Source organism: Gobio gobio (genome assembly GCF_949357685.1).
Source record: "Gobio gobio genome assembly, chromosome: 2".
NCBI lineage: Eukaryota > Metazoa > Chordata > Actinopteri > Cypriniformes > Gobionidae > Gobio > Gobio gobio.
Genome location: NC_137098.1, coordinates 43,903,203 through 44,032,659, shown reverse-complemented (window position 1 = coordinate 44,032,659; position 129,457 = coordinate 43,903,203). Strand labels below are relative to the sequence as shown.

The window sequence follows — 129,457 nt, the reverse complement described above, 5'->3', positions numbered from 1 at the left end:
AAGACCGTAACACCCGTGCATCTTCGGAACACAAATTAAGATATTTTAGTTGAAATTCGATGTCTCAGAAAGGCCACCATTGGCACCCATGAAAAATAAGACCCATAAAAGGTGCTAAAGACGTCGTTACAAAGTCCATCTCACTACAGTGGTTCTACAATAATTTTATAAAGCGACAAGAATAGTTTTTTGAGCACAAAAAAACCCTAAATAACGACTTATATAGTGATGACTGATTTCAAAACAATGCATCATGAAGCTTCAAAGCATTATGAATTAGTGAGTCGATTCAGCGGTTCGGATCGCCAAAGTCACGTGATTTCAGCAGTTTGGCGGTTTGACACACGATCCGAATCATGATTCGACTCGCTGATTCATAACGCTTCAAAACTTCATGATGCATTGTTTTGAAATCGGTCATCACTATATAAGTCGTTATTTAGTTTTTTTTTGCGCACTATTCTTGTCACTTTATAAAGTTATTGTAGAACCACTGTAGTGAGATGGACTTTGTAACAACGTCTTTAGTACCTTTTATGGGTCTTGAGAATGTACAGTGCATTGTGCCAATGGAGGCCTTTCTGAGCCATCGGATTTCAACTAAAATATCTTCATTTGTGTTCCGAAGATGAACAGAGGTCTTACGGGTGTTGAACGACATGAGGGTAAGTAATTAATGACAGAATTTTTATTTTTGGCTGAACTAACCCTTTAAATGAACTGATCAACTGCACATACCTCTGCTCAGCCATGAAAAAAGAAAGTCTCTCACTTACAAGTTGTTGCACCGCACCACAATAGCTAGAAGCTGGGAGAGACTTTCCTTTTTCATGGCTGAGCAGAGGTATGTGCAGTTGATCAATTAATTTAAGTGTTTGCTGAAATTAAAGTTGGAGATCAGTTTTCCACTTTCCTGGAAAAATCTAAACAAATGAGCTTAAAAGCACACATTAAGGGTGCTTTCACACTAGTACTTTTGATGGCACCCGGGTTCGATTGACGTCAGAGTTCAGTTCGTTTGGATAATGTGAACGATGCCTTCTGAACTCGTGTGCACACCCGCAAACAGATAGACGCAAGTGCCATTGCATACTGAAGCTTTGGTAACAAAACCAACGGTTCAAAAACAAAAATATAAAAGTGAGTTGAGCAACGCTATGCAATTTCCCACCTTCTTGCTCGCCTTCTTTGCTTGCTTCTTTGATGATGCAAATGCACCCCGGTGCCAACCCAAATAATATAATATAAACACAGTCCAGCAGAGGCAGGGGGAGGGGGAGCAATCAAACTCGGGTTTGGTCTAGGCAATCGAACCAAGTGTGAAAGCACCCTAAGAAACTCACAGAAGAAGAAAAACGTACTCGGTTACTTTCGTAACCTCGGTTCCCTGAGAGAGGTCTCTCATATTGCGTTATGGGAAAACTCCTTTTCTCGAGAATATGAAGCAAAACTTTTATTCATACAAGTGTCCATGTAAAACGCAGTGCCGCTGCACAGCAATACAACAGAGCGAGGTGCGCGCTGATTGGCCGTGCTGCGGCAACTGCAGGAACCTATGGCGAGGCGGCTGAGAGAGCGAGCCAATAGGGGTCGCTAGAAAACCCGCCGAAAAAGGGTCTCCTAAATTTGCATATTGAGGCTATAAAAGACCCTGTCGAGCCATAGAAATCAGGTTTTAAAAATCGACTGAAGCGATACCTGAGAAGCACAAGCACGGCGAGAAACGCAATACTCGTTCCCTCTCTCAGGGAACCGAGGTTACGAAAGTAACCGAGTACGTTCCCTTTTGAGAGGTCTCTCATATTGCGTTATGGGAACCCAATGTAAAGCGCCGTGCGTGCTGACTGACCCAGACTGGTCCGAGGAACCAGAAACACATGATAATGGGTAGTAATAAAATCCCTGGCGAGGCCGACGAAAGTGGGCCTTTTAAGGGAAGGAGAGGCCGGATAAAATCGGGCAATATGAACACCTGACCAGACATAGTCGGTCCTATGGTATAATGTAGCACATGTAGCACATGCTTGTGAACAATCCGTTCGTGAATGAAGGGCAAAAAGCTCTAGGTATACTCTCAATGCTCTGACTGGGCAGAGCAGGCTAGCGTCTTTTTCTCCCTGCGACTCGGACAAGGCCATCAATGAAATGACCTGTGCTCTGAAGGGAGTGGAAAGCACTTTAGGTACATACCCATGTCTCGGTTTAAGGACTACTTTGGAGTCGTTAGGCCCGAACTCAAGACAGGAAGCACTCACGGAGAGTGCGTGTAGATCACCCACTCGCTTAACTGAGGCCAGTGCCAGAAGAAATGTGGTTTTGAGTGACAGGTGCTTTATGCTTGCAGACTGAAGCGGTTCGAAGGGGGGACCCTTCATAGCCTCTAATACTGTAGCAAGGTCCCATATAGGGACTGAGGGGGGGCGAGACGGGTTCATTCTCCTGGCCCCTTTAAGAAAGCGTACGATAAGCTCACTTTTCCCTAGTGATTGTCCCGCTACCTGAGCGTGATAAGCTGCTAGGGCGGCAACATACACTTTGAGTGTCGAGGGGGAACGACCCGCGTCCATTAGCTCTTGGAGGAAAGAGAGAACTTCCGCCACCTCACATGAATGTGCGTCTAGGTTTCGTGCTGTACACCAGTTAGAAAATACTGACCATTTCAGAGCATAAAGCCGCCTTGTCGCGGGGGCTCTAGCTTCAGAAATAGTATTCAGCACTCTTTCAGAGAGATTCCCAGGTATCTGCTGATGGGCCATACGTGGAGGGCCCATAATTCGGGACTGGGATGCCAGATCTTCCCTTTCGCCTGCGTGAGGAGGTCCCTGAGGAGGCGGAATAGGCCATGGGGCTGTATCTGACAGCTGAATGAGCTTGGAGAACCAAATCCGGTTCCTCCATAGCAGGGCTATTAAAAGCACTGTGGAACGTGTCTTTCTGATCTTTTTGATGGCCTGTGGCAGCATCGCGATCGGGGGAAAGGCATAAAGAGGGATTCTGGGCCAAACGTGGGCCAGTGCATCTCTGCGTTTGGAGAAAAATATTGGGCATTGAGCATTGTCTTCTGAGGCGATGAGGTCTACTTCCGCTTTGCCGAAGATGCTCCAGATCAACTGAATCGATTGTGGGTGTAGGGACCATTCCCCTGGGGGAATGCCGTTCCTGGATAACATTTCCGGGCCCTGATTCAGGAGACCTGGCACGTGAGCCGCTTTCAGGGAGCTCAGGTTGCCCTCTGCCCTCTGCCCATAAAAGGAGGTGTTTTGCCATGGAGTGCAGAGTGTCTGACCTCAGACCACCCTGGCGATTTATATAGGATACCACTGACATGTTGTCCGATCGGACCAAGACGTGGTGACCCCTTATGTGTGGAAGGAAAGCTCTCAGCGATAGAATAACCACTCTCATCTCTAGACAGTTTATGTGCAGCTGTCTCTTTGATTCTGCCCACCGGCCAGAGACTGGCTTGCCCTCGTGTAGGGCACCCCACCCCGTGGTGGAGGCATCTGTCGAGACCACTTTCAACTTTGTGACTGTCCCCATAGCCACGCCCTTCTGGTACCAGGCGGTCGCCTTCCAAGGAGCCAGAGCTTTGACACAGCTGTGGTTCACTTTGATGTGAAGTTGGCCTGATTTCCATGCGTGAGCCAGAACGCGGGGATACAGCCAATGCTGAAGGGGGCGCATGTGTAACAAACCCAGTTTGAGTACTGCTGAGTACGTTCTTCTGAAAACGTTTCAAGGGAGCGCGAGCCCCGATCTTGAATCACGCTGCCATGCTCCGGACAGAGAGCGTGCGCTGTGACGTAAGCTGCGCTTATTGAGTCTATATACCTAGAAAGGTGACATTCTGGGCGGGAGACAGTCAGCTTTTGGCGGTATTTATCCTGAGACCCAGACATTCTAGATGGCTGAGGAGCCAGGATCTGTGGTACCCCTTTTCCACCAAGGCAGTGCTAGAGCTAGTTCAGTGCCAGAGCTAGTCCCAGTTCATAGTTGGTTCGACTGAGGAGCCTTCTAAGAACCGTTTGCTTTTACACATGGTGAGAGCCTCAACAGAGCCATGTCTTACGTCACTACGTCTCATCTTTCTCAGCAACGTAGGGTGACCACCCGTCCCGCTTTGTATTGTACCGCTCAGCATTTTCACCCCTTGTCCCGCACGTCGCATATTAAGAAAATGTTGCGCATTTTCATCAGTCTGTTGGTTTTTAATGATCATATTAAGAAAACATGCATGCATTCTTTTGCCTTTTTAAGAATGCATTTTATTTATTCTTTTTGCGGCATCGTTTTTCACCTATATTTAACAGCGCTTCGTCAGAAGTAACATCCTGCCTAACACAAATATAACAGCCGTTTTTTAAATCCTATCCAATTGTTGAAAAGAAAAGAGTAAACACTGTCACTAGTAGGTTGTGATGGCTGTCAATCAAAATGTGGAGCGGTGATTCGTTCCATGTGTTCCTTGTCAGTAAACAAATGGATAATTCGCTAAATTGGTTATATTAATATATAATATAATATATAAGACTGTCAATTAACTAATTTCATGTTGTTTTATATTTTATTTGTTCATCATTTATTTTGTTGGATCTTAGTTGGCTCAGTGATGTTGAATTTAAATGACATAAAAATATTACATTGTGATGTACTGGTGTTTTCTGCAAGGGACTAAAGAACAAAGTATTTTTATCAGCTGAAAGGCACAACACACATTTTTTTATTAAGTTAGATAGACATTATGTAACAGTTTCAGGTTATGTTTTAGTGTCGGTAACATGTCCCAAATTGTCCCACACAAACTTAGTAATCGTCTCACATTTGGTTTGTTTGATGGTGGTCACCCTACAGCAACGTTAGCGAGGCAGCGCCGGGAAACACAAACACACCAGGCTTATTCGAGATGCATCTGCGCTGCGCAGACCGATCCACGTATGATATTAAAAAAAAAACGCATGAGTGAATCAAAAGCATAAGGAGTCGTGTGCTCTCGCTGGACTCGTTATCATACGGCGATCGGTCAGCACAGCATCGCTGCGAACAAGCCTTCCATCAACAATGCAAATGTTGCGTTACTTGCGTTACTATTGATTCACATGGCTTTACGATCCTACATCAGCATCAAAACACAACGAAAACACAGCGGATCCAACGCATTCATGCAGTTCGCCGTAATTTGTATAGACGGAGATTACAAACGAGCAGCAGCTGTTTGCTCCATTAGCTGCTATTTCAACAATGGCGGATCTCAAGTTTGTATTCGTCCTGTTGACCCCGCCCCCAGCGCCTGACGTAATCGGTTCTTACTTCTAGCCCTGTTCTAGCCCAGCAATGTTTTGGAGCTACTTAAGAACCACTTTTCCTGGCTCGGAGCTGGGGCTTTGGGTGTGGAAACACAAAGAACCGATTTGAAACTAGGCTCTGGCTCCGAACTAGCTCTAGCTCTGCCTTGGTGGAAAAGGGGTATGGGTTAACAGCCTCTGATTGGGCTGTTACAAGCCAATCGTCGAGGTAGTTGAGAATGCGAGAATTGGCGGCCTAATGGCGGTGACCCGGTGGCCCGAGTGCTTTGTGCTTGTAACACTGAGGGGACAGTGCTTATGCTTGGTGGCGCGCACTGTATAGTGGGCGCCTCTACATTTATAGCACGTGACAGCGCGTGTGCTGTGTGAGGAGTGTTTGAGTGTAGGAGTGCTTACTGAGGGGTGGGCACATTCACTACAGATAAAGAACTCTTTTTGAGATTTATTTGGGTAGCCGTGAAAAAGGCGTTTGTGTGCAGGCGAGCGCGTTTGGTAGTGGGCTAGTTGACTGCGAAATTGAAGTCGCCAGTCACCTGTTTGAAGGGAACTGGGAGACCGAGAGGGTGAGGTGGGGGTCCGGCCGAGGCGGGACCTAACCACCTTCTTTTTCTCGCTGTGGCTAGGACGGCTTTGGGGGCTCGGGGTTCGACGCAGCCTTGGGTCGATGTCCCCGTCGCTCCGGCTGTCTGTTACGGTTAGCTGACCGAGAGCACTGTCGTGCCCCAGAGGTAGAGCGGGTTCGTGAAGTTGGTGGCACGCCTTGGCAGGCTGAGGGGGCGGAGCTTTGGCTTGACGACCAGAGGAAGAGCTGGAGCGTTTAGGCAAAAAGTGCCTCATATCTTGCGAGGCCTTCTGCGCTTCCGTAAAACGCTCAGCAAATCCCACTACTGCCTGACCGAAAAGACCAGTGGTGGAGATGGGGGCATCCAGGAAGGAGGTCTTGTCCACATATTCATCTCCGTCAGGTTAAGCCACAGTTGCCTTTCCAAAACCGTCAAGTTGGCCATGCTCTTGCCTATGGACTGCGCGGTGGACTTAGTGGCGCGAAGGGCCAGGTCCGTAGCGCTGCGCAGGTCTCTCAGAGACCGGGAGGGAATTCGACGTCCTCAGGGCTGCAAGGTTCCGCTGGTTGCTTGTTGACGACGGTGGCTTTATTCCGGAGGTCAGCGATGGTGTCGCTGAAGGAGGTAAAATCTGATTTCTATGGCTTGACAGGGTCTTTTATAGCCTCAATATGCAAATTTAGGAGACCCTTTTTCAGCGGGTTTTCTAGCGACCCCTATTGGCTCGCTCTCTCAGCCGCCTCGCCATAGGTTTCTGCAGTTGCCGCAGCACGGCCAATCAGCGTCTCTGGTTGTCAGCTGTGAGGTTAGTCCGATGGCAATTCTTCCACTTGGCTTCTAACCTAAAACAACAAAATGAACACACTCAGTAGTGTTATGATTTTATGTCTAGTATCATTGTTTGTCCATTGAAAAAAAAAAGACTGTTGACTATTTGGATTTCGTTAGATCATGGTCCAAATTAGCCTAATGTTATATTCAGCGCATATTGGAAGATAACGGTTGTCCCAATTTGGGCTTTGTCTTTTTACTCAGTATATTTACTGTATAAAGTTCGATATTTAATCCCTATATTTGTCAATATCAGATAATGTCGTCTCATTTCAGCTTGACATATAGCTTCGAAGTGCTAGCATAACGGTTAGCAGCTGTAGGCCTACTACACGATGGAAAACTTCAGCAAACGTTTTAAAAGGTAACATTTTCATATTTTAAACATTACAAGATTAACAATGGTTATGGTAGCTAATGTCTACTAATCAAAAATTATAAATACCTTTTCTACCGACGAAAGAGAAAACTCAAGCCGCCTCTGAGGAAATCCGGCAGGACCATTAACTGTCTCTACGCAGCTAAACATTACCATGGATACATGCTGCGCTCCTTTAAAGAATGATGTCACTCGGTCAGGTGCATTTGATCAATATTTGCTTGTGTCTCCCAGTGTGGCTATAGACGGTTTCAACGGCAACAACACAAACTTTTTTTTTTTTTTTTTTTTGTTATTTAAGCTGTGTGTGCTAAGTATTAAGTAGTAAAAATATTTTTCCTGAAATAACTTTTCTTGAATAAAACCAGTCGCCTTCACCTGACCAGGTAAAATAGGAAAATTTTATTTTTCTTACCTGTTATTTCCATTTTCTTTCCAGCAATATGGTTTTTCATTCTTCACGTTTTCTGCATTCATCAGTTGAAGTCGATTCATTCTTTTAGAGCTCCTGAGATTCAACCTTATTTTCTTCATGCATGTGTAATACATAATAAATTGTAGCCTATGTTCAATTATATTATTGAAGGGTATCGTGTTTTGATGTTTCAAAACTCGCAATTTGATGAAAGTGATACTGGTAAGTGTAACAGGAAAGTGATTTGTAACATGACCTACAATTCATTCAAATCATATTTTTAGGCCTATAGTTTACTTGAACTAAAATGTTAATCTACAAAATATTTTTTTTAGCATATACTTTCCATTATCACAGTTAATTTAAGGGATTTTAAGAAATAAACAAATCCCCTTTTAAATCCAATACGGGTTTATTTTAGTTACATTTTTCGTTTGTCTGAGTTGTGTCAGGTCTGATGATAAAAGGCAATGCATATGGGCGACTGGATTTTGCAAGTGTTGCTATCCCATATGGAAATGGCAGGTGAGGGACGAAATAGACGTTCGTAAACTGGCCTGGACAAATGTCCTGGGAACGTTCGTCAGCGAACGTTAAGCGGACCAAATGTAGACGTCCGCCGAAAGTCCGCCAGATAACGTTACAAAGCGGACCAAATCGGGACGTCCTGCGAAAGTCCGCCAGCGAATGTTATAAAGCGGACCAAATGGGGACATCCTCCGAACGTCCGCCAGCGAACGTTACAAAGCGGACCTACTGCGGACCTAAACGGACGTTCGCAACGTCCCGTTTGCTTGGTATTGACTGTTTTTGTTCTATTTCACTAACGATCAGAAATCGAAGCACAACACTCAGCTGCCTTCGGAGGACACATTTCAAGGCAGGAGGGCACCAAGACACGTCCGAATCTAATCTTAGCTTCACTTCCTGTCTCCTGAGATACCTTCATCTGATCGATTTTTGAAGGCAGCATATTTGTATCCTTCGCTGCCTTTGATATCCCACAATCCTGTTCAAGATTCAAGATTCAAGATTCAAGAGTTTTATTTGTCACATACACAGTTATATACACAATATACAACTGGCAGTGAAATGTAAACAGGTCCGCTCCATGGACAGTGCAAATAACAGTTACAAGAAATTAAAATAGAAATAGAATAAAATTAGAATGAAAAGTATTAACATAAGTAGAATTATAAATAAATCAAGTAAAAGATAAAAATAGGAAATAAGATAAAAATTAAAATATAAAAATTAAAATATAAAAATATAAAAAATAAGTGGATATGATAAGTGAGATAAACTGTAGACTTAAAAATAAGTGGTTAACATAAAATATATATATATGTATATATAAAGAAGTATAATGTGCAAGGTTTATTACAGGTTGTTACGCAGTAACAATAGGAAAGTAAAGTGCAGTGCAATGGCAGTATGTGGATGTTAATGTTAAAAAACTGTATGTTTATGCGTGTGCGGGGTGAAGTGAAGTCACGTGACTGAGTTCAGGAGTCTGATGGCCTGGGGGAAGAAACTCCTCCTGAGTCTTTCAGTCTTTGCCATCAGGCTACGGAAGCGCTTACCAGATGGCAGCAGGGTGAAGTGAGAGTTTGCAGGGTGATTAATGTCTCTGATGATTTTAGTAGCTCTACCTCTGCAGCGTTTGGTGTAGATGTCCTGCAGAGACGGGAGAGCTGAGCCTGAGATGCGCTCGGATAAGCGCACCACTCTTTGCAGGGCTTTGCTCTTTCCTGTGCGTTCCATTCTGTGACAGTTGAGCTGGAAAAAAAAGATGGCGTCCAAAAGTTGCGTTTGCAGGTCAGTTTGTGTGTAAATGTACGTTTTTTACCAACATTTTCTTCTGATGTCATTTCTAGCAATAAATGACAATGTAGAAATTAAATATTTGTTTAGTTCTCACCAAAGCTCTCTCTATTTTGCTGCAGATCATAAACAGTTACACTGCCTAAGAAGTCTGTCCGAAATTAGTTTTGTGAGGTGCCTTCATGCACACACGCTGCCTTACAAGTAGGGTGGCCATACGTCCGGATTTTGGGCCGGACAGTCCGGATTTTAAGCTCATTTGTCCTCCTTTTTGGAGTTGCGCTGAATCGGCCTATAAAAACCATAAAAACCCGCTCTAGATCTTTATTGGGATGCAGCAGCATAGCATATGATGCCATTAGATCTCTGGTCAAACAAATGAGCTGAAAGCGGTGTCAAATAAATATCTGATATATCATTGGTTGAAAATTTAAACAAGCCTCCACGATGTGCTGGCTACATCATGTCATGAAATAATGGAGTCCATACCCGTGTTTTATATCTTGAACGTCCTTTTTACTCAACTCTCTCCCCAAGCCCCCTCTGCGCAAGTCCAACACTTTTTTAAACCAATCAACATACATGACATCTCCCCCTTTTTTCTTTTTTTTCAGAAGCTTTTACTGAAGCAGTCCTGTGTTTCTCTTATCACTTTATTCACTAAGTGAAATAACAATAATAATTGCAAAGCACATCTATAACAACTTTCTCAATAGAACACTTTAAGGTAATGCAATATAACATTGCTTGCATAAATATTCATTTCTCTTCAAAGCATACATAATAATGTACATACTGACACTTGAACTTTCACTTTGAACTCTTTTTTTTCTTCTTCTTCACGATCTTTACAGTCCCCTTTATGCTATGAAGAGCAACAATCCGTTTATAAATTCAGTCTCTGCACAGGCTTGCACACTCTCCTTGAGCGGGTTACTGTGGTTGCCTGTGACTGCTGTACCTGCCCTGATGAGGTGGTATCTGTAAGATCAGCATGTGTCTGTGTAGGTGTAGTTATTCCCCTGGAATCCATAAGGTCCATGCATTCAGGACCCACTGTGCATTCTGGAGTTACAGAAGGAGTGTGCTCCTTCTGAAGGTGACAACGGTTTCTCCTGATCAGTTTTCCTTCCGGTGTTTCCACTTCATACGACCTTGGTGTGGAAAAAGAACCTTGAATGGTCCCTTGGTTGGTCCAGTCTTTTTGTCCGTTCACTCTGACCCGGACAGCATCTCCTTGACTTAGTACAGGCAAGTTTCTTACTCCATTTCGGCGATTGTAGAAGAATGTTTGTTTACCTTTTGCTAGGGCATCAACACTTCTCACTTTTTCATCTTCTGGCCAGGCAGGTTTTAGGTTCTCTTCCAGTGTTGGGAGTGTGGTTCTAATCCTCCTCCCCATGAGTAGTTCTGCTGGGCTGAACCCAGTGGACGCTGATGGGGTGGCCCTATAAGACATGAGAGCCAGCAGAGGGTCTTTCTGTCTCAATATATACTTGGCCGCCTGTACCGTCCTCTCTGCATGGCCATTGCTCTGTGGGAAGTGTGGGCTTGAAGTAACATGAACAAAGTCGTATTCACAACTAAAGTCTCTGAATTCTTTACTAGAAAACTGTGGGCCATTGTCACTTCTCACCTCACGTGCGATCCAAAAACGGGCAAAGGTGGCTTTGAGTTTTCCAATCACTTGGCTGGTAGAGGGAGCAGGAAGTGACAGGATCTCAATGTATCTGGAGTAATAATCGGATATTACCAGGTAATGGCATTTGTTGTGTTCACACAGGTCCACAGCTATTTTCTCCCAGGGCCTACCGGGTAATTCGCTTGGAATCAACGGTTCCTTTTGTTGTGCTGCCCTCATTTCAACTCAGTGTGAGCACACCTGCACATGCTGTTTAATGTCCTGTGAGATATTAGGCCACCATAATGCCTGGTAAGCCCTTTCACGGCACCTGTGTAGGCCTTGATGACCATCATGGATTCTATCCAGGATTTCCTTCCTCATACATGTAGGGATAACTATACGTTTGCCTCTCAGGACTAAGCCTTGAAACTCAGAGAGCTCCCCTCTCACCTTAAAATACTCTTGGATGGCCTCAGGCGTGCTTGCTGTATACTCTGGCCAGCCATTCCTAATGAACCAAAGGACTGACTGCAACTGGCTGTCAGATTCGGTGTTCATCCTGATCCGCTCCATTTTCTGTGAAGTTGCAGGGAGGTTATTGTCAACAGAAGCAATATACGCAGTTATCTCATTATGACTGTCCGTGTTCTCCACAGTGTGGTCTGGGCCTCTTGATAGTGCGTCAGCTAAGGCCAGTGTCTTTCCAGGAGCATATTCTGCAACACAACTGTACTGCATTAATCTCATTAAGAGCCTCTGGCACCTGAGAGGAATATTATCAAGGTCTTTACTGTTGATGAGTGGGACGAGGTGTTTGTGGTCTGTGATTAATCTGAAGCTTTCCAGCCCATACAGGTATTTCTCAAAGCGTTCACAGGCCCAGACCCCCGCCAAACACTCCTTCTCTATTTGTGCATACCTCGATTCAGCATCACTTAGGCGCCTTGAACAGTATGCTACTGGCCTCCACTCATCATCATCTTTTGGAAGCAGGACGCCTCCCACCCCGTAGCTGCTTGCATCTGCAGAAACCACTGTGGCTCTGCTGGCATCAAAGAAAGTGAGAACGGGTGCGCACATCAAGGCATTTTTCACTTTCTGAAAGGCTGTCTCCTGACTTGGACCCCAGTTCCACACCACTTTGGTTTTCAGGAGATCATACATAGGTTGTCCGACAGTGGCTAAATTAGGGATGTATTTCCCTAAGTAGTTCACCATCCCTAGGAACCGCTTGAGTTCGTGTACATTTTGGGGTACCGGAAAGTTAGCAATTCTGTCGACTTTTCCAGGGTCCGGCCTCACCCCTTGTGCGTCAATGATATGACCCAAGAAATGAATTTGATTCTGTCTGAACCTGCATTTTTGTTTGTTCAATTTTAGTCCAGCAGATTCCATGACTTTGAGTACTTTTCCCAGGCGCTCATCATGTACTTTTTCTGTTTTTCCGAAAACCAGAACATCATCCATATAAATTGCCATGCCCTCAAGCCCCTGCAATGTCTCAGTCATTTTTGTTTTTACATTTCTGGGGCGCTTGTGATCCCAAACGGGAGACGTTTGAAGGCGTATCTGTCAAAAGGGGTGACAAAAGTAGTCAGTCTGCTACTCTTTTCCTCAAGAGGGATTTGGTTAAATCCACTGGCTGCGTCCAGTGAGCTAAATATCTTGGCACCTGTGAGTGTAGCGATGACTTCCTCTGTTGTAGGAAGAACAAACTTCTCTCTCTTCACTGCATTACTTAGCTTCCTCAAATCGACGCAGATCCGAACATCTCCATTGGGCTTGAGGACGGGGACCATGGCAGCGCACCACTCAGTCGGTTCAGTTACTTTTTCAATGATTCTTTCTCCATACGGCTCAGTTCAGTTTTCACCTTGGGCAGGAGAGGAAGGGGTACACGGCGTGATACATTCACTGCATAGGGTTCAGCTCCTTCTTTTAAGACTATCTTTACTGGATCTGTTTTCAGCTTTCCACCCTGCTGAAACACATCTTTAATTTCATTCACTCGCTTTACAAGCCCCATTTCTGTGGCTGCCACTCGGCTCAGCAGGTTATTTGCTTCTTTTCCTGGAAGTACATACACTGGATATGAGCCTTTATATGTCATTTTTGCATGAAATTGACCTAGGCACTTGAATTTGCCCCCTGGGGTGCTGAGTGAAATTACTGCTGGGTACAGTTCTTTCTTTGGCACAAGCTGTGTTTCCTCACTTATCACACATGCATCGGCTCCTGTGTCAATTTTGAAGTTAAGTGGTGTCTGACCAATCTTCACTTGAACGGTCCAATGTTCCTTATTTGTTTCCTCATTAACAGCTCCTAAGAACAATGCATTTTCCATTTCTTCCATTTTTTCTCTCACTGTCTTTGTTTTACACATCCTCTGCCAATGTCCTTTCTTATTACATTTATTACATGTACTTTTTGTTGCAGGGCAAATTTTGTCTTTTGCGAGCGGTTTCTTACCACATCTACTGCAATTTCTTGCATTCCCATAGCTGGCTGTGCTGCTCTGTGCTGCTGCTGCACCCCGTGGTCTGTGTGTGTATCTCCCCCTCCCTCTAGTGGGCGTTCCGTGTGTTACTTGTTGAACGAGCTCGCTGCGCATTTCACGTGTTTGCAAACCAACTTGCACTGCAATATCTTCTAACTGCCTTACATTTTGTATTGCTTCGGATAGCGTCAATGTAGGCATCAGTTGTAACTTTTGGGAAAGTCTTTTATCCCTAACCACAAGCTGGTCACGAATGTGCTCATCTCTTTTGTCACTGAATTCACAATTTGTGGCCAGTTCATAAAGCGAGCGAATGTACGTCTCCGCTTTCTCCCCCGGTAGCTGGTTTCTCTGATAAAAACATGCGCGCTCATGTATTAGATTCCGTTTCGGGATGAAGTACTCCTCAAATTTCGCCAGTACAATATCGAATTTCTCTTTATCCTCCTCGTTTTCAAAACTAAAGGAAGACAATATTTTCTCTGCCTCGCTTCCCATTGCATAGACTAGAGAACTGACCTGTACAGAGCCGTCATCTTTGTTAAGTTTTGTCGCGGTTCTGAAGCGACAAAATCGCCGTTTCCATTCGGGCCATTCCGAGGGATTTTCGAAAGAAAACTGCTCCGGAGGATTCAACTTTGCCATTTTGTCGGCAGGGTTCACGCTGCACTCAATTGACCAGCTTCTGACACCATGTCATGAAATAATGGAGTCCACATGTGTTTTATATCTTGAACGTCCTTTTTACTCAACTCTCTCCCCAAGCCCCCTCTGCGCATGTCCAACACTTTTTTAAACCAATCAACATACATGACACGTCATATCATAACGTTAACATTGGATGTCAGACGCTCAGACCTCATTTAATCCGGAATGGACAAAAGAGCATGAATTTATATCAAAAAGCACACCGTGTCGCTGTGAAGTGGACGTTAATAAGGGAAAGCCGCCATTGACCGACATGCCAGCACGGAAAAACATAAAAGTAACCAACATTACATTTCTGGACTTTTGTAAATTACAGAAATACATAAATAAACAAATAATAAAAATGCGAAAAATAAATAAATAAATAAATACACATTTCAGATAACAATTGAGCTGCTGCAGAGGGTGAACTTCTTTGTTAAGAACTGAAATGTGTATTTATTCATTTTTCGCATTCCATTATTTGTTTATTTATGTATTTCTGTTATTTCCAGAAGTCCAGAAATTTTATGTTTTCAGGCACTGTGCACTTTGCAAGACCGGTTCATCTCAGTGAAACAGACACCACAATGTCTTGAATAAATACAAATACTGTGAACAAACAGCCTCTTCTGTGACACAAGTCTACATCAAGATATATCGTAGATCAAATTGTCTGGCAATGAATAGGCTATTGCAGAATCACTGTATCACGATACCATTGATATGATGGACAAAATTGTATTGTAGTTGTGAGTAGGCTACACCAGAGTCCTATGCAATTTTTATTGCCTCACTAAATTCCGCAAAGTGTCCTCCTTTTTCCAACGAGTCAGCTGCCTAGGTTTTCGGACGCACGAATCGGTTGAATGAACTCTTCAACCGACTCTTGACTCACTCAGTGCTTTGCCGCCACCTCCTGACGGTTTAGTTTCATGTTTAAAAGTATCATTGCATTTTTCCCAGCATTTCTTATTTGTGTATTCAAAAATGTATTTAAAACATTAATCTCAAAACATTATTTATTGCCGTTGTAGCCTAGTGTAAACAGATGAGCAGGAAACAGGTCTCCAGGGAAAAAAAAGAGGTGAGAGCTCTGCAATGAACTGCAATATGTTTATCTTCTGTAAGTTTTGTAACATCTAGTGTGAACGTATTGTTTAACACCATATCATGTTGCGTACATGTTTTCTGGCATGTGTTTCATGTTTATAGTGTGTGTGCTCATGAATTCATTTTGCAGCAAGCTCTTCATGGATTTCATCAAGATCAAGTGAAGACTGCTGTAAGAAAACACTAAAGTAGAGGCCCTAAAGCATTTAATAGAACAAAATAGTTACCCTGTATGTATTTATTCTTCATGAAGAGCCAAAATTTGTTGTATTTCAGAGTTCAAACAACTTCCCTCTCCTCTCCGCTTTGCAAAGTCCTCAAAGGAAAAACTAAGAGTGACTATCTTAAACGTAAAAATCTGCAAGCAAAAGCTACTCTATTCACATTGGCCATGGAGAGAGACAAAAGTTAATCCACCTGAACAGGAATCTCAACATATAGACAATATGATTTCAGCTGGCCAATTAAGCTACCACGGGTAACCAGTCAATTTCTTCTTATCAGCTCCAGCTCAATTTAGGTACAGAAATATAATGCAAAAAAACAACAACAACAAAAAAAACTGATCTTGGAAGCCAACTTGGTAAATAAATATCAACAGCATCCAGCTGCACATTTCTCATAAACAAAAAAAACAAAAAAATTGGTTTGTGTATTTTTTATTTCTTTCTCGATAGACATGTAACGACGGTCTATGGATGGTAACGTCTCATCTATCTGGTGCATGAGTAATCACATGCTGTCTTTTTTTTCTCTCTCTCTCTCTCTCTCTCTCTCTCTCTCTCTCTCTCTCTCTCTCTCTCTCTCTCTCTCTCTCTCTCTCTCTCTCTCTCTCTCTCTCTCTCTCTCTCTCCGTAAATACTGGTTTGATACATCCACTGTCATAACTCATATTTCAACTATTTTGGTGGCTGTGATGGACCTACATGAATAGAAAATTCACCCCACTTAAAACTCTAGATATTGGTTCTAGGATTCTGTTATCTGATCTGTAAAAGTACATAAGTAGAAGGAGCAGAAATACATAAAATGCATACAATGTTAACAGTATACAAATTAGGCCTAATGCTTTAATAAAAGCATTGGACAATATGTGAATTATTTCCTGTTCAAATGTTAAGAACAACCTGATGTTTCCCTTAACTTAGCCTACAGAAAAGGCCATCAAACTTTTGTCCTTTCTCAAAGTATGATGAGAGTCAAGATATTTGAAAACAAATCGAATCAATAACTCCTCAAAACGTAATTCCTTAATCAGCTATTTGTTGGCTAAAACAATAATTTGATATTTTTGCACAATAGGCTATTAACTGATTAAATCTAAGTTGATTTTGAAGGAGCAGATTCGACTATCTGTTTTAGAGGTAAATGTAACGTTACTCCCTTACGCCCTCCAGTGCAACCTGAAATAAAGTGACACACCACTGAAGGCTTGAAGACAGATTAGTTTATCCTGTTTATGACGAGCGAGATTAAGTATTAATGTAATTAAGTGTGAGACCAAATAAAGTATCCGATTACCGACAGTGGCTGTGACTTAAAGAAAGAGGAAAAACGTTATTTTTGTGTACTGGTGATCGAATGGCGCCCAGTGTTGTTGATGTATTGTCCTGGCCTTGGGCTAAAGCGTACATAGCATTCAGTGTATGTTTACTGACAAGGTGCGTCTACAACCTGTATGATGAGGCGAAATATTCACTCATACAGTCCGTTGACTCCGCTCTAGTGAACAAACTCTCTCAGAACTCACCCGATGGCAGGACAGGCGATAATGACAATGTCAACAACGAAGAAGAATTACATTCAACTGTTTTGTGGTATCAGGCCACGGATAACTTTTGTATAAGTGGTCCAATTCTTAAGTCTTATATTGTATATGGATCAGTGAATGACTTAACACTTTTTTCGGATTCATAATAACCTATATTAAAACATAAAATTCACGTACAACTGTCTTAAACTTCTACAATGACCGTTTTCCATTTCTGAATTTAAAATTTAGGCCTGAAAAATTACTATCTGTGTAAACTGGATTCGTTTGGCATAATATTTTATTTTTTCTTTAAAATAATTTTATATTCTAAAATATCTTCCCTTAATATATTTTGAAAACGTTTTCTAATATAATGAAAATTGTTTTTTCGTATATTTTCAAGGTAGCTACAATGACAATTTTAGCATGATTAACTAAAATTGCTTTTTATGTATACTTTTTTGATGTATGAAACCAGCATGAATCATTTTTTCACTCAAACAAATATGGTCATGCCCATTCTTCAGACCTTTAAAAACGTCTTCAGACATTTTAATATTTTATACACTTTAGGTTTTATTGTTTTGGTAATTTAGTGTCATTAGAGCAAATGTACATTAGTGCTAGTAATAGCCTATTACATTATTCATCTCCTCAGGTCCTTGTGAACACACTGTGCTGTTTTCTCCTGCTGATGGCAAAATGTATCCAGATTATTGTGCTCGGTGATCTCAGAATGAATGAAAAACAGGTAATCCATGTCCAGCCTGATGTAAACCGGAGATTAAACATAACAGTGAAATAATTGTGCTTGTTTAATTAGTGTGTTTCTCCATATCCATACATAGCATTGTAATGTATGGCTAATGAACCTTTCTGCTTGTTCTGTCACATTTTTGGCCATGACATTCCTGCTATAAGAACCTCAAGGGCAAAATCCGGAACTTTCTATTCTACAAGTTCATCTTTCTCTTTGGTGTGCTGAATGTGCAGACAGAGAGGGAGCTTGCCATGTGGTGTCTTTGGTGCTCTGCACTTCTCTTTCTTCAGCTCTTGGCCCAGCTCTGCAAAGATCGTTTTGAGTATGTAAGTAAATATATTTTCAGTTGATATCCAGATACTCAATACTCAGAGAGAGAAATCTAGTGCCTGGAAACTGGAAAACGCAGATGACCTACCATGTGACTACCCGAGTCCATATCAATTTCAGGTTGAACATTATAAATAGAATTAGAGTCTTTGAATCCTTGTGTGTTTACTAAGATCATTTTCAGTTTAGTTTTAGCATTAGAGAATATTATGCTTTTAAATTAGTATCATTCTCTCATGTAAGTGCTCTCACCTGCACAGCAACAGTGAGGTTAATGAGGTCACTGTAATACAAGATTCTGTTGTGCTGTATTATTTTGTCTTAACCATCTCAATGCTATGTATTCAGTGTAATCTGTGGCCTTGACTTGAGGATGATATTGGGTGTTTTGTATTTCATAGCTCTTGTCATCCTCCATCACGTCGCTGGGCAGCCATATGCGTGTGTTGTCGGTGTTGATGTGTTTGTTAGTGTCCTCGGGAGGGCTCACTGTCATATGTGGCCTGCTGAGGTTTTCCCATGAAATTCCCACTCTCTCCTTTATGGCAGTTGAAGTAAGTTTGTGTGCATGTGAACCTGTTTGTATACGTGTATCTGCATCTGTATGCATGTAAAAGCAAGTACTGTATACATTTGTTTATAAGTGTACAGATTCTTAAAAATAATTGTTTTTCTACAGTGCCTTATGGTAACTATATATATGAGCCATGTAATTCTACGGTAAGTATTAGTAAACGTGAGCTTCGCCATCCACATTCAAACAAACATTTATCAACATTAACTACACCACAGCAAGTCTTAAACTTACTTTCTAAGTAAACTTCTTTGCTAAAAGCTACCAGGCCTGGCCAAAAAAAGTTGCTGTTTGGAATTAAATAGGCAAATGCTTAAGAGTCAATAATTGGATCATTACTGCAGTGATTCTAGCACGTTATATGTTTGGCTACAGTTCTTCTAACCCTTATTGATGGAGTGTGTAGCTTTTCATTTCTTAAATAACCATGTAGGAAGAAGTATTATGGCCATATTTCAGGATGACAAAGCCAAGTTTCATCAGGCTCAAATTGTGAAAGAATAGTTGGGAGGGAGCATGAAGAATAATTTTCACACGTAAATTGGCCCCTCTGAGTCCAGACTCAAAATCATTGAAAGCCTTTGGGATGTGCTGTATTAGACTTTAGTCTAGTTCTTGACTCTTGCATTGCCAATACAAGATCTTGACCAAAAATGTATGCACCTCTTAATGGAAATAAATGTTGTGATGTTATTTCCATCAAGAGGTGCATCAATTTTTTGTTTGGACTCCGAAGTGACAATTCATGCCTATTTAAATCCAAACTGCAACTTTTTTTGGTCGGGCAGTATGTGTATATATATATATATATATATATATATATATATATATATATATATATATATATATATATATATATATATATGTATATATATGTATATATATATGTATATGTATGTATGTATGTATGTATATGTATATATATATATACAGTGAGGAAAATAAGTATTTGAACACCCTGCTATTTTGCAAGTTCTCCCACTTAGAAATCATGGAGGGGTCTGAAATTGTCATCGTGGGTGCATGTCCACTGTGAGAGACATAATCTAAAAAAAAAAATCCAGAAATCACAGTGTATGATTTTTTAAACTATTTATTTGTATGATACAACTGCAAATAAGTATTTGAACACCTGAGAAAATCAATGTTAATATTTGTTACAGTAGCCTTTGTTTGCAATTACAGAGGTCAAACGTTTCCTGTAGTTTTTCACCAGGTTTGCACACACTGCAGGAGGGATTTTGGCCCACTCCTCCACACAGATCTTCTCTAGATCAGTCAGGTTTCTGGCCTGTCGCTGAGAATCACGGAGTTTGAGCTCCCTCCAAAGATTCTCTATTGGGTTTAGGTCTGGAGACTGGCTCGGCCACGCCAGAACCTTGATATGCTTCTTACAGAGCCACTCCTTGGTTATCCTGGCTGTGTGCTTCGGGTCATTGTCATGTTGGAAGACCCAGCCTCGACCCATCTTCAATGCTCTAACTGAGGGAAGGAGGTTGTTCCCCAAAATCTCGCAATACATGGCCCCGGTCATCCTCTCTTTAATACAGTGCAGTCGCCCTGTCCCATGTGCAGAAAAACACCCCCAAAGCATGATGCTACCACCCCCATGCTTCACAGTAGGGAGGGTGTTCTTGGGATGGTACTCATCATTCTTCTTCCTCCAAACACGTTTAGTGGAATTATGGCCAAAAAGTTCTATTTTGGTCTCATCTGACCACATGACTTTCTCCCATGACTCCTCTGGATCATCCAAATGGTCATTGGCAAACTTAAGACGGGCCTGGACATGTGCTGGTTTAAGCAGGGGAACCTTCCGTGCCATGCATGATTTCAAACCATGACGTCTTAGTGTATTACCAACAGTAACCTTGGAAACAGTGGTCCCAGCTCTTTTCAGGTCATTGACCAGCTCCTCCCATGTAGTTCTGGGCTGATTTCTCACCTTTCTTAGGATCATTGAGACCCCACGAGGTGAGATCTTGCATGGAGCCTCAGTCCGAGGGAGATTGACAGTCATGTTTAGCTTCTTCCATTTTCTAATGATTGCTCCAACAGTGGACCTTTTTTCACCAAGCTGCTTGGCAATTTCCCCGTAGCCCTTTCCAGCCTTGTGGAGGTGTACAATTTTGTCTCTAGTGTCTTTGGACAGCTCTTTGGTCTTGGCCATGTTAGTAGTTGGATTCTTACTGATTGTATAGGGTGGACAGGTGTCTTTATGCAGCTAACAACCTCAAACAGGTGCATCTAATTTAGGATAATAAATGGAGTGGAGGTGGACATTTTAAAGACAGACTAACAGGTCTTTGAGGGTCAGAATTCTAGCTGATAGACAGGTGTTCAAATACTTATTTGCAGCTGTATCATACAAATAAATAGTTAAACAATCATACATTGTGATTTCTGGAAAAAAAATTTTTGATTATGTCTCTCACAGTGGACATGCACCTACGATCACAATTTAAGACCCCTCCATGATTTCTAAGTGGGAGAACTTGCAAAATAGCAGGGTGTTCAAATACTTATTTTCCTCACTGTATATACCGGTCACTTTATTAGGTACACGTGTGCAGCCAATCACATGGCAGCAACTCAATGCATTTAGGCATGTCGACATGGTCAAGATTATCTGCTAAAGTTCAAACTGAGCATCGGAATGGGGAAGAAAGGTGTGATTTAAGTGACTTTGAGCGTGGCATGGATGTTGGTGCCAGACAGGCTGGTCTGAGTATTTCAGAAACTGCTGATCTACTGGGATTTTCACACACAAGCAAGAGTTTACAGAGAATGGTCAGAAAAAGGAAAATATCTATTGAGCAGCAGTTCTGTGTGCGAAAATGCCTTGTTGATACCATAGATCAGAGGAGAATGGCTAGACTGGTTTGAGCTTTGATAGAAAGGCAATAATAACTCCGATAACCACTCATTACAACCAAGGTATGCAGAAGAGTATCTCTGAACGCTTAATACATCAAACCTTGAAGCAGATGGACTACAGCAGCAGAACACCACACAGGGTGCTACTCCTGTCTGCTAAGAACATGAAACTGAGGCTACAATTCACACAGGCATACCAAAATTGGACAATATAAGATTGGGGGGGAAAAAACGTTGCCTGGTCTGATAAGTCTGCTGCTGCGACATTCAGATGGTAGGGTCAGAATTTGGCGTAAAGAACATGAAAGCATGGATCCATCTTGCCGGTTGAAATGGTATGGGGGGTGTTTTCTTGGCACACTTTGGGACCCTCCTGAGTATTGTTGCTGACCATGTCTATCCAGTGGTTAAAGTGGGATTTGGCACGTGGGGGAACTTTCAAATTTTGTGTAGGTGCAACAAGGAAAAATGACTCACCGTGGGGCAACATATTGAGTATCGTGGTATAGCTATACTTTTTGGCATAAGTATCACAATACTTATTTACTTGATATTTTAATGGATTTATTTTGGTCCATCTACACTGCTATGATGACGATACTATGTTAAAATTGCTGAGCACCACAATATGAAACACAACCTTGTTTTTCACAATGTAAATTCAAACATAAAAATAGGAAGTCTAAAACTGATTGTAACACACCAAAATGGCTTAAGACACAACTACAACTGAAATAATTCACAACCTAGATGGAACTATTGCAGAGTCAATGTCAAATTGCAGAATCAAAAGTTTTGCTGATTCATAAAACATAAGAAACGACAACAACAAAACAACAATGTATGATGGTCCAAATATTGTGGCCATTCTCACATCCTGTCAAAATAAGCTCCCATATTGACTGGTACTGTGATTTTGATTTGCCCTTTTAACTCCACTGCAACCAGGCCTGGATTAAGAACACTTAGGGCCCTGGCACTATAACAAACCCAAGAGCCCCCAAAGTAGCTGATCTTGGTGCCACAACGTTTTCTACCATAGAAATAATTCGTATTTTTAAAAATCAAAAATCATCAAAGCACAGAAATACATTGAGTATATACTGTCTGAATATTCAATGTTAATATTAAGTTGGCCTACACTGCAAAAAATGCTTTTCTTACTTAGTGTTTTTGTCATGTTTTCAGTCCAAATATCTAAAAAATCTTACATTAAGAAGCATTTACTAGACAAACAAAAGTCTTTGTCTTGTTTTGGGGGGAAATAACTCAAAATTAAGGGAGTTTTGCTTAAAATAAGCAAAATAATCTGCCAATGGGGTTAACAAAATCTTAATTCAAACCGAAAACAAGATTATTTTGCTCACCCCATTGGCAGATTATTTTGCTTATTTTAAGCAAAACTCGCTTAATTTTGAGTTATTTTCCCCCAAAACAAGACAAAAACTTTTGCTTGTCTAGTAAATGCTTCTTAATGTAAGATTTTTTAGATATTTGGACTGAAAACAAGACAAAAATACTAAGTAAGAAAAGCATTTTTTGCAGTGTATATATACTGTCTCCAGACTGCAACACATGAACTCCAGATATGAGGTCAAATCAAACAGGTTTCCAGAAACGGCAACAACTTTTAAGCATACAACTGCCTCAAGGAGTTTTAAAACCACAGAGGTCCCAATTTAGAGGGGTTTGGGGGGCATGGTTCCCCAATAAATTTTTATTTCTCTCTATATGTGCATTTTAAGATGGTTGAAGGCTAAAAAAAAAAAGTTTTTAAAACCATGTTATAGGGCAGTAGATTATCTGTAATACATGCACTCTCCTCATTTCATCACTCTCATCTCATTTCCATCACTCTTTCACACTTTCTTTTTCCCTGTCTCTTCTCCTCCTCCTAAAGCTGAGCTCTGGCTGATAGTCTTTTCATTTTCGTCCGTGTCAGTGAAGAAAGTAAACATAGGGTCAACTGATATTTAGCCTGTATTTTATTAAGCATTTTCTTAGACAAGTTAATTCACTGAAGTCTACGAACGCTAGGTAAATACATTTAATAAATTAATTCACAATATGCACACACACATTCATTATCTTATGCCTAATCTGCTGAAATTATTATACCGAGGTCTAGACCACGGCGACCTCTTAGCTGACTACGGCCATGATTACAGTCGTGTAGGCATCCTATAGTTTACCTCAACACTTCCGTTCACATGGTCGGAGCTAGAGGTCTGGTTCAGCTAGTTTCGCTACAGAGCCTTGTACACATGATGTTGCGATGGTATCAAATTCAAATTGATAAAGCGTTTTTCACAAGTTTCCAGCACCTTGTTAAATCTATGCCTTGAAGAATTAAGACAGTTCTGAAGAAAAAAAGGGGTTCAACTTGGTACTAGCAAGATGTACCTAATAAAGTGGCCAGTGAGTGTGTATATATTTAAACACATACACATATGTGAACTTTATAATGATGTTGGGAAAATTGTGATATTTATTTTTTGGTGGACTATTAAAAAAAAAAAAAATGCTGCTTTATCAGTATTTACACTAAAACATGTATTGGCTGTTTAAATTAAAGGCAAGTTAAACTTGTATGATTGTTTGGCTTGTTAGTCACATTAGGATAAATTGTTGGTATAAAAAAAAAAAGTATTTGGTTTTAACAGAACTCAAGTAAAGTACAGATTCCCCAAAATAATACTTAAGTAGGCTATAGTAGTGCAGTATCACTCAAGAACTTTACACCTCTGGTAAATATAGACCCATGAGACATATCCTTATGTTCTTTAAGGTGTGCCTGTTAACTGAAATCTAATTTTGTTCAGGTACACAATTCACCTGTATGACCTGATCTGTGAAGATTCCTGGGAAGATAAAGAGGTCATTATTTATTACACAGACTTTGTCATGGAGATGGGTATTCTTTTCCTAGATATGATGCATCACATCCACATGCTGGTGAGTCAATAATCTTTTTTTTTTTCTTTTTTTTCCTGACTTTTATGTTAAAAACAATTAATTTAACGATTACATTTTTTTTATTACTATTAAATTGTAGAATCATTAGCACTTATTTTTGTATTGTCTTTTTCCTTTGATTTAGCTCTATGGGAATATTTGGTTCTCTGTGGCTGATTTGATTATATTGATATACTTACGGTTCTTGTCTCAGGAAATGCAACACAAGTTACTTCAACACAAAAACTACCTGCATATTTATGATGTTATGGACATGAGGTAGGTGTTACGGGAATTGTAAGCCTTACTTACCATAGTTAGGTAAATGTCTATTGTGGTGAAAAGGACACTAGAGAAAATATAATTTTTGTATACCCATTTGCGCAGCAAAAGAAAAAAAATCGCATTTTCAGTACTGTCCAAAAGATTTTAAAAAAAGGGCAGTCAGAATTTTTTTCAGTCACCCTCAGCCATTGTATTAGTTAAGCAAGCAGTGTTAACTTTTTTGTTATAAAGTATTACAAATATTGCTAGATTAATTGATCATTAATAACTGTGGGAATGCTGTCACAGTCTTTGAAAAGGTTTGAATTGTTAATATTTCTATTTAATGCTAGAGAACATTAATTTGCAGAAAGTTTAAAGGTCCCATGGCATGAAATTTGAGATTTTTTACATTTATATGAGTTCCCCTAGCCTGCATATGGTCCCCAAGTTGCTAGAAATTTTGATAGGTGTAAACCGAGTTCTGGGTGTCCTGCTCTGCCTTGGACAAATTGAGAGCTCAAACGAGCCGATCTGGAATTTTCCCTGTATGCCGTCATACGGGGAACGGTTACCTCCCCTTCCTCTGCTTTCTCTGCCCAGAGAATTTGGAGAAAATGTATTCCGTTTTCATGTATCATGTGGACATCAGTCACGACGTGAGCACAGGCTTTACAAACAGACTTTTACCATATGGATTCGACAGCACCGCCACAAAGAGATTTACACAAAGAGTGAGTAATAGTGTTCATTATTGCCTGATCTGTGATCAGGGATTTCTGATGTGTAGCTAAACATTCAAGTTCACACAGACTTTCTTTCTAAATTGTTTAATACTGTCAGTCCCGCCGCTGGCCGTCTTGATGCCCTAAGCGTAATGCATCAGTGAATCAACCCAGTGACTAAAACGATAAACTTCACATTGTTTCTGTTAGTAGCATAAAACAAATCCGTTATTTAAATGATTACAGAGAGCGATCAAAGAACACTAATGTTCGGAGCTGTCAATCACACGTCACAAGTGTGTCTGCACACTTGTTCAAACTGCCGTTATAATGAATAACGCTGTTATGCTGCACAACAAAGCTCTTACTGTATTCATGTTGATGTCGTGTTTGCTGTTAGTTGTGGTCAAAGCATTTTGTGAGAGAAATAGCACTGCAATGACGAGATCACTGCATTCACGCGAACAACAGACTGCCTGTGTACTCAATGCTCAAGCCTTTCATGTGATGGGAAAATATCGAAAAAAAATGCTATAATCAACACTTTCACGATTCGCTCATCTTGACGGCTGTAACGGTAAAAAAAACGTAGTAAAAGTATTCGAGAGGGGTTCCACATGTTACAAAGTTCGTAGAATAAGGAGGAAGAAGACAGGGTCGTGGGACTGGGACTCGTGTTTATTCAGAACTCTCATATACAAACAAAATAAACTCGCGCTCTCAACAACTCGGTACAATAAAACTTTCTCAGCTATCTTGTGTGCCCAGTCTGTCTCTCTCTGGACTGGCAGTGCTTGCAGAGTCAGGCGGTGCCTCGCTAAACCACGCCCCCTCCGCCACATAATCTAATTCTCATTTCAAATGCAAAGATGTCAGCCAATCACAACAGTGTGTTTTCACTGAAGTCTCACATCAGACACGCCCCATGAAACAGAGTATTCAAGCCAGAAGGCTAATATCAGTATAGAGAAAATGCTTTTTATTTCTAAATTATGACCATACTAACAATATAAGTACACCTCAGAAAACATTATAAAATAATAAAAAAATCCATGCCATGGGACCTTTAAGTTTCTCAAACTCTGTTTCTCTCTGTAATGTTACGTATTATTTAGCTGTATGCTGGTTTATTTTTGTACATGAGTAAGGTAACAGCTGTTGTATATGCACTCTGTTTAGATCATTTGCAGTAATGAAGTGAGAAAAGACTCCTCCTAGTCCTAAATCAATATCTCTTGGCAGGTTTTCTTTGGCTACAATGGAAGAGCTGGCATCCCATGATGACAAATGTGCTATTTGCTGGGAAAAGATGTACACCGCATACAAACTGCCCTGTGGGCACCTTTTCCACAAGTATGAAAATTACCACTATTCAGATAGATAAGGGTTTATTATTCATCCATCCTGGGTACTGCACGTGAATGTAATTTCTCATGCATGCAGAAGTTGAATGGGTGACTAAAGTATTAAGTATTTCTGTGGAAATAAATGAGACCATATGCTAGGAAACCTTTTTACATGGTCTCTAAGCTACTGGTATCTGTGTGATCTCAGGTCGTGCTTGCGTTCCTGGCTAGAGCAGGATATGTCATGTCCCACATGTAGGATGTCTGTAAATATGAGTGGCAGTCATACCAGAAATGAGCTGGAGGGGGCATCACTGTCAGTCAGTTTGGGCCCAGCTGCTGTGGCAAACCCAAACAGAGCTCCAATCAATTTCCAAAGTCACTTCCATTTTGATGGTACAGCTGTTGTTTTACACATTGAAAAATATCTACTTCTCGCTCACTCAATCGGTTAATTTACAGTATAGGCACATTTGCTTTTTAACAGTTTGATCTTTGCTTCAAAATGGAATTATAGACTGATATCTATTGAAATATCCCTTTTTCTTCTTACAGGTTCACAAATTGCTCACTGGCTGCTTGACTTTTCAGTTGGATTTGTGCGCTCTCCTAATATGATTATTCTATTGCAGGCAGAGGGCTCACAGGTAAATGTGAGAATCGAGATTGCCCTTATAAATTGTTTTCTGTTTAAATAGTTGCATTGTTATCTCATATTATTAATTTACTGCTTTTCAGGTACACCAGGAGGAATAAATGTTTCCTCAGGTATAGACCTACCTGAGTGATCATTTTATAGAAGTTTCAAAACCAACAAATTAAGAAGAATGTGCCACTGACTGCATTTTTCTGTGCCTCTCCTGAGCAGATGTAAAAAGAATGAAACATTCAGTTCAAGTTGGTTGATGACATATATATTAGGCCAGGCAAGGCACGTTTAATTGTCATTGTGTATAACAAAAAAAGTTCTTTACATAAAAAGGATTTTAAAAATATTCATAAAATAATCACAACAATTGTGTAAGAAATAAACTAACAACAAAAGTAAAGAATAAAAAAATATTTTAAAAAGTGATATATTAGAAGAAAGTCAATGAAAGTACAGGGCAACTGGAAGTGTGCAATAGGCATAGAACACTGATGGGCAGTTAGTCTGCCTATCCCTTCAAATTTATTGATGGTACTGTCAATAACAAGTGCAAGGGTAACATAAAATGCTAAGAGGATGCTACCCTGAAAAGCAAAATAATAATACAATTTGTTTATGGTAGGCAATATAGGCTATATTTGTGCTTTTGCATTTTTTTTTCTTCTACTTTTAGGCATTAATCAGAAGATTTCCACTGAAACTTTTTAGTACGCTATTCAGGACATTGACGATTCAATCTTTGTTTTCTGAGATCAGTAATGACGTTTTTTTTTACATTGCCTGTACAACTAAATAATTTATTTACTATGTTAAAGCATGTGATATAATAGACAACATTGTTTGCCAAAGGCTAGTTTATTTCACGTGCGTCCAATTACCCTTACATATGTTAGTGTTTATGTGCATAACAAAAAACCACGCGGAAGGGGGCGATACCTCATTAAGGACTAAAGCACTAAGCGTTTAAGGAACTCGATGTTTACCACTCCGGAACGCAATTTTTTACCGGGGTACTGGAACGCGATTGGGCTAGTTTAGGGTGGGTTTTGTTACGCAAACCTGGCAACCCTTCATATAAGACAACACGTGCAAGTTCCGCACAGAAAAACAGATTACACCATTCGGCATACACATCTCTTCACGTCTATGAATTATTTTAAGCAAGCCTCCTGACGCGGTGAGTAATAGTGGTATTTATACGGTGTAATTAACGAATGGCCATTTCAGCCGTGTTTGATACTATTTGACATAACGGAGTAGGCTAGAGGAGATCCGAGCCATTTCCAACATCTTACCGTTCACCGCTTTTTACGTAAACTTAAAAATTAGGCTACACAACTGTTGAACATCTTCACCGTTTTATCCAGAAAAAAAGATTGGGCAAATGTTTTGAGACCTTAAGAAGAATGCAAACATAAAGTAGCCTGGTTAGGTTTTAAGCTGTATGTTCCATAACGTATTTTAATGCTAGTGAAACATGAAAAGCACAGATCGTTGTTCTGCATGGCCAACGGATGTTGTATTCAGTGAATTGTATAAAATGACACTTATAATTCGTAATTGAATTTTACATTACATGTTACCCTGTCTCTCGCCTTTTTAATTGTTGTTTTTATTATGATTATCTTGTTTTCTACTTTTTTAAATGTGAATGGGTAATTGTGTGTGTGGCCTGTGGGCTTGCTGACATGCAAGAAGGTGGGTAAAGTTTGGAATGAGTAATTTTTGCTTATAATTAAATGATCCGGGGAGTATTAAAAAAAATAATAATTAAGTAATGGAAAAGGGTACTTTTGAAATCACCACGGGCAACCACTAGAGAGAACAATCTTTAATGTAGCAGAAATCTAGCACTTGTGTGACAACATGTGAAATCTAGCCTCCAATCTGTTTATTTCTTGAATTTTATCGTAACCAAACTTTATAGTTCATACTGGAATCTGATGGGAGTTGTAATATATAAATACATGCTCTTGTGAACTGTTTTGCCTGTTTTGTTACTGTGCATGTTAGTTGCTTGCAAATTCTGACGTGTTTTTAATGTAGCAAATCCTGTTTATTATCAGCATCATAGGATGTTAATATATAAGGAATCAGGCATCAGAGGTGCATGGATACAGTGTTTCATATGCACCCTTCTCTCAATTCTTCATGGAGTCATACCCGAAACCAGTAGAGCACTGGATATAATGACAAAATATCCACTAATCGATGGGTAGGACTCTCTTTTCACTTTATCACTTGCTTGTGTTTGAACTGTTTTATGATATATAACCAGTGTTGGGTAAGTTATTCAAAAAAAGTAATTACTAGCAGTGTTGGGTGTAACTAGTTACTAAGTAATTAATTACTGTATTTTCTTTACTTTTCCCTTGAAAAAGTAAAGTAAGGGAATTAACATCAAACTTTAAAGTCTAACTTTACAATGCATGTTTTTATCTATCCTTCTCATATTTGTAATACTTTAGTCAGTTAATAAGAATAATTGATGTAGTTTTATATTATGTATATGAATTAATTAAAAGAGCCGTTTCCTGTCTTAAACTAGTGGAGGTTGATATAGGATTTAGAAAGTAATAAGTAATTAAATACTTTTTGGAGAGAGTAATTTGTACAGTAATCTAATTACACTTTTGAAGATGTAATTAGTAATTCATTACTTTTTTAGAGTAACTTACCCAACACTGATTTATAGTTACTAAATACATCTTCAATAGTGTAATTAGATCACTGTACAAATTACTCTCTCCGAAAAGTATTTAATTACTAATTACTTTCCAAATCCTATATCAACCTTGAGTTAAGCGATTCAAGGATAGACATGAAATGGCTCTTTTAATTCATTCAAATACATAATATAAAACTACATAAATTATTCTTATTAACTGACCAAAGTATTACAAATGTGAGAAGGATAGATAAAAACATGCATTTTAAAGTTAGACTTTAAATGTTGATGTTAATTCCAGTATTGTAATATATATATATATATATATTATATATATATATTATATATAATTGTTCAGTAACACTTTACATTAAGGTTCCCTTTGTAAAGGGTTTATAAAGGTGTTTGTTAATGACTAATAAATCATTTACAAATGCATTATAAATCGTTAATAAGCAGCTATAACTGCATGAATATAAAGGGTGACTTTAACGCAATGCCTGCCAAATAGTGAGCCATTTTTAACTCGCATGTTATAAATACTTAATAAATGTATTTATTCACACTTATTTAACTCAATCCCAGATTCCTGAAGTGAAAGTTTCCACTTTACATTAAGGTTCACTTTCACAGGTTATAAATGTTGGTAACTCATTAATGAATGGTTTGCAAGTGTCCACCCTACATTAAGGTTCACAATTAACTAATATTGGAATTAAAATATTCATTATTAATATCTCATCAAGTTATCGTTGTGCTTTTTTTTTCTTTTTCTTTTTCTTTTTTGCTGTGGATAGGCATCATGAGCTTTTTGTGGAATATCATGGGTAAGACAGTAACCTCTGGGCAGTAATGAGATATTAATGAGAGAACCACAAATACAACACCCTTCAGTCTCACTATGATAGTCTATTTTAACTGCATCATGATCAGGAATCTGGTATTGCAATATGACATCATGACTTTGCATAAACATACACGCCACTTTCTAAAGCCAAATGGCGTGTTATCTGTACGCATTTTGAGCTATCCACGTGTATGTCTACGCCGTGTGATTCCGCATGAATGTAAATGGATTTATAAACATACTAAATTATGTTTTTTTGAAAATGTAAAAATGCAGAATGTTTCTTGTGATGGGTAGGTTTAGGGGCAGTGTGTGTGTGTGTGTGTGTGTGTGTGTGTGTGTGTGTGTGTGTGTGTGTGTGTGTGTGTGTGTGTGTGTGTGTGTGTGTGTGTGTGTGTGTGTGTGTAGGTTTAGGGGTAGGGGCAGTGTAGGGGGATAGAATGAAACAGCGTTGATAAACACGCTAAAAAGCGATTATGCGTCTTGATAGCACACCAAAATGCCATAGCGAATTGGCGTGTCATACATACGCCATTTCATGAGATCAGTATTGAGTTAAGTGTGAATAAATGCATTTATTAAGCATTTATAACGTGAGCTAAAAATGGCTCACTATTTGGCAGACATTGCGTTAAAGTCACTATTTTTATTCATGCCGTTATAACTGCTTATCAACGATTTGTAATGCATTTGTAAACGAGTTATTAGTCATTAACAAACAACTTTATAAACCCTTTACAAAGGGAACCTTAATGTAAAGTGTTACCAATTGTTCTACAGTCTATATACAGTATTTAGTTCAATTACTTGTGAAGTAACTAATTAAATTAAAAATAAGAGTAATCCCTTACTTTACTTTTTCAAGGGAAAAGTAATTAAATTACAGTAACTAATAACTTAGTAACTAGTGACACCCAACACTGTATATACCTGAGAATACTGAATGGCAAATGACTTCATCAGAGAAGGTTGTAGTAAATACAAATAAGTACACCACCTGCTATAAAAATGGTGCTGTGGTGTCTTTTGATTTTCACACTGCTTCTCTTTCTCTTTACTCAGACACAATGACCTTGCACTACGTCTGAGAATAATTTATAACAACAAACTTAGCCGGGTCAATCTGCACAACATTCCTCATGTGGCTACAGATATTAGTCGCCTCACTGCTGGTCATGTTGGAGGGCAGGTAATTTCTGATCCTGATTATAATTTATATCTTTAAATATTCTGTACTTATATGTTCTTCTCATTACAATTTGTAAATTTAAAGTCACAAACCTATGTTTGTGTGTACTGACTTGTTAAAGACACAGGCAGATCAAGTTCTGGGCCTGATGCACAAAGTTGTTCTGCCTCAAACTTACTAAATTCACACACGGCTTCTAAATTGATTCATAAGAAATATATCATTATAGGTTTGTACAATTCCATAACTTCCAAACACAAATTAATAGAATAGGCCTATACATGTTTAATGAAACCTGAGATTTTGATGATCAGATATACAACGACGCACATAGGCTACTGTAGTAAACACGGACGTTAGATGCTTGCGTGATGCGCACCACATGAGAGTAAGTAAATGCAGAATTAAAATTTCTGGATGAGCTTGAAACATTTACAGTTTGGAAATAGTCATTTTGACATTTGCGATTAGAACTGTGATTTGATTGCTTCATCTGAAGCACAAATGCTTCACTCAAAGTGAAAGTGCAAACATAATCACCATATCACATTATTTTTAGTAGTATGATTATTCAAAGTGTTTTAGATGGTTTATTATGATATGTATAGTGCATTTAGAGTGGGAGAGGCAGGACATAAGCAACGGAAGAGTCTGTGCGCGCAGCTTGTAAATGCCTGCATTGAAAACGCGTATTGCGTGAGGAAAATACTAAAGTTTACGGTGTTTCAATGACATTACTACATTAAACGACTATTATACATTATATTTAACATTATATATAATGCAATGGGGGAATATTTGTAGGTCCTGATGATAATAATACAATAATAATATTATTTTAATGATAAAAAAAACACAAAACCTTTATTTTGCCTTAAATATCGCGATGCGTATCGTGGGTTCAGCATCGCGATTTGTATCGAATCCTGACACAAGTGTATCGTTACACCACTAATTTTTACATCACAAAAACCACCTGTTGTACTGTATAATTTGTTTAATATGTTATTGTTTTCACTGAAACAGACAATTGCTCAAAAGTGTTGTTATACTACTCTTCCTTAAAATGATTCCTTAAACAATTTGGGTCCACAAGAGTGGTGTCCAATTTGAGTGTCCAGATTGCCTTTTTTTGTCAATTTGTGCCAGAGAAATAAGCCCTTGATATTTGTCAGGTTTTTGCAGCATACGTGTTGTGCACAGCTCAGGACAAGGATGCTGTCAGACTGACCTTGGAACAGATTGATTTAATTCGCCGTGTATGTACTGAAAATCCAAAGCTGGAACTGGTCACTACAGCTGAAGGTACTATAGCCCCCCAAACGCCACCTGACAAAAATATTTTCACTTTGCTTTGGCTGAACATTCTGAAGTTTTCAACTTTATACTGAACAGTTTAGATAATTTATGTAATATTCTGTTAGAAATACTTGTACTGTAATGTTAAAGGAGTAGTTCACTTCAGAATTAAAATGTCCTGATATTTTACTCACCCCCACGTCATCCAAGATGTTCATATCTTTCTTTCTTCAGTCAAAAAGAAATGAAGGTTTTTGAGGAAAACATTCCAGAAGTTTTACTACAAACTATTGATGATTTTCAAAAAAATATACAAAATTATATACTTTTTAACCACAAATGTTTGTCTTGCTCTGCGTTGAGCCAAGTATGACGTAATCACATTGGAAAGGCCACACATGGCGTAGGTGACCAAACGCCCTTCACAAAAAAAAGGTAGAACAACGATGTCGAGCGATTTTGAAGTTAGAGGAGAAATTTAGATGGAGATGGAGTTAAGACCCTTATTCCTCAGCTGGGGTCGTGTAGAGCCCTTTGAAGCTGCATTGAAACTGGAATTTGGACCGTCAACCCGTTGGACCCCATTGAAATCCACTAATAGAGAAAATCCTGGAATGTTTTCCACAAAAAAACTTTATTTATTTTTGAATGAAGAAGGAAAGACATGAACATCTTTGATGATGTAGGGACGAGTAAATTATCAAGAAATTTTCATTCTGAAGTGAACTACTCCTTTAATGTTAATAGATTGGTATGTCCTCAAATTTTTTTTATTTTTTAAATTAACCCTAGATTTTGAGGAAGATCTACAGCCAGTAGAAAACTATTTGACACAATCTTGTCTTGCCATGACTGATATTGTTTCTAGTCTAGACATGTCTTCTCCATGCATTACAGCATAATCAATAAAAAAAGTGTCTCTGGCCATTGAACACAGGGTTCACCATATCATTATTTAATGTATCTTCTTGCAGTTTGTTGCTTAAAGGGATAGTTCGGCCAAAACAAAATAAAATTCTGTCATTTACTCACCTTCATGTCAACTGTTTTTATTCTGTGGCATAAAAAAGGTATTGCGAGATGTAAAGCAATTTTTGCAATGATCTTTTAAATTGTTTTATTCCATTGTGAAACAAGCCTCTATAGATTTCAATGGTACCCAAAACTGTTTTACTGATTATACATTCTTGGAGTAATATAGCATCATTGAGAATCTCCTTTTGTGTTTCGTAGAAGAAAGTCATACAGGTTTAAAAGACATGAGGGTGAGTAAATTATAGAATTTTCATTTTTGGGTGAACCATGCCTTTTAATTAAGCTGTTTAAGCTTGTCTCTCCAGGGAAAATCTGAAAATAGAAATCTTAATGACATAAAAATCCTCTCATTGTTACAAAAGACAACGGAAGTCCGGAGGGGATGTTGTAAATTATATCCAGCGCATTCCAATTTACAATAATCTTGCCTACTTGCAGTGTAAGTGAAATGAGAAGAGACTCAATGCAATCTCACAGCTGCCTGCCTGAGGATATCCTCACTCACATCCACACACATGATTGGGCCAATTCAGGCCATATAGAACAATGGAAAAAAATCCAAACTGCATTTCACATACACTAATCTTCAAAGGTTCGGGGTCAGTAAGATATTATTATTATTTTTTTTTTTAAAAAAGAAGTCTTTTATGATCGCACAAAGGCTGCATTGATTTGATCAAATGCAGTAAAAATGGTTATATTATGAAATATTATTACAGTTTAAACAACTGTTTTCTATTTGAAAACATTTTATTCCTTTGATGGCAAAGCTGAATTTTCAGCAGGCATTACTTTAAATCTTTTGTAAAATATTAAAATGTTTTTACTGTCACGTTTAATCAATTTAATGCATTGTTTCTGAATAAAAGTATTAAATTCTACTGACCCTAAACTTTTAAACAGTAATGTATAGAAGTGTCTGCAAGAGTTCTGTGTGAAATAAGTGTAGTACTCTGAGTGACGGATAGTTTCCGAGAATGTATATTCTTAATGTTTAAATACAGAATGGGGTTAAATTGAGGAGGAGTAACTCATTCTTAATGTCTGAATAGTCAAAATATAAAGGAACGAAAATGGGCTTTGAGTATCACCTTTCAAACAACCATCATTTTTATATATATATATACAGTGAGGAAAATAAGTATTTGAACACCCTGCTATTTTGCAAGTTCTCCCACTTAGAAATCATGGAGGGATCTGAAATTGTCATCGCAGGTGCGCAGGTAATCTAAAAAATAAAATCCAGAAATCACAATGTATGATTTTTTAACTATTTATTTGTATGATACAGCTGCAAATAAGTATTTGAACACCTGAGAAAATCAATGTTAATAATTGGTACAGTAGCCTTTGTTTGCAATTACAGAGGTCAAACGTTTCCTGTAATTTTTCACCAGGTTTGCACACACTGCAGGAGGGATTTTGGCCCACTCCTCCACACAGATCTTCTCTTGATCAGTCAGGTTTCTGGCCTGTCGCTGAGAAACACAGAGTTTGAGCTCCCTCCAAAAATTCTCTATTGGGTTTAGGTCTGGAGACTGGCTAGGCCACGCCAGAACCTTGATATGGTTCTTACAGAGCCACTCCTTGGTTATCCTGGCTGTGTGCTTCGGGTCATTGTCATGTTGGAAGACCCAGCCTCGACCCATCTTCAATGCTCTAACTGAGGGAAGGAGGTTGTTCCCCAAAATCTCGCAATATATGGCCCCGGTCATCCTTTCCTCAATACAGTGCAGCCGCCCTGTCCCATGTGCAGAAAAACACCCCCAAAGCATGATGCTACCACTCCCATGCTTCACAGTAGGGATGGTGTTCTTGGGATGGTACTCATCCTTCTTCCTCCAAACACGTTTAGTGGAATTATGACCAAAAAGTTCTATTTTGGTCTCATCTGACCACATGACTTTCTCCCATGACTCCTCTGGATCATCCAAATGGTCATTGGCAAACTTAAGACGGGCCTTGACATGTGCTGGTTTAAGCAGGGGAACCTTCCATGCAATGCATGATTTCAAACCATGACGTCTTAGTGTATTACCAACAGTAACCTTGGAAACGGTGGTCCCAGCTCTTTTCAGGTCATTGACCAGCTCCTCCCGTGTAGTTCTGGGCTGATTTCTCACCTTTCTTAGGATCATTGAGACCCCACGAGGTGAGATCTTGCATGGAGCCCCAGTCCGAGGGAGACTGACAGTCATGTTTAGCTTCTTCCATTTTCTAATGATTGCTCCAACAGTGGACCTTTTTTCACCAAGCTGCTTGGCAATTTCCCCGTAGCCCTTTCCAGCCTTGTGGAGGTGTACATTTTTGTCTCTAGTGTCTTTCAGCTCTTTGGTCTTGGCCTTGTTAGTAGTTGGATTCTTACTGATTGTATGGGGTGGACAGGTGTCTTTATGCAGCTAACAACCTCAAACAGGTGCATCTAATTTAGGATAATAAATGGAGTGGAGGTGGACATTTTAAAGGCAGACTAACAGGTCTTTGAGGGTCAGAATTCTAGCTGATAGACAGGGGTTCAAATACTTATTTGCAGCTGTATCATACAAATAAATAGTTAAAAAATCATATATTGTGATTTCTGGATTTTTTTTTAGATTATGTCTCTCACAGTGGACATGTACCTACGATGACAATTTCAGACCCCTCCATGATTTCCAAGTGGGAGAACTTGCAAAATAGCAGGGTGTTCAAATACTTATTTTCCTCACTGTATATATATATATATATATATATATATATATATATATATATATATATATATATATATATATACACCGATCAGGCATAACATTATGATCACCTTCCTAATATTGGGTTGGTCCCCCTTTTACTCCAAAAACTGCCCTGATCCGTCGAGGCATAGACTCCACTAAACACCTGAAGATGTGCTGTGGTATCTGGCACCAAGATGTTAGCAGCAGATCCTTTAAGTCCTGTAAGTTGTGAAGTGAGGCCTCCATGGATCTGACTTGTTTGTTTAGCACATCCCACAGCTGCTCGATTGGATTGAGATCTGGGGAATTTGGAGGCCAAGTCAACACCTGAAACTCATTGGTGTGCACCTCAACCCATTCCTGAACCATTTTTGCTTTGTGGCAGTGCACATTATCCTGCTGAAAGAGGCCACAGCCACCAGGGAAAACCATTTCCATGAACGGGTATGCATGTTCTGCAACAACGCTTAGGTAGATGGTGTGTGTCAAAGTAACATCCATATGGATGGCAGAACCCAAGGTTTCCCAGCAGAACATTGCCCAAAGCATTAAACTGCCTTCACGGTCTTGCTTTCTTCTCATAGTACATCCTGGTGCCATGTGTTCCCCAGGTAAGCGAAGCACACGCTCCCGGCCATCCACGTGATGTAACAGAAAATGTGATTCACCAGACAAGGCCACCTTCTTTCCTTGCCCCGTGGTCCAGTTCTGATGCTCATGTGTCCACTGTTGATGCTTTTAGGTGGTGGACAGGGGTCAGCATGGGCACCCTGACTGGTCTGCGGCTATGCAGCCCCATATGCAACAAACTGCGATGCACTGTGTATTCTGACACCTTTCTATCAGAACCAGCATTAATTTCTTAAGCAATTTGAGCTACAGTAGCTTGTCTGTTTGATCAGACCACACGGGCCAGCCTTTGCTCCCCATCTATGAGCCTTGACGCCCATGACCATGTCGCCGGTTCACCACTGTTCCTTCCTTGGACCCCTTTTGATAGATACTGACCACTGCAGACCGGGAACACCCGACAAGAGCTGCAGTTTTGGAGATGCTCTGACCCTCATCTAGCCATCACAATTTGGCCCTTGTCAAACTCGCTTAAATTGTTAGTTCACCCAAAAATAGCCCATGACTTACTCACCCTCAAGCCATCCTAGGTGTATATGACATTCTTCTTTCAGACAAACACAATCAGAGTTATATATAAATGCCCTGGCTCTTCCAAGCTTTATAATGGCAGTGAATGGTGCTCTGTTTTTTAAGTCCATAAAAGTGCATCTATATCCATCATAACTGCTCCACATGGCTCCGGGGGGTTAAGCGATGTGTTTGTGTAAGGAAAATATCTGTATTTAAAACTTTATAAAGTAAAATGTCTCATTTCCGGCGGACTGTCTTAAATATGGATATTTTCAGAAGCCTTTATTAATCCCCTGGAGCCATGTGAAGCAGTTATGATGGATATAGATGCACTTTTTTATGGACTTTAAAAACAGAGCAACATTCACTGCCATTATAAAGCTTGGAAGAGACCGGACATGTTTTAGTATAACTCTGTGTTCGTCTGAAAGAAGAATGTCATATACACCTAGGATGACTTGAGGGTGAGTAAATCATGGGCTAATTTTCATTTTTGGATGAACTAACCCTTTAAATCCTTACACTTGGATTACACTATAAATGACTATATATGACCATAGACAATGATTTTTATACTCCTACAAACTGTAGATTCGATCCCCTAACCCCTACAATAATTATTTATTTTTTCAAAAAACAAAACTCTTTTCCTCATGGGGACTGAAATTTGTGTCCCCACAATGTCAATAATTTCAGGATTTACTAACCTTGTGGGGACATTTGTATACACACCAACACTAATACTGTATTAACAAGCCATAGAGGATAATCTATGTTTAATATAATGTGGTAAGACCTAAGACTGTAACATGATAACGGACATGTTGTTTGAAGATTGAACGGTGTCAGATGACTTTAGCCAAATGACAAGTGCTTGGTTTAGCAACAGCTACAACTGTAGTCAGCCATGATCGTATGGAGATAGATTTGTGTCTTTATTACATGCGATAAAATAAATGATCAGAGAGAAAAAAAAAAAGTTTGAGAGAAAAGGTTTTCATACCAATAGCAAAAAATAATATTTGAGACAAAAAAAAAGTTTTGAGAGAAAGTATTTTCTCATAGAACATAAAAAAATACATTTGAAAATTTTTTAATTATTTCTGAGAAAAAAAATCTCTCAAAATACTATGAAAACATTTTCTCTCTAAAAAAAAAAGAGTTTCTCTCGAAACGCTTTTCTTTGCTCTCGATGCAATTTCTTGCTCTCGTGTCAGATTTTGATTTCACTGTGAGAATTGTGTCATGGGCGGGGCCACGTTCCCATTGGCCAGTCGGGTGAGCATCGTCTTGTCTTGGGAGTCGAACTGAATCATTACACCATTGTTTGGTTCACCTGCATGATACCGCCTCCGCCTTATGGCTAGTTCCCATTCAGTCGGTCAACTCGGTACAACACATGACTATGGGATATCGCGCTCTAGCGCCATCTGCTGAAGACACCTTTATTCACGCCTGAAAGGCCAATGACGCATGACGACGTGGGCGGGGTCACGACCCACAGCATATAAATGCAGTCGTATGCGTCATTTCCCTTGTTCTTCAGCTCTTCACCGTGCTGCTAGAACGCCATCACGCCAGTCCTCACAAGAAGGTAGCCCACGGTGGTGAAATCTTGTGGAAAGGCACAGAAAGGAGAAAATTTTAAGCACAAGTTTAGCATTGCTAACAGGAGCTAAAAAAAAAAAAAAAAATTTTCTCAGAAGAAAAAAAAAAAAAAAAAAACAGAAAAGATGTCTAAGCACAGCAAGGGTGCTCGCCCCTGTCCAATGACATGTGGGTATATGCTGTCAGAGAGAGATACTCACGAGCACTGCCCGGTGTGTTTGGGGATTGTCCATGCTAAGCTGGCTCTCTCCAACCCCGGGGCATGTGTGCACTGCCAGCAGCTCCGTCACTCGACACTCGAGCGACGCGTAGCGTTTGTTGAGCGTGTGCTCGGTGGGGCAGTGGCTAGAGATGGTCCACTTCTGTCCTCTGGGGTTGGTCCGGATGCGACTATATCCGTTTTTGAGGAGGTTACGGGATCCTGGGCCGAGCATATGGAGGCTAAGGATGGTCTGGGTGCGTTTGTTCCTCTAGTCGCTCCGGAAAGTAATCAGCGGTTTGTGGAGGATGACTCTGTCTCGCTTGAAGCGGGCGAGGAATTCTCCGATGAAAGTTTTCAAGCGGAGCAGATCCTCGCTTCCTCCTCGCCCATCGAGGCGGCAGATGGGAGTGAGGTAGTGGGTGATTCTTTTATTGAGCTGTGTCAGAGAGCGGCAGGAAAGCTGTCCGTAGAATGGCCAGTCTCTCCCCCGATTCAGAAAAGCTCGCGCTTCGGGGGGTTCTATTTGTCTCCGGTTCAAACAGTGGTTAGAACACGTCTGCCACTTTACCCAGATTGTTTGGCGGAGCTTACAGCTTCATGGCCGAAACCCATGTCCCCTCCTCCTCCGGTGCCGGGGGCGAATAAGTTCACCGAATTCGAAGGAGCGGGGGCAGCAGGGTTAGTGTCTGCTCCCCCGATGGAGCATCCGCTTGCTGCGTATCTAGCTCCAGGGCAGAATAGTGGGATCGCAGGTATTCCGACTCTCCCAACGGGGCCATGCAGGTTCTCGTATAAACAGCTCAGCAGGATCTATAGTGATCAGGCTTGCACGGCCAGAGCTTTAAATACTATGTCCTTGCTGCAAACATATCAGGCCATCTGTTTGGGGGAACTGAGCGATGCCTTAGTAGGAGGTGGGCTATGTGAGGGGCTTATGAGAGAAGTTCGGTCCACAGCCGACTATATACTACGTGCAACGCGTTGCTCGTTGGTATCGTTGGGCCATGCGATGGCCAGTACAGTGGTCGCTCAGCGCCATCTGTGGCTAACGCTGGCGAACTTGCCTGAACGGGACCGGAATGCTTTTCTCGGTGCACCGATCTCCCCTACGGGCCTTTTTGGGGAAGGCCTGGACACTTTTCAGGCACGATTTGAGAGCTCCAAGAAGCAGGCGGAGTCGCTGAAGGGGTCAATGCCTAGAAAGCTCAGCGGACCGACGCAGTCGGGGGCACAGCTTGGTTTTAGAGCGTCTTTTCGGCCGCCACCTGCTAAGAGGCCGGCTGCAGCAACAGCGCCGAGACCTGCTTGGGAGGCTGGGCGAAAGCACGCACATCCTAAACAGCAGGCGGGGTCGCAAAAGAAGGGGCCGCCCCCGGCGAAAGGGAAATATTTCTCCGCAGGAAAGAAGCAGTCGGGTCCCTAGCTCGCAGACGAGGGAGGAACGTCGGTCTGGGGGCAGCCGCTTTTCTCTCTCGCCGAAAGAAAGAATCCTGCAAGAGAGCGGGTTCACCTTTAAATGTATCAATAAAGAAACTTTGTGTTCAGCATACATTGCCTCAGTTGATTTGTCAGAACAATCATACATTGCCTCAGTTGATTTGTCAGAACAATCATACATTGTCTCAGGGGGTGATTTGTCAAAACAATCAGAATGTGTTGGAACCACTAAAATCACAAAAAGGGACGGGGGTTCCCCAGTTCATGCCAGGGATCCTCGCTGTCAGCCTCGAGCGGTGGCGCGCATGCGCACTAACACCGTGGGTTCTTCGAACGATTCAGTGGGGTTATCGGCTGCAGTTCATTTCACGCCCCCCCAGGTTCGGAGGTATAATTACGACGTCAGTGTCGAAAGAGGCTTCCTCTGTGTTGAGGGAAGAGATTCGGGTTCTCCTGGGAAAAGGGGCAATTCAGGTGGTTCCACAGGGGAGAACGGAGGAAGGGTTTTACAGCCGTTATTTCCTTCTCCCCAAGAAAAGTGGGGGTTTGCGCCCTATCCTAGATCTACGGCAATTGAACAAACACCTCAGACGTTACAAGTTCAAAATGCTGACTGTACGTCACCTGCTATTCACTCTGCGTCCCCGAGAGTGGTTTACATCGGTGGATTTGACCGATGCATATTTTCACGTCACAATCCACCCAGAACACAGGAAATTCCTGAGGTTCTCCTTCGAGGGAACTGCATACGAATTTCAGGTCCTGCCGTTCGGGCTATCACTCGCGCCCCGCATATTCACGAAATGTGCAGAGGCAGCGTTGGCTCCACTGCGTCAGCAGGGCATGAGAGTGTTCGCCTATTTGGACGACCTACTTCTGGCCACAGACAGCAGGGAACAAGCAGTGTTACAGACACAAGCACTTGTCTCCCATCTGCGAGCTCTGGGGTTTTTAATAAATCTCAAAAAGAGCTCCCTGGTTCCGTGTCAGCGGATTTCATATCTCGGTTTAGAGATAGATTCAGTACAGAACACAGCTATGCTGTCAGTACGGAGGGCCAAAGTTTTTCACGGCTGCCTGAGTCGTTTTCGGCGGGGCATGCGAGTGAGTTTTCGGACAGTGCTGAGACTGCTGGGGCTCATGGCCTCAATGATAGCAGTCATTCGGCTGGGTCTCCTCTTTATGCGCGCGTTCCAGAGATGGGCGCTGGGCACTGGCCTGAATGCCGCGAGGCATTTAAACAGGCAAGTGACGATAACGCCGTCATGCGTTCGTGCTCTGATCCCCTGGGGATCCCCCGGTCTGTTGACAGAGGGGATTCCCCTGGGGAGAGCTACGTCACGTGTAGTGGTGACGACAGATGCGTCACTGCTTGGATGGGGAGCCCTGTGTCAGGGGAACTCCGTGAGAGGAGAATGGTCGGCAGCTCGAAAGGAGCGTCATATAAATTGCCTGGAGTTACAGGCGGTTCATCTGGCACTGAAACATTTTGCTCGGCTTTTGCAGGGCAAACACGTGTTAGTCAGAACGGACAACACGACAGTAGTGTCGTATATAAACAGACAGGGAGGTACTCGCTCGCTTCCTCTGTTACAACTGACACAGACACTCCTGATGTGGGCCAGCGAGCATTTGGCGTCGCTCCGGGCAGTATATGTCCCGGGCCGTCTGAATGTTGGAGCAGACCTACTTTCCAGAGGGGGACCACAGGTCAGAGAGTGGCGCTTGCACCCTCGGATAGTGACGCAGATCTGGGCTCGGTTCGGCAGGGCCGAGGTGGATCTTTTTGCGTCCGCGGAGAACACGCACTGCCCGCTGTTTTTCTCAATAACAGACAGCAGCGCCCCGCTGGGGGTGGATGCCCTGTCACATGTATGGCCCAAGACTCTACTGTTTGCGTTTCCCCCAGTGGAACTGATACAGCCCACTCTAGACAGAGTGCGCCAGGAGGGGCTGTCACTGATTTTAGTGGCCCCTCGCTGGACGGCGAGGACATGGTACGCGAGTATCATGTCGCTGCTGGTAGGGACACCGTGGTGTCTTCCTCTATGCAGGGACCTGTTGTCCCAGGCAGAGGGACAGGTTCTGCACCCTCGGCCGGAACTGTGGGCTCTGTGGGCCTACCCGCTGAGAGGGAGAATCTGATGGCAGCAGGGCTCCCAAGCAATGTCGTGGCCACAATACAGAGCGCTAGGGCGCCATCGACAAGGGGGCTTTATGCATTGAAGTGGCGCATATTTGAACAGTGGTGCGGTCAGAGGTTTTTATCGCCATACCAATGTCCGATTGCGGAGATATTGACTTTTCTCCAGGAACTGTTGGAGGAAGGGCGTGCCCATTCCACGCTGAAGGTCTACTTGGCCGCCATTTCGGCCTGTCATGAGGGCATTGGTGGTGCTGCGCCGAGCGCGCACCCGCTGGCTGCTCGGTTCCTTAAAGGGGCGCGACGGCTAAAACCCGTTACAAAGTCAATGGTGCCGTCATGGGACCTGACTTTGGTTTTGGGAGCTATGGGCGAACCTCCGTTTGAGCCCTTAGAAGCTCTTGATCTAAGAATGCTGTCTTATAAAGCAGCTCTACTGTTGGCACTGGCGTCAGCAAAGCGCGTTGGTGACCTCCATGCGCTGTCGGTTCATCCCTCGTGCATCCAGTTTGCGCTGGATGGGTCAAGAGTGGTGTTGCGTCCGAATGCGGCGTATACACCAAAAGTCATGTCGGGAGCGTATAGTGCGCTCTCCTTTGAGCTACCCGCTCTATCGAACCTTTCGATTGATTCGGAGGAGGAGAGGAGACTCCATGCGTTGTGCCCTGTGCGAGTTTTACGCAGGTACATCGAGCAGACGCAGGCTGTGCGTACATCTGACCAGCTTTTTGTGTGTTTTGCAAAACCAGTTCGTGGGAAACCCTTGTCTAAACAGCGTCTTTCACATTGGATTGTGGAGGCAATTGCAATTGCATACAAAAGTAAAGGGCTAGCTCTGCCTGCAGGAGTACGCGCGCATTCCACAAGAGGCATGGCAACGTCATGGGCATTGTTTAGAGGGGTGTCGGTAGAGGACATCTGTGCGGCGGCCAGTTGGGCATCGCCGCACACGTTTGTTCGGTTTTACCGACTTGATGTTACTGCTACATCAGTTGCTCGGTCCGTGCTTACGGCAGGAGCTTTAAGCCAGGGCTCATCGCTCCCTTGAGAAAAAGTAAAAAAAAGGGGGATAAAAGGTGTGGCGGTGCTGGCATTTTGTGTTCTAGTTCAGCGACTTGCGGGGCGTGAATATATGTCCCATAGTCATGTGTTGTACCGAGTTGACCGACTGAATGGGAACGTTGAGTTATGCATATAACTACTGTTCCCAGAAGGAGGGAAACGAGGTACAACACCTCTGGGCCCCGCACAGTCGGGGCTCGGTGAAGAGCTGGACTGAACAAGGGAAATGACGCATACGACTGCATTTATATGCTGTGGGTCGTGACCCCGCCCACGTCGTCATGCGTCATTGGCCTTTCAGGCGTGAATAAAGGTGTCTTCAGCAGATGGCGCTAGAGCGCGATATCCCATAGTCATGTGTTGTACCTCGTTTCCCTCCTTCTGGGAACAGTAGTTATATGCATAACTCAACGTTTAGTTGAGCACGGACACTCCAATGTTTGGGTAAGATGATGTCACACAGCTGGCTTAGCAAGTTCAGCATCACTGAAGATTAAACGTTAAAAAATAGCACTCATATTCAGGAATGAGTGTGTATTATATTATAGCCATCATGCTAGGTAAACTTGCAAACTCACCTGGTTTATATACTATTTTTAAATCAAATGCCAAATGAATGTTTTGATTTAGATAGTTTCACTGTAAGTGAAGTTTTCACTAGTTTCGTAACGTTAGTTCACTGACAACCGGGGCAATTTCCCCTTCATTATCACAGACGTATAGCCTGCGATAATTAATGCGATATGGCTCAGCTTGTCAGTGAACTTATGGTAGTAAATGCCTCTCCATCTGAAAGCAGGTGATGGCGATTTACTACTAATCAAGGAACCGGCTTTACTGATGAGATGAAAATAACAATGTCCTCCAATATATCGCCCAGCCCTAGTTCATCATACAACCTCCTGTACAGTTTTACTCCATGGACTCACTATTTTGTTTTTAAGGTCAATATGATACATTTTCTGTTTGAACCTATAACTGACCTATAACCTAAAATGATTATTATTAATGTGTTTAGCATCTGTATCTCTCACTGGGTAGGCTATAGAGCAATATAACTTACGCTCTAAAATCTTTGCCTTAGACCAGTGGTTCCCAACCACGTTCCTGGAGGACCCCCAACAGTGCACATTTTGCATGTGTCCTTTGTCTGACACACCCACATCAGGTCTTGGAGTAGCTACTAATGAGCTGATGACCTGAATCAGGTGTGTTTGACTGAGGAGACATGCAAAATGTGCACTGTTGGGGGTCCTCCAGGAACGTGGTTGGGAACCACTGGTCTAAGGCAAAGATTTTAGAGCGTAAGTTATATTGCTCTATAGCCTACCCAGTGAGAGATACAGATGCTAAACACATTAATAATAATCATTTTAGGTTATAGGTCAGTTATAGGTTCAAACAGAAAATGTATCATATTGACCTTAAAAACAAAATAGTGAGTCCATGGAGTAAAACTGTACAGGAGGTTGTATGATGAACTAGGGCTGGGCGATATATTGGAGGACATTGTTATTTTCATCTCATCAGTAAAGCCGGTTCCTTGATTAGTAGTAAATCGCCATCACCTGCTTTCAGATGGAGAGGCATTTACTACCATAAGTTCACTGACAAGCTGAGCCATATCGCATTAATTATCGCAGGCTATACGTCTGTGATAATGAAGGGGAAATTGCCCCGGTTGTCAGTGAACTAACGTTACGAAACTAGTGAAAACTTCACTTACAGTGAAACTATCTAAATCAAAACATTCATTTGGCATTTGATTTAAAAATAGTATATAAACCAGGTGAGTTTGCAAGTTTACCTAGCATGATGGCTATAATATAATACACACTCATTCCTGAATATGAGTGCTATTTTTTAACGTTTAATCTTCAGTGATGCTGAACTTGCTAAGCCAGCTGTGTGACATCATCTTACCCAAACATTGGAGTGTCCGTGCTCAACTAAACTAGCCATAAGGCGGAGGCGGTATCATGCAGGTGAACCAAACAATGGTGTAATGATTCAGTTCGACTCCCAAGACAAGACGATGCTCACCCGACTGGCCAATGGGAACGTGGCCCCGCCCATGACACAATTCTCACAGTGAAATCAAAATCTGACACGAGAGCAAGAAATTGCATCGAGAGCAAAGAAAAGCGTTTCGAGAGAAACTCTTTTTTGTTTTAGAGAGAAAATGTTTTCACACTGATAGCAAAAATATATATATTTGAGAGTTTTTTCAAAGTATTTTGAGAGAGATATTTTTCTCAGAAATAATTAAAAAAATTTCAAATGTATTTTTTTTTATGTTCTATGAGAAAATACTTTCTCAACTTTTTTTTGTCTCAAATATTATTATTTTTTGCTATTGGTATGAAAACCCTTTCTCTCAAATATTTTTTTCTCTCTCATGAAATGCTTTTTTGCTATCATTGTGATAACTTTTTCTCTCAAACTTTTTTTTTTCTCTCGGATCATTTATTTTATCGCATGTAATAAAGACACAAATCTATCTCCATATGATCGCAGCACATCATTTTACAAGGAGATATAAAAGCACTCCTCTCCATTGTACTCGGATACATTATTATTGATATGGAGAAGAGATAGAAATAAAGGATTACACATAGTTTGATATATTTGAGTTTTTCAATTGTTGATAAACATTTAAGAATTCGTGTGTGTGTATGTTTAAGGAATGAGGAATAGTACAAAAATAGCATGTCTCATCAGTGTGGAGGGAGGCCACTCCATCGACAGCAGTTTACCAGCACTACGCATGTTCTACCAGCTTGGAGTAAGATCCATGGCCCTCACACACACCTGCAACACACCATGGTAAATACTCACCATACATGTATAACACATGCTAATAAAAACAATAATAATAATATTGTGTACAGTCATAAAAACAAGTTTTTTTAATTATGAATTGAGAGAGGAACACAAATAAATAACATACTGCATACTTAGACATACTGTCCCTGAATATAATTTTTTGTTATATTACATTTTTGGTCTTTCATATAGTTAAATTATTAAACTTTCTTCTATAATGTCACTTGTAGGGCTGAGAGCTCATCTAGCTTTCACCCATTTTACCAGCGGAAGAGCAAAAGCAGCTTGACAGAATTTGGCACGGTAAGGTTTTCTTCTTGATAGATACGAGTCAATAAATCAATATAAAATGAAACCAGTGTGGATTAAGTTAATATTAGAAGATGAAGTTTAATCTGAGATAGTTGAACCAAAGTTACAGTTGTATTTAGTGGGGAATTTGACCCTGTATTAAAGGCCTCTTTCGACATCTATATTTGGAAATCCCTTTCTTGTGTCCTCTTTTTGAACCCAAAGCTAGAGACAAAAAGTTCAGACTCGAAGTTAAGAAATTTTTTTTATTTAGTTGTTGCTAAAAAATGCCTTCTATCTTGGAGAAAATAGTAATGATAAAGATTTGTATATCCTGTTTGTACAGTAGATCATTGTTCTTTTTTTTTTTGTAGTTTTCTGAGCATTATGTGTGCTAAAATTGCTGAATTCTTTTACCTGTGATATATGAAAGATGTCCATCTAAACATCATTGCGTTATTGTGTACAATTAACCTATTATGTGATCTGAACACTGATCTATATAAATTACATTTATATAAATCAGTGGATCTGTATCAAGTACATGGGGAAAAACCTCAGCACTCTATTCAAAATCTGAATCTACTCAATAAAAAAAAAACTGTTTTCATAATTAATACATATAATCATAAGTACATATTTTGCTGTGGATTCAGTTTGACACTGATTAAGTTTGATTTACATCTTACAAATTTACCCTAACTACCTTGATTTGAAGTGAATGGATCAGAACTAACTGCTTTGCCTTTGTAATTAATTAATTTAATAATTTCCTAATGTCTATCTCCACCTGCTCACCTCAGGCAGTGGTGAATGAGATGAACAGGTTGGGAATGCTGGTTGATCTGTCCCACAGCTCCTGGGAGACAACCAGAGCAGTGCTGAAACATACGACCGCTCCAGTTATTTTCAGCCACTCCTCAGCCTATGCTGTCTGTAACAATACTCGCAATGTACCTGACGACCTGCTACTGCGTCTGGTGAGACTGTTGTTTGATTTGCTACATTAATCCTTATTCAGGCACAACTAGTTTTCCTGAAAGACATTTGAGAAATTTGTTTTACAGACAGTTTTTGACCTACCTGAGAAACTGTTTGCGCACCAATCTTCCACATGCTTTCATTTCAATATATTCCAATGAAGAAAAAAAAATTATAAAATGAATAAATTTGTGGCCAAATCGTGGAAACTAAGTCTTCTAATTTTAATATCAGGTGTCAGGTAAGATACTTGTCTAGATTTCTCTGGGGGGTATTCCAGAAAGCAAGGTTAACCTACCGGCATATATACCTTGTACTCTCGGTTGATTAACCCAAACCTGGCTTATTCGAGGTATGCTGGTTCCAAAAACGTAATTGTGAGTAAGTTCAGACAACTCAGAGTATGTTAACCGTGAACAGACAAGACATTCTCAACAGAACGACAAATCGATGATTCACTATGGAAACCAACGCTAAGAAAAAGCGTGCCATTCTACTTCCTCCTCCTCTTTTGTTTAGTGGCGATTCACATAACCTACTTTGCCACCTATTTAGTGGTTGTGCAATAATTTTTTCAATCTCTTCGTTTAATAAATGATATTTATTCACTGAGAATAAGGATTATATCATTTGTTTGATGCTAATTAATTTAATGCAGATCCATGTGTGAGATGACAATAAAATAAATACAAATTTGAATTGAATTAACATTTAAACATTACTTTGTTATAATAGTGCTTTAGAATGAATATATAATATTGTATATTGTAACGTTTGAGCAGGGATGAGGAGATATGAGAATCCAAATGCAGCTTGAACATTTATTAAAGACAAATAAAATCCAAGAAGGCAAATAGGCAGGAGCACAACGACAGGAACACATACAGGAGTAACGACCGACAAACAACAATTGAAGCACTGGGGTATATATACACAAAGGGAAACAAGGTTAACAAGATAACAAGAGGGAGTGGCTAAATGGGAAACACCTGGGGAAACTAATCAACATGAAAAACTACAAAGAACTACAAAACATGACAGGGGAAAAGGCTGAGATCATGATAGTAACTACATAACACATTTAGTTATATTAATTTAACTATATTAATTATATTACACACATCTGAATACCTCATAAGCAAACTAACCCTGGAACATAACCTGCTCCGGAGGCTACTTGCATACCCTGAAAGTTACCTCCGTTTTTGGAAACGAAAGTTGAGGTATTCCGCTTACTTTTAAACATACCCAGGCATGTCACACATCCTGCTTTCTGAAATACCCCCCTGTTCACTTATGAGTTTATTATAAACAGCCAAGTTTATTTATGTAGTGTTTTTATAATAAATTAAAATTGCATGCAAGCACAGCAGATGACCTTTTGTAATGCCCACATTTGGAAAACACATCTAGAAATAAACAGAAAGAGTTATTTCCGCCGAATGAAATCAGACATGAAATGAAACCCAACCCAAATGAAATTTAGAAAACTAGTTCTGTTTGAATAGGGCTTTAGACATAGTTCACCAAAAAAAAAAAAAAAACTTGTGTTTTGGCAATAAACAAGCAGTTTTTGTGTACTTGTACCTACATAACATTTATGATATTTTGAAAAGAAAAAACATTGCTTTCTTTCTAGAAAGAGAATGGTGGGCTTATCATGGTGAACTTCTACAAAAGTTTTGTAGCATGTTCAAATATCACAAATGTGTCTATTGTGGCTGGTAAGACAAGACATAATTTTTTTTTACATTTATTAAATTTTTTTATTTTGTTTTCATTAGAAACATGTTTTGTTTTTTTAGATCATTTTGATCATATAAAGCGTGTGATTGGCGCTGAAAGCATTGGGATTGGAGCAGACTTTGATGGAGCACAAGGGCAAGTAAATCTCATCTACATCTCATCTATATTTACATTTTAGAAATATCATGCATTAAATGCACACATTCTATTGCTAATGTGCCTCTACGGAGATCCTGCTTGCAATATACTGTAGAAAACATCATAGATTTCTGCTGAATTTAAACAAAACCGTTTTACATATGCTCCACCCCTTGCTTTTCAAAGTGTTTTCAATTTTCAAATATTCAAATCCATTCCAAAGAATTCCACACATATCCCTACGAATCACAAAGAGATGCATACAGATTCAATGTGGCTTGTGCCCCTTAGCGATATGTTTGTTTGTGTTTACGTGTGCCTGTGTTTTTACAGATTCCCTCAAGGGTTGGAGGATGTCTCCAAATATCCAGCACTAATTGAGGAGCTGATATCAAGGAACTGGAGTGAGGAAGAGCTGGCTGGAGTGCTAAGACTGAACTTCCTTAGAGTGTTCCGAAAGGTTGAGAAGGTCAGTAAATAATTGATTTACTTAATAATTGAGTTAATAATATAAATAATTGAGTTTTTTTCACTGATGCCATAGAAGAACCATTTTTGGTCCCCATAAGAACCTTAAAATAACCATATTTTTTCTTAGTGTGAAGAACATTTTAATAATTTGAAGAACCCCTTTCCACTATAAAGAATCTTATGTGCAATGGAAAAAAGTTACATGGATTCCAGGTTGTTCATGGAACCATCAATACCAATAAAGAATCTTTATTTTTAAGAGTGTAGTATACTAATGTACTTAAAGGGTTCACCCAAAAATGAAAATGTCATTTATTACTCACCCTTATGCCGTTCCACACCCGTAAGACCTCCGTTCATCTTCGGAACACAAATAAAGATATTTTTGTTGAAATCCGATGGCTCAGTGAGGCCTGCATTGCCAGCAATGGCATTTCCTCTCTCAAGATCCGTTAATGTACTAAAACATTTAAATCAGTTCATGTGACATATTTAAATCAGTTCAGTTAAAAAAAATCTTAATTTGTGTTCAGAAGATGAAGATGAACTTGCGGGTGTGGAACAGCATGGGGGTGAGTAATAAATTACATTATTTTCATTTTTGGGTGAACTAAACTAGAGATACTTAAAGGGATAGTTCACCAAAAATGTAAAATTACCCCATGATTTACTGTCATAATGCTGGGATTAGCCAGGACATTTTTTAATAACTACGATTGTTTTCGTCTGAAAGAAGAATGTCATATACACCTAGATGGAAATTCTTTCCAGTTCCTTTTTATTTTTTAAACTCCTACTGCCTCTGTCCTACAAACACTCTTCCCCATTAATTTATCTGATCACTGTAAACGTAAGACCTAGATTCATTATAGCCACAGACAAAAAAACAAACTTTATATTTTCTCATCCTCCACTGTCAGCTGACCCCTTCTTAAAAATTACAGCTGTTATTGCAACACCTACTTCAAAAGAGCATTACGTCTCAAATGTGTCTCTCCTATTACCCCCTATCCCTGGTTTTCAGTGAACTGCTACAAAACTAAACAAACCAGAGTACCATGACAGAAATCATATATATCACACCTTACCATGCTCTTCTTGATAAGGTGTGATAAGGTTCCTCCTGAAGAGATTTAATCTAACTGCACTCAGTTTTGTAAGGCCCGCCCAATCGTCCCAATGACGGCTTACGATTAGCGGTGAAGGTTTCTGTGCGTTCTGTCTTTTCAGCGGGGCAAAGTAATTTAATTCCAATTTACTTTTATCTTACTCCATTTTATCATGACCTCGACTATAGGTTAGAAAGACCAATTGGCAGTGGACACCCACACACAAAAAGCAAAATATCTCTAAACTCTTAAAACCTGTTACCTTTTGCTTTACTTCTGCGAGAATGAGACCTTTGTACCAGTCACACCGAGACATTTCAAATGATAGCAAACATGTATAATACTGTATAGTACTTGTCCACATTAACCCATATAGATTTTGGGTGAATTATATAGGAGAGATGGGGAAGAAACAGTGAAGGGAAAGACATGTAAATAAAGGCAATACTTGGATGTTTAGCTCAGTGTGATGTCGTCTCGGATGGAGACGCTAAATGCACAAGAGTGAGTTCAGAATGTTAATTTCCTTTGTTGTCTAAGAAAGTCGCCATCTCCTACAGTTCTTCCAGTTTCTCCAGTCTTACCGTTTGGACTGTAACCAACACAGGGATTGTTTGAAAAAAAAAAAAAATTTTGTTGATTATTTGTTATTTTTCTCCATTAGCTTTACGTATCACTTCCACAAGCTACAGAAAACCCTGTCTTATTGTGACATTAATTTGCTTTTAGTTGTAGATTGGCATCTTTTTATATATTTGGAAATTTCAGAAACCCCTTTTTTTAATTCAACCATTCTTTTAATCCACTGAAATAAGTGACAATGTCATTCAGTGTGGTCATAGCACATTTGGAAATATGTTAAATCTCTCTCCCTCTCCCTCTCATCTTCAGGTACGTGATGATATGCTACACACTTTACCCAGCGAAGTTGAAATCCCATTTTTGGAAGCAAACAACAGCTGTCGTGTAATACTGACTAATCCAGTCAGAGTCAGCGGTAGCTATCGAAATGGAAAAGCTTCATTGATGCCTGTAAGAGCCTGGTTTATCGTACTTTTGGTCCTGTTACTGTAATCTAACATTAAAACAATTAATCATCCAGAGACAGTATACAAATCAAATGTTCTACAACACACTGCCTTGAGATTGTCTTGCCAACACTTGAATTAAATCTTAAGACAAGCAGTTGAAGTAAATTTGCTGACTGAAACTGATACTCACTTAGGCCTTTGACAGTTTTGGAAACTTATGTTTGGTAACAGTTTCTGAAGAAGACTATACTTTATAATGGTTTATTAATATGCATAGCTAGTGTAGAGATCACATTTCTGTACGCATATTTCATTTCTGAAGAAGACTATACTTTATAATGGTTTATTAATATGCATAGCTAGTGTAGAGATCACATTTCTGTACGCATATTTCATTTGTTCTGTCTGGAGTTTCTTTTTTGTGGCAGTAGCGCTAATATAAGAAATTATATAAATAATTTTATTTATTTTTTTTAAAGTTGTAATATTATTATAATAATTAATATTATTATTTGTTTCCAAAAACATTTCTCAAACACTCCTTTCTACCTCTTACCTTGGACCAGTATGTAATCCCACCTCAAACTCGCACCACTGAGCAACTTGACATGTTGAACTGCTCAAATTTAGAGATTAATCTTTTGGAATCACCAGAGAGCCATAGTGTATACTTGATGATATACTACTAGATGATAAATACTACTTTATAATACAATACGATAATACTTTATTCAATATAAATTATTATAGGAGGAAAAAATATTCATCACCTTCTGTTTTTGTTAATCCATGTGGTGTGCAGTTAAAGGCTGTCTATTTTCCAAGGTAAAAATAAGATTATACAATACAAGTAGCATATTCTGCAATTCATAGTGCACTTTATTGCAACTTTTCACATTTTTAAAAATATATTTATCTTAATACTACACATAAGTCAACTGCATGTTTCATTTGAAGTGTTTAATCTTTCTCTTCAACATGGAACACTATACAGATGTAACACTATACAACCAGTAACAAATCCTTGCCTTTATATTCCAGATATAAATGTTGTTAGTCAATAGTCTTTCATATTTTCTTCTATTTGTATAACAAATGTATATTGTCTGTATAGTTATCATGCCCTAAAATAGAATAAAGACTTTGTATCAGTATCCAAAATGTCTCCTTCTCAATGCGTACCAAAATTCAGTACATTGAAAAAAACAAATAAAACAGTTAATTTATAATCTCTTTTCTCTTAAAAACAAGTGATCAAATGCAGTTATAAATTACAAAATCTACAGAGCTATTCAAATCCAATATATTTATCCCATTTCAGCTCCTTTGGTTATTTTATAAAGCTACTTCCAATACAATGGGGAGTTTCTACAAATAAATAATAAAGACAACAAAAAAAGAAGCATTCAAATGGAAATTTAAATTCAGCATTTGCATTCTGAATGGCAGTCTTTGAATTTACTAGGAAGCACTAGATCTGTGACTTGGCCAGTGAAAGTCATGATAATCGCTTGTATTTTTGTTTTTTTCCTTGTCGTCCTAAACAGAAAAAAATGTAATGCGTGCAATTTTATATATTAAAAGGATATGTAACACATTTTTTTTTTTATTAGTCACTGTTAACTGTTGTAAAATATTTTTCTTGGTTCTGACCCAAACCATGATTTTCTCTAATTGATTGTTAGCATGCTTGAAAGTGGATGTTGCTACATCAGAGATATGTACTGGTGGCACAAGCTCAAAGATTTATGGGGGTTGTCTATTTGATGCTGCGTTCACACTGAACGCAAATAGAGCGTCTGGCCCAAGTGAGTTTCATGTTAAGTCAATGGAAAGGCGCATTGACACGCGTCTGGAGGTCCTACGGCACGATATATGCGATTTCGCCTCATTCGCGCGTCCAGTTCGCGCAAATGACGCGTATTGAGCGTCTTGTGCGATATGCGTGTTATGCCCGAGTGGTGCTTTTTGTGCATTCACGCGTTTGAAGCAAATCCGCGTCTGACGCCCGAGTTGAAAAATCGGAACTTTGGCATCAATTCGCGCCGCCTTAAAGCTACACTGTGTAACTTTTTTAGTTTATTCTTAGCTAAAAACACTTAGTTCTTTCAAAAATATATGTGCTCATTAATGTATATTTACTTCTTTCAAGTAATAAAGTATTCTCGTAAGTTTATAATATGCCATTGAAAATACATACGGGTGAGGGGTTTGAATGCGGGTATCCATGTTGTCCCTCCATCTTGAAAGTACATTAGCCAAAGAGGGACATACCCGTAAATTCAAGCTTTGCCTTTCGCGTTTTAACACTAATATTCGTGTTAATGAAACTAATATTCACTGGATGGTCATATACCTTTTCACCGCTAGATGGGGGAAAATATCACACAGTGTAGCTTTAACCAATCAGGAGCCTGCTTGCTGCTGTCACGTGGTAAAGTGACGTGATAGGAAACCCTGCATAATTTAAAAATACTACTATTGTGTCAAAAAAGGTAGTTTTAAGACTATTTCAGGTGAGAATGTAGTTGTTTAAAGCTCAAATCTGTGGTTTATTTATAAAGAGAGCGCCTATTTAAAAAAAATAATCTTGTGTTTTTGGAGTTGTTAGATCCAGGCGATCACCGGGCGCTCAGTGCTCATTAACCCCGGCGAGAGCAGCCTTTCCTCTGCTAGTCCTTCTGCCGTCTGCCGGCTCTGATGTCCTGTAGTGGTTCGTCTTGTGTTGATCTAACGGGCAATCTTCGGTGTCATGAATCTATAATTTGTTGTCTGCCAAATCGTTTTGACTGAGGGCAAAGAGAAGTTTCATAACTTTATTTTTTAAGGATATTTAAATATACATGCAGTGAAGATAATGTAGGAGTTGCCTGAACCACATTTGTGTGGCTATTAATGTTTAATATATATTTTTAATGAAAATGAAAAGAGGCAGAGTGGTGTTTTATGACATATTCTCCTGGAGCGCCTTGAACGCTCATTTATTTCACTTCAAACGCTCGATTTATACACGCGTCCAATTCGCTGTGGAATGGATTCAAAGCGTCCAACTAGACGCGGTAGACACGATTTTGACGCTCTATTCGCGTTTGGTGTGAACGCAGCATAATGTTTTACGTGAGTATTGTTTTTGCGGTAATCATCTGTTATGTGGTGTAGCAAACATGGCATAAATTAAAATGTTATGGCATGAATGTGGAATGAGTTCATTTGAAAAGGTACACATCTGAAACAGGCCATTGAAATATTTTAAGTCAAATTAATATATTGAATAGTGCTATTCAGTTTATCATTAATTATGCGTTTAGGCTGGCATATGATGTTCTGTATGCATATTCTTTATATACCACTTTTTTGACTTGCACTAAATATAGTTTACAGTAACACAGTTACAGTGGTCTATGAATTGATATTTGGCCTTTCAGGAATAGATGGTAATGACCTCACGACCTCCACCTCTCACAAGCAACACTCTTTCTAGACCCTCAGTCAACACCTCAAGAAATTCCATATCTGAAACCTATGAGTTAAAGAAACAACCTGAGAAGTATCAATAAATTCATACAATAGATAATAGGACAGTTTTGCCCAAATGAGGAATACATTCATGGTCGATTCATCCTTTCTTGTTTTTTTTGTTTTGTAAAGAAATTTTGCAAAAGAAAACATTGTATGATGGTAACTGTTGTTGGTGTTTAAGGTTGTTTTATAAGTGACAAAGTGTGTTAGTTGGGTGACAACCTTTGCTAGTGTAGTGGATGAAAGGCTTGATTTGAGACATGTTATTAAGTGTTTTCGTAGTTTTAGTGCCTTTTGAATGTAAAATGAACTGCCGTGCCAAGATTAGAAGTAAGTTACGTAGGTAACCTGGTTCCCTGAGAAGGGGAACAAGACTCTGCATCCTTGAGTTGATGCTATGGGAATGCTTTGCATGAGCCAGTGTCTGAACATGGAGAAATACATGCCAATTTTGGTTGGCTACCGCAGTCAGATGAAACCAAAGGCGTTCCGACCAGCTATAAAAGGGTGCCTAGAGAACTTATCAGCTTCAGATTGTCTGAAGGAAGGCATACAGGCATGCCAGAATTATGGAATGCAGCGTCTCATTCCTCTTCTCAGGGATCTGGGTTACATATGTAACCTGGGTGTTCCCTTTCGACTTGGAACTCAATGCTGTGTCCTTGAGTTGATGCTATGAGAACGTTAATACTATACTGAACATACTGAACAACATACTGAACAAATGTCTGCCCACTGTGCTGTGAAGTTAACTTTTTTGGCTACAGCCTAGCTTTCAAGGTACCATACAGCACACCTAGTGACCAAGAGTTCCCTTTCATTCAGTCACTACGACGTACGTTAGTGACTAACGAATGGGGGTTTCGCCTAGAAGCCAATCGCCTTAGAGGAATTTAACAGCGCCCAATGGCAGTGCCAATGCCATGGGCATGCGGATTTGCATGCGTAACTCCGGGCCAACCCCGTGGGTATATAAGGAAGTACGCTGGTAACATCGCATTATGTTTCTGCTTTGGAGTACCTCTTCACTCCTTCAAGCCTGCTAACTGAGTCTTTGTCAGCCTTCAAGACAAACAGCTTTCCAGAGGCGTTGGTGTCTACGGCGCGTTCCTGTGATCGCATACTGCCTGCCTGCTGATCTGCGCAGTGGTCCGTCTGACAGCTGGTGTGTGGTCCCTGGGCGCTTCGGCGTCTCTGCGAAGCTTCCTCTCCTAAAAGAGCTTACACGTGGCACGTCCTTTTCAGGATGTCTCGCCCGTGTACTTCTGGGTGTGGCCGGTCGTTGAGTCCTTCCGATGGGCACAATCTCTGCTTGGTATGCTTGGGCGTTCAGCATGCTCAAGCAGCGTTTGTGGAACTGCGCCCCGCGTATCTCGTTTGGCGCTCCGGAGGATGATGCGATGTCGGTCACCGCATCACAAGGTGGGCTCGAGTCCTCTGAGGATGATGACTCGGCTGTGCTGCCGCCTTCGGGCACGCCAGCATTGCCCGAGTCGGACCCAGAGCTGACAACCATGCTGTCTCGGGCAGCCGCGAGTCTCGGGATAGAGTGGAACCCTCCGCCCTGTCCTGAGCGCTCGCGGCTTGATGACTGGTTTTTGGGGGCCCGCGCTGACACCAGTCAGTCCCCGCCCCCAATACCTACCTAGCTGCATGAGGAGGTTGCGCGGTCCTGGAAGTCCCCGTTGTCTTCCCGTGACCGTTCGGCGACCTCCTCCGCCTTCTCCACCCTTGATGGGGCCGCGGCCAATGGGTACACTGGGGTCCCCCAAGTTGAACGTTCTGTTGCGATGCAACTGTGTCCGCAGAGCGCTTCAACATGGCGTGGCGACCCTAAGCACCCCTCCAAAGCCTGTCGATTCACATCAACCTTGGTGGCGAAATCGCACAGAGCTGCGGGGCAGGCTGCTGCCTCTTTGCATGCCATGGCGATCCTCCAGGTCTACCAGGCCAGGATCCTCAAGGACATGCACGAGGGTGGAGTTGATCCGGGGCTCGTGGACGAGCTGCGTGCCGCCACCGACCTCGCCCTCCGGGCGACGAAGGTGACCGCACACTCCCTGGGTCAAGTGATGTCCACAAATGTGGTCCAGGAGCGACATCTGTGGCTAAACCTGGCCGATATGCGGGACAGCAAGCGAACACGCTTCCTCGATGCCCCCATATCCCAAGCTGGCCTCTTCGGCAGAGCCGTTGAAAACTTCGCCCAACAGTTTTCAACCGCCCAGAAGCAGACTGAGGCAATCAAACACATACTGCCCCGGCGGCCAGCTGCTGCCTCTACCCAGCCGCCGGCACAGTCGCCTCAGCCTGCTCGCCGCCGAGGATGCCCTCCTAAGGCTCCCGCCCCTCCCACCCGGTCCAAGCAGCAGCCTTCACTCGGGCCGGGTCGCGGAGGAAGCCGTAGGAAGGCGTCCCAGTCCCCTCAGGCCGCCCCGCTAAACGCCAGGCCAAGCGGCGCTCCTGAGACGGACGGCTCAGGGATGGGAAATTCTTTCCAGGAGATGGTGGCAGGACCACTCCTTCCCCCGGTGGAGAATCCTTTGTTCAGCTGCTGGCCCCCGGGTCAGCAGCACCCTAATTTGGTCAAAGAAAGAATTAACACTCCCATCCCTGAGCCCCCAGAGATCGGCGATGACAGTGCGCGCCACCCACTGGTCCCGCCACTCGCATCCCTCTCTGTCGCCAGCCCCCTGGCAGAGCAGACCCCAGTGGAACGTGCGTCCTTCCCTGGTCTCCTCTGTCAGGACGCAGCCGTTAACCATGCCCCCACACCGGGATGCCCAACAGCCTCCCTTGTCTGGGCCGGTAACGCTGCATCGCTGCCCCACACCGGGTACGCATGTAGTCCGAATGACCCCGCTGGTGCAGTACCTGGGAGCCTGGCTTCAGCTTCCGGGACTGTCCCGCTGGGTCGCGAAGACCGTCAGGCGCGGCTACGCGATTCAGTTCGCGCAGGCTCCTCCCTGCTTCCGGGGAGTCCGCTTTACTATGGTCGGGGCCAATGCCCCTGTCATGCGAGCGGAGGTTGCCACCCTACTGGCGAAGGGTGCAATCGAGCCTGTCCCTCCAGCCGAGATGAAGTCCGGGTTCTACAGCCCCTACTTCATTGTACCCAAAAAGACCGGTGGGTTGAGACCGATCCTGGACCTGCACATCTTGAACCGTTACCTACACAGGCTTCCGTTCAAGATGTTGACAGCGAAACGCCTTTTCGAATGCGTTCGTCCGGACGATTGGTTTGCAGTGATCGACCTGAAGGACGCCTACTTCCATGTCTCCATCCTACCTCGACACAGACCGTTCCTACGGTTTGCTTTCGAGGGGCGGGCATATCAGTACACGGTCCTCCCATTCGGGCTATCTCTGTCCCCTCGCGTCTTTACGAAGATTGTCGAGGCAGCCCTTGCGCCTCTCCGGCAGCACGGGGTTCGCATCCTGAACTACCTCGACAACTGGCTCATAATGAGTCACTCTCGAGAGCAGGTTTGCGGACACAGAGATCTAGTGCTCCATCACTTAGCCCGTCTGGGCCTTCGGGTCAACTGGGAGAAGAGCAAACTTTGCCCCGTGCAGAGGATCTCTTTTCTCGGTATGGATATCGACTCGGTCACCATGTGCGCGCAGCTTACGAGTGAGCACGCGCAGTCTATGCTGACTTGCCTCCGTCAAATCGAGAGCAAGAGTGCGGTTCCACTGAAACAGTTTCAGAGGCTCCTGGGGCATATGGCATCTGCAGCCGCGGTAACGCCACTCGGATTGCTACATATGAGACCGCTTCAGCACTGGCTACGCGATCAAGTCCCGAGATGGGCATGGCGGTCTGACACGCTCCGGGTACAAGTGACTCGGGCCTGCTTACAGACGCTCACCCCGTGGTCGAACCTCAGTTTTCTACGGACCGGAGTGTCCTTAGAACGAGTTTCCAGGCATGTTGTTGTATCAACAGATGCCTCCTCCACGGGCTGGGGTGCCATGTGCAATGGACAAGCAGCCGCGGGCTACTGGACAGGACGCCAGTGCCTTCTGCATGTCAATTGCCTCGAGTTGCTGGCAGTACGGTTCGCCCTGCACTGCTTCCGAGCATTGCTGAGGGGTCAACATGTACTAGTCCAGACAGACAACACGGCCACAGTAGCGTACATCAACCACCAGGGCGGTCTACACTCCCGCCGTATGTCTCAACTCGCCCGCCATCTCGTTTTATGGAGTCAGAAGCACCTGAGGTCCCTTCGTGCTGTCCACATCCCGGGAGAACTGAACCGTGCAGCCGACGAGCTCTCACGGATTCAGCCACTTCCTGGAGAATGGAGACTCCATCTCCAGACGGTCCAGCTGATTTTGGGAACAGTTCGGCGACGCACAGGTAGATCTGTTTGCCTCCCACGACTCTTCCCATTGCAGCCTGTACTATTCCCTGACCGAGGGCACGCTCGGCACGGATGCACTGGCGCACAGCTGGCCGCGGGGCCTACGCTTATATGCGTTCCCCCCAGTGAGCCTTCTCGCACGGGTACTGTGCAAGATCAGGGAGGACAAGGAGCAGGTCATGTTGGTCGCCCCGTATTGGCACGGCTAGACCTGGTTCTCAGAACTGCTACTCCTTGCGACAGCCCCTCCCTGGCCTATTCCTCTGAGACCGGACCTCCTCTCTCAGAGACGGGGCACTCTATGGCACCCGCGTCCAGCGTTCTGGAAGCTCCACGTGTGGCTTCTGGACGGGACGTGGCAGGTTTGAGTGGCCTGCCACCTACGGTGGTCACCACCATCACTTCCGCTAGGGCAGAGTCTACACGACACATCTATGCGTTGAAGTGGAACCTCTTCGTCACCTGGTGCTCTTCCCGCCAAGAAGACCCCTGGAAATGCCCGATCGGGTCCGTGCTTTCATTCCTCCAAGAGGGGCTGGAGCGAAGGCTGTCTCCCTCCACCCTTAATGTGTATGTGGCTGCAATATCTGCCCATCACGACCTCTTGGGGGACAAGAAGGTAAGTCAGCACGACCTGATCATCAGGTTCCTGAGGGGGGCGAGGAGACTGAATCCTCCTCGCTCTCCTCTCGTTCCCTCTTGGGACCTCTCAGTAGTTCTAAGTGCTCTGCAGAGGCCTCCCTTTGAGCCTTTGCGGTCGGTTGATATTAAGTTCCTGTCGATGAAGACGGCACTGCTGACCGCACTGGCCTCCGTTAAGAGGGTCGAGGACCTGCAGGCATTTTCGGTTGACGAAGCGTGCCTTGAATTCGGGCCGGCTAACTCTCACGTGATCCTGAGACCCTGCCATGGATATGTGCCCAAGGTTCCTACCACCCCATTCAGAGATCAGGTGGTGAACCTGCAAGCGCTGCCTTTGGAGGAGGCAGACCCAGCCTTGGCATTGCTCTGTCCAGTACGTGCTCTCCGCGCTTACGTAGACATGACGCAGTGTTTCAGGACCTCAGACCAGCTCTTTGTCTGTTATGGTGGAGAGCGGAAGGGAAGAGCTCTATCAAAGCAGAGGTTGTCTCACTGGATAGTGGACACCATTTTTTTGGCTTACCAGCAGCAAGGTCGACCATGTCCCATGTCCCCCAAGGTCGACCCAGAGTGTGGCCTCCTCTTGGGCTCTAACGCATGGCGCCTCGCTAACAGACATCTGCAGAGCTGCAGGCTGGGTGACACCTAACACATTCGCCAGATTCTACAATCTCCGAGTGGAGCCGGTGTCCAACTATGTACTCGCCTCTACTAGTGGCCGGTAATGGACCAGGCTCAGGTGTCTTTGCTTGCTCGCCATTCCACTCCACGGACTGGATACGTGCAATATTTTCCTCAGGTGAGCTCCACGAGAGCCCTGAGCTCCTCCAGCACTGTCGACGCCGACATCAGTTCAGTCTGCCCTCTCGAGCCCAGACCCTCATGTCCAGCCAGGTGCCCCGTGTGCATGGTTCCTTAACAGGGAGGATACGATGCCATCTTCCTACCTTTTATTGGAGAGAATAACGGAATTCCACCAGCTGGGCCCAGCAACAGGATCAGAATAGGGGACTCAAGGACCCTGACCACTGCAGGGAATGTAATGCTCAAATGCTGCCGACTTAACCTTCGCCTCCCTGAACTTCTGGACCCCCGTCTCAACGGCAGTGCCAAAATGCCCAGAAGACAAGACAAGGGCATCAGGAGGAATGATTTCTTCTTTCCTTTGAGCCCTGACAGGTTAAACAAAAGATGCATTTCTGATGGGATGGTCCGCCTGCTTGGTGGCACAGAGGGCAAGGTCAGTGGTGTGGCAGAGCTCCAGGACTGCATCTAAATCTGCTAGTCATGGTTTATTTTATTTTATCCTGACAACAGACAGAAATATTCACATGCACACAAAAACGGCTTCCTCAAGACAAAGAAGCTGATAACGTTTTCTCCAGGCACCATTCTATAGCTGGTCGGTGCGCCTGTGATGTCATCTGACAGTGGTAGCCAATAAAAACCGGCTCACGCGAAGTGTTCCCATAGTTTCAACTCAAGAACACAGTGTTAAGTTCCACTGTGAAACGTAACTGCAAGAGTTTTTAAAAAGTGACCGAAATATTGAGAAATATGTCCAAGCATACTGTAATACAATACTTAATAGAGCATATCGTTCTCTGTGAAGGATACAGTTTTCATCTCCCTCTGTGTTGCGTGGAGGTCCTGGCATGTTCAGCAACACGAGTCTGGCATCATGGGATTTATTAACAATAACCTCATTCAGCTTCACAGCTGTGTGCATCCGCCGAACATTAGATTGGTCACTGTAACAAACACACACACACACACACACACACACAGACAAAGTTTTTTATTTAAACTAAGGTGAATCAGTATCTTTTGCAGATGTGTGGAATTAAAAAAAAGTACTATGGCTCTAATTAATCTAATCTGACATCAGGAGACTGCAACGCACAATCCAGACAGCAGAAAGGATTATTGGTGCCTCCCTGCCAACCCTCCAGGACCTGTACTCTTCCAGAGTGAGGAAGAGCGCAGGTAAAATCATCACAGACTCCACTCACCCTGGACACCTCCTATTTGAACTGTTACCATCAGGACGGCGACTCCGATCACTGGCCACTAGAACATCTAGGCATAGGAACAGATTCTTCCCACAGGCCATTTCCCTCTTAAACGGTCCCCCCAATATCTTCTAAACTCAGGAGATATTTATATTTATTCATACTACTCACATACTGTAAATATGTTTATAATCTGTAAATGTTTATTCTGACTAAACGTAACTGACCTAATCTTTTTTTTTTATGCTATTTTCCTATTTTTATTCTTAGAATTTGTATTACTATGTTCTTGTTGTGTTTGTATTGTATATGTGCACTGGAAGCTTCAGCACCAAGAAAAATTCCTTGTGTGTGCAAGCACACTTGGCAATAAAGCTCTTTCTGATTCTGATTCATTAGCTTTTGAGGACAATAGGCAGTGCTGCATTGAAAGTAAGCAAGCATTTACTTATTTAAAAAGGCAAATACAACAAGGAACAGGTATCAGTGATCCTCTTCTCTTTATGCGAACTAATAAATAACTAATAGGTCTACTGTTAAAAGATAACTTTAATTCAAATACTGTGTTGATAGTGTGCAAGGGTGCATTCCAGTTCGTGTTCCTGCTTGCCTACTTACGGTTTAATGCTGATTAGTTCTCTGAAGTTTTCTGGTGCATTGCTTCGGTTTCGTCTTTCTGCTTCTATTTTTTCACTTGTCCATGTCATCTGGTTTTTCTCTGGTAATACTTCGATGGTTTCTTCTTCTTCATCTGAGTATAAACTGCCCATTCTGATCAGTGAGTGTCTATCCTTCACTAGTTGGGCCTACATTGAAGAGAGATGAGACCACACTTTAAAGAGCTGCTACTGCATGTATTTGGCTTTTACCAAGACATTAAACAAGATAGGGGGTGGGGGTTTAGCCTAAATGTGGTGAATACACTTTTAATTTTGTGGACAGAAAAACAAAATACACCCAACATGTCACAAAATGCCTTTTGTCCACAAATTATTCATTTTTATAATGTATTCAGTATGCATTCTGTCCACAAAACAAGCTGTATAGATCACAAAATTATATGTTACAATAAAATACTTAACGAAAACATGTTGACTATCACCGCAAACAGAGATATATGCACCATCACATTACAGGTGTAAAAAAATCCTCATAGTTCAAAGTAAAAGAGCACAAAAGCGTGCATGCAATATCCATCAAGAAAAAAAAAACATATATATATATATATATATATATATATATATATATATATATATATATATATATATATATTTATTCAGAGGCCATAAAAAATTACAGAAGTGCTCAGTGCAAAGACAAAAAAGACAAAATCACCATAAGTCTCTAAGAAGACAGTCAACTGTTTTGTGCTTTTTTTTACTTTGATCTATGACAAATTTAGTTCACAAAATGTTATATTTGAATGACTTCTGTATTATTCTGCTTTTGGTAAAAGACTTTTAGGACAGAGCAGACATAATGAATGTGAAGGTTGTAGTACCTCTCTGTCTCTCTCTGCACTGGAGAGCCTCATTTGTTTTAGCATCTGTGACCTCTGTTCCATCATCAGTGTCCGCTCATACGTATATGCTGAGATATCACTGTCGTGCTGCAAATAAGAACATTTGACAGCATGAAATTATAATCGCTTTTTTATAATTGCTTATTATAAATGCTTTTTGTGATGGGTGGGATGAATTCATAGCGAAGAAAGTGTTCTGTATACCATCTCAACCACTTCCACCTCCGCTTCTAATCTCAGCTGGTACAGGAAGGTTGCCAGGTCCTTTTTCATCTGAATACTGTTATCGTCCATTTGAGCCACAGTGAAGATTCGCATCTTACATTTACGCCAGACCTGAATACAAGAAAACAAAATGTATATAAACAAAGCAAAACCACAAAGTCCATGACAAAAAAGTCCCACAAAAACTAACACTAAGGGGGGATAATTGCATAATTTCAATTAAACAGTTATGCACTTCCAAGAGCTTGTACAACATACAAGGTTGAATATGTAAACTTAAACTTAACATTCCAAAATATATCTATCATTACAGAATGTTATAATTAAGCATTTCATTACATTAAGGGCTTAATGTTGGTACTGATTTCATGTTTAAAACTAACTATTACTCTAACTGTTACTCAACAGTATTGTTTTTTATACAAACTGTGAGCAATTTTAACGTGCATTCGAATGATAACAGCTAATTTTAAATGAAATTGCTCATTGTTCACCTTGTGTTGTTTGAGAAGGAAAGGCAGGAGCATGAGCATTCCACCATCATGGACAATCCACCAGACGTCAATATATCCATCAGTAAAGCGCTCATGATTGCTGGGATAGAATGACACATTTTTTGGCACCATCAGAGCCAGGTGGGCAGCTGTAGTACAGCGGACTGTATCTACAGGTGAGAAAATATGAAAGGGGAGTAACATCAGCCTGTTGTGTTTCAGTGCAGACAATTACAAGTGCACATCATTCAAATAAATCTTGTTTTTACTAATAAAGGTTTTCCAAGCCCGTGGGTCTTCACTCTGTCTCCAGCCATATGGCCAACCCATAACAACTGTGTTGTGCTTCATGCCTCCCAGACCGCAGGACTGGATCAGATGTGCGATCCCCTCTCTCACTTTGGAGGTGACCACCACCTGACAAAAGCCCTTCACCCGCTCAATCTCCATCATGTTCTTTATTGCCTGGCGAAGGGTACAAACATAGTACAACCTTATAAACCTACTATAAATATCTATAGTTTCTACTTTAATATATAAATGTTATTTTTTGTTATTTTTGTGATTTCTCAGCACAGTCTTAACACAGGTTGATATGGAACTGCAAAGACACAAGACCAAATTTCTTGGCAACTACAAATATTGAATATGCTGCGAAGTTATAAAGTACATATCCACTACAGTTATCTGTATGAAGATCAGTGTGCAGTAGTGGCCAAAAGTGATGTCCGGAAGGGATAATTGACCTATCGGTAAACCCCGCCCCCCCCCTTAGTTACTGTTGGTAACTCGGACAAACAAACGGAGTTGCTATATCTTACAATGACAGCTGTCAGTGTGAAAACATTATCCCAAGATGTTTTTGGACACAGAATGTAGTGTATACCCCGTCCGAATGATGGCCAAACTTTACTGATGGTTTATCAAGTTTATTATGTCCTTTTTCACTCCAAAAAATCATCGTAAGAGCTGAACAAACAAAGCATAAGAAGTGCGCATTAACGTCTCATTCACAAACTACCTCTCTCCGTTGCATTACCATTAACATACACAGCAAATTACACAAAAACACTCATACAACTAACAGCAAAACAAACATATACAGAGAACTTCTGACTTTTCGAGGGTGCAGTTAATAACTGGTAAACTTTGTATCTGCAAAACAACTCCGATAAACTGCAAGTGTGAGCTCCCGCTTTCACTACCCGTAGACTATAATACCCATCCAAATAGAAGTCCCTCCTCAGTAAGACAGATAATGTAGACCTTAAACATATCTAAAAATAAATTAATTTACGTATAACCAGTTTAATATGGTGAGGCACTGAAATGTAGACCTTCGTGTTTTTGACCTACAGTGTTACATGACGTGAGAACAGTTAGTTATTTCGGTTTGTATGTTAGCAGGGACTTTAATCGTAACTTAACGAGAGTATGACAAAAGGAAAATTCTCTCAGGATTCCTGGAGTCAGTGTTACAGTACATCAGGCACAACATTTTAGCATTTTTGTAGCATAAACACCATCAAACTGATGAGAGCTTCGGATTTTCCAATGTTTCTCTGTGGCGCTGACACCTAAAGATGTCCGAGTTCCGGTCCCAGTGCAACTGATACTCAACTGCTATTGGCTCATCTGCGGGGAGGGGCTTACCGATAGGTCAATTGTTTTTAATGACCCTACATGTTTGATTAAAATTTTTAATAAAAATGCTGTTAAGAAGACGTTAATTCGACTGACTGATGTGGATATCTCACTTGGGAGCCCAATCACCTTCAAGTGGAAACAAAAGCCAATGGACATTGACAAGTGAAATTTGCAGTACCCCGGACACACGTGTATATAAACTTGTCTGCAACTCAATCATTCAGGCTTGTGCTGAGGAGCTGAGACGGGGGTCCTGGCCTATCAGCGGTAATCCGGGGTTGTGACAGGCGGGACGTAACATCTCTGTTCCCTCCTTCAGGGAACGAGGATTACAACAGTAACCCAGATGTTTCCTATCAGTCAATCATGTTTAGCGTTAATTGGACAGACGTTTTGTGGTCCCTATGGAAGTGCCACAACTGCTGACCCTTCCCAGCTTCCCAGAACTTTCCAAGGGCAAGGTCAATAGCTGCTGTTCCTTTCTCTTTTACCCGAACAGGGACGGAAGGACAGAACTTTCCAAGGGGAAGATCAAGTACTGAGCATCTCGAGTACTGGGCCTGGCATTGGATGCCTCTTCCGAAGGATGCTTGGCAGTTACTCCATCCAGGGTTCGCCAGGCAGGGAACTCACCTGGAGAGCAAATAGGGCACTCGTACCCAACACACGGGAAGAAACCGGCTCAACCTGGAGATTGTATAATCTTGCAATGGTGTCTGGTGTTTCCCTGCCTGGAGCTCTGCAGGTGTCTGCCAATGCCCAGGAGGAGGCAACACTCAGAGTGGAGTGAGCCCTCACCCTAAGGGGATACGGCTCACCTTGGGACTGGTAGGCCAAGACAATGGCAACGGGACAGAGCGACACAAGGGCTAGGTCTGCCTCCTCCACGCTGGGGTCTCAGGATTACGTAAGAGTTAGCCAATCCAAATTCCAGGCACGTTTCACTGACCAAAAAGGCCTGCAGGTCCCCCACCCTCTTGATAGATGTGAGCGCAGTCAGGATCACTGTCTTGAGAGACAGGATCTTAAGCTGGACTGACTGAAGCGGTTCAAATGGCGCACTTTGTAGGGCTGCAAGTACCACAGAGAGGTCCCAAGAGGGCATGAGGCGAGGATTTAGTCTCCTAGTGCCTCTTTTAGGAATCTGATGATCAGGTTGTGCTTTCCCAAAGATCTACCGTCTGCTGCATTATGATGTGCTGCAATAGCAGCAACATACACTTCGCTCCAACCTCTCTTGCAGGAAGCTGATCGGGCATTTACAGGGTTCTTCCTGACGAGAAGAACACCAATCTATGAACAGACTCCACTTCAAGGCATAAGCTTGCCTAGTAGAGGGGGCTCTGGCTTGAGTGATAGTGTCTACCGGTGCTGAGGGTCCTCTCAGTCAGGGAATAAAATAGCTGGCAATGAGATGACTCTAGAGAGGTGAACAGTTCTACCTGCACGCCCCTGAAACACCTCCATATCAGCTGGACCACCTGGGGGTGGAGTTTCCATTCTCCCGAGAGTGTGTCAGCTGCACGATTGAGCTCACCCAGAAGGTAAATGGCACGGAGCGACCTGAGCCACTGCTGCCTACAGAGAAGTTGTTGAGTTGCAACATGTGACGAGAACGCAACCCTGATGGTTGATGTACGCCATCGTCACTGTGTTGTCTGTCCGAACCAGCATATGCTTGCCCTGCAACAATGGTTGAAACCGGTACAGGGTTGCATACAGCACCCCAGCCCATTCTGGAGGCAACAACAATGTGCCTAGACACTTTCTAGGGGTACTCCGGCCCGTACAAAGGCAAGGTCTGACCACGGCCTGAAAGTGCGATGACAGATCGGTGTAATGGTCACCCAATGTGTGCCACGGTGCCATGCCCATCTTGGGGCTCGGCCGTGCAGCCAGTGCTGAAGCGGTCTCATATGCATCAATCTATTGTGTCCGTCGGCAGCAGGACAGCAATTTCCGCACTCAGGATAGGGGCATCCTTATCTTTCTTTGAGGTAAACAGGACGCCACTGGAACTGGAGGGACACCGGCCGAACTAAATCTCATAGCAGAGTCTGATCGTCTGAATGAGCCAATGAGATGGGCTAGGGAGTGCCAGTCAGGCCCTTAGACTCTGTGAAAGTGGCAGCAGTAGAACTACTACCCCTGTGGAGGGGCAGCGAGGTAGAGCACTGGGGCCCAACCTTGAAGGTATAGACCCTCATGAGTTTTTTTGTGAAAACACTCCGCTGAATGTCTCTCCAAATCAGACCGTTTTTTGTCCGCTCACCACTTAGAGAATTTAGCGGCAGCTGAGATGGGCTGTACCGCCTTCCTGCAGGCAGCTCGATGTTGTGGCCTAGGTGTAGGCTTCTGCTGGGGCTGCACCGGAGCAGATGTAGCTGCAGAGGGATGCCCTCAGCGACCGGCACGCAGAGGGGCATCCCCCAATGATCTGGTGGCAGCAGCATCCCTCCCGGGCAGGATTTGTTTGACCGCCTCCGTCTGCTTCTGTACTGCTGAGAATTGCTGGGAAAAGTCCTTGACAGTGTCCCAGAAAAGTCTGGCCTGGCCTGTCCAGTGGCAAGCACGTCAGGGAACTTACAGGCCTTGGATGGGAGGTGTGGGCGAATCTGCCAGGTGGCAGCACTGTGCAGGCGCAAATGCACCATAAATGAGCACTCCACCTGAGGGATCTGCACGTCCTTGACTCCACGTCCTTGACTGTGTTTCACTGTGTTACTACAAATAAAATAATTGACTCCAAGCATAACTATATGCAATATGCTTACAGAATCTTTAACACATTTTTAATAATATTTAAATAAATGGTAAAGATGTAAATTTTCCTAGGCCGGACATCAGTTTTGGCCACTACTGTATTTGCATCTGTAATTTAAGAGCGGGTTACAGTCAAGATGATGATAAAAGTGCATGCAAATCAGGACACTTCCTCACCTGTTCTGATGCTTGTGTTTCCCCATAGCATTCCAGGAAGTTGCCCTGTATCACAGAACCTACAATGGTTAGGCCTTTTCCCGCCTTCAGCTGTGAGGCAAAGGTAAGCATTCTAGGATACTTTACATGTAGATCCTCATCCAACTTCAGCAGAACCAGCAGCTGTGGCCTATTAACATTATTTCATTTTAATGGGATTGTAGTGTTATTATTTTTTATATATAAAAGCATTAAATAAGATAAAATTGACTGTGAAGACATTGTTACAAAATATTTATAATTTAAATAAATGTTTTTTTGTTTCAAATGTTTATTCTATTAATCAAATAATGCTGAAAAAAGTGCATCATGTTTTCCACAAACTATGAAGCAGTTTAATACTGATACTGTTACTGTCAGTACAAACACTGTTTGAGTATGCCTACAGTATACTTTTCAAACAATATCTTCCTGCTTCTTAAACATTATTTAAATACATTATTTGAAAGTGTTCCCAGGTCATTTCCAAATATGTTTTTGGAAAATATTAGCTGATAATATTTTAAATTAGAGACAACCTCCAGTTTTTGGTGTGGGGAGGTCCAGCTTCCAGACGAAGGAGTGAGTAACGGGCAGCACTAAGAGACAACCCGCGGATCCCATCCCCCCATTCTTTCTCTGCTCTGAAAGAAAAAAATTCAAGACAGAGATTGTAAACTAAAGATGGACAATTGGTGATTTCAGCTTAATTTCAGTTATCAGTTTAATGGAATGTAATTAGGAATCACTTACCCCTGATACTCAATGTACTTGTAGATCATACCAGCAATGCCCATTGCTACAATGGCATAGTACCAAGAGGAGATAAACATAAGGGCTAAACACATACTCATGCCCAGAAAAGACAGAGCCCTGAGAGAGAGAGAGAGAGAGAGAGAGAGAAAGAGAGAGAGAGAGAGAGAGAGAGAGAGAGAAGGTCACATCATAAAAAGACCTATTATTTTACTAATAGTTTACTAATTGTTTTATTAAAGGTAATTTTTAAATAATTGCAGGAAGTGAATAACGGATATCAAGGAATGAATGCCAGTGAGTTTTGTGATCACAGTTTGATTTGAATTCAAATGTGACTACAAGAGAAGTTGTCAGAACTTGCACACACAATCGAAATGCAAACTTACCAGTGGTAGTATCTAAACCGTGGTCTCCAGTTTGGCGTTCTTAAAAGTGTTTGTACTGCACACGCCAAGTTTACAAAAAGATAACACATCAGGAAAAACCTGTCAAGTGAACAATCATTATTACACACATATTAGAATAAGTGACATGTAATACATGCAATAACAATCCAGGTAAAAAAAATAAAAACATTTTGACATAAAATGAAACATGAATAAACATTTTTATTTCTGACAAGAACATGTGGCATATGTGCTGAGCCCATAAGTTGCTTTAAAAGACACTCAATATTCAGTAAAATTTTCAAATTGACTGCACTGACAATATTGTATAAGAAATAAACTTGAACTGAATTGAGCTGTCTTCTGCAGAGCTGCTTAAGCTGATTCAACTTTGTTTTAAATTGACATATTTGCAACATCAACACCATTATTGAACTGAATTGAATCAACACATAACTGACTCGAGCTGAATAATGACACTATTGTCTTTTGTAGAGCTGCTTTACAGCATAGTTAGATGACCATCACCTGTGAAAAGACAACTCAACTCCTGCAAGGACTTCAGATGACGCAGCTCTGTATCAACATGCACCCATGCTAAATTATCTATATACCCTAATCATTGTTTACAACATGTATTCTTATTTCACTATTAGCCTATTATCTGTGCCTTAGTTCATTTTTATTTTTATTAATAATACATTGTTAGCTAACTGTGTGCTTTGTATATGAACATTTCAGAAATACATAACGTGGACACCTCCTCTCCTCTCCTCTGATAACAAACCACTTTAAATTGTAATGTAGACGCATGCATTTTCTATGAAGCTGCTTTGAAACTATATGTATTGTGAAAAGCGCTATACAAATAAATGTGAATTGAATTAAATTGAATAATTAGAATTTGTCCCATATTTGACATAGTTTGCATCATTGAACGTTATTTTTCTGTTTATTAGCGTGAAGATGCTTAGAAACATCTGTATTGTATAAAATGCGATATAAATAAAAAGGTCACTTGACTTGATAAGAGGCAACTATAAAGTGATATCTAGCCTTGATTTTATCTAGATCTATTTGCAAAATGTATACTATAACATTTGATGTTCAATATATAAAAAAGTCATCTTAATATGCATTTAAATAATTTATTTTGTGTGAATTGAATCTGTGTGTTTATTTGTGGTGTGTCCTCACATGGAGAGAATAGGAGCAACCATATCCAGTGACGCAATGAGGATGCCAAGCTCTGCTATGAGTCCCGTCAGCAGTAGAGCCCACGTTGGCTCTCCGTTAGCTTTACCGTGTCCAAAAACCTGTGCATGTGCAAAAACATGGACACACAGGGATGGAAAGTATAGTCAGCTGTTGGCATCAAAATTTACATTCTAGGAACAACATTTTACATATGACATGCAAATGTTTGCTTTTATAGCTTTTGTGGTTTGGAATTCCAGAAAGGGAAGTAAATATAATCCAGAAATTCACAATACGAACATTTACAACTCACTGAAATGCATCACAACTTTGTCTTGGTTAAACTTTTAAAACACAGTATATCTACAAAATGTTTTGACCCACAGATACCACAAGACCTTAAATAATGTTTTATACTGTGTCCTCATATTGTTATTGTAATGAACAACATCAACATGGTGAAAAAAGATGTGGAGGATGTTTGTTACTTAGGTATTTTGTGATCATAAATCAGTAGATCTCTCACTCTAAGGAAAGGGATGATGTTATCTTTAGCAATGGCTTGCAGGAGGCGGGGAGCTCCGGTCAGGGACTGAAGTCCTGCACCCACTGTGGAGAAGAATGAGCCAATCACAATGACCCAAGGAGAGGGCCAAGACAGTGTGCCAACCACCAAGTATTTTCGGACAGCATCTCCAAATCTAAAAGACATTGCAAGAACACATGACACACAACTTGCTTGTTTCCATCTAAAAGTTTGTATTTGTACGCTCTAGATAGATAACTTACTTATCTCTCAGCACCACACCCTCAATACAGGCCCCAAACAGAACCACAGAGCTGAAATCTATCGAACGAGTCATGGAATGCTATGTATCGACAAATGCAAAATAAATCTGCTCACAGTTTGTATAAGAGCTTTTTTAAAAACAAAACAAAAACATACTGTTGATAAGAGTAATAGTTAGATTAATTATTTGAAACATAATATCAGTACCAACAGCAATAAAGGATACAGACAAGAGAGGTAGTTGTAATGGCCAGAATCGTCCCTATTGGTATAGACTTCTGTGCGTCTCTTAGATCTCCAGATCTATTTGATCCTGCCATAATGCCTGTCTCAGATACAGAGAGGGACAAAATACTGAAATTAAAGTTATTTTCCATCAAGTCATAGTACTTATATACATAAAGGATAGTGCACAGTCAGCTGACTATACATTGTCCAGCTTATTTCACAGCTACTCGCCAAATAAATAAATATGTGGACATTAAATAACATTTTAATTTTGGCTTAGCTCTTTCGCTTAGAAAAAATAGTGCATTATAACATGTAACTGAGTGGACTGACAGGGGACAGCATTGTCACTGGCACTATGAAATAGCGGTTTACATGAATTGCGCCTTTACTGATGCAGTCGAGTTGCCATGGCATTGACATTTCTCACTTTCACTCATGGAGATAACATGGAAAATGTGAAAAGGTGTAGTGGAGGATTTCTTTCACCTTGCTTGTGGAAAACAAACACTTTTAGCATGAATATTACCAGTATAACCAGTGGATGGCTGAAGAGGACCACACATTAACCATTTCCACTTCCGTTTATAATTATTTGTGTTTAGCTTTTGGATGTATTGTCAAATACATTTTTTTAGCTATTTTATTGTACTATTAAGAATTGCAAGAGTAGAAAAAGTCACAAAGTCTTAAAGGTAGCCTAGAAAGGCTTATTTTTAAGTTTTTTAATTGCCAATTTAAAATTTTAAATGAAAATAGCATTATGATTGTTTTCTAAAGTATGCCTTCATGGGTGTGAAGTGCTAAAATGGATGGGAAATTGCAATGGAATTTTGTCATATTAGTTTTAAAGGGGACTGAGGTGATCAAGAATTAGTGTACAGTTTACAGAGTTAATCGCAGATTTTTAGGGGGGCTAAAGCCCTCATGAAGGCCTAGTGACGCCCCTGCTATGTGTGCCAACCAAAACAAGACACATATGCAATTATATTCTGGAAATAAGCCCAAAAAATGCAACCCGCCACTGCCCAAATCTATAAGTGCGTTCTTGAAAAAACAAGCCCAACATTAATACTACAATAGTATTACAATAACTGGACAATAACTCTGCATGCTTCCCATAGTGGCCCTCGCAGACAGAATTTAAAAATATTTTACATGTAGCAAACACTTTAAATAATATTGTACCACTTGATTGCTCGATTGACCATTCAGAATCAAGTATTCAAATAAATAATAAATTAAATAAATATATTTCTTAACCAAAGAGGACATATGATTTTTACCTGTGGCAGAAGGAAAAAATATTCCCACCAAGAGGGTGAAGGAAGTGGCAATGTCAGCCGACACATAGTAGCCAAAGGTCTCCATGGAGCCATGGACATCAACAGAGGACCGACTTGCCTTTTCGAGAATCTGACCTTTCTCCATGTAATCCCCCCACATGTTTTCTGCACAAACATGCATAAAAATGTAATAAATAAATACATATAGAAAGCCACATATAATAATACATGTCAAAGAGCAAGTGCCTGGAAAAGGAAAGCCTTTTTTCATCATCTTGAAATATATGCAATAATTTTATAATCAGTTTTATTTTATTTTTTACCTAGATGACATGCTGTGGAAGTGCGTCCTTACCTTTAATGATCCCACTGGCCAGCCCAGGAATGCCCGGGATCTCTGTAACGTTGTTCTGAAGGAAGTACTCGTCACAATGTGCACTGCTGGAATTCTCAGAGCTGCAGAAGTTCTTCCAAAGCTGGCTGGGAACCGTCTCATTACCAACCAATACTGTCTTCCCACAAACATCAAACAAATCACGAACTAATGTCCGGTTTCCTAACATGCAGATCCTAAACATGGTTAAAAAAAAAAAAAAAAAAATACTGATATACTTTTACATTTTAATTTAAAATAAATGTAAATTTAAATATTACATTTTGTTTTTTGTTTATTACATATTACAGAAAGACTTACGGAAACTCAGGAGGGTGGAAGATGGATTTGACAGCTCCGGCGTAGATAGAAACAATGGAGATTATGACACAGGCCAGGAACAGGGAGGCCAATTTGTTGACATACTTGACCCCCACAAAGACTACTACAGCCATAAGGGTCAAACATATTGTGCCATACACCCGCATGTTATTCAGCATTGCACCACTCCCTGCGTGAATATCTGCAGGATGGAATATGGCAGCCTGGGGAATCAGATATTTCTGTAGATAATAAGAGTCAATGAATGATTATTTTCAGAGCTGGATCGTTTGGGGTTTTGGATCATTGTGTGTGTGTGTTGTCATAATAAAAGGAGACTGACCAGAAATATTTCAATTGCTCCAAGTATGTACATGGCAGCAGCGAAGGTTGTGCCTAAGTAAAAACAGAGACCAACTGCACCACCGAACTCAGGGCCCAGAGACCGAGATATCATGAAATAGGCCCCACCAGCTGCCAATTAAAAATAAATAGATAAATACATTTGTGTTTGTACTGCAAAATGTTATAATACAAAGGAATACAAACACTACAAATTACCTGGAACTACACCATTGGTGGCTATGGCACTCATCGAGATTGCTGTTAACATTGTCTGTTAAAAATAAACATTAAAAAAAAGTTATTTTATGTTACATATCACCCTAAAGGGTTATCTAGAGCTTTTTATATATCACACTCACTATGTGCACTGATCACAGAGTTACAGAGCTCACTCTATACTGCCTGCCTGACTAATCAATAACTGCTCCATTTGAGGGGTAGGTATTTTACTACAGTGAAAGTAACAATTAATCTAATAAAGTAATTGGGTTGATTCATGTAATCTCAATTTAATAAAAGTTTTACTACCCAGATAACAGGGAACGTTCTCAGAACTTTGAATAACATTCTCCCAAAGTTATGAGCAAATGTTTCTCCAGTAACAGAACATTCTTGTAAAGTTATCTGGTATTTAATAATGTTCTCAAAACAGCACAAAAACATTAATCATGGAACGTTTTAGTTGGACATTCATCTGTTTTTTTTTTTTTTTTTTTTTTAAATGTTATACTTGTAACTTTTACTTGTTGCTCTAAACATTCTGAAACATCCCCATTGTGTTTGCAAAATGATAAAATTGAATGTTCCCTCAACATCTGCATAACTAAGAAAAAAACATCTAAAAAAACTGGATGTTTTAAACGTTCAGAGAACGTAAAAAAAAAAAAAAATTTATTACTTAATGTTAGCAAAACATTAGAATGTTACTCAGTTAACAAGTCTGTTAACTGAGTAACATCTGATAAACATGTTCTTCCATGTGTCAAAATGTGGCATGTTTATTTAAGTTTAAGCTTTAAAATTTTACTTTTCAGACACGGTTTCTGAGAAAAGCACACAGACAAAATGTCTGCACTCTCCCTGCACTCAAAAAAAAAAAAAAAAAAAATTCAATCAATTACTCACCCTCATGTCGTTCCAAACCCGTAAGACTTTAATTCACATTTGTGTTTCGAAGATGAATGAAATTCTTGGAACAACATGAGGGTGAGTAAATAATGACAGAATTTACATTTTTGGGTGAACTATCCCTTTAAGAATGTTTTTTTTTAATATACAAAACATCAGGAAATTGAACAGTCACTAGTTTTTCTCATCTCAGCATTCTGCCAATTGCAGTTAAATTGTCAGTGTTCAATTTTTTACTGGTTTACTATCTCCATTGCTCCATATTATTTGACATACTGACATACTTTTATATTATTTATTGTCTGTCTTGTTTTGCACAATTGTCCATTATCGGTGTCAAATGTATTAAATGCAATGCTAGGCTGTTTGTTTACAGGGCAGATGCAGGCACAGTGTGGCATAAAAAAAACAATGCTCAACAGCCTGATAGTGTAGGCTACTTATGTGGGTGTGTCTGCAGTAACTCACACATGAACAACACATGAGAACGATGAGGAAGGACTGGACGACACCTGCTGTTCCCACTATCCAGGTGAGACGCAGAAAAAGAATCACACCAAATATGTTCTGCAGACATGGCAGGTACACTCCCATCAGCGTGCCCATATTCGGAGACTACAGAGAAAAAAAGCAGGAAAGAGAAAAGTCTTTCAGAAAAAAATATTTTATTATATTTTGAAAATATCATTTTCACTTTTTTAATAACCTTTGGCACTTGTCTTCTGGATGCATCAGCACTTTCTGCCTCTTCATGTTCTTTGGCTCCCTGAGTAACATTTGTGTAATTGACCAGCCGGCTGAGGAGAGACGAGACCTTCGGCCGGATGTCCAGCTCTTCCTATTGAAACACACACCTCAGTACCACATATGATGTATAGCAGAATTCTACACAAAACATTTTTCCACTATTCATGTGTTGCTATTGATATTAATGTTAAAGTTATTGAGATTTTAGATGATACATTTAGTGGGAAATACTGCAAAGAGAAGGAAAGGAAAATTAAAAATGAACCTCAAACAGAGCCAGGTTTTTGTCATAGAAGTCAGTCCTCTTAGATGCTGAATCTGAACTGCTGAGGAAGGGACTGTCTTCTTTATGATTGCCATGACCTGGAGGGGGAGGACATTTACAACATATTTACTGGATTTAACAGACATATCCTTGATAAGTAGTTTGAGTTATTAAAAAAAAGAAAAAGAATCTTCTTTGTGTACGTGTATGTTGTCCATTAGCTTTTAGAGTAAACATTTTTCTCCATCCTTAATTTGCTCCAGCCTGTTTTTATTATCCGTTTCCATTGTATCATCACACATTTGATATAATTAATTTTTTTATTTAATATTTATATCCCCACCCAACTGATCTCTGGCTTTTTTCTTCTTCTTTTTTTACCAGAGAGAGAGAGAACGAGACTAAAATAAATATATAGGGTGGAGTTTATTTTCTCACTAACTTTTTTCACCCACAACTATGTAATTTCCTGCCCTATACGCCCACTGAATAAATGTCACAATGTCCCATTCTTTACGCTCTTACATTGTGTCATTGTGTAACAATTGAGTCAAATGGAATCATTGTCATTACATTTTTTGCATTCATCTTCACATATGTAAAACAAATGTAAATAAATACGAACTAGTGTGTGTGGAGATCTTGTATTTTAAATTTATTACTGATATTCCCAGCCTCCAAACAAATTCAATGAGAAAATGGCATTTTGAAGCACTCGGTAAGGGCACAAAGAAATACAAATATATACAAAAATATATATAACATATATTTTTTTGCATCCACTTTTTTTTACACAGCCTTATACATTTGATGATTTCTAACAGTGGTCAAATAATGAAGCTTAATTCATAGTATTTTGTTATGATTTAGTTTAATAAGAACTTGATCATGAATCTAAACAATAAATGTCTTTCAGCTGCCCCAGCTTTGACCCCTTTTCTTAGATTGGCATCAAGCATTGAACGCATTTAGTATTTCTGATTCCCTGCCTTTCTTCCTCTTCCTTTCTGACCTTTCATTCGTTATTTCATTATGTCCTCTAATCAGGTCACAGAATCTGAACATACGCAGTCTGATTGTTTTGTGTCCTCACACTCTCTGCTCTCACAACAAATGTCAATACAAATACTGCCAAAGTGAGGCAACAAAATACAGTGCCAGTCTTAATTAGACTTTCTGTGACAGAAAACACTGCTAAATTTGCCAAGTTCATCACAATTAAGCAGTTTGGTCTGTATCATCCTACATAGACATTTGTTTTATGTATTTATTTTGCACTAGACAACCACATTAAATACATTAGCCTGTCCATCTAACTGCTTTAAGTCGTTTGGATTGACATGAGCCTCGTTTAAGAGAGGGGAAAGAATAATTTTAATATTTCAACATTTGCAATTAATCAGTTTATAAGCTCAGAAAAGATTGTGACCAAATATACTTTCTCAAAAATATATAAACTCAAAATAATAAGAAAAGATAGTAGCTGGTCTGATGACAAGATTGAGTTTAAATATTTTTGCTCTCTGTTTGTTTTCTATAGGTCTCACTCACCTGTGTCCAGGGTTAATGTGCCTTTATAGGTAGAGTTTGCATTAGCATTGTTGTGGATCAGCATGTTTATCTACAGCAACGCAGGCAGCACTCTGAGCAGTGGTCATAGTCTATATCCAGGTCAATGTGAACTATTAACTGTTACTGAGAGTGAGGGGGACACACAGACACACAGACACACACACACACACACACACACACACACACATACACACACACACACACACACACACACAGAGAGACACACATCCATAGATCCACACAGTACATTGACTAAAATGTCCACACACACACGCACACACATCGCCTCAGATTCAGAGAACACCGATTGATCACAAACTACAAACACTGCTACAGTCTTCACACCAGGTTCTATATGCAAGCAGAATCATACACTAAGTGTTTAGAGTCAAGAACACAAAAAATATCACAATGAAGACCTTTTAAAACTTCTAATCCAGAATGTTAACACATTTTAAATAGTAGTTTAATAAATAAAATGCCTGAAAATTCAGAAAATGGAACAGCCACCCTGCAGTGATGGAGTCTTATAATGGAATATGTTCTTTATTATATTGGAATATGTTCTTTATTAAATGAGAAAATGAGAATGGTCAAATGCTGCCATCTAGGGTTAAACTTTGACAACTGTTTATTCATTTATCTGTTGGTATTAATGATAAAATGTGGATCGGTTTTAAACACTACACAGATGTTTACAATTTGTACCATGAGCAGCATTTTACAGAATTATTTCTAAACAAAGCCTTAAAGAAATGACTTGACAGCCCCACACACAGGATGTCTCTCTTGTCGTGTGACTGTAGAAGGGGGAAGCAGGAGCTTTATGGCGGCAGGTCTGTCTCAACACGTTAACAGGACTATGCCAAAAGCTGTAGATCAAAGCCAAAGCTATAACCTCACAAATGTAGTGTTTGGGGTGAGATGCAGTCTGAGAGACATTTATCCAATCTAGAGAACAAAAACATTACGTGTTCACAGTGAAGATTTTATAGCTTTTTTACACGCTATAGCCTACAGTCAGTTGTTTTCAACAAGCTTTAAACATCACACACAAACTGTTGTTCCACAGCACGTGGGAAGACTCACATTTGGTTACCAGCTGTAGAAAAGTTAAGTTCAAACATCTGCAAATTGTTGCTCAGAATAGCCCAAAGGTAGACGAGCTTCAATGCAAATAGCGATTTTACCTCAAAAGGAGAATATTTTGAAGAGACAAAACCACTTTAACCTCAGGAAGAAATTAAGCTGGTAAGGAGCTTATGTATGAAATTGGCCAAACATCCCATTTATTAACATTTAAAGTCTTCATTATGAGTCTAAAGTCATGCTGTTTAAACCGATTTAGCCCTGAAGTATATATTTTTTGGCTATCTATGTGTTATGATGGCATACTGGTTGCTTGAAGTGATTGTAATAATAATATCCAGTATGTTATGTTTGTTCACTCATGTGTGCCTCTGTCTGTGATTTTTTTGTATTAGTGTTTTACATTTTGAGACTACCATTGTTGCTCATAAACTACATAACATAACCCACTCTGTTCGCCCTGCACAGACACATCTTGGAACAGTCATATTAAATGCATATAACATTATTTATTTAGTGCAGTGTATTGGATACTTTGGAAATGAGTGACATGTACACTGTATTAATGCTATATGCACGTTTCAGTTTAGCCCTATTCAATTTGTCACGGTTTACAGATGATGTCAATTACACAGCCAAACTTTTAAAGTGTTTTACAGATGATGGACTGCCTGTTTTACGTGTTTTTTTCCTGAGAAGAGAAGTTTGTTACACAATAGTCCATCACTGATGGACTGAATTAGATGAGCAGTTGAATAAGTCTGTGGAATTGAACCCTGCTGGGACTGGGAGAGCAGAATGTATGAATGCTTTGATGTGCGTTAATGAGGGAGAAGAAGCTGTACTGTAATGATGGAGCTCCAGTTATTAAAAACATTAGCAAAAGGCAAAAATATATATTATAGTATATAGCTTATATACTATACTTACTCAAAATCACCATGCAAATAACACTGTAAAAACAAGTAAATAATGCCAATAGAATCCTGCAAATAATTAATTAATTGATCATTCTATAATGATTATTATCAAATTATAGCTTTTATATTACAATATACGTTAATATGTAAGTCAAATATAAGCCCTACACTGAAAAGAATCACATTTTATCCCCAGGATGCACTTGGGCACGAACAATTAATAGTATTGTATTGTTTTTTAATTTGCTAGGTTTTTTTTTTTTACATGGCTGAATTTGTTGTTGTGTTTAGTAACCTGCTATCTTATGATGTCAGGATGAATTTGTTCTCAACCTCTACCTAAAATTATTAGTTAGATGATTGTTACCCTTGTCGTGTTTCATGTACCAACTGCTCTCCATAATATGTATATTTCTCTTTGTAAACGTGATATGATTGCATTATAATATTGCACAATTTAGGGGACAACGGGGACACTTTCTATATAACTTTTTGTAGGTTCATACAGCTTACAACATCTACAGTTACTTGATCTAAACAGGTTCAAAAGTTTGGGTTTGGTAAGTTCTTTTAATGTTTTTGAAAGAAGGCTCGATCAAAAATACACTAAATACAGACATATTATTAATGTAAATTAACTGTTTTCTATTTTATTCCGAAATGTAATTTATTGTTGTGATAGCAACAGCCAATATTCCAGTTTTCAGTGTCACATGATCCTTCAGAAATCATGCTGAATTGGTACTGATTTGATTTGGTCCTTGCTTATTATTATTATCAATGTTGAAAACATTTATGCTGTTTAATATTGGGGTGGAAACCTGACACCTTTTTTTCAGGATTCTTTGATTAATAGAAAGTTCAAAAGGACATTTGTTTGAAACATATATCTTAACCTTGTAATGTCTTTACTGTTCCTTTTGATCAATTTAATGCATTCTTGCTAAATAAAAGAATACATTTTGAGAGCTTGATATGCCCTCTTTTCAGCACATGAGATTTAGATGACTTCAGTACCCTCCAAAGCGGATCAATGTCTGATTTTATACATATTTTTTTTATAGCTCCGTTCCTGATCTTGATTAAGTCCACAACAATTTCAATATATGAGATTAGTAAGAGATATGTCAGTTTAAGACATTCTGTACCTGTCAGGTACAGCTGTCTTTCAACAAGAAGTAATACAGGCCCTCTTTGTGGAAGAGGATCTATTGTTACCTTCAGAAGTCAGAGACATTCTTGGTGTTAAGGACTGCCAGGCAGCTCCCTCTCGAAAATAGCATGATGTTGCTTTTTCTGTGTCAAATAACTACTCCTTCCGATTATAAAGAAGTATTGGTCGTCAGGAGCCAGTTGAGGTACAGTATAGCACACCAGCTGGATTTGTGTTATACCACTCATAAAACGACCCTGTTCCAGTTGTGTTAGAAAATACTTTGTCAAAGACAGCTGGGATAACATCTTCTCTTTTAGATTAAAGATGTCCCTCCTTAGTTTATATAATATTGCTAATGATCTCTGAAAGCTTGTTGAACACAGAGAACATGACTGTACATTATTTCTATATAAAAAAGACTCTGTCTTCCTCCCTCTCCATCTCATTTCCTCTTAGTAATGTGGAAGTAAGGCATGACGTGGTGTATGGGTTGACTGAGAGCTGATGCTTTTCCATTACAGGCCTGTTTCAGCACAATGACCACAGTGTGTGGTACTGCTTTAAACATCGCTGAGCTGACACACTAAAAAACAAAGTTAGCAGTGTGAACACCCTCCTTCTGCTCTGCCTCTCCTAAATTTAAATGACCCACCAGTGCGACTGCCACATAAGACTCTTCAACCTACATGCTTACGCGTAGAAAATCATACAAACCTCAATGACCACCCACAATTTTCTGCTAACATGTTTTATTAATGCCTATAAGTCTATATCAAAAGATTGAAGTGATGCTGAATGTCTAAATTAACCAAACTCACAAAAGGCATGCAGACACATCAAAGGCCAGCATAGGATTTATTCAATTCAGACCTGCCCTGTCATGGACAAACATTAGGAAATTTTAATCTAAGAAATTGGATTATTGTACTTCTGCAAGTATTCCAGCCTGTCATTTCATTGCTCAGAGAGAAAGAGAGCGAGAGTGAATTTAAAGAGGCAGTGACAACGTTAGATTATCAAAAATGCATGGGAAATGCGTGACGTGAAAGTCAGTTTTTGTTTTGTTCTATTTTTCTGAGATAAAATGTTATTTTGGGGTGTCTTTTGAGATTATGTATAATATGATTATATGTTGAGATTATATATTATTTTTATTATTTTTAGCTGCAATGGTTAATTTATAATTAGCTGTATAATTATTCCTTATGGTGTAAATATACTTTTTTCTTTTTTCCCCCTGCAGAGATTCATTCAATGATTCACTTTGTCCATTCGTTTTAACGTGAAAGTTCAGCATGTTACATAATGCTTAAAAATAAATAAATAAATAAAATAAAGGCTAAACTATAGGCAAAAACAAGCTTGAGCAATGCCATCATCCCTTCACCTTACTAACAGTAAAATATTAGTATACAGTACATGGGCTATATATTTATGTATAATGGTGTACATATCCCATTTACAAAAGCCTCACTTGACTATATATCCCAAATATGAACCCTTTTACCCTGACACACAAAACCCTGACCCACCTCTCCACAGACATGGTGGTCTCTCAAAATGCCAGTTACAGTTGCGGTAAACAGATGCTGATGTCTCTTAATCATGGGCTGCATGTCTTGCCATTCGTTTCTCTCTTTTAAAAAGGCGCTAGAGAATGAAATGGAAAATGTGAAGGAAATAAATGCCAGTTAAACCCTCAGCTGCTGTCTTGGCACAAAGAGAGAGGGCTCCATCTTTTGTGTCCATGAATACTTGAGGCCTGTCCCATTATTGCAGAGCCCCCGGTCCCGCCTCTGTTATGGCTCTTGATTGTTTTCCTTTGTCACCACAGTGGTGTCTGGCATGTCAGCACTGTGCCAAGCGTTTCAGCTTGAGTTACTTTTATACCATCCCCCCCCTCCCCCTTAAATCACATATACGTCACTTTATAGATATATGACCAACTTTACCAACATGATAAAGGTCCCTCAGAACTTCCCAACAATTGGGATGCAAGTCAGTGGGTCCTATGAAGTTAGTGACTGAACAATTGTCATGATAACTAAATAGCTGATTGTTTGAGGATGCTTATCGTGAATACTAGGGTTACATCTAACTTTTAAACTGAATAAACTTTCAATCTTAGCTCCTTGTGAAGTTAAACCAAAGTTTTATGCTTAGAGCGATGTTTTTCACAAAGTGATACACAAGAAGAAAACTTACCATCTGAGCTAACTGTGTCTCCATGTCCAGGGTATCCTCCCTGTCCTGTGTCTCTGTAATCCACCCAGTTTATTCCTTCCAGACTGTCATAGTTGGACGGCGAGTTATCCTGCACTGGTACCACAGTGAAATGGGGCATGTTTTCATCCGTTCAGTGTGACTATCTGTCCCTCTCTTTCTCTTCTTTTGGCAGATAGCACGTTCCCGGCCAGCTGAACTCTCCCTGAAATCTCCAACACATTCCTCTAGTCTTCCCTCACTTCCTCTCAAACCATTAGCATAGTCCCCACCTTCTTCACCCAGTCCCTCCTCCTGTTCGGACAAATAAAGAGGCTCTGACACTTTGGCCTGTCTCGCAGTTTCCCTCTGCTCTCGCGCTCACTCAAGCTTCCCAGTTTAATATGTGAATCACAAACTTGATGAGGAAAATAACTGTTGTTAAAATCCAGACCCATTACAGTCTTTGTATAAAAACAGCTTAAAATAAAACATTATAGGTCTACCATTTATATGCTAATATCTCTCGGTTTTCTCTTTTACAGGAGAAAACCTTTCATGGATTTTGTCTGCATGTCAAAAGGAAATGGAAAATACCGTGGCAAGAGTGTACAAACAGCAGCCTGTTCCAACAAGTTAATCGTTAACAGCTCCATCACATTTACAAAATAATAGTTTTGACCTAGACTAAATATATACTGGAGATGCACCAATATGTACAAATCCTTTTTTTAGACATTGTCATCATATGTGCAAACAAGAGTCTGGAACTTTGTGAAGTGATAGGACATAAGGGTATTGGTGTCTGTCAGTTTAAACATTTCCTTTCAAGGAACTGCATGCAACAAAACCACAAAAGATGTGGGACCGTTGGAGTAGCCTGCAATTACGCCTTTCTATTTTTTTTCCCATTTTAAGGTCAGGTTGTTTTGTAGCCCTGCCTAAAACAAGATGCTAAAAGCAATTGGGTTTTTTTGTTTAAAGGGACTATAATATGTAATTGAAAAAGTATTTTGCTCTTACAGTCTGCAAACACTTATAAGGGTATACTGCATTATATGATACACTATCACTATCATTCAAAAGTCTCTTATGCTCACCAAGACTGCATTTATTTTATCAAAAATACAGTAAAAGTAATATTATCAAAATATTATTATAATTTAAAATATTTTAAAATCATGATCAAATTTTCCAGTCATGTCAAAGTAAAAGTTTCATCAGCTATTAATCTTCAGTGTCACAAAAACGTATTCTAATAATTAGTGTGTCACGCTCTGGCTGAGTGTGGTGTAGGCAAGACTTTAAAATGAACAGACTTTAGTAACAGAATGATAACTACACCAAACTTAATGTAAACGTTAACAAGAACCGACAAAGGAGCATTGAAACAAAGGAACTTCTATATACTGACAAACAAGAACTGAACAGAATGGATAATCATAATCTGTAATGACAGTAACTAAAGAGTGGTGGAAAATTAGAACAAATCATGACTGATGATAAACAAACTAAAAGTCCATGAAAATGAATTTAACAGAACATAACTGTGACAGTGCTGAAAACAGTGTGCTCCAATATTTTTGTGGAAACTATATGATCCATTTTTAATAGAAAGTTCAAAAGAACAGCATTTATTTGAAATAGATTTTTTTTTTTTTTTTTGGTGAAAATGTTTAAGTCTTTACAGTTACTGGTCCAAACATTTTGAATGGTGGTATAAATTATGGAAAACAATTATATTATAAATTGTAATTTTATGATATAAAATAATAAAAACTGTAAAATATTAAATTTACTACATCATACGTTGTTTTATCAAAATTATACTCAGTAACACTTTATTTGTGTCAATTTAAATTTAAATCAATTTAAAAACATTACACATTAGTGGGAGTTACTGCTAAAATTAATGTTGAAGATAACTACCACACACATGCTGGGTTTCCGTGTTTTATAGTGCCTTTCCATAGACATAATGATTTATACTGTACAAACTGTATATTATATTCCCTAACCCTAAACCATCACAGAAAACTTTCAGCATTTTTATATTTTCAAAAAACATAACCAAACCAAAAAATGTCCCCACAAAGACAATAATTTTGGATATTTCCCATTTTGTGGGTGCATTTTGTCCCCATATACGTGAACCACTCACATTTTTCACAAAAGGTTTCACATGGGTATTGTATATGTCACACACATTTTTGAAAGCTGTTGACCACCTGCGTGTTTACTCCCACCTGTCTCCCTCAGAGGGAATCTCTGTTGTCACTGTTGCTTACAGACGGAGTAAGCATACTTTTTCACTATGATGACGCGACAAAAGAAGATAGAACTAATTATAATCAGTGATGCTGTCTACACTAAATGTGACGTGACAAATGCCCGACAGTAAACTGATGCCCCATTCTTTTTCTGATGTATTTCAAGCGCTCCCGCAACTTCTGACCAGAAGAACAAATGGATTTGCAACAGTCGCTTTGTCGCGTCCAGTGTTGACAGCCTCAAGCTGTTACGGCGCAGGCAGCTACACAATGTGACAACTGGCACAACTGTGTGCCCGGTGTAGACACGGTCAGACACTCAGTTTAATTCGTTTTTGGCAGAAGCACAGAAAGTCATGGAAATAGGCACGAACAGTGTCGGGGGTCGCGTATTACAAGTAACGCGAGTTATGTAATAAGATTACCTTTTTTCAAGCAACTAGTAAAGCAAAGCATTACTTTTAAATTTACTTTTTCAAATTATTAACGCAAGTTATTTTGTTTTCCAATTTATTGAAACCTCTTGTCTCCATGTTAATTGAAATCGTGAGTGAGGTGCAAAGGCGTGTGTGCTGTGTAAACATGACGGTTATTGTAATTCTGGACAGAAGAATTGGATGCAAAATGCTGAACAGTTAGTTCATGTGTTCATGACCTCAAGGCTAGATTATTGTAATGCTCTACTGGGTTGTTGCCCTGCTCACCTAATAAATAAACTGCAGCTGGTCCAATATGCAACAGCTAGAGTTCTTACTAGAACCAGGATTTATGACCATATTAGCCTGGTTCTGGGAACAATGCACTGGCGCTGCACTTGCAACGTCGTTACAAAGTCCATCTCACCATAGTGGCTCTACAATAATTTCACGATGCGACGACAATAGTTTTTGTGCGCAAAAAAAAAAAATCAAAATAACACCTTTATCCAACTTGTTATTGCCTTCCGTGTGTGCCTCCACGACGCATGCGCGAGAATATGACGTAGCGCCGGCGTTCGGGAATCCATGAAATGCACACTTAAGCCCCATTTTGAGAACTACGCCGAGACCTAAAGCACGATCAATGTAGAATCCAACAGCTTAGATACGCGCGTCTTCCTCTCCTTGTAAACAAATCGCTTCTGGGTCATGTGTCCGAACGCCGGATCTGCGTCATATTCTCGCGCATGTGTCGTGGAGGCACACGGAAGGCAATAACAAGTTGGATAAAGGTGTTATTTTGATTTTTTTTTGCGCACAAAAACTATTGTCGTCGCATCGTGAAATTATTGTAGAGCCACTGGTGAGATGGACTTTGTAACGACGTTTTAAGTGCCTTTCATGGATCTTGGAAGTGTCAATGTACTGAATGCCAATGGAGGCCTATCTGAAGCCTTTCTCAGCCATCAGCTTTCAACTAAAATATCTTCATTTGTGTTCCGAATATGAACGGAGGTCTGACGGGTGTCCAACGACATGAGGGTGAGTAATTAATGACAGAATTTTCATTTTTGGGTGAACTAACCCTTTAACTAGGTCTGCCGGAAATGGGAACACTTCTCATAACACCTGATGTACTCGTTACATCAAAAGAAGAATGGCATCTACACTAATGTTAGTCTCTCTGTTTATCCCGAGGTTTACTGTAATCTGCCGGATCCAGATCAGATGGTGGACCTGCGCCTAGACATAACCACAATGCAGCCCTGAAGTGTCGGCAGAGACAGTGTCAACTAGACTCTCCCCTGCGAAGGCCTCCTTCCCTTCCCTTCCCTTCCCTTCTGTACAGATAAAAACTTCCGATGGAAGTTCAATACTTGCATCAGATGGGTAAGCCGAACGTTCGGCAGTTGAACGAGGATAAGGTTCAGCCGTTTCGACCAGGAGGCTGTCGCAGCATCTGATAGGAGTTCAATACTCATAGTATTGGATGGGTAAGCCCTGCCGACATTCGAGCAGGTATATAGCTAGGCCATTTCGACCAGGAGGGCTCTCGCAGCATTCGACGGGAGTTCAATACTCACAGCGATTGGACAGGCAAAGGCCCCATATACTTCAAGTGAAATTGAACTGATGTGACGTCATTTCAAACACATGAGAAATGAACACACGAGAGCTGCTTTATAGTAGAAAGTGAAGGTGTTCTTCTGATGTAACGAGACACTGACACTGTTTTTCATGTTTAATACAGTGATGGTGAGGAGAGCAATAGAAGCAATCAAAGTAACAATAGGGCAGCAATATGCAAGTGCTGTGACCAGTCCCAGTTAGTCTAGCACAGTACATGTAGCGTTTTTTTTAAAGGGGTCATAAATTGAGAAATCAACTTTCCCTTGAGCTTTTGATTTATAAAAGGTCATTGTACAATAAGAATATCCTGTAAGTTTCAGAGCTGAAAACTTCCTTGTTAGTCAAAGAAAAGCTTTTATAGACACCAGGCCCAGCAAATGATCGATCTCAGAATATGCCACACCTTGATGTCATGCCTCAACAGAAAAAGAACAACGCCTGATTCTGCAGCCCCGCCCACCAACTCGTGCCACTAACATGACATAGGCCTACATAGAGCTAAACCGCATCGAATTTCTAAGCAGTAAACATACCACATAAGCTTCATTCGGATTCCAATATTATGAATGCATGGATGAACTTTATTTTTAATGAATATCCAGCTCACGTGGGGAAGACATTGCTCGTCTGTTCCTTCCTTTAACCACAGATTTGTTTGTAAACAAGAGACTGAATTTGCAGACAGGATGAGATTACATGAATGAATGAAGCAACACACTAATGTGAGTAAAAAAAAATGTATATGACAGTATTGCATTGTTACAGATAGTATTGATTATGTGTACATGTCTAACTGAACAAACCTTAGCATGCTGTCAAAGGCTGAAGAATCCTTTAATTGTGGTCTTGTGGTTCATTTCAATTCGGGATCAGACTCGGACATGTTTATGGGCCAAAGCCCAACATCCCGGGGCTTTGTGTTTTTCATGTGTTTTCCAGACGTGCTATCTTAAATAGTGAAATAACATTCCTTTCTTGATGTGCGTTCTTCACTCTCTTGACTTGATATATTTGAAGGGCGCGTGCGCGCGTGTGTGTGTGTGTGCGGTTTGTGGATGTATTCAGTGCGGCACGCCCATAAAAACAGCGTTTCTTGAGACAGCCTCAAAACCAGGGCAGAAAATAGCCTATTACTTATTCATTATGATGTTTTTGAATGTAAAAACCACGCAAACATAAGTTGACCACAGACAACAGTATAACATTTTTTAAAAAGCCAGTTCATGACCCCTTTAATAGATATAGAATAGTGAGTGTTAGTATTAATGGGTCAAGTGTTGCCAAAAAAGATGCGTCTTCAGCAGTTTCTTGAAAATGGCTAAAGACTTGGCAGCTTGGGTTAAGTGAGGCAGGTCATTCCACCGTCAGGGAACAGTCCAGGTAAAGGTCTGTGAAAGTGATTTTGTGCCTCTTTGAGATGGCACCACAAGGCACTGTTCACTTGCAGAACAAGTTTCTCGATGGCACGTAGGTCTGGAGCAATGTGTTTAGGTATAGGGGTCCAGAGCCAGTGGTTGTTCTGTAAGCAAGCATCAGTGCCTTGAATTTGATGCGAGTGGCCACTGCTAACCAGTGCAATTTTTTTAGGAGAGGTGTGAAGTGCAGGCAGGCTGAGATGCAAGCAGCTACCATTGGATCCTCTGGTTGGAATGAGAGGTAGAGTTGTGTGTCATCAGCATAGCAGTGATAGGATATTTTTTTCTTTCTGAATGACAGATCCTAGTGATGACAAGTAGATGGAGAAGAGAAGTGGCCCAAGCACTGAGCACTGGGCTAGATGTTCTGACTTAAACACTTCACCCCTCCACAACACCCTGAAAGACCTACCTGAGAGGTAAGACTTGAACCATTGGAGTGTGGTTCCTGAAATGCCCTTTGTCTGAGAGTTGACAGGAGGATTTGGAGGACAGTGTCAAAATCGGCAGGCAGATCCAGCAAGATGAGGACTAAGGATTTGGAAGCTGTTCTTGCCAGTCTCAGAGCTTCAATAACTGAGAGCAGGGCAGTCTCAGTTGAGTATCCCCTTTTGAAACCAGACTGGTTACAGGGGAGAAATTGCTTCTGCAAAAAGGAAAATAAATGATGTTTAGTCGGGGTGGCTGCAGCAAGGCTGGTGGGAGAAATCACTGCTGTGGCAGTGAGAAATACAAATTTTAGTTGTAGAGCTGATTTGACGGTGGTGGGAAATTTTGCTGCTTTGATTTAAGAACAGTGGAAAATGTTGCTGCTGCGGCTGTGATATTGAAAATTTAGTGAATGACAGTTCTGGTGATAGGGAGGAGGGGGTCTGTGATGTACGGTTGCCTGAGGAATCCTATGCTGGGTGGAAAGCTTGGGGCACTCTGCTGACGCAATAAACTGTGGGGACGAAGGGGGGAAACTTGATATTGCCATGGGAAGGAGGTAAGCGAGTGGAGTTTATTAGTCAGTGATTTAGAATTTTAAGTCCTGCTATAAGTTCTGCTTAAATTATGAGATCACTGCAAGCAGGAGACCAGATTAGCCGTCTGAGGTACAGTATTAGTTCAGCGGAACTTGATCTGTATTTGTTGATGCAATATACTGCAGTGGTGCTGACGCATTGGAAGAGAATGTTTTTAGAGGCCCATTCTTTCCCCCACAGGGTAGTGGCCATGACGAGCAGAGGAAGAGGTCAATGCTGATGTAGAGAAGTAATATGGTTTATTCAAAAAGGCTGCTGTGGTAGCAGAGGGAGAGATCATGTTGCGGCAATAGGAAAATAGAATTTCAAAGGAATACAACCAGTATCACAGACCATATGTAATGACAAGTTTGATGGGATGGGCATCGGAGTTGCAGAGAACAGGGAGTTAGGAGGGAGAAGGGCCGGGGCCAAGGTTGTTTTGCAGAGGCAGCCTCACGTTTGTGTCAGCCCCTGGGACCTGGAGAGGAACTAGGAGGGTAAGTAAAAAGGGAAACTAGGGAGAAAAATAAGATGTCTGGGATTATGCCGCTTTAAGCCTTACACTAGAGTATAAAATAAAAAGCTGTGATGTCCTAGCCCGCACCAATAGAAGGTTCTTAGCTGGATTAGGAAGTCTCTCACAGCTTCCAATGGTAGTTCAATACTGAACGGTGGGAGAAGGAGAGTGTGGCCTGACAGCGGTGGAATCTGAGGTGCAGCCGCGCCCCAACACTCAAAGAAGGACCAGTCTTGCACTGGAAGATGGTGTTACTGTGGGCAGGAGTTCTGGGCCCTGTGGGCCTTGCACACTCAATTGTCTGCCTTGAAGACTGATATTGATTTAGGAGAGGGGTTGAGTTCTTCTTTCAGAGAAGTTGGCAGTGTGGAAACTACTGGCAAGTATCTCTCCTTGGGTCTTAACCCTCTCGAGTCGGCCGTCACGCCGGCCTGATTGGCTTGCTTTTTTTCTTATCAGTGCCAAAGAGACTCAAATAACTCTGACTGTTTTTTTATCATTCAGGCAAGTGTTATACATCATTTTAATCTGTTAAGTTTCTATTTTTTTGTGTACAGTCGCAATAAAAATAAAATGTTCAGCTTTTTGCAAAATAAAGAAAACAAACATGATGCGCAATCTGCAGCCTCTCTCTCAAAGACGTTCATTCAGATTAGGGCTGCAGCTATCGATTCTTTTTGTAATCGATTAATCTAGCACTTAATCGATCGATTAATTGATTAATCGGATACAATTTTTTTGTGTTTTTAAACAACCAAAACAAATAAATCATAACGAAAATGAAGAGGAAAAGCAATTTAATTTATTAACATGCTCAACAGGTTTCATGCTGTAATCTAGCCCTGACATCAAAGTAAATATCTGTTTTATGTAGATTTCTACACCTGCAGCATTTACCATTAGGCTACTAACAAATAATATATAATTTCTGGGGTGAGCCTATTTGCTATGGTAATCTAGCAAACTGTGTGTGCGCGTGCGCGCACGCGTGCCGTGCGTGAGGAAGAGTGATGCACGCCCCAGTCAGGGCCGGGTTTCCCAATAACGATGTATCTTAGCTCTAAAGAGCGTGTTATACGAGCAAAGTTACGATCACTCGCAGCAATTTCACGTGTGTTTCCCAAAAATGTACTTAACATGAACGCGCGAGAACGCGCTCTAAGTGCTACTTAAGAGTCGCTGTCCATTTGCGAAGTGCTGAAATATAACCTTATATGGAATCGTTTCCTCGGAACGTTTCACCTAATAATTGTCATCTGATGTGGATTAGCAATCAAAACACGTCTAGGCTATATAAAGCAACTACCTACAGGCTGAGGCACTGACAAAATGGCTGAACAAAAAAAAAAAAACACGAACAGATAATTCAGATGTGTATTTATAATTTTTTAGTTTGTTACCTGCCCTCATAAAAAAAATTATAATAAAATCCAGTGATCATAAAGTCCGTTTCCACAAAAATATTAAGCAGCAGAACTGTTTTTTTATCAACTTTGATAATAATGAGAATATTAAAATAAAAATTATAATAAAAAAGTGTACAATAAAGTACAATCAAAACCTTATAGTATTATCACAATGCACTTGAATTAAGTTAAAGGTGTAATCTGCCTGTTGTCCTGTAGGTGACCTCATAACTCTGTCCTCTTACGATACACTTAGAGCTTTACGATTACTCCAGAGCACTCGTGTAATACTTAAGTTACGATGCTTTTGGGAAACAGACCTTAATATTAAGATCACTCGTACGATCGTTTTTACGATCAACTTAGGCTTACGATGCTTTTGGGAAACGCAGCCCAGATCAGTTGCTTCATTGCAGTTTGGTACGGTAAAAAATACATACATTCATTTTCAATAGAACGCTGCATGTGGCTTGTATCACTTGCATTGCAGTGCATTTTAGGTGAAGCATCCGTTCGAAAAATCGCGTCACAACATCACGTCCCGGTGTATACAGTGAATGCATGCTGAAATTATTGTTGCGTGGCTACATAAAAGTTTAAGCATATGATGCGTTGCTGCGATTGGTCTGACTGGCGCGTGAGAGAGATGAGGGTGCATGCGTATGTGTGTGTGTGTGTGTGAAGGGGTTCTTTTTTTTAGGCTATACTCTCTTCAATTGAACGTGAATACCGTACTATTTAAAAACATCAAAGCTAAACATCATATCTAGTCAAACCGCATCACGACATCGCTACAAATACAGTATGGGAATAAAATCAGCGAACATCAATGTATAGGCTTAGGCTACGTTACCATTGAAGTCGTACTGCTGTGGAATGCCAGGTCTACTTTGCAGTAGACACACCTCTTCTTTTTAAAGAATGTAATGATCCCAAACTTTAGACATTCTCTGCCGTTTATGGACAGCTTTACTCTCCGCCATCGCGCCAACTATATTCAAAATGTATCACGTGCTATGGTGTGCTTCCTGAACATTGAACAACGGTCCGGGTGAATCAGATCCCTGCGCGTATAGTGCGCGTCATAGGAATTTAACGAGGCTTCGAGGCCTCGAGGAATTTTTGTAATCGAGTTAATCGAGTAACTCGATGAATCGTTTCAGCCCTAATTCAGATCTTCAGAAAAGGAACTCTAGCTTAGTGAATACTTGTCTCACAAACATGTCTAAAGAAACGTTGAAATGTCAGGGTTTAAACAATGCAAACCAAATCGAAAACAAATATTCTATGTTTATGTAATCTGTTCGAAAAGAGAAAGATGTCAGTCACCCGCGAGCCACTTCATTATCCGGTAATGCGACCACGCCCACGGATCGCACGCTCTTTCAGATTCAAATACTGATGATCCAGAGTCGACGCCCACACATCAACTCATACAAACACATCTAGTGAAGCGCTGTAACGTTACTTCAGCTACATCGTGACTAATAATAAATATTAATAATTATAGAATAATTAACCTCATGAAAAGCTGTTCATGTTCTGTTCAGACTGAGCAAAGGATTCAGGGCTGATTGTAAGATAGGCCAAGTTTATTCTGTTAGCATCTGTGATTATTAAACGCAAGAAGACCATTTAAATATGAATCTTGCTGCAATGTAAAATGTCATACACCCAAGACTGTTTAGACAAGATTTATTTGGCCTGTTTTGGACAGATTATAATGTGCTTATTGTAAAAGAGCCTATCAATAAAGCATAAAGCTTTTATTCACAAATGTCTGCTCAGATGCTATTAATATAGTACCAGTCAAACTTATTTTTATTCATATTGATGTTTAAATATTACAGCCTAATGTTATTTTTTAAATGTAATATCAAAGTTTGTTTTATCGAGTTTTGTTTTGTAGAAATGATTTTTTTTTTATTTTGTAGAAAGTGAATTGCTTTCTTTACAGTGAATTTCTATATATGTATAAATTGTATCTTAATTTTAATTATGTATTATAAACATTTTTTAGCATGAGACTACTTTCAAAAACAAAAAAAAAGTAGAAAAAATGCTCTTAGTAATTTTTGTCTTGTTTCGAATCTAAATATTTAAACATTCTTAAATCAAGATGCATTTACTAGATAAGTACAATTTTCAACTAAATAAGAAGAGCAGTTTTTTCAGTGTAGTCAAATCTTTTCATCATTTAAAATATAATAGGCCTTTGTTGACTACATTCTAAATAAATTATTCTGGAGTTTGTTTTGTAGAAAATTATTTTTATTTTTTTGTAGAAAGTGAATTGCTTTCTTTACAGTGAATTTCGTTTTGTATAAATTGTATCTTAATTTTAATGATTTATTATTTAATTTTTTAGCATGAGACTACTTTCAAAAACAAAAAAAATGTAGAAAAAAATGCTCTTAGTAATTGTTGTCTTGTTTCTAGTCTAAATATTTAAACATTCTTAAATCAAGATGCATTTACTAGATAAGTACAATATATAATATATAATATATGTCCTTTGTCCTGTTGCTCTCTGTCAGATAGGCCTTCCTGACTCATTCATTATGCAGATCATTATGCAGGTCATTATAGAGGCTATTATGTTATTTTGTCCTCTCCGGTGATATCCATCATTATTCATTAGATATCAGAAATTAAAAAAGTCACATTGTTTTAATTTCAAAAAACCCTATTTAGTATGTTTTAGTATGAGGACACAGATGTCGTCATAAACCATGTTTACATTGTAATACCCATGTCATTATACACATGTGTGTCCTCATAAACCATATACATGAACATACTCACACTAACAGCAGGCCCTGACAGGAGGAGGACAGAGTAAAGGTACACAGGACCTACAATTTCCACACTTTTATTAGCCCCGGGTCCAGTGGACCCGAACATCCTGTCTGTAATTGTGGCGAGCAGCGAGGCTGAGGGACCGTGAGAGCGGGACGAGGCCGCTGTCATTAGTGATGATGATCTCCAGCTGCGTGCCGTCGGCCTCGTGTCTCACGGAGGAGTGACGGGAGTATAAAGGAGGAGCGACGACAGTGAAGGACGAGAGAGGACCAGGCCTGGACTTTAAGTTGTGTTTTATTTATGTTTTGTTATGTGTGTGTTTTACTTTCACTTTGTTTATATATGATTAAAGTTTGTTGTGTACTGTTCGCCGGTTCCCGCCTCCTTCCCTGAACGTCTGAACCCCGTTACAGTAATATAAATGTGCGTGTGTGTGTGTGTGTGTGTGGGGGGGGGGGGGGGGGGGGTGTACAGTGTGTGGTCATTGAAAATGTGTTCTGATATATATTCCTCACAGAAAATGAGCCAAGACCAATGAGTCTCAGTTTGAAAAAATAATTAATCGTATCATTTTTCTTTGATAAAAAAATGGGTCCAACAGACCTGAACACCATACAAGGGTTAACAGGGTTTAGTTAGTAATAATTCAGGTTTAGTTTAGTGGCCATTTTGTTTATTGTTTTGGCCTTTCCCAGCCCTGGAGAAATTGCTTCTTTTTCTGTTTTTGTGACGAACAAAATAATGATGACAACACAAAAATAAATGTATTTCCCAGGAAAACGGATCAAAACAGGGCAAATACATTCAAATTCAGTCATGCATGACTAAAATGTCCAAGTGGAAACTGTCAAAATCACGAAATTAACCGATGATCATTTTCAAATGTCAACAGTATGAATAAACTAATTTAAGTGCAACAAGTGCCCAATATAAGTGATCGGAATAAACAACGTAATAAGCAGGCATTACACACACCAGCCAAAATGTGTCATTCACTAATACATAGGCTACTGTACGATAGTAGCCTACTGTCTGCAACAAAAAAAATAACAACAAGAATGCGTTTACCTTTGTGTTGTGCTTTAACTTCAGACAGTAACGTTGTCTTTCGTGAAGTATACATTTGTAGAACATAACGCAGAACTTAACACAGTCAAAATGGATTAATCGTTTATGCAAACCTCTTTCAGCAGCTGTCGGGATGAGTAGAGCGCAGACGGTTTTAAAAGTTGCAGATGTCCTGATAAGGCCATGTGCTCACGATGATGGACAGGAGTCATATATTCGATTTCAATTCAAGTCATTCAACTGCTCTTAGAGTTAGTTATATTTATAAACAGTCTTTGAGTCACAGGTGTAATCCACGTTTTGAGAGTTGGTTCACTCTCCCACTCATTACTGTAGATAACTTGTCCTATTTATGCCACTTTGGCATAGCGATCACTTGATATCTAGCTACAATTTCGCGCTGAAAATCTGTCATGATTGAGCGCGGCTCCCTGCTAATCGTTGATTGGCTGAAAGTGCTCGTCGGCGACGTCACGTCAACACCAATGCCAGCTGACTCTACACTGCCTGGGCCAGCGTGTGTCATCATGATGTCTGATTTTATGGAGTACAAGCACACTTGAGTTTGTTATTAACCAATTAGACTATAAAATGTAGATGTTTGAAAACCGCCAAACTTCCCCCAAACCAGCCAAATGTTGTCCACCCGCCCAAGCCCAATCTGGCAACACTGGGGCAGAGCTGGGGTTGAGTTCACGCTTGACGTAACTTGGAGCGTCACGTGAGCGAGCCAATAAACTCTGGTCATGCGGATGTCGGATGCTGTCGGTTTTTATCTCTTTTTTTTAATTAATGTTCACAATTCAGTATACAAACAATAACTTAATATATGATAATAGCAATGAGAAACAAACTAGACTAGAAGACAGAGACGCCAGTTCGAAAATCACGAAAGCTTGAATTTTCTTTCATGCAGGAGCTGGTAAGTTGGTCGAATGCGAAAAGATTATGAGAGCATTTCTTGGTGTACTTTTTCTTTTAATAAATAATAATACAACATATCAAAATAAATGGGATTCATCTTAAGACCCATCAGTGGAAATAACGAAGAAGAAGAAGGAACAAAAGGAGGAGAAGCCAAGCAAAGAGAAACAAAAAAGGACGTTAATATTTGAAATGAAAAGTTTATTATTTTTTTTAATTATAAGAAGGGTCATAAATATGTTTTGAATTAAGTTGTTTTTCAAATAAATGTTTCCGAGTGATATCAGATTTTGTATGTTGTTTATTGTACTTACCCTGTAACTGAAATAAGAGGGAGAAAAGCACCACTTTAATTTACAGCCAGTAGATTCATACTTCCCTGTAACTACATGGAATAACAAGCACCACATAGCTTACCCTGTAACATGGAACAAGCACCACTTACCCTGTAACTACACGGATAATTACTTACAGTTTAAGTAATTTGTTAATTTTCCTGATAGTTACCCATTTATTCCCCAGATATTAGCCTACATATTTTTCCTACCTACACATAGGCTACATACGTTATAGTTACACTATTACTAAGTTACGCTGTAAATTCGCTTTAGCCTATACTTACGCAGTACTTTCTGGGCTGTAATCTAAAGCGTTACCAAGTTTCTTTGAAACAGATCTGCTTCTATTTCCACATTCAGAAATTAAAATATGACTTCACAACTGTGTGTTGAGGTTGTATATGCAGCATTCCATATGCCAGGGACACCATATGCATTGCCTCAAGCCATACTGCTGCTATCCAGGTAAATCTCTTAATACAAGACCAAATGAAAAAAAAAAACATGCAATTATGCAAAGAAGCTACTAGTTGAAAAACAAAGTCTACTTGTTTCTGATTGGCTATATGCTGAATATTGATACTGGTTGTGCTAGGCTACATGTAAGAAAAACTAAAATGCCTGGAGTTTAAACAAGTTACAATGTCTTATTGATATAATTTTGCACTAGCAGCTGCATGTCATTACATGAAAAGAGTCAGAAAGGGTCAGGTTGAGTTTCAGTCCAAAATTAAATTACAACCAACACTTTATATTTGTTCTATTCTCAGCCATTGGGTCCCAGTGTGGAGGTCTCAGCCCCCATAGTGTGCTAATCTTTGTCCAGATCTGTATGTATATGACTTAAAAAATGATGAAGAATATCTTGCAGGCAATTAATTGGGTTCATCTGCAGGTTTTTTGTTTCTTCTTCCATCTGTCTCAGCATTGTTACCTACCCCTATTCCAGTAGCTTATAGAGCTGCTGAACATAATATGTTGCTTCAGGGCTTCTGTCCAAGCATTTACCTGCTGAAACTTGTGCAGCTTCACTGTTATGAAATGTGTTATTGTCATTCTTACAGCATTCACTAAATAATATCACACACAGTGTACAGTAGACCCTATACATTGACAGAAATAATTGCTAACACCGCGTAATACTTCGCCTATATTAATAATAGTAAATCTAAATGTAATGCAGCCATGTCAAAGGTAGATCAATATGTAATTTAAACTACTGCACTGTAGATGTCGCTAATGTTCTTCTATTAGAGTCAACACATTTGAATTGCTTACTTCTATCAGCAACCCCAAGAGGGCGTTGTTTGCTCAGTGGTGTTTACTGTACCGTAAACTTTGAAGCATTGACGCAAACGAAGTGTGACACTCACTAGGCTACATAGATACAATCATATTTCTTAAATTCATATTTTTTATTGGAACATTTCATTAGTTAAATTCTATTTCCTACTTGACCCAATTCATTTTTTGAGGCTGATTTTATTAAGTGCATATTCCCAGGAAGTACAGATGGTTCTGGCCTATAATCTGGCGTTTTCAGATCTGTAGATCGTTTGCTTTTTTCCTAAACAGGGACTTAATTTGTTACAACGTTGCATTTTCTTCTTGGTTTGGTCCGCTTTCACAAGCCAACATTTCAAAGTAGCCTACCAAAATGTGTTTATGCAAACAGGCTTATTGTGGCTTTATCTTTAGTTGTCATGCCATAGGCCTACTCAAACACTTATACTTATATTATTATAATTTAAAATGCAGTTAGAATGGGATTGCGGCAATCGAGGCTTCATCGGGACATTATTCTTGCAATGCACAGAAAAGAGCAATGAAAACATTTTTAGATGAAGAGGAGATATTTGGTTCTCAACCAAAACGAACAGAATCAGACATGCTTCCTTTTTATAGGCCCATCATATTTTACCGTTATGGATTCATACCGCTTGGTTCGTTGGGTCGGATTGTTTTCTCCTCAACCGAACTGCTCCAGAGTTTGTTTGCAATTGGGCCAAGACCACCTAGTTAAAAGAAAACAAGCCATGTGTGAAAACACCCTTAGATATGGCCTGTTGATCTGACATTAAAGAATTGTCTGGCCAAGAGGACATTCTTGTCCAGTTACACTCTTACAAAAGTGACAAACAAAAACAAAAACATTTCCTATTTATCAGATTCCAATGCGCTCTGTCACCTGGTGCCCTTTTATATCCCACCCTGCTGCACCTGCAGCTTTATGTCTCCTGAAGTAATTCAGTAGTCAAAAAATCCTTTTCAATGGCACCCTAAGGGCCTTTAGGAATTTACAGCCCTATAATTGATTCCCTGATCTGAACGGCCACTTTCGCTGAAAGAGTGTTTTTGACAGAGAGCCAAATAAAACTAAGATAAATCCGGTAGCTGCAGTCAGAGTTCCTTTTCAAGCAGATTTACAGACCAGCACCCTTACGAAAAAGTTTATAGTGTGCTCTTAGTATACTTCTTTTAAACAAAAAAATAACAAAGTATACTTTCAGTCTATTTTTTATGTAGCCTACTTCTCAGAAATAGAGGCTACTTTATGTAGGTTACTTCTCAGAAAGATTCTTAAAATTGCAAGTATAGGCTACTTGGCATAGGCTACTGACTGAACAGTCTCTCAATCTTTTTATCTAGATGTACTTAAAAGTATAATTAAGTATTCAAAGTAGGCTTCTTGGCTTGTAGTTGTGTTTTCTATATTGATTGAGTACTGTAGCCTGCACTTTTTTCACAGTTTTGCATACAAAATTGTGTTTGTCTTATAAACTATTGTTTGAAAATATTGATGTATAAAGATAACTGTCACGGATGTACAGTGCAGCAGTGAAGAGGAGATTCGGGACTTCCACAAAGATAGGATTTATTCAGAACATCGGACAGAACACCACACAGCAGACACATAACGTAGACCAGACAAAGACTGGGTGAACAAGAGGAAACTAAATTCAAACACTGATGACTGATTAACGAGGGGCAGGTGATACAGGTGATTAACTAAACAGCTGAACAGAACTAGACTAACAAGGGAAACCATAGTAACAAACAGGGGGCGGGAAACTGAGACAAAGGAACACGTGATACATGAAACGAAACGCAACAGGAACAGACCGACATGTAACAATAACACAGCCTATATGTTTCTAATTCTAAGTATTTGAAATTTTGAATAGGCTAGTCCACTTCAAATCTACTTTACTCTTTCCCCGCCATTGACTGAGTTTTCCGGCTATTCATGAAGGGTGCGCTATTACGCATCTTCTAGTACAGAATGTCCGGATCAAAACACAGGCGAAAAAGAAGCAGAAACAAGCGATAGAAGGGGTGCTTCTCAGTTCTAATTTGTACATCCTTGTTTCCTTTCAGGAAATGCGAAATGCTCCAGGATGCGAGGGAAGGACACAAGGAAAAGACGCGAGGACAGAGGAATTGAATCAAGTGAAATAATATCTTCACTCACATTACCATCACTTCAAAGCGTTGTCAATTAATTATGAACATTCTTGAACATTAGAGATAATTATTTATATTGTAATAGTTTCAACCTCCACAAAATACCAAATTTTTCTGTATTTTTTTATATTACCAGTTATTATCGACAATGAATTATTCCCAGTTATTAACTGTTTTTATTTGTTGTATAGTAGTACAGTTTGTTTAATTTTCTTTCATTTTCTTGTGCTTTGATATAATTCTGCAACTGTCCTACTACAGTCGTTGTAATTTGACATACATTTGTGTTTTGTAAATAACGGAAAAAACAATGGCTGCGTTCCTGTTCGTTTTTTTGTTATTCACTCACTAACTTCCCTCCGTCTCAGATGTGTTACTTCCATTGCTTACGTTGCATGAGTGCCCACTACTGGCGGAACCTTTGCAATGGGCTGAATTGGAACGTCCTAAGCCCTTGATCACTTGGAATCCACTATGGAGTTCATTATCATTATTTTCCCTTATGAAATTGTTTAATGCAGCATTCTATATGTATATTGTGTTTGGGTTGTTATATCATAGAGTTGTTTGTGGTGGGGTAAATTACATGCGATATGCAGTGACATCACAATGGTGTTGGATTGTGGTATATGGAGCTGCCTGAAGTGTACATATGAAGTAGACTTGCTCCCTCGGTCAAAATTAAGGGAGCAAGGGTCTGTCCATAAAAACTTCACGTCCACTTCACAAAGTGCAACGCACTTCAAAATGGCGGCAGGGATTCCCCCAGGGGAAGTGCTTAGGGAAGTTTGCAAGTGCATATCTAAAAAGGGATTGGAATGCAGCCTAAGTGTGGAATGTTGCCCACTTCATGCACTCAACTGTCACAACTTTAATTACGTAGTGGAGAGGGAGGGGCATCAGACTCAATGTTGAATGACAAAATAACCTTATTAAATTCATACACTACACGGATGAGTACTTAGTGCATAAGTAGGCTGTAAGGGCATATAATCCGTCATTTGGGACGCATTCTACGTTGGTATGTTGTGTACTCAAAGTTTACTACTTAAAGTATATGTAAAAGTAGCATTTTATACATTAAAAAGTAGGCCAATTTAGTCCCAAGTAGTATTGAAACAGTACACATTTCCACCGCGGGAACTTTCCCCAGGAACTAGGGACTTTGGGGTGGTACTTGGTGTGTTTCGACCGCAAGAACCAGGCCCTGTCCACACGGAGACGCGTTTAGCTGTATACGTACACATTTTGTACCGTATCAGCATTTCGTCCACACGAATCTGGCGTTTTGGGAACATGTATCCGATATTTTTTGAAACCGGGTCCCAGAGTGGATAAATCTGAAAACGACACCCTTGCGTTTTCGTGTGTACAGCCCATCCATATATTTTGTGAAACGGTGATGTCATCACACCACGTCACCCACGGGAAAGACTTGAAAGGAATACAACTACGGGCACTGGGCATGCGCACATCAATATTGCGTAATTTAATTCCTGTATTTGCATTATTGTAAGGGTAGGTTTAGGGATGGGGTAGGTGTATGCATTAATAAAACACATCTGGTAAGTAGCACATTTATTTATTGTTATTTTATTGCGAGACTTCGCCTCACTTCCTACCATTGCTGTACCCCTTCTAGCCACAACTTTTGTTCTCCGTTTTTAGTGTGTTTCTGTGGCAGAATTACAGCGCCACATACTGGCCTGGCATGTATACTACATCGTTTGAGTCAGTTTCAGCGCTCTCGTGTGTACGCAGATATTTCTTGATTGGATAGGAAAAGCTCTGGCTTCGTGTGGATGAGGCCTTAATAAAGTTCCGGGTAAAGATTTCCCCCTCAAAACGGCCCTGCTTGCGAGGTAGTATTTTTCAAAGTTCAGGAACTTTCGGGGGTGGTACTTGGGCCCTGAACATGCTGATTGGTTTAGTTCACGCATATTTTTTCTCAACCTAAAAGGCTGTTGCGGCACGTGCAGTAAGAGTTGTTTACTATTCAAATCAACAAAATGAAAAAAAAAAAATAAATAACTTAAAAAAACTAATTAAACGAAGACTAGATTCAGGCTTTATCAAGCTTATATGTGAAATCCAGCGGGAACTGAAAAGTTGCGCGCAGTCCTACTTCACTGGACTAATCTTTATGGTACTTTAGACCGCATTGGAAATGCAGACAGCAACAGGTCTGGGGGAAAATGTGTTCCTGGGAAAAAAGTTCCTGGGACAAATTGTTCCGGGTAATTTCAGTGGAAACGGGGCTTTACAAGTATACTTCATTGATATTATTATACTTACTACATAAAATACTTAATAAAATGAAGTATGCTTATTTTTGGGGTTTAGCGTGAGAGCAGAGTCTTAGAGGGTCTTTAATGACTGTCCAGCAGGAATAAACTTGAAGGACTAAAGGAATAGAGGACTAAAGAGGATTATTGGGTGTCTCAGATACTGTATTAGCTACTTAATGTGTTTGTGTAGGCTATGCCTAGAAGGGGTCTGTGTGTTTACATTATAATGTCTAGGTAAATATTAGGTTGAAATGTTTTAATGGTTAATTTAATAGAAATGAATGCATAAGCTACAACCGATAAGAAATTCACAAATAATTTCAAGTTATTGTCCTTGTGAGACAGTCTGTGTATTTTTGCTGCCTACTTTAGTGTCAAGTGAGCTGTAAATACGTTTAGAAAAAAAGAGAGAAGTGATTGACACAAAGGCTATGTTTACACCTCGTAGGATTCACTGTTTCTCCAGGCAGTCTTGGTTTTTAAAGGGATCATGACATGATTCTTTGTTCCCTGAGGTTCACTTATAATGTTAATAAAGTATTTTGCACCATAAAACAAAACCAAAACAAATATAAAAATATAAAAAAAATATATATGTGTAAAAACTATTATTTTCAACCTTCATTCTTCCCTGCTGTCTGAAAATTTTAAGGGGCAGCTTATTAATTATCACAAGCCTCATTATGAATTATGTCAAACAGATCCAAAACAGCTGACTGCGTCATCTGTCAACAAAAGTTTCTTCAGTGGGTCACAGAAATTGACACAACACCAGCATATTTGTATCTTATGTTTTAGCTCAATGGTTGATTGACAGGTGAGTAAGTGGTCCTTCGCTATTGTTCAAACTTATTTGATGACCGTTTACACTAGTAGGAATAAAATGTGGTCGTGTGTTTATGATCAGCTTCGTGAGGTTGGAGGAAAAGGAGGAAAAGTAAAAAGTAATTTGGCACCTGTTTTTCCCCTGTTAGCGCTATCTACAATCTGCTTGTCGTCATGATGTTTCGAATACTGTTTTCGGGTCCAAGTCTATAGGCTACTCCACGTATGGTGAGAAAAAGCTGTATACGAGCCCCGTTCATTTAAAGCACACTTTAAGCTGAGTTTATAAAAACTTGTGTACAGTGTTGTACACAATAATCTCTGAGCTCACTGCGCCTCGATATTTTAATGATTCATTAAAGATGAATCACTCTGAACCAACTGAGATTTTTGGTATGGAGATAAAGGTACAGATCATGATTTTTCGGTTGTAGCCTACTACAACATACTTTTTGGAGTGTAACACCATTTGCTGTTTGCTTTTGGGATATGATAAAGCATTTGGACCAAAAAACATTGACGTGTGATGTCGGACAACCGGATTAACAGGATTAGACTATATATTTACACCAAAATCTCAGTGCTAAATTATGGGTGGCACTGCCGGTTTGGGGAACTGAAACAAATCATTTCATATAATAAGACTGCTACAAATAATCCTTATCTGTCATTTTCCATCATGTTCTGTTATTATCTGTCAGGAAAATTGCTATTTTAATGTGACATTAGTATCACAAAAGCTGGGAAATACGATATTTATCTGTCGAAATAGGAAAAACACTTTGAAATATCAGTTAATGATTAACAATGTTAACAGCTAAGCCAGGCTGGGAGACCAGCTAAAACCAGCTGAACACCAGCTAAACCAGGTTGGGAGACCAGTGAATACCAGCTGAACACCAGCTAAACCAGGTTGGGAGACCAGCTAATATCAGCTAAGCCAGGCTGGGAGACCAGCTAAAACCATCTGAACACCAGCTAAAACAGGTTGGGAAACCAGCGAATACCAGCTGAATATCAGCAAAGCCAGGTTGGGAGACCAGCGAATACCAGCTGAACACCAGCTTAACCGGTTGGGAGACCAGCTAATACCAGCTGAATATCAGCTAAGCCAGGCTGGGAGACCAGCTAAAACCATCTGAAAACCAGCTAAACCAGGTTAGGAGACCAGCTAATACCAGCTGAATACCAGCTTAGACCAGCCAACAATTTTAGGCTGGTTATGTTGATATGTGATTATTATATGCATTCATAGAGTGAGTCTTTAAACAAGTTTGTTGCCACTGATTATTTGCAGTTTAACGGAAGTTACTGGGGAAGTGAGCTTGCATGGTATGGACATGGTGACAGCATCACTTCCTTCTCTTGTGGTCTACAGCAAAACTGGACAAATACTGGCCAATTCAAGAAAAAACATATACGCAGGTACAGTATATAGAGTGAGATGAAAATTAATTTTCTTTGCTTTCTCTGTTGTGTGTCTCTGTTTGTCCCCTCAGCCTAAAGGTGTTAAGATATCATCTAAATTAGTCCACTGCCACTGTGGTCCCTGCCTGACATGCAGACTCTAACCAGTTTTCCTTTAATGTTGCTCTTGTCACAGATGTTGATGGATTTTTTCACATCTCACATAATCCCTATGATGTTGCATCACATTTGCTGATGTTTGAAGATAATTATGTAATGACAAGCAATGTGATTTAGATATCTGATAACATTAGAGATTGCTTTGAAACACTTTGTTCAAATCTCCTAAAAAAAGACCACAATTTTGGATTGATTGTTTCTCTGATGCTAGTGGTGGATCTTTCAAATAATTATTTGGGTGCAAACTTTCAAAACTGATTCTGAGAAAGATAGTATAGGCTGAAGTTCCTTATAAGAAAGAATAAAATAATTTTACCAGAACAGACCTCATGCAATAACAATAATCTGGAAAGAAAAAGCACATGACAACTGCCTTGCTCTCCTCATCCATCTATGAGACCCATCTCCCTTCTCCCTCTCCTTTCAATTGCCTTCAGTCACTGAAAGTTCACTAAGAATACAGTGCATCCAGAAAGTATTCACAGCATTTCATTTTTTTCCACATTGTATGTCACAGCCTTATATTTTCCTCAAAATTCTACAAACAATACCCCATAATGACAATGTGAAAGAAGTTTGTTTGAAATCTTTGCAAATTTATAAATTTCTTTAAAAAAAAAACGCATGTACATAAGTATTCACAGCCTTTGCCATGACACTCAAAATTGAGCTCAGGTGCATCCTGTTTCCTCTGATCATTCTATGTTTCTAAAACTTGATTGGAGTTCACCTGTGGTAAATTCAGTTGATTGGACATGATTTGGAAAGGCACACACCTGTCTATATAAGGTCACACAGTTAACAGTACATGAAACAAAGCCATGAAGTCCAAGGAATTGTCTGTAAACCTCCGAGACAGGATTGTATCGAGGCACAGATTTGGGGTACAGAAACATTTCTCCAGCATTGAAGGTCCCAATGAGCACAGTGGCCTCCATCATCCGTAAATGGAAAAAGTTTGGAACCACTAGGACTCTTTGGCCGGGTGGCTCTAGGAACTGAGCAATCAGGGAGAAGGGCCTTGGTCAGAGAGGTGACCAAGAACCCGATGGTCACTCTGACAGAGCTCCAGCGTTTCTCTGTGGAGAGAGGAGAACCTTCAAGAAGAACAACCATCTCTGCAGCACTTCACCAATCAGGCCTGCATCGTAGAATGGCCAGACGGAAACCACTCCTCTGCAAAAGGCACCTGAAGGACTCAAAACTCTGAAACAAAGATCGAACTTTTTGGCCTGAATGACAAGTGTCATGTCTGGAGGAAACCAGGCACTGCTCATCACCTGGCCAATACCATCCCTACAGTGAAGCATTGTGGTGGCAGCATCATGCTGTGCGGATGTTTTTCAGCGGCAGGAACTGGAAGACTAGTCAGGATCGAGAGAAAGATGAATGCAGTAATATTCAGAGACATCCTTGATGAAAACCTGCTCCAGATCACTCTGGACCTCAGACTGGGGCGAAGGTTCATCTTCCAACAGGACAATGGCCCTGAGCACACAGCCAAGATAACAAAGGAGTGGCTATAGTACAACTCTGTTACCCCTTTTCCACCAAAGCAGAGCTAGAGCTAGATCGGAGCCAGAGCCTAGTTTCAAATCGGTTCTTTGTGTTTCCACACCCAAAGCCCCAGCTCCGAGCCAGGAAAAGTGGTTCTTAAGTAGCACCAAAACATTGGGTCGCAGGGGGCGGGGTCAACAAGACCAACACAAACTTGAGATCCGCCATTTTTGAAATAGCAGCTAATGGAGCTAACAGCTGCTGCTCGTTTGTAATCTCCGTCTATACAAATTACGGCGAACTGCATGAATGCGTTGGATTCGCTGTGTTTTCGTTGTGTTTTGATGCCGATGTAGGATCGTAAAGCCATGTGAATCAATAGTAACGCAACGTTTGCTTTGTTGATGGAAGGCTTGTTCGCAGCGGTGCTGTGCAGAGACCGATCGCCGTATGATAACGAGTCCAGCGAGAGCATATGACTCCTTATGCTTTTGATTCACTCATGCGTTTTTTTAAATATATATCATACGTGGATCGGTCTGCGCAGCGCCGAGGCGTCTCGAAGAAGCCTGGGGTGTTTGTGTTTCCCGCTGCCCAGGGTTGCCAGGTTTTCACAACAAAACCCGCCCAATTGACCTATCGGTAAGCCCTGCCCCCCTTAGTAACTGTTGCTAACTCGGACAAACAAACGGAGTTGCTATATCTTACAATGTACAGCTGTCAGTGTGAAAACCTTATCCCAAGATGTTTTTGAACACAGATTGTAGCGTATATCCCGTCCGAATGATGGCCAAACTTTACTGATGGTTTATGAAGTTTATTACATCGTTTTTCACTCAAAAAATCATCGTAAGAGCTGAACAAACAAAGCATATGTGCGCCTTAACGTCTCATTCACAAACTCTCTCTCTCTAGCCCTCTCTCCGTGGCATTACCATTAACATACACATCAAATTACACAAAAACACTGAGAGTAAACAAACATATACACAGACCTTTTGTCTTTTCGGGGGTGCAGTTAATAACTGGTGAACTTTGTATCTGCAAAACAGCTCCGATAAACTGTGTGCGAGCTCTCCCTTTACTACCCGTTGACAATAACACCCGTCAAAATAGTAGTCCTCCTTATAAGACAGATAATGCAGACCTTTAAACATATCTAAACTCACATAAATAAAATGGGAATAAAATAAATATGGTGAGATTAATTTGGAAGCGATGGTTTACAGATCTCAATGCAAACGGGAGAAGCCTATTGTTACAATCGCAGATGATAACATCCAGGATCAACACTGTTCATGTACCGCAGGGTAAGATTACATAAATTCACATTTAATCAGTTTAATAATATGGAGAGATGCACTGAAATGTAGACCTTCGTGTTTCTGACCTACATGCATGAGAACAGTTAGTTATAGTTAGTCGGTTTGTACGTTAGCAGGGAATTACTAACTTTAATAGTAACTTAATTAGAGTGTGACAACCAGAAAATCCTCTCAGGACACCTGGAATCATTGTTGCAGTAACTCAGGCACGACGTTTAGCATTTTTGTAGCATAAACACCATCAAATCGATGAGAGCTATGTTTCTCTATGGCGCTGACACCTAAAGATGTCTGAGTTCCGGTCCCAGCGCAACTGATACTCAACTGCCATTGGCTCATCGGCGTTCGATGGGAGGGGCTTACCGATAGGTCAATTGCTTCTCAAAACAAGCCCAATCGCGTTCCAGGGGGGGATTCCCCAGTAAAAATCACATTTGGGGGTAAAAATATGTGTTTTTTGGCATGGTTGCCTACTAAAATTCGCATTCCCGGGGCTAAATATCACATAATTGGGGTCGCTTCATCCCGCGGACATGAAAAAACAGCCCGCGGCAAAACCACAGACTTGGCAACACTGCCGCTGCCTCGCTAGCGTTGCTGAGAGAGATGAGAGACGTATGCAGTGACGTAAGACATGGCTCTGTTGTGGCTCTCAGCATGTGGAAAAGCAAACGGTTCTTAGAAGGCTCCTTAGTCGAACCAACTATGAACTGGGACTAGCTCTGGCTCTGAATTAGCTCTAGCACTGCCTAGGTGGAAAAGGGGTATGTGAGTGGCCCAGCCAGAGCTCAGACTTGAACCTGATTGAACATCTGGAGAGATCTGAAAATGGCTGTGCACCGACGCTCCCCATACAACCTGATGGAGCTTGAGCGGTCCTGCAAAGAAGAATGTCAAGTCAAGTCACTTTTATTTATATAGCGCTTTTTACAGTACCGATTGTTTTAAAGCAGCTTCACAGTGTTAAACTGGAAAATAATGCAATCGAATTTGATTCGTACAGCCGCTCTGGAGAAAATGGTGATGTCATCCAGCTAATTTCAATGATCATATAGTGACAAGGCATCAGTAATTTTGTTGAAAATATATTTGAATATTTAGTTGAAAATTTAGTGTCCTCCGACTGAGCAAGCCAAGCCAAAGGCGACAGTGGCAAGGAACCAAAATTCCATCAGGTGGCATAATAGAGAAAAATAAACCTTGGGAGAAACCAGGCTCAGGCGGGGTGCCAGTTCTCCTCTGGCCAAATGGGAGAAATTGCCCAAAAAATTGGTGTGCTAAACTTGTAGCATCATACTCAAAAAGACTTAATGTGAATATTTATGTACATGTGATTTCCCCCCCTGTTTTTTTATTTTGAATACATTTGCGAAGATTTCAAAAAAATTATTTCACGTTGTTCACGTTATGGGGTATTGTTTGTAGATTTGAGGAAAATAATGATTTTAATCCATTTTGGAATAGGGCTGTAACATAAAATGTGTAAAAAGTGAAGTGCTGTGAATACTTTCCGGATGCATTGTATATACCACATATGATGTATCTTGTGAATTCATTGTTTGGTATCATTTCAAATGTCTCAGTGTGATTGGTTAAATGGTCTCAATTTCAAAACAGTAGACTAGATCAATACAAATATTTAAAACTTAAGAGAATTTTGTTCTCCTTTTGTGGGAGGTGTTCCTTCAAGATCTCTGATAATTATGTAACTGGCAAGATTCAGTTTAACCTGATGAATAAAAAGTTATTTTCTGCATCGAGGATAGCTCAAACTGAAGGCCATGAATGAATGGAGCATGTGGCACATCATCTGGAGCTTTTAGTTTCTGTATATAACTGACTTATCAAGCTGTATGAATGTGACTAAGAAAAGCACTCATTTCCCATTGCTTAATCTGGAAATAAGTTGATCTATAATTACCAGAGTTTACTCTGTGCTATAATTAGTTTACTTTGAAAGCTCTTTGCTGTTACTACTAAATGCATAACCAAGCTGGACACTCAGAGGAGATATTACACAACCTTTTAAACCAGATGAGATTAGCCTATTTTCATTTTAGTTTTCACAATTAATATTAATATTTACAGAAACATTAATAAAACATTGTTGATTCTAAGTGTATCGACAAGTTTATGCTTCCCCTTTAAACTGACTTGATTTTGGAATTAACTTTGAAGGACAATCTCAGGTTTTGGAGGAGATCTCTGTTATTTGGGGAACACCCTCCGCACTCTCAGTCTTTCTGTTTATTTTGGCTCCTGAGAGCTTCCTGAGTCTATGTCTCAGGTTTGGAACAAGAACATAACCCAGTAAGTTCTGCCTTGAAACTTTGTCTCTTCTTAAAGTATTATGATGTAACAAGTATCTCACAAATACAATGGATGTTATGTGTTTAGATTAAACCACTTCCAGTGAGCTTGACTTGTACTGTGATCTTTTGACTTATACCGAGACCAAACTGCAAGGTCATAATAGTTTTTGTTAATGTTGGAAAGTGTGTTGTTAATAGATAAATTTATATTTCATAAACATTCGTGACCAAATGACTTTCACCCATAGTTTTTTGTCGATTGTGTGCACTTGCTTACTTGAGACACGTGACAGCAAATGTTCACAAAAACCTTGCGAAAATGCTATTTCTCATTTCCACTTGAGTTGCACCTCAGTATATAATCTAAAAGTCAATGGCATGAATGGCATGTTCCATCTGTAATACAACTTGGGAAAGTAAAACGTGCTAAAACTGCACAGTAGGTTGACAGGAAAGCTAAAACCGTGATGACAGGTCCTTGACACTTAAGATGCGTCAACAAGCCCTCATAGCAGACAAAACATTAAACATCTGTGCCGGAAGCATGCGTGCTATGTAGTGTTAAACAAATCTATGCCGTTTTGTAGTTGCTGTCAAGTGTGCTTCCATGCCAAACACCGGTTTGGTCTAAGAATGGATAACTGTTGCTCCCCCACTGCTGTGACCTGGTGGATTTCCTTCAGCATTTGTGAGGCAGTTTTGTAGCTTAAAAATAAACCCCACTAAAAAGACTGAGATAGAACACGTTATCAGACTAAACACCTGATAGGAAGCTGTGATTGTTGCCTTTGGACAGTCTGAACTATCAGAATGTCTTCATGAAAAGTTCAGGCTTTCTGATGTAATGGACCACTATTACATCAATTCATATCTTTTAGCTCATACACATAACACATTATATAAATACTAGTAAGTTCTAATAGGTCCTTAACTCAACTTGCTTGCAATCACATCATTCTCTATAGGGCACAGCTGATTGGTTCTTGCTGTATAGCCAATGAGCTTGCATGCTCAGCCTTCAAAAATACTTGGTTAGCATTCGCCTTAGCAGTTCAGCACGCTTCAGAAACCACCCACCTTCCCCAGCTCCGCCTGAATAGATCTGCTATGGGTAATTTATGTACACTATATTATACAGCAGCAGCATGTCTTACTTATTTATTGGCAGTAGCAAGTCCTGTACTTGCTCTGCAGTAGCAGCAGCAACATCCAACAGCAGCAGCAGCGTAGCAGATCTTTTCCGCCAAGACTAAATATATCAGCAATGTCATATCTATTACCATGCTACACTCCGAGAGTTGTCATAACAGAAATAAAGCTATAAATGCTGAACTTAAATATTTTTTCATTCTTTGTTTGCGGTTACCCCAATATCTTAGCATGCTGCTAAAGTCAGCCTTCTAAGCTATCATACTCTATGGAAGTGATATTCAACCTGGGCACCTCAGCAAAAAATCAAGCTCTTTTTATGTGATTTGCTCACCATGACTCCCACCCACTTTTTCATTTTCATTAGTTTTTAGTTTTAGTTTTCATTAAAGTGTTAAAAGCCAAGAACCACCAGATATGCGGTGAATCCCTTGGGGTTGCTTGACTGTAACCCTGTTCCCTGATAAAGCGATACGAGATGCTGCATGAAGTTATGCATATGGGAAGTGTCTTATCACGACTCTTATCACAAACATCACAAACACTTTGTAAGGGGGCACCCCTTGCTAACGCAGTAGAAGAGGTGACCCCCCTGGTGGAGTGAGCCCTTAATCCTATAGGTGAAGCTTGACCGCGTGCTTCATAGGCAAGAGCAATAGCATCCCTGACCCAGTGTGACATGGTTTGTTTGGTGGCGGCAGAACCTCTGTTATGGCCCCCATGGCAAACAAACAGCTGATCTGACTTACGCCACTGGCTAGTGTGGTGGACGTAGGCCTGAAGAGCACGGACTTGACACAGTCTATGAAGTCTCTCCTGATCCGGCATTGTGAGTGGCGGAGGGCAGAAGGTTTCAAGAGTGACAGGATATACAGTCGAGAAACCTTAGGCAGGTAGTCAGGATGAGGATGCAAAATCACTTTCACCAAGCCTGGGGCAAAGCAGGATGGCGATTCAATTCTTTTCAGAGAATTTATAGCCATAAGAAAAAACATCTTTAGAGTCAGAAGTTTGTCAGACTCAAAGGAGGTCTCAACCAGACCCTCGAAGACTATAGCTAAGTCTCATGAAGGAATCTTGGTTCTTACCGGAGGCCTCAACTGCCTGGCATGAATGAAGCTAGCAAGCAGAGGATGCCTCCAACGCGGCACCCCATCCATCAGGGCGTGGCAAGCCGAAAGAGCAGCCACATAAAACCTTGAGAGTGGAGGGGCAAGTGCCTGTTGACAATTTTCCTTGCACAAATTTGTAGCCATAAGAAAAAACATTCTAAGGGTCAGAAGTCTGTCAGACGCTGACTCTAACGGTTCAAAGGGGGTCTCAACCAGAACCTCAAGGACTATAGCTAAGTCCCATGGAGGGATCTTGGTTCTTACGGGAGGCCTCAACCACCTGGCCCCGCGAATAAAGCGAGCAAGCAGAGGATGCCTCCCAAGTGGCACCCCATCCACCAGGGCATGGCAAGCCGAGAGAGCAGCCACATAAACCCTGAGAGTGGAGGGGCAAGTGCCTGTTGACAATTTTTCTTGCAGAAAGTCCAGAACTGAAGCAACCTGGCAGTTTACTGGATCTGCATTATGTGTCGTACACCATCACTCAAAGACACCCCATTTATTGGCATAAACTTTCTGAGCGGAGGACGCCCTAGCACTTAGGATGGTCTCAATTACTGCAGGCAAAAGCCCAGTGTCCCTCAGTTGGTGCCCAACAGGGGCCAAACATGAAGGTTCCACAGGTCGGGCCTGGGGTGAAATATTGTGCCCTCTGCCTGAGACAGAAGGTCCCTCCTCGCCGGAATCGCCTACCGCTAGCCGTTGAGGAAAGACACTAGCTCCGAGAACCAAACTCTGTTCGACCAAAGCAGTACTATCGATAAGAGGCAAGACCCTTGTTGGCGAACCCTGGCTAGAACTCCTGGGAGCAGAGTGACTGGAGGGAAGGCATACATGCGCATTTTGGGCCATGTATGAACCATCACATCCAGAACCAGCGGGGCTGGGTGACTGAAAGAGAAGTATAGGGGACATTGCGCTGTCTGACAAGAGGCGAAGACGTCCACTTCCGCTCTGTAAAATCTGGTCCAGATCTGCTTGACTACTTCAGGGTGGAGTTTCCATTTCCCCATCTGTAATTTTTGGCTGGACAGTAAATCTGCTCCCACATTCAACCGCCCCTGAATGTACACTGCTCCGAGTGACAGGAGCTTGTCCTGGGCCCAGAGAAAAATCTGTCTCACTATTCTGTTCAGATAGAATGAGCGCAGACCTCCCTGGTGATGTATATATGGGACTGTAACTGTATTGTCCACCCGCACTAGGACATGACAGCACCTCATTTGGGGGAGAAAGTATTTCAGGGCCAGACTCGAGGCAATTGATGTGCCAATCGAGCTGATGACCCTCCCATTCCCCTTGGGCTGGACGACCACCCAAGGCCGCACCCCAGCCCGTCAGGGAAGTGTCCGTCGTTAGAAATTTGCGACGACAAAGTACGCCTAGAGTGGGACCCAAGGCAAGAAACCAGGATCTGAACCACATAGTTAGTCTATGAAGCCACATGGCGTGCCACTTTTATTTGCCTTGAGGATTGACCCTAAATTCCTCTGGCTTTGAGCCACAACTGAAATGGTCTTATGTGCAACAACCCCAAAAGGAAACCCCTGGATGCTGATGTCATGAGACCTAACACTCTTTGGTGCTGACGATCAGTGAGATCTTGGCCTAGCCTGACTTTGCTCAGGGTATGCTGAAAGGTCTCAGTTCGAGCAGGAAACAGTTGTGCCCACCTCGTGACCGAAAACCAAATAAACCCCAGATAAGTCGTTCTCTGGGCAGGAGAAAGAACACTTTTCTTGGTGTTGAGTCTCAACCCTAGAGAAACTAGATGAGCTAACACACTGTCTCTGTGTTGAAGCGCCATCTCTCGCGATTGTGCTAATATTAGCAATACAAAATGTGAATGCCCCGGGTCCTAATGGAGCCAGTACTGCATCCATGCATTTTGTATATGTGCGGTTACAAGGCAAGCCGAATGGAAGACCCCGAAATTGGTAAGCTTTTGCCCCCAAGAGCGAACCTCAGGAACTTCCTGTTGTGGCAGTATTTATATTTGAACACATGCGTCCTTCAGATCAATCGTGCCGAAACCAATCGCGATGTTAAATTTGTGGCACGACCGTTTTTACTGTTAACATCTTGAACTTGAGTGCTTTAACTGTACGGTTTAAGCCTCGAAAATCTAAGATTGGACACAACCCCCCACCCTTCTTGTGAATCAGGAAGTAACTGCTGTAATAGCCCAACTCATGCTCCAGAAAAGGAACATGTTCTATGGCCTCTTTGTTGAGTATAGTTTGTAGCTCTTGTGACAGTACGAGCGCCAACTCCGGCTTCACGAAGTGGAGACCACGCCGTTAAAACACGGAGGATGACAAATAAATTAGTTTATTAATTTTACTGTGCTTAACACCCACGCAGAAACGCCTGGCAGAAGTTTGCCCGCTGCCAGACTCTGAGAGTGATAACAATTTTAACACTTCCTGTTGAGGGGATGTTAGATGTTCTATGTCCTGGATGATAACAGGATTTAAACACAGAATGTCTAACATTTCACTAGAAACCGCTGCCCCCCCAAATCACCAGAGGCGGCGGGGATGGAGTGGTTTTGAGAGGGTAACGGGGCAGGGCGAACAAATGTTTGACATGCCCCGTCACGCAGGGGTCACCAGACTGGGCGCCTGACAATCAGGACTTATTTTATTGATGATAGTCCTGAGGTCCACCCTGGGAGGTTGCTGAGGGCGACGAGCTGGTCCCTAGTCTTTACGAGGGAGAGCGCAACTCGCCATACCCCTTGAGTGCATTGAGGAAGAAACTGAGAGAACGCTTCCTCTTGTTTCTTCCACTTCTCTAAATCTGGCCACTACAGAGTTAACTGAGTCACCAAATAAACCACTCAAATCCTTCAGGAGGTCAGCCAGCAAGACAGCCATAGCTGACCTCTTTTTATTTATTTCTATATAAATAATATAATATATATCATATACTGTATCATTTATATATTTAAGCTTTGCCCACGAGAGCCGAAGTCTGTTTTCTACATGGCTTCGTGGAGAGGTAGGTCTCTTTAATGAGGATGCAGACCCAGGCGAGAGATAGCATCTTCCACCTGGGGCATCTCTACATACCCACGCGATTTCGCACCCACGATAGTCGAAAAAGTCAACGTCGAAGGCACAAAAACACGTGAAGTAAATTATTTTCTCCATGACTTTGCCACCAGACAGAAACCTAACCTCAAGCTCACTGCGTTTGGGATCTCTCGTTCACTGTGCCAGTCAAACTGTACCCTGGCCACCGCGCGAACAACCATTGATAAATTCCTCGTCATGGATTTACTGTCATGTGAGGAACGATCGCAGACCAGCTGCTCGAAGTCCGCAGACCCAGAGATTCATCATCATTCCCAGCGCAAACCGAAGAAACGCCGGAGCAGGTGCGCTGATGACGTCACCGACCAAGGCTATAATACCTCCAGATCAATTTCATTGACGTGTTTAAACACACTTTTCACAGCGGGTCGTGATAAGACACTTCCCATATGCATAACTTCATGCAGCATTGAGTGTAGCTTTTGAAAGAGAACACAACATTACAAACTTTTATTCAGAAAAAAAAGACAAAAATCAAACAAAAAGACAAAGGCAAATATCCTATCCTCAGCAAAGACCACAAGAACACAATAAGTCTTTTGTGCAGAACTATGACCAGCTTCTTCTCCATACTGCCTTGATGAACCCAATCTTCAAGCAAAAGGAACTAATTGAAATATTTAAATGGTACTGATCCACAATCTGAATTCAGACTTGTGATGCAACTTGATCAAATGCTATTTAAGTAGTAATAAGTAGTAATAACTATTTTTAAAGCGTAGGGAGGCTGAAATGATTATGTAATTCGTGGTGCTTCATTAGAGTTCCCTGCAGAGCTCTTTTACTGTGATTTGCTTGCCATGACTCTCTTATAGTTGGAATTTTCTCTATAGCATTATGGGAAATGTAGTTCTTCACAATGAATTCCGTGAAATTATATACACAGGAGGCTTCACCAAAAGCATATACATTTGATTATACCATGGTCTGTCTGAATACTCAATTCTGATTGGTTTGAAAGTGTGCAATAAAAATGTTTTGATTGAAGCACACAGAACCATATGTCATTTGAAGATTGCACTGCACACAGAAACATTCTGAAGCACAGAAACTCATCAAAGCTGCCCCACGACTTTTATTAATAAAATAGCTTTGCAATTGAATTGCTACATTATATTACTCAGCAATGAGGTAACATCACTGGTTTTGAAGTATTTAAAGTCACAACTTCTTTGTTAATAGAGAGAGAGGCTGAACAGACACCTACGCACTACTTTATCTGTGTCTGATTCAAAGCAGGCAAAATGCTAGATCTAATCGTAACTGACGAAAATAACCATCATTTTTACAATTCCAGTCAAATATTGTGCTGCAGACATCAATAACAGCTATAAGTTCTCCATACAGACAAATTACCATGGTATAAGAAGGATAATCAATGGCTAGCTGTGCATTAAACGATGGGGCACACAACAGCTCAACACTCACAGACTAGTTTTGATTATTGTGTCTAAAAAACACATTTTGATTAAAACAACATATTGCCATTACACAACAGGTTTTTGGTTTAGATTAGAAGAAGCTACTGCTGGTGGTCCAAGGAAGTGCAAAATTTTGTTAGAGGACATGCAAGTGATTATGATTTTTTTTTATTCGCACATGTCACAGCTGGCATCAGAGTATCTTTCATACAGTTTATTTTATATCATGTATCAAGTTTCAGTTCCTAATGAAGTTACTGGCCAACTGGTGTGTTTAATGTATTTGACAAAGATATTTTTTTCTTGCATTTGGTTGACCATTCTTTTAATAAAATATGCAAGGGAAGATGGGAAGGTTGTTGGAAAGATCATTCCCCCTTCCCGCGTATAACATAACATTCTGCTTAAAAATATAATTGAATTCACTGTATTTTAATTCTGTATAATTAGGGAAGACTGAACAGACAGAAAGTTATTTTTTTTGTAAACCCTTGAGATATGTCACTAAACAGGAGTACTTATGAGAGCCACTGTCTATCTCCTTTGGCTGGAGACACCAAATTCTATTTAGAACCGGATTACATGGATTGAATGTATTAAAGTGATGTATATCCAGGCATTCTCAGACAGACGATTGCAATCTCTCAAAAATCATAATAAAGACTAGAACCCATGGCTTTACTCAGTCAAAATCACATACCCTGATGCACAGTGACAGTGCATTGTTTTCCACCGAATATTATGTCAAACTGTAAGTGTAAGTGTAAGGCTTTTTTTGGCTACCTACTATAACGTCTGTGCAATGTGGTAACCAAAATATGACAGATAGACTAATGTTGAAGCATATTTTCACCAAATAACTCTGAATGCTTCATTGCGTCTACAATGTTATTTATAGTCCAATGTTTTGAGAGTCCAATTAGTTGTAGATTTTGGTTTAGTCCACAAAGTCTGAACTCAGTGCCAGTCTCTCTTCATGTCTCCTTTTTAAGCCTCAGTGGGAGTCTATTTGATGACAAGTGTGCTTCTATGCTATCGTGTGTTATTAGGGCAGAAAAACAACTTTGATTGAGTCTGCTTCTCCGTTAATGTAACAAAAACACCCACCTTATATGTTCACAACTTAATTTAGGCCTGTGTGTGCATGAACATACATGAGTGTCTCACTTTTGAACATCAAGATATGACATTTCTCTCTGTCTCTCTTTCTGCTGTCTCTTTCTATTATTGTTAAATTTGATCCTTATTTCTACCAGTTTACAACTGCCAATTACTTACACACCAGGGAGTCCTTGAGATAGGAAAATTCCCACAGCAGTACAGGGTTTTTGATGTTATCAGTCGGAGCTTACATCTTTGTTGTGAAAAATCTGTCTTCTGTCTCTGCTTTTAACTTGCATTATCTTTTCTCTGCCTCTGCTCTGTTCCCCTACACTCTCCAGGAACTACTGATTGCATTCTTATACAGAGAGAGTAATATTCTAATATTACTGCTGCTTTCGTTCAGCAGGTATTCAAACTTTGTGAGAGCATTTTTTCAAATATGCAAATGTATTACAACAATAAAAACTTCTCCAAATGTGTCTTCTGTAGTTTTACATGTATTATTGTTAAAGCCACAGTATGTACGATTTTTGTATTAAAAAATCCAAAGACCACTAGAACAATGTTATATATTTTTTTTAATTGTGCTTCCATTATCCCAAATGTTTCCAAGAATATTTAAATCAAGAGAAATAAGCTATTTTAACCAGGGCCGTGTCCGTGCATCGCCTATCAATGACATCATACGTCTCGGTTACGTATGTAACCCTCGTTCCCTGAAGGAGGGAATGGAGACGTACGTCGGAACTGACCGACGAATTGGGAATTGGAATTGGGATCTGTCTTCAGAGACCAGTCTACTTCGAGTGTATTAGAAACGAGCCAATTGTATTGACATGCGGTCCACGCACCGCCCCGCACCGCGGGTATAAATACGGAAGTGGAGTACCGCATATTGCTTTTCCAACTGAGGAGCCGAATAAGTGACTCGGCCCTTCAGCTGAAGCACAGCACCTGGCGACGGAACGTACGTCTCCGTTCCCTCCTTCAGGGAACGAGGGTTACATACGTAACCGAGACGTTCCCTTTCAGTCGGTCACGTTCGACGTACGTCGGAACTGACCGACGAATTGGGATCCCTACCAACACGCCAGGGATGCTGGCCCTTCCAGCGCCCTGCCTGAGCTCACTGGACCACTCCTATGTTGGAGTGGGAGTCAGGGCTCCCGGCAGGGAAGGTCAGTCACTGCTGTTCCTGCAAGACCCACTTAGCGTGACTACTGGATAACGCTGGGAAGCGTGCCAGTCTCAGGGAGATGGAACGCAGCGGAGCCACGTCTCCAGGGAGGAGAGGTGGAATACTCATAAGGACTAACCTATCAGGGTAGTGCAACATATGGCAGTCTCTGGGGTGGATCCAACCTGGTCCCAGGATCTCTGACCGCAAGACATGGGCATCGCTGCTCCGCACGGAGGTGAAGAGGATGCCCTTGTACTTGGGAGGCCGGCACGCGAACTGAGTCGCGTAGCCGAGTCTGATAGTACGGATGAGCCAGCGAGACGGTCTGGGGGCTCTAGCCAGGCCCCCAGAAGCCGTGCAAGCGGGACCAACGGCACTATAGACGTACCCGGGGTGGGGCAGCGAGGTGGAACGTTCAGACCCAACCCGGACGGCCCAGAGGCGACCCGGAGTGGTGTCTGATCGTTCCAGGGTGGGGCAGTGTGTTGGAGAGAAGTTTCGGGGGCGTCCTCTAGCCTCACACCGCCCCCTGGCGAAGAAGAGAGGGGAAGCCAGGAGTGGCAAGGCCCGGGGGCGTCGCACACAGCCGGCTTGAGCCTCTCTGGGCCCAGGGACAAAGGAAACTGCTCTGAGAACGTGGGTACCGCTGGACTCCGGAGAGCCAGTGGCAGGACCGAAACCAAAAAATATATTCTCCCCCCGGTCCTCCTCCGGGGGAGGGAGGGGTGCGGACACCGACTCCCTGAGCAGTTCCCCTCTTGCTGGGCTGCCCGTTTCAGGGCCGCTTGCCCTTGTGCTTGCCGGCAGACTTTGCGGGACCCTGGACGGGTTGGGCGCCTCCCTTGCATCTGGCCACCTGCTGCCTGGGTGGAGGCTGCTGCTTGGCTTAGTAGGGGCGGAGGCGGACGCAGGGAGACACCCTCGGCGACAAGCAGATGGAGGTGCTGCGGACGACGACTGGGTGGAGGCAGCAGCTGGTCGTCGTGGCAGGACGTTTTTTTTTTTTTTTACCTCCATCTGCTTCTGGGCCACCAAGAACTGCTGGGCACAGTTCTCGATGACGTCGCCGAAGAGGCCAGCCTGACAGACAGGGGCGTTGAGGAACCAAACTTTGTCGGGCTCACGCATATCTGCCAGGTTAGCCCCAGCTTTCTGGACCACTAGTGTGGACATCGCCTGACCCAGGGAGCGTGCAGTGACTTCCGTCCCCCGGAGGCCGAGGTCCATCACAACACGCAGTTCCTGCAACCCCTGGGTCGGGACTACCCTCATGCATGCAGGACAGAGGGCAGTGAGAGAGGGAAAAAACTTAAACATTATGGCCCTTTTGGCATTCCATATTTTGGCACCAAATAGTTCCACACTGCTAAGTTTTTCCAATGCACATCCGGGCAGCCACCCCAGAAAGCATGGCTGTGAACTCTGAATCTGATTCAGCATGAGCACACTATTATAGTGGGAAACTCAGCATTATCATTTCCAGCGCATAACAGCCCTCTCTCCGATGCAGCAATTGACATCTGTCCTCGCTAGGTCCCCCCTTTTTTCAAAAAAGGACCAGCAATCCCATCCGTAAGCTACCAGCAGGCATGTGGGACAATGAGCGTGGCCGTCCGACTTGACGGCACATGGCGTGCTGAACACTCAAGCCTCCAAGAAAGAGGCACGGTGAACAACGCGCCGACGTGGTCATGTTCTCATAAGGGAACATGAACCACCCACGAACAAAGTCTCAGCATGCTTGTGATACGATAGAGGAGTGGGGGCCCACGGGGAATGTACCCGGCGGGAAATCCCCACTATAATCCTCAGGCCACCAAGGCTTATTAGCCAAAGTAGACCTTTTCTGGTGCACCAGAAAAGGAACTAGATCGGGGAATAAGCAAAGGGACTCAACCCCGTTTGAGGTATCACAGTCTCGACCGCGCACCAGAGGACCGAGTGACGCGCTGGGTTGCCGTGGCAACCCCGCTGCCAGCCGGCGCCTGAAGGCACACGGCGCGCTGAACGCTCGAGGCCGAACAACATGCCGACGTGACCACGTTCTCCTGGGAGAACGCGGATCACCCACTAACGCAATCCTCCTCGAGACTCGTTTAAACACTCTTCGCAGAAACAGCTTGATACAGCAAACCGTTCGGCTCCGAAGTTAAAAGCAATATGCGGTACTCCACTTCCGTATTTATACCCGCGGTGCGGGGCGGTGCGTGGACCGCATGCCAATACAATTGGCTCGTTTCTAACACACTCGAAGTAGACTGGTCTCTGAAGACAGATCCCAATTCCAATTCCCAATTCGTCCCAATTATTCGGTTTTATTTTGTAGAAACCATGGAAACACCAAATATGCTTTAATATATTATGTGTTTTATTAGACAGGTGAGCAACTGTGTGGATACATTCACTGACAGAAAACGAATCATTGTTATGTAGCTCAACACAATTAGTCTTATTGTTTAAATCTCGTTTTCTTGATTTACTGCGAGTACCATGTTTTACCATAATATTGAGCTTACTGCAGTGTAACAAGTGTCTCATAGTAGCCGCTGAGTGAACGTACAGTACGCTCGAATAGCATTTTAACATAACTTTGAACACACTCAAATGTATCAAGTATGATAAAACAGCGCTGCATTACCCCACATAACCGGAAAAAGCAGAAGCGGCCGTCTGCGGCATAATAAAAGCTTGGCGAAATCAAGGCGTCATCAAGCTACACCTTTGTTTTGAATAAGCAACCTCTAGCGGCGAAAATTACATATTGTGGCTTTAACTAAAACTAAAACCAAAAACATAAACAATTTTATTACTTAAAATAAAATAAACATGAACTGAAATAAAAAAAAAAAACCTTTAAACTCATTTTAAAGTCATTTTGTAAGTAAAGTCATTTTGTTTAGTTTAAGTTGAAGTACAAAAAAACCCTAAAACATCTCAGGGTACATAACCTGAGAAGTGAACAAAATGCTGTCATGGCTTTGACATATGGAACTCTTCCTGTCTAAATGAAGTTCATTTACACAAAATATAAATGTGGAATAAATTAAATAAATATGTTTTTCTGCTAAATATGTTTTCCAAAATTATTGGGACTCTTATTCAAACTCTAATGAAACCAAATCTAACTGAAGTATATTCTCATTCATATGGTATGTTTCACTGCACTCTAAATATGAAATGACACACAGGCCAAATTATTAAACACAAATTATTAAATGAAATGAAATTAAATGAATAATTGTAGAATTCATACAGTTTATTTCAGAAAAATATGATTTTTTTCTTTCAACTTTTTGACTTTAAATAAGAGTTGAAGAGTTGGAATGAAAGAATGAAAGAAATTGCAAAAACTAATTATAACAGTTAGTTTTGCTCATTGTCACCATCCTAAAATAATTGCATTTGTCATTTGACTTGGAAATTATTTAGATCATTTAGATTATCAGTCATTTAGATTATCATACATAGAAAACATTCAGAATATACAGTTCTACTTGTGTATTGTTTACTTATAAGTGTCTCAAACACACCTGCTTGTTTTGTGAGCAATATGCATCGGACGATCAAAGAACCATCTGATCTTAAACAAAAAAACAAAAAAACTCCTATTGTGTAATATTATTATTATTATTATTTTATAAAGTACATTCCAAGAAAGTGCATATTAGGAAAATATAGCAGGTAGTCACAAATGTAAAGAACCTAAAATTACCCTGGTGCCATTTCACTGGAAGTTTGAGAACTTCCAGGAATAACTGACTGAGGTCACAAAAGTTATGATGTTTGAGGGAGTAAACAGGAAACACAGTTGAACATCACCACCATCTTTGCTCAAGAAAGCAGAACAGTATCATGGCAGAAAGGAATGGTTGGTAATTAAAAGCACCCTCAGTAGCCACAATCGCTTTTACTGTAAATTCCTCAGTGCGCAGAGGACATGTGCTGATCCAGTCAGAATATTTTCTTCTGGCCAGCGGAAGACCCATCAGCCCTGCATTAGCTGCTCATTTTCAACAATCAGATAACCTATAATGCTAAGGCTCTCAAGCATATCTGAATCACTGAAATTAGACATACAATATTTATTAAAGTCTGAGCAACATATAATTTCATAGCTAGCTTTTTGTGTATCATAAATATACACAATTAAACAATATTTTTAAACTTTTTGCAAAGTTATACAACATTACAATGTGACTAGAAAAAAGTGATTTTGATCATTTAAAATAGATTTATTAATAAAAATAACATTCTTTTATTTTGATGAATTATTAATTATAATAAAATAACAATTAAATTTGATTAGTAATTGTATTTAATATTTAATAATACAATTGATTAGTAATTATGTTTTATAATACTAATACTACTACTAATAATAATTTAAAATGATGATCATCATTTGTATTCATAAAAATCAACCCCTGTACATACAAGTTAGTAACCTGTAGTACTTATTTTATGAATATACAATTTTCCAGGAGTCAAAATGTATCACATTCAGACTGTATATTTAGCTTTTTCTTTCTTTTTTCTTTTTTTTCTTTTTTTAATGCAGGCTTCATGGGAAAAGTAATAGTGCATCCATTCTTTTGAATTTCTCCAAATAACAACATGGCTTATCTGGGAGCTGCAGTTCTGCTACACATGCAACATGTTTGGCCCATTTCACTGGAAACTAAATGGAATATTAGAATCACCCGGAAAACAAAATTCCATATCCTATATGTTCGCCAAAATCAGTTATCTGCACTCAACCTTGCAAAGGTAACTGACTGATCCACCCTAGGACTTTGGTTCCATACTTTTACTTTCTGGCACAGGCTAACAAAAATAACCACTGGAATTATTTACTCTACTGAAGAAGACCATTGATTCCTGGCTTCCTCTGTTACACCCACATAGTCCCTGTTAAGGGAGGAAATGCCCTGCAGTGACCCTGTTTTATAACTTTTAGAGATGCAGCCCTCTTAAGAAACATAGCACTGGCAGATGTCATTCCATAGGGACAGTAATGGAACAGTACAGAACAGAACAGTAATGGAAGTGGACGCAGAACCTGATCTGACCAATCAGATTTGAGGGACATGTTTACAGATTATGTAAAGTTTCGGTTTACAACCAGATTTAGGTGCTTCTACATCAGTGTTATTCACCTATCACTTCCCTCTGATAGGATTAGGCTTAAATTTAGCGGTAGGGATATGGTAAGGATTACATTTTCGGACAGTTTCAGAATCAACAAAATGTTGAACCAGGAACATGTCTAGCTCGCCAAAACCAGGACGTGCGAAGTGGAATGTGTAATTGTGCCATTCAGAAGCTAATACTAACTAAGCTCAGCTGAAACTGTGGCCTACTGTATGGTGGTAGAAATGAAGGAAAAATATATCACTTACAAACTATATATAACTCGATGCCTTATTATTTACATCCATTCAGAGAAAAATGCTCACATAGATTCTGTAGTGCTGCATGTTAAGGTGATCATTTGTTAGTGGTGCTTAAATCGGAAATTAATTTACAGTCTTTGTGGTAAATTGCAATCTGTGTAATTAAAAATAATGAGAGGAATTATCGGGAGATGATTTACTGCTTTGGAACGTTTCTTGTTGTCAGCAGGGTTTTTCATTTTGGCTTTTGCTAAATGTTGAATTAATCTTCTTCGGACAACAACACACTCTCTGTCTCATTTGGCGGATTTAGGTCTTCTCTGGCTGTCGACAGAAAGTATAGATTTTATCAATGCGGTCACATGGATTAATCTTCAGCGATTGGATTACAAGGAGAGAACAAGGCCTTCAATATGAAGAGAACCAAAAAAAAAAAAAAGCCTCTTTAATTGCATTACAGCTGCAGAGAGTCTGCAATTAGCCGGCTGTCTGTGGAGAGCCGGCTTGACTTTTATTGGCTAAGCAAATTTGATGAAAGTTTGTGGTTTTGACCTTTTTGGTGCATTAAGCAAGAACACAGGGCAGACCACAGCAGATAAGATGAATAAGAGTGGGTGCAGAGGAGAGAGAGAAAGACATAAGCAGAAGGAAAAAGGCAGGGGAAAGTGTTATCAGCGCTGAATATCTATCTGTATCAGGAGCGCTGGGAGAACAGAGTGCGGAAATTCAGAACAGGTCATCTCTCTCTCATCTGTGGAGGATACACAGACCGGAGTAACTGAGTTTAGGAGGATGACCAAAACACAAATAAAATAAGATATCCTGCAGCTGAATTCATATAATTCATCCTCAGTTTATATATTCTTATCCTGGGAAACACTCCACTATAGACATCCTAAAGATCTGCAATAGTCACCACAATTAAAGTTTCTTTAAACAACTTTATACAAATGACAGAACCAGTTATGTTAACCAGTTAACAGAAAATTATCAAACTAAATTGTTTGCTGTTTGGTCTTACCATTCATGTCTCCTTCAACCATCAGCATAATCCTAAAAATTCTTTTTTTTTTCATTTATCATAAATACTTACAATTAATGTAATTCAAACAATTAATTACTTATAAAAATTCAAAAAGGTATGATTGCGCTCATAGCAAACAAACTCAAAGTGATTGTTAATTAACAGTATTTCATATAGTTATTAAAGACAAATAATAATGGTAACGCTTAATAAATATATTTAGCTCAAAAGTCAATAACCCAAATTCTCTCAAATTTAGTCAGCATGTTGCAGCAGTTCTTGACACAGAAATCACTCTTAAGGAATGTTAATACTTCTTTGCAATTACCACTAACATTTTTTAATAGTACTGCTCCACTCATGCAATGCTGATGTTTATAAATTAGTATCAGTCTTGCTCCTGTTTGCTGTGTTTTTTGAAAATTTCAATCTTGAAAAGCAATTGTATCTGACTCCTGCGCCCCATTTACACACTCAGACACTTTGCAGGGGAGAGTTAAAGCATTGGTGACCAATTCCCATTGCTTGTTAAGGACACATTTACCGTAAGAGGTTGTGGATGGAGAGATATTTCCCGCAGGCTTCCTGATTTGTAGCATTTCAGTACAGTTTAAAGTTGAATTGTATTAGGAATAGCACATGAGTTTTTACTTTAAACACCTTCTTGCATGCACCACCGGATCCGCTCATGTTGGAGTTTTCTTCACGTTGTTTTTTTTATATATATATAATGTTCTCCCTGTCTCTTCCAGTCTGCATTCATCTCTCAGTTGCAGAAGCTTGTCATTTTCTCTCCTTCATTCATTATTTTCTGTCCCAAGATTAGACAAACTGAAGCAGAATAAAGCCTCTAATCTCCTTGCAGGCACTTAATTCCTGCTGTCTCCTGCTCATGTAGTCTGTCTATCTTTCAGACTAATTGGTGTTGTTCCCATTTTTTTTTGTCTTTCACAATTTTTTTTTCTTTATAAGCAAATTATTACAACTTTGTAATTTCTCAATACAAGGTCAGAGGTACATTGTTTCATTTGTCCTGTGAGATTACATACTGTGTGCATGAGTTTCTGAGAAAAGAGAGAAAGAATTAAGACCCTTCAGTCATTCTAGAAACTCTACTTCCTAAACCTCCCTAACATATTTTGCACAGTGTATGACAAATTTGTCATGGTGAAATAGAAAATAGATTAATTAGAATTTTCTTGTTACCTTTTTTGTTCTCATTTAAAATACTGAAACGACTGTCTGCATGTTTATTTCCGATCTCAAGATTACGATACATGTTTGTGGGGGTCCTCTTTTTTAATATGTACTAGATAACCC

General features: G+C 40.6%; 3 protein-coding genes across 4 annotated transcripts; 2 read left to right on the top strand and 1 right to left on the bottom strand.

Annotated features, from left to right (window-relative positions):
• The first annotated feature begins 17,964 nt into the window (after window positions 1-17,964).
• Window positions 17,965-28,646, top strand: amfrb (autocrine motility factor receptor b). Its single transcript, XM_079810676.1, has 8 exons — window positions 17,965-18,075; window positions 18,481-18,633; window positions 24,353-24,485; window positions 24,631-24,764; window positions 26,717-26,827; window positions 27,029-27,216; window positions 27,376-27,467; window positions 27,559-28,646. Exons 2-8 carry the CDS (start codon window positions 18,599-18,601, stop codon window positions 27,574-27,576), a joined length of 711 nt encoding a protein of 236 aa, XP_079666802.1. The 5' UTR covers window positions 17,965-18,075; window positions 18,481-18,598; the 3' UTR covers window positions 27,577-28,646.
• Window positions 28,404-64,729, top strand: dpep2 (dipeptidase 2). The gene is made up of 12 exons (XM_079810675.1): window positions 28,404-28,646; window positions 29,536-29,684; window positions 32,047-32,173; window positions 33,349-33,478; window positions 47,501-47,642; window positions 47,873-47,945; window positions 48,737-48,913; window positions 50,554-50,638; window positions 50,720-50,795; window positions 51,132-51,267; window positions 53,270-53,410; window positions 63,829-64,729. The coding sequence occupies exons 2-12, from the start codon at window positions 29,545-29,547 to the stop codon at window positions 63,928-63,930; spliced, it is 1,329 nt and encodes a 442-aa protein (XP_079666801.1). The 5' UTR covers window positions 28,404-28,646; window positions 29,536-29,544; the 3' UTR covers window positions 63,931-64,729.
• On the bottom strand, window positions 54,121-85,830 carry slc12a4 (solute carrier family 12 member 4). 2 transcript variants are annotated; one of them, XM_079810672.1, is made up of 24 exons: window positions 85,563-85,830; window positions 78,621-78,718; window positions 78,315-78,446; window positions 78,077-78,223; window positions 76,697-76,751; window positions 76,479-76,609; window positions 76,136-76,377; window positions 75,797-76,011; window positions 75,442-75,606; window positions 74,154-74,252; window positions 73,927-73,984; window positions 73,664-73,838; window positions 73,138-73,256; window positions 71,941-72,039; window positions 71,552-71,671; window positions 71,338-71,442; window positions 70,781-70,949; window positions 66,463-66,658; window positions 66,194-66,363; window positions 65,679-65,810; window positions 65,454-65,561; window positions 64,571-64,758; window positions 63,558-63,691; window positions 54,121-56,922 (listed from the first exon to the last, which is right to left on the bottom strand). In XM_079810672.1, exons 1-24 carry the CDS (start codon window positions 85,699-85,701, stop codon window positions 56,831-56,833), a joined length of 3,288 nt encoding a protein of 1,095 aa, XP_079666798.1. In that variant the 5' UTR covers window positions 85,702-85,830; the 3' UTR covers window positions 54,121-56,830. The 2 variants fall into 2 exon arrangements, with proteins under 2 accessions (XP_079666798.1, XP_079666799.1); XM_079810673.1 differs by lacking the exon at window positions 85,563-85,830 and adding an exon at window positions 80,172-80,304.
• Window positions 85,831-129,457: the final 43,627 nt, after the last annotated feature.

Coding starts and splice junctions, on each gene's coding strand:
- amfrb (XM_079810676.1), top strand. CDS start 18,599: ATGAAATTCCCACTCTCTCCTTTATGGCAGTTGAA. Junction 24,486..24,630: donor TGCATCACATCCACATGCTG/GTGAGTCAATAA, acceptor CCTTTGATTTAG/CTCTATGGGAATATTTGGTT. Junction 26,828..27,028: donor TGTGGGCACCTTTTCCACAA/GTATGAAAATTA, acceptor GTGTGATCTCAG/GTCGTGCTTGCGTTCCTGGC.
- dpep2 (XM_079810675.1), top strand. CDS start 29,545: ATGTTAATATATAAGGAATCAGGCATCAGAGGTGCATGGATACAGTGT. Junction 51,268..53,269: donor TGTTCCGAAAGGTTGAGAAG/GTCAGTAAATAA, acceptor TCTCATCTTCAG/GTACGTGATGATATGCTACA. Junction 53,411..63,828: donor GAAAAGCTTCATTGATGCCT/GTAAGAGCCTGG, acceptor ATCTGACATCAG/GAGACTGCAACGCACAATCC.
- slc12a4 (XM_079810672.1), bottom strand. CDS start 85,701: ATGCCCCATTTCACTGTGGTACCAGTGCAGGATAACTCGCCGTCCAAC. Junction 75,607..75,796: donor GGCCAGTGGGATCATTAAAG/GTAAGGACGCAC, acceptor ATGTTTGTGCAG/AAAACATGTGGGGGGATTAC. Junction 66,364..66,462: donor GGCTTGGAAAACCTTTATTA/GTAAAAACAAGA, acceptor TCTCACCTGTAG/ATACAGTCCGCTGTACTACA.